This window comes from Lagenorhynchus albirostris, chromosome 18, assembly GCF_949774975.1.
Source record: "Lagenorhynchus albirostris chromosome 18, mLagAlb1.1, whole genome shotgun sequence".
NCBI lineage: Eukaryota > Metazoa > Chordata > Mammalia > Artiodactyla > Delphinidae > Lagenorhynchus > Lagenorhynchus albirostris.
The window spans coordinates 15,130,689-15,258,631 of NC_083112.1; the positions used below are offsets into that span (position 1 = coordinate 15,130,689).

General features: G+C 43.5%; 2 protein-coding genes and 1 non-coding gene across 3 annotated transcripts; 1 reads left to right on the forward strand and 2 right to left on the reverse strand.

The window, feature by feature from the left end:
- Positions 1 to 5,577: 5,577 nt before the first annotated feature.
- Positions 5,578 to 97,706, reverse strand: FOXO1 (forkhead box O1). Its single transcript, XM_060129011.1, has 3 exons — positions 96,612 to 97,706; positions 9,406 to 10,761; positions 5,578 to 8,932 (listed from the first exon to the last, which is right to left on the reverse strand). Exons 1-2 carry the CDS (start codon positions 97,263 to 97,265, stop codon positions 9,424 to 9,426), a joined length of 1,992 nt encoding a protein of 663 aa, XP_059984994.1. The 5' UTR covers positions 97,266 to 97,706; the 3' UTR covers positions 5,578 to 8,932; positions 9,406 to 9,423.
- On the forward strand, positions 97,264 to 105,560 carry LOC132509002 (uncharacterized). The gene is made up of 5 exons (XM_060129551.1): positions 97,264 to 97,401; positions 98,283 to 98,537; positions 98,804 to 98,992; positions 100,926 to 100,988; positions 105,155 to 105,560. Exons 1-5 carry the CDS (start codon positions 97,264 to 97,266, stop codon positions 105,428 to 105,430), a joined length of 921 nt encoding a protein of 306 aa, XP_059985534.1. The 3' UTR covers positions 105,431 to 105,560.
- Positions 105,561 to 116,747: 11,187 nt separating this feature from the next.
- On the reverse strand, positions 116,748 to 116,902 carry LOC132509064 (small nucleolar RNA SNORA62/SNORA6 family). Its single transcript, XR_009536884.1, has one exon. It is a non-coding gene; the product is annotated as a small nucleolar RNA SNORA62/SNORA6 family (small nucleolar RNA).
- Between the last annotated feature and the right edge of the window lie 11,041 nt (positions 116,903 to 127,943).

Sequence of the window (127,943 nt, forward strand, 5' to 3'; positions counted from 1 at the left end):
CTGAACTTTCCTTGGTTGAAGAAAGTGAATAGCAGCTCCGGACTTGTCCAAATACCTTGGGCTTCTTGGTCTGCTTTTAACTTGCTGGAATGTAGGCGGACGCAGGCTGGCTCACCCCAGAGGAATGCCTTTGGCTGTGTCCAGTGGCAAGCACTGACCAGTTGCTTCAGCCTCACTGGGAGCCTGGTGATGACCCCAGTCAGTCAGGCTGGGCTCTGAATTTCTCAGCAGGATGGCTAGAGGGCTGCCTAGGGAGGACTATTGAGGATTATGACGATGGAGCCAGAGCTCAACAAAGGCACGTGCCTGCATTTGGAAAAGGAGTCCTGAGAACCATCTAGCCCACCTATGCAAGGAACCACTCTGATATGAGGGCCTTGAAGGGTAGGAGGAGGCTTTGAGCTGTACCTTGTTGACAAGGAAAGGAGGAGAAAGCCATTCCAGACAAAATCTTCCAGCATGTGGAACAGCTGGAAGCATAAAGGGGAATGGCTGTCGGATGTGACTGGTACATTGGGTGGAAGAGATGAGAATGCGGAAGAAGGTAGGGAAAGACCTTGCACGCCTTAGATTAACCTATGCTATTCAGACACCGGGCTAACATTCCTTTAGAAGAAAAACCCTCCAGCCAGAGACCGCTTCTTCCAGGGGGACTCTTGGTATGTCCACTGTGAAGTGAGGGTTCTAGGAAGTAATTAACTGGAAAACAGTCATTTGCTGATGGGTCGAACATATAATTAACCACCCAAACACTTGACAAGAACAGCTAATAATAATCGTGCTGGGCACAATTAGCCCAAGCCTGTCTTGGCCAAACCAGAATGTCTGGTCACCACTATTTTGTGAGCCCTTTCTATGTGCCAGGCACTGTGATAGGGTCTTATCTCGGGTCATTTGTTTCCCTCAGTAACTCCGGTTGAGCAGCTGTGATTATTTCCATCTGGCAAACCATCATGAGTCCCCAAAGCAGAACTGGCATCCTTTTGTATTCCTTTCCCAGCTCCAGAACCTTCCCCTTCCACCCTCCTGTTTCAAAAACTTCTGTTGGGGAATTCCCTGTCCGTCCAGTGGTTAGGACACTACCGAGGGCCCGGGTTCGATCCCTGGTCGGAAAACTAAGATCCTGAAAGCCATGCAGCATGGCAAATAACAATAATAAATAATAATAATAAATTTTAAAAATTAAAAACCTCTGTCGATGCTTAGGGCATTCAGCTACTCCCCCGTGTACCTTTCCTAGCCACTGACATCTACCTGCCACTTGGTTCCTCCCCCAGATTAAAGGCTTGGGCACTTGAAGTTGAGACTTCCTCTCCACCCCAGCCCTGCAGTCTCTTTTGTTGGCTCTGAAGTCTAATTTGCACGCCCCATGCAATCTTCAGGCTTCCTCTTCCCCGACCTCTTCCACTCTAGGGCCCCATCCTCACTGCCTGTCAATCACCGACTGGCGTGACCACACCCTGGACCTTGAGACAACTTCCTGTTCTCTCCCTCTCTCACTGCCATTCCACCTGTTCTCCTGTGTCATCCAAACCGCAAGTCCTTTAATGCCTTCATTACACCCGTCAGTGGTGCACTGGTCAACGTTTAACCTGCTCCGTGGAGGCAGCACGGAGCTGCATATATAACATATGCCTGCGCATATGTATATGTTTATTATGAATTTACTGATATAAAGAATATGCAACACACACTCTATAAATAACAAAATACACAACAGCCTTTACTGTAAACTCTATCAGGCCAATTGATTTTTGGCAAACTCTTTCATCTGTAGCCAACATATGGCAGTGAAGGCAATTCAGCCAGGATTTGACAAAGGGACTTGCATCCCAATCCACTAACTCTTTTCTTAATAAATTTGTTTTCTCAATAAATTTAACTGACATGGGGCTTCCCTGGCAGTCCAGTGGTAAGACTCCGCACTCTCACTGCCGAGGGCCCAGGTTCGATCTCTGGCCGGGGAACTAAGATCCCACGAGCTGCGCAGCACGGCCCCCCGCCAAAAAAAAAAACAACTGATATGATTTATTGTTAAGCCATTTCCCACCCTCGTTCAAACTATATTTATTAAACTGAAACTTTGCTCAGCTTCAGCACCAGCAGTGGCAGCATCCCCATCCTAAGACACAACCAGGGCAAATATTTACTTCCAGAGCAGACAAGAGCCACGTGTAGTTCACGAGGACATGATGAGTTCTGAGTATTTACTGCCTTTGCTTTTAAATGTAACTTGGTAAGTTTGTCTAAGTTAATTGCAAATAATGGTGCTCTCTGAAATCGGCTCACAGAATTCCTGCACACTTAAGCATCAGCTCCTGTGAAATGGGCCATCGGGCTCCAGCACACCACGACCCCTCAACCTCAGCCTGGCCCTCTCCTCTCCTCATTCCCTATACTTACAGGTTAGCCTATAAGGGCACATGGAGCTGACGTCCTCCACAGCCTCTGGGTGAATATGAGTAGGGTGAGGTCGAGGTCAAATAGCCTACAAATGTCTCTCAATTTTCTTAATATAGGTCCACTTGTTCTTGGGAAACAAGTATCTCGACTAGTTTGTATTGGGCACATAATGGGTTTACAACTTACTAAGTGCTTCTAGAGTTACCAAGGAGAGGCTATGGACTCTCCTGGCGTTTGGGTCTGGTAGAATGTCTACCCACTCCCCTGTGTAAGACACGGAGGCCTGCAAATGGGGATGCGGAAGAACCACGGAAATGAGCCAAGCAGCTCTTCCACTTACCCTGCGGGGAAATGCTGACTGTCTAGAAGCCCCACTAAGGAAACGAATCTCCAAGGCCTACCATTACCTATGCTGACACCAACTGCTTTTCCCCTGACAGGGGAAGTCATCTGCAGACATTACCTCACCCTCCAATCCTCACATCACACCGGTGAGGCACGTAGAAGGTATCCTCAACTTACCTCGTCTGTGGGGAAATCACTGCCCACGCATCAGGGAAGCTCACTGCTCTGCAAACACTCCGAGTGTCCCTGCCACCAGCACAGACTAAGCAGTGGGCATCTCTGGTTTGTTCTCGAACCAGTTTGCAACCAAAGTGCAAAGCGGACCGTCCTCTACCCCAATTCACCAGAGAGAGAAATCTGTGTTAAAATGGCCCACTGTGAGCTCTGTTCTAAGCAGCTAAGATCACCTCCCTGGAGCAGCAATTTTAGTAACGTAACAATCCCCAGAGTGGGTTTAGAGAAACTCCAGCAAGTGGGTTACCATCTTAGGCAATTTTAAGTTTTATGGGAACTCTGAAAGTTGCTTGTCGGGGATTGGAGCTCGCGGAAAGAAATGTAAAGAATGACTAACAAGCCCCCAAAAAGTTGCCCTCTTTCTTCCTGGAGGATGTAAATCTCTACTTTCCACCAGTGGCTGCCAATGCAAACAAGACTTTCACTTTTCGAAGACATGAACGTGATAAAAGTACTAATGCCAAGAAGTTTCAACTTTGCCTTTGAGTTCATGGGCAGTAGGGTTGGAAACAGTATCCTGCTACCAGTCAAGCAGAGAAAAGATGGCCTAAGAAAGTTGGCCTCCATCGCCTTTTCTCCTTAACAGGTGAATGCTTCTCAAGCGTGCAGCTTCTCCCTCTCACAGCCATGTTGGCGAAGCCTGGGATCCGCATAGAAAGCCTCCTCTCCCAGCCACCTGCAAAACTAGAAGTTCTCTCTTGAACTTCTAGATGCCCATGCCACTCTGCAGCTTCCTCTGGTCAAAGGATCCAAAGGCCTGCCCTTCACCTGCAGCTCGTACCTCGGCTGTCTCCATCTCACATCCGGATTACCCACCACCACCCAGGACTACCTGCCTTCCTCATTCTTTTGTTTGTTTTTGCGGTACGCGGGCCTCTCACTGCTGCGGCCTCTCCCGCTGCGGAGCACAGGCTCCAGACGCGCAGGCTCAGTGGCCATGGCTCACGGGCCCAGCCGCTCCGCGGCATGTGGGATCTTCCCGGACTGGGGCACGATCCCGTGTCCCCTGCATCGGCAGGCGGGCTCTCAACCACTGCGCCACCAGGGAAGCCCCTTCCTCATTCTTTCATGCCAACACAGACCTCCCTTTCCATTCCACACTAACTTCACTCATTTTCCAGTTACTTAAGCTGGAAAACATCCTAGAGACCATGTATCCATGTGATCACCAGGCTAATTTTCTACATGAAATAATAAATGAGAATAAGGAAACCTAACGTGAACACACTGTCATTTTAGAGGTCACGGCCCAGCCTGGCTGCAGGCTCATGACCCATGAGGAACACTAACAGATGATACAAGGTTCAATGTCTACATGACAGTGCCTACTGCCAAGACTGCCACTTAGTGCAATACGTCTCTAGGAACAGCCTGCCACCTACCTAACCACACCAACGGGTGTAAGTTTAACCAGCACCATCACTGTTACAGTAGGTCAGCTCCAACGTGGAGAACGATAGCCAAGGCAGAGTCCTTCAGTGTGGCAGGTCCACAATCCGTCCGTCTCTGGTCACAGCAGGGGCCTAGATTCTGTCCGGGGAAGGAAGTTTCTCCCTCCATGTTAACCATAGAGCTCCAACCATGGGATCTGTCGCTTCCCACTGTGTTGCTTCCTCTTATCAACTTATCTTAATGAATGACATCAGGTGCGTGATTTTACGTATATGTACAGAGGGTTTTGAAAGGAGCCTGCTGGTTTGAGTTCTGGTGGTACAATCAAGGCGTTTTTCTGCATTTGGACTAGATCACTTTTCTAAGTGATCTATGCACAAGACCCAGGTCTGGGGGTAGATGCTCTTATATCTGTTCCACACTCTGGACTTCTGACTATCGTGTCTTTTAAAGCAAGGGTTCCATTGCTGAAAGGAAGTAAGGAAAAAACGAAAACTCTGAAAGCTGGACTGATCTTCCAGTGTCTACACGGACAAACATTAGAATGACCTATTTCCTATTTCCTACTCCAACTCATTTGGATGTCCCCTTGCCTAGCAAAAGAGTCAGAAGCATGGAGAGACGGGACTTAATCCTGGTTTTAATCCTGGATTTAGTAACATCATTAATCTAATCCCAGCTCATTCCTCGGGCACTTTCTGGAAAAAAAAAGCAAAGAAAGAAACCTCAACCTGCAGCCGCTGAGTGGAAGGCACAACGCCCCCTTCATGTGGCCTTGGAAAGCCACTGCTCCCACCGCACCACCCATCCCTGCTCGCTGACCTCCTAGCCAGGGCCCTCCCCAGCCTGCCCTTCAGGTGTTTCTCCCTTCAGCCCCACCTATTCCAACAGGAGATCTCTTATGCCTGGTCATTTCTGTTCCAGATGTAGTGTCAGGCGCTCCACGGATGAAGTGCTTCAGGGAGGTTTGTTACCAGGGAGTCTACTTGCTCTTCAGTTCTTGGGGATGATAGTTTGGTCCCAGAGGGACTGTTTCCACCACCCCCCAAAGAAATACCAGATTTGAATAAACCGTGGCACCGTGGCTGACAAGGGTTGAACTCACGTGAGAGCAAAACATGAAAAAACGGAAAAACAAAAAAAACCCCATAAACCTAATAAAGAGCTTATTCTGCACAACTAGAAAAGAATGACACCAAACCATTTAAACATAATTTATGTACATTTATGGCTTTATACAGTAACAGCAAAGATTGTTCTTGTGTCTGTAAGTACATCAGCATCATCAGGCACTTCTCAGAGAGTATGGGAACGGGAACGTGGAACCTGGTACTAAACTCGAGTAGCGAAATGTGGGCGGGAGTGACTGCGTCCTGACGGGATGGACGTGGCCGCACCTGGCCACACTGCCAGGCTGTCAGCCCCCCGCCCCCGTCAGGGAGGAGGCCAAGAGTAATGCTAGGCTGTTCTGTTTGCATAAACCACACTGCAACTTTTACTGAATGGTTACTCCCAAACTAAAACCACAAGAGAAACTTCTTGTTTAAAAGTCAGTTATAAATTAAGAACTCTTAGGAGCTGAATGTAAGAATTTCCAGTTGGGGGTTGGGGAATGGTGGGTGGGAGGGGAGGACTGATAACATATATTCAGCAGCTGAACGGGTCCGAATTGTATATTTGGGGGTAACTGTTTCCATTTTAAGTGTCTCTTCTCCTCTTTTGGGGATGATGTTTCACTGCTCACTGGGGTACAACATTTGCTAATTAATTTAGACTTTGTCAGTTTGTCAAAGCAGAACTTTCCAAGTAACACATCTATGACCTAAATATATTCCATACGTCTATATTACGGAAACAATACTTTATATTTAAAATATCTGAATAGCTCTATAATACAATATGCTTTTAATAACAGTACAAACCAGAGGAAATAAATCAAACAAGGCTGCATAGGTGGTATCATTTGCACATTTCACAAAGCAATCATGTACAATAACTGATATACTCATTACTCCAGAAAGTCAGTATTCTTACAGAAAAAGAATTACTAGAGGTCACATAATGTTTGTTTTCAAAATAGACAAGGTGCCTTTCACTGGACTTCACTGTACCCCGGAGAGCTACCCAGGATTCCTGTTAGAATTTCAACACAAAGAAAAATTTGAAGAAAAAAAAAAAAGATATTTACACAGACTCAAGAGGAAGCAACATCTTTTTAAAAGTCACTCTACGAAGTAGTAAGATTTTAACAGTGATTTGTAGCTACGGTTGCCTCTTCAATGAACAAGGCGGTGGGGAGTCTCACCGTGTGATGCCTGGGAGGCGGGGAGTGGTGGCAGGTGGACCCAGAGGGGAACACGAGTACTCCGGCTCCAGCGAGCTCTAGCACATGTGCAGAAGGCACTGCTCAGAAGAACTAGGGTTTCTATGACCAGACTTATTTTGGAGTGGCCAACAATGAAGATGGCTAGAGAGGCGGCTGTTTTAATGAATTTTCAGAAGCACAGAAGTCACTGAGGGAGCTTACAGTAGAGCCTGTCTCCTGGAGGAGAGCGCCATCAGAACACCTGCGTTCTTGTTAAACACGGAGGAAAAACCAAGCCAACAGAGACGCAACTCACAGGCAAGACACAGCAAGTGTGAAGTGGGCTGGGTTCACAGAAATCAGAGCCTTCTCAAGAAGGCCAGAGGAACGTTTTTGTGCACCTGTTCCTTTTACTGTGCGGATTCTCAGCGTTCCACATGACGTGAACACACCGGTGGATTAAATGGCACGCAAAGCCAGTTAACTTGGTCTATCAGTACAGGTAATTGGAAAATATCAATATTACAACATAATGATCACAATTATAATTGGCGTTGCTAAAGGCAGAAGAAACACTCCAATTCTTAACTTACGCTAAGGCTTTTTAAAATAAACTCAAATATACCACTTACAGCTGGTTTGTTGGTTTTCAAATTCATTGCCCCGATTTTTAAGCAAGTTCTATTCCATTTGGTAGCCACCTGCACTCATGAACACAAAACATTCTAAAAATCACTTGAGTGCCACTTAAAAATTCCCCGCTTCGACTTGGCCTTCCACAGGGTGCCAAGTAGCCCAAGGACAGAGGGAAAGAGGGATGAAGCATGAGTGTGGACCTGATTCTTCAAGGCAGAGCTACAGAACCAACCTCCACCTGGACCAGGAAGAGCACAGTATTACGAGGGAAAACTTTTGCTGAAGCTCAACTCAAAACGGTTACGTTGATCAAAACCCCCAGCTTGAGAAAGGAGCACTGTTTTAGAGGTGGATCTCCCCTTCTGATCTACAAATATTACGAGGCCCCCCGCCAGGAGTATTTGCAACAAAGAGCATACAGGCATCCGTCAGCAGAGTCAATGCTGTGTGGTATGCTTAATTCACAGGATAGTAGAAGCGGATGGAATCTTTTAAAAACGCATACATAAAAACATATCAAGTTCTCCTAAACGTGAAACACAAAATGTTCATAACTATACATCACTCTCCTGCCAAGATAGGGACAGAAATGTTGAGTGTGCAAGTACTAATTACAATGATTGAAAGATTAGTCAGAAACATCACCAAGTAGCATCCCAAAGTGTACAAACCAGTTAAGCACGTATAAAATTAGTACTAATCCAGTTAGAAATACAAAATGAAAATTACGGATGCTGCTTCAAATATCTGGGATTCCACAAATTTACAAGCAGACTATGTAACAAAGTAGACTCTAGTTTTAAGAAAACATTACAGTTCAATATCTATTCCAAAAATGATCTCAAGTCCCAACAATAACATCAAAAATCATTCATCTGGAAATTAGAACCATTTAAGTGTTTGTACAAATTTGCAAATAACAAAATAAACAAACCAAAAAAAATAGAAAAGACTTGTACAAGGCTGGCGTTTAACCTATTTTCTATTCTTTTTTTTTTTTCCAAAAGAGTTCTGATAAGTCCATTAATTCAGCAGACGGACAACAGGCTACTGGTTCTCCTGTGAGTTATGTGGCAACGTGAACAGGTCCAGAGCCGTTCCATGGAGGTGCAGAATGGAGAGCTTGGTTCTTTGTCATTCATCAGTTCAGCAGAACACAGGTCGTACAAACAAAAGTTTAACTTATCAAGGACATGAGACCATCACAGTATTACAAAAAGAGTAGAAACTTTCCTTGGACCAAATGAATATTTAAAAAAACAAAAATGCACACAAATACAATTCTGTAGCTACGGCTTATATACAAAACTTGAAAGCACACCAGGATCCAAAAGTCTTTTCTGCAATTATACGGTGTAGTGAGTTTGGCACTTCATTGTAATGAAATTTCCAATGGCACAGTCCTTATCTACAGCAGCACGTAACCTGCAAACATCGGGCAAACATCCTGTACAGGAAAAGTGTCTTCGCTGCCAAGTCTGACGAAAGGAAAAAAGAAACACTTTTTTTCTTTTTTTTTTTTTAATCAAGAAAACGAAAAGGTAGGGTGAAGGACATCTTTGGACTGCTTCTCTCAGTTCCTGCTGTCAGACAATCTGAAGTACTTTTAAGTGTAGCCTAGGAAAGAAAACACATACACACACACACTCATTGAATATACAGCCAAATTAAAATCAATTCAACTCAACATATCAGGGTGACAGACATACTTGCAGGGGGGGCTGGACTTTCTCAAACAGCTCTGAAATCATTCGGTGGGAAAAAATTCCACTTTAAAAAACCCTTCAGCATTTGATTTGTATCAAATGTATTCACTTATTGAAGAGTTGCTAAAAAGATGCAGCCATCTAGTCTGTCGAAAGAAACTCTCTAAAGCAGTTAGAGGAAAAGCTTCCTTACGTTTAAGCTCCAAAGGAAAATTTCTAAGCTGCAAAAGGGGTGGAGAATGAATGATAAAAGGTGCCTCTCGGCAAGGGGCGGCCAGCTGCCATCCAAAACTCCCCGACCATGGAAGATACAAGGCAAGGTACTGGGTTCCTCTCTTCTAAGTCCTGTTTTCAGAAGGTCTTTTGATATCGGGGTGCTCTTACCTGCTCACTCGCTCGCTCTCAGCCTGACACCCAGCTGTGTGTCGTCGTCTTGACACTGTGTGGGAAGCTTTGGTTGGGCAACACATTGTCAAAGTTAAAATCCAACGTATCTCCATCCATGAGGTCGTTCCGGATGATGGACTCCATGTCACAGTCCAAGCGCTCGATAAACATGCCGTCCAAGTCACTTGGGAGCTTCTCCTGGTGGAGAATGCCCATCCTGCCGTAGCCGTTGCAGCTGCTCACGGAGGAGTAGCCCCCCAGGGCATTCATCTGCATGGGGTGGGGCAGAGGCACTTGTAAAGCTGTCTTCACTGGGGCCAAGCGGCTCAGACCCGAGGTGTGGGGCATGGTGTTCACCGCGTGGGGCAAGGCACGCCCGTTAACCGCAGACGTCGACTGAGCGTGTCCAGGGTGGCTGTGGGAGCTGGGGTTCATCATCTTGTTATGAGATGCCTGGCTGCCATAGGCTGGCATGACCGAATTAGGGCCCATCAGCACATTCTGGCCAAGGACTCGGCTGCTGGGTTGAGCCACCCCAGGATCAACTGGTGTCATAATGTCATTATGGGGAGGAGAGTCGGAAGTAAGTAACTCCTTCAAGAGTCCCGGTGCACAGTTATACTGACTCATGCCTCCGTAACTCGACTTGCTGTCCTGAAGCGTTTGCATAGGCATCTGGGGCAAAGGGCTCATGCTGGACTGGCCGTACGTGTATTTTTGGTAGTTCGGGCTGGGTGAGTTCAGACTGGTGTTTGGCGGCGCAAACGAGTAGCATGGTGTCTGCTGCATCATGGTGCCCGGCGAGGACTGGGTTGAAACAGTTAATGACGTTGGTGATGAGAGAAGGTTGAGATTATCCAAAAGGTTTTCCATGTTCTCAGGACTGCTTATCTCAGACAGACTGGGCAGGGTAGAAGCCATCTTTGCAGCAGACGGTGGGTACACCATGGAATGCACATCCCCGTCTCCAAGATCATCCTGTTCAGTCATAATGGGAGAAAGCCTCCCACTAATAGTACTAGCATTCGAGCTCGTTCGAGGGCGAAATGTACTCCAGTTATCAAAGTCATCATTGCTGTGAGAGCCAGGGCTCGCAGGCCACTTAGGAAACTGAGACCCTGGGCTGTCCCCGGCACCCTCCTGGCCAGACTGGAGGGATGCTTTTTTCTTGGCAGCTCGGCCTCGGCTCTTAGCAAATTTACTGTTGTTGTCCATGGAGGCGGCTCTTCTCCTGGGGGATTTCCCACTCTTGCCTCCCTCTGGATTAAGCATCCACCAGGAACTTTTTCCCGTTCCTTCATTCTGCACTCGAATAAACTTGCTGTGTAGGGACAGATTATGACGAATTGAATTCTGTAAAGCAAAACACCACGTTAGAAATACAATACTCCTCCAATGGGAAAACCCGCTATTCGATACAGACACGTATCACATGGAAGACAAGTCAAGTTTTGAAAGGGTTTACGGTATAGATTTCAACCGGTACAGTCACTAGGTGAGAGCTCAAATCAGTAAAGGAAAAACAGTATCGTATCTTAAAAACAGTATCTGTGTCTTAATTTAACGACGGGACAAAGTTAAATGAGCATTATTATAAACACCTTCTTTTACACAGCTCTATTTTGCGGGAAATTACAGGAACTGGTTTTTAAACCACTTGGATTTGCTATGCAAATAGCACTCCACAACAAAGTGCTATCAAAACCCCTTTCCACTCCATCACGCCTAGAACTACTGCAAATTCTCTTCGGATGGCACATTTGCCACTTACACAAAGTGAGAAGTTTTATATTATGGGGCCCACGTGGTCACGGAAAGGAGAGAAAAGAAGCAGGATATATTCTTAGTCAAGAATTAAAAGCCTGAAAACTAGTAAGACATAGACTCATTTACATCCTTAAAGTCCATGGCAGATATAGGTGAATATAAGGACAACTGGGCTGTTGTTTAATTTTAGAAAGTTGAACTGCCAAAAAAAACGAGAGAGGAAGGAAGAAAAGAAAGAAAAAAAGAAAGAAAGAAAGAGAGAGAGAGAGAGAGGAAGAAAGAAAAGAGAAGAAAAGAAAAGAAAAGAAAGTTTAAATTCAAACGTTGTTCACAACCCTCTCCTCCCAGCAATAACCAGTAGCACGCACCACCTAGCTCAGCCTCTGACACCCGTCAGAGGTTACACTCTGGCCAAAAAGCCGGTCTGGGAGGGACAGAGTGGTGGAGAGGACAGAGAGCTGGTGGCTTTGATCCACTGAGTACGGCTCCACAACTAAATCGCATGCCCCCTAGGACAGTTAGTAAAGAAAATCAACTGTTTTGGGAGGACTTAGGTGGCTCTGCTGCTCACTGGCTACAAACCTTGGGTAACTGCTTGGTCCCCATGTACCTTATAGCCCCTTTGGGGCTGTTCTATGGATTCCACGAGATAAGGTAGGTCAAATGCTCAGTGGTGTGTACAACATGGTAAGCGGTCACCAAGAAGAAGGTGTTAGATCCCAACTTGGTTGGGGGGTGGGGAGGAGGGGCCCAAGGCACCGCCCATTCTGAGCCCATTTCCCCCCTCCTAGTCACTGGGGTGTCGGTAGGAGCTTACGGGTATCACGAACACAAACCCACCACTCCACTCGGAACACGCTGCAACGGGTGCCAGAGACGGTCGCAAGCTCCAGCAGAAGCCGTGGAGCCAGGCGGTAAACAAGGAAGCCCGAATGCAATTCCCCTACTGGACACACGGCGAGACTGACAGCACCTGGATAGCCTCTGGGACATGTGGACAAGGAAAGGGGGGCTTCCGAGGAGGAGGGAGCTTCTCTGATAGATTTTTTTGCCCCAGCACAAGACAGGGCACGCAGCAGACTCCGTCATCAGGGCCCTGATCCCAAGTCCAGGGGCGGGGACCTGGGGACCTGGAGCAGGGCTGTGTGTGCTGTGTGCGTGGCCCCCAGACTTCCCTGGCTTCCTCTGCCGACTGAATGCAAGGCTCAGCCAACGGAGCCCCCCGAACCGCTGCGGCCCCCCTCCCTGGCCACGGAAAGGCTCTGGCTGGATTTGTGGTCGCCCGGGATGCAGCCACGACACCCACACCCTCACGCCATCGCCGTGGGACGCAGATGCCTGAATGCCAATCACTGCGCCACAACAAAGCCTTGGCACACAGCAGGGTAGGCCGGGACTCAACACAGACTGTGAGTTCACAATTTTCCTCATTAAAAGGAGGCAGAAAACAAAGGGAAAAAATCTCACTTTCTAAAAGGAGATGCAAAAGTCAGAGTGAGGCCGGACAGTCAAGGCTGAGAAATCCACATTTCAAAACTCCCTCTGACCCTCTGTACTACATTCCACCCAAGGATTGCAACACAGCAGCTATGTGATGAGCCCTTCTGCCAGGCCCAGGCGAGTGTGGGTCAGCCCTGGCCCTGAATGGGGGCTTCCAGGCTGGACGCTGGGCAGGTGTGTAAGTGGATGGCAGTGAGGGTTTTCTTCTGTTGCCAAGATTCTCCTCTTCCTTCTCACCTACAGATCTATCCCCAACTCAAGACCGGCTTTGAGGACTTTGTGGACATACAAGAACCCTCTAAAAAGAGGCCCAGCACTGCAATTCCCCAATGTCCTATTTCATCCCCATAAGATTCCCCAAACCCCATGGGAAGGTTTTACTTACGCGCGCATGCGCGCGCACACTCACACGCACGCACATACTGTGTGCTCCCAATATTCCATCATGACTATTTTGTTCTTTGAACACAACAGAAACACAGATAAGCGACGATGAAATCTCTGGAGGAAAGGAAGCTTGACTCCTGTCCCTGTCACATTTAGTAACTGATAAAGGGGGGAAGATCTTCCTAGACAGTAGCTTCCTGGCTCTGCACTGCCTGGGGGAGGGGTGGCACAGCTCTATAATTCACATAATTAGATCAGATCATTTGCAACTGCAATTGGGGGACTTTTTTTTTTTTAATCTTATTTTTGCCTGGAAGCCATTCCTTTCTTTTTGTTTTTTGGGGTTTTTTTTGGCTGCGTTGGGTCTTCGTTGCTGCGCACGGGCTTTCTCTAGTTGCGGTGAGCGGGGGCTCCTCTTCGTTGCAGTGCACGGGCCTCTCAATGTGGTGGCTTCTCTTGTTGTGGAGCACGGGCTCTAGGTGCGCGGGCTTCAGTAGTTGTGGCTCACGGGCTCTAGAGTGCAGGCTCAGTAGTTGTGGCTCATGAGCTCTAGAGCGCAGGCTCAGTAGTTGTGGGATGCAGGCTTCAGTAGTTGTGGCACATGGGCTCAGTAGTTGTGGCTCGCGGGCTCTAGAACACAGGCTCAGCAGTTGTGGCACACGGGCTTAGCTGCTCCGCGGCATGTGGGGTCTTCCCGGACCAGGGCTCGAACACGTGTCCCTGGCATTGGCAGGCGGATTCTTAACCACTGCGCCACCAGGAACGTCCCTGGGGGACATTTCTAACAAGACTGCAGAATCTGTCATGATGAAATCTTTAAAAAGTTCACTAGCTTGGATGGGACATACGCTAACTTACCACTTAGATTTACCAAAAAAAGGGGGGGGGCGGGGAGTGGACGTAGAACAATCCCTTACTTATCAAAACATTATGCTACATATTTTCCTAAGAGGACATTTCAGGTCGCTCTTTGAGCAACAGAGCTGTCTCCTAACTTTGCCAACAATTAAAAAATTTTTTTCCGAACAGGAAAAGGTTTGCTGCGCAGGGCTTGTTACATAAATTCCTGTTTTTCACACAGCCGGCAGGACATTAAAGAAGCTATGATTTCCAATGGGGAATATCGGAGTGGAGGGTGTTGAAGAGGTAAAGCTTGTAAAAATACGTGTCACTATTAATGATGTTATGTCTGCAAATCTCTGCCGGATGCGGTGGACACAGCCGAGGCAGGGAAATTGCGGTTCCCCGTGACCTGTGCAGAGAGCCACACGCGGACAGCAGTGCTCTGAGCTGTTCAGTTCTTCGACCACGAATAAATACCACGTGAGGAGAGAGGTAGGGTGAGAGGACAGGAGACTCGTGCACTGCAAACCACATACCTAAATCCTGAGGTTCTGCATGAGACCATCAGAGAAAAAGACCACTCAACAACTTTCCCCTCCACTAGCCGTAGTCTCCGCAGTCCGGGCTTGCCGCTCGCTGGTGCCCGGCTGGCTCCCCTCTGCACAAGCCCCTCGGCCGCCTGGCCCTTGACTCTCCCTCGCCTTCTGCATGCCTGGCCACCCCGAGCAGGGCAGCGAGTTCTTGGGAAGCCTGACCCAATGGAAGTCCGTGGATCTTGTTGGGGGAAGGGGCAGCCTGCACCCAGTGTGCCCTGGCTTGCTCAACCTGCTCTGCCAGCTGTTTCAAATGCTCGGGTGTTCATTTTGTGCACTCTACAGACCAGATTCCAAGCTTCTTAAAGGGCAAGGGGCTGGAGTGTGTTTTTATCTCCTAATCTCAAAGCCCCTAACAGATGCTCTACACACATGATACATTCAATGAACGTTTGTTGACTGACATCCCAAAAACATCACAGGGAAGATGTAATGCCTTCCACATCTTTTCTCTATCCATTCGTGCACCAATTCATGCCAAGTAACTTTTATTGGGACTGATTTATGCTGGGTGCAGTGAAGGATGTCAGAAGGAATTAGTCACAGAGTCTGCCCTCCAGGTGTTTTATGATCTACCTGGGAAAGGAACAAGTCCACCTAAATGGCCACTCCAGACAAAAAATGATGTACAAAGGACTGTCCAGGAGCCTCGACTTCTTCCTGCCAAAGGTCACCACCACCCCCAACTTCTGTCTCAGCCCAAGTGTCCTTTCCTTCCGGAAGCATTTCCTGAGAAGCCCATCCCAGCCTGCAGCTAACATAGGACCTGATTAACTCACCACAAGCATGACTCTGCTATGTCTGGCTCCCAACTACCCTGTGAGCTGCATGAGCTCGGGGACCTGGGCTGTCCGCTTGTGTGCTATATCCTCACAGCTCCATCACCAAGTAGACACTCAAGTATCTGTTGAATGGATTAATAGGTCCTACATGTACGGGGTTGTCGTGAAGATTAAATGAGATAACAGATGTCCTTACCTCAATCGATAGGCCCGCTGTTATTATTAAGATAATGGCACCTATAAGATAACATGTCTGTGTTTTAGAGACTCACCCATATTACAAACATTGGTCTCGTTTCTTTGTAATTGTACCTTGTACTGTTCCCACTAAGACGAGGCTTTTACACGTTAGTTACTGGGAAAATAGACCAGTTTTGAGGTAGTAGTTAAGATATTTTCTCTCTGCACTAGACAGTGTCTGCTGTGGGCAGGTGGTAATGAAGGAATTTAGATACTACAGCTGGTCTGTAAACGCGCTTGCCGGGCGCGTTCTCAGAATCCTCAAGGTGGCTGCCGAGCCTTGCGTGCGGGCTCCGCGCTCTGAGTTCAGCTGGCGTGTGACGGGGAGGCGGCGGCAGGTGTTAGAGCAGGGCCACTCCCAAGGCCACAGGCTGGTGTGTCTCCTCGGGGGACTGTTGTGACTGAGCTCTGCGGGCCCACCGCCCTCCTGGCTGCAAGAAGCCACGCTCCAAGGCTGGGCCCCAGAGACGCTGAAGACACAGGGCAGGAACTGCCCCTTCCCTGGACGCCCTTAGCCTGGATGTCTAAAGCAATAATCGGACAGCCATCGACGTGCAAGAAGAAATCTTTACACTTTTCACCTACTTTACATTTTTATCTCATTTTTAAAAAATGAGCATGGAGAAGTTGATTTGAGAACTAAGTTCCGTTTCTCCATTCTTTAGCCATTGAATAAAGATTGTCTGTTCCAGCCTCAAAAAAAATTAATAAAAATGAGCAAATGCATTATACAATATATACAATATGTTGGTACAGTATAAATGAATAAATGTACCATCAAAAAGGGTGTGATTTTTACAAAAACGTTTAGAGAGCACTAGTCTATTACAGTAAACTTCCAGTCTACTAGAAGCCCCAACAAAGAAAACCAAGGGAGCAGACAGAACTAGACCTCCGTCAAGTCTAACGAACTCTTTGGTCCCGCAAGGCCAGGGCTGAAGAAATGGCCTGGGGTCCAGCCCTCGGTTTGCTTCCCTCCTCCCCTGCCCTCCTGAATCCCGCCTTCAGACCTGAGCTCCCACCCGGCTCCATCCAGCCCACCCACGAGTGTACGTGGAGACCACCACCTCTCAGCCACCACTCTACCCATCACTGCTGCACCCTACTTTCTGCTGGGCATTCTAAGACTACTCTGGTCTTCGTGTTTAACCAAGAATAAAACAAAACCAGCAACTTAAGCTGAATACATCCTGCTCAGGATCCCCTGGCCTTCATACTTTACACGTGGATTTTACCTTACAGTTTACAAACGGCTTTCAATACATCATGTCTCGTTCCACCCTTGCGAGAGCCCTATGTAAGGCAGGTATTATTGGCCCCATTTTAAAAATAGGAAAACTGAGGCTCAGAAAATGAATCTCATGCAAAATAACTCTGCATACAACACCACTGCCAGCTGGAGAAACCACTTTTTGGCTTCACCATCATGAAGAAGAATCAAAGGAACATACTTAAGACTGAGGTTACATGTATGCATCTTGAGGGAGCGGAAATAATTGTCTACAAACACTAGTTTAGAAAACTCGTGTTCTGCCTCAACGGGTAATAAATTTACAAAATATGGTTTGCTTTTAATTCTAATTGGTTACTCTTTGTGGAAGGAAAGCAGAGCAGCTCAAGTGTGAATTTCAAATGTGAGCACCGCCCAGGGAAAGCCTGTGCAAAGGGGCTGTGAGGACCCACGAGGGAAATGGAAAGGCCCTCAGAGGTCCCACAGCCTACAACTGCCCGTCGCCCTGGGAGAGGGTGGGTGTGAGCTACAGTCACCAAGCCAAACAAAAAGAGCTCCAAACTAAGGCGCTGGAACACGTGACTAAATGAACTTGTTGTTCTAGAAATTCTAGAAATTCTTTCAAAACGCTAGACACACTAGGTTTTTCCAAAAGCATTTTATCTAATTTCTGTGAACTCTGTCAACGTGCGCTATGGTTTCGTAGGCTCCCAGCATGGACTCACCCCCTCCTCCTGCTTCCTCTGTTTTACACATCCCTTCCTGCAGTTCCAAGAATGAAAACAAACTAAGGAGAAAGCAGGAATAATCTCTGTTCAACAGAGTTCCCGTTAGAGGTGCTAATAAAACAACAACTTCGTAAAATAATGCATTTTGCTTGCAAACAGAAGGAAACATGTGACCTTTGCCCATGCTTCTTTTTTACAGGTGATGTCGAAAGATGTATGTTACCAACCGACAGCATAAAAATTCAACTTGAGAAAGTGCTGCAGTGGAAGATTTGCTGTGAAGAGCTTGATCTACACGCTTACACACTAGGCCCTGGCATCCAGCTCTTCTGTAAAGCTGATTTCATTTCCCCGAAACCTGTCCTTCTTGCCTGCACATCAGTGACCCCAAAGGCCACTCTCACCCCCAGTCTGTACTAGGACTCAGGCTTCCCTGGGAACCCCTGTGGACAGAGGACTCGAAGCCTCATAAAACTTGTGAGCTGGAAAACCCTGGGAAGGTCACCTGGCCTAACACCCTCATTTTATATTAGGGAAAATAGAGTTCAGAAAGATTAAAATGCAGGTGAAAGGCTTACGGGTGTTCATTTACAAAAAGCAGAATCACATGGGGCTTTAGTCCTAGAAGAACCAGTGTCAAGGACATGCAATGACCCTCCCCCGACCAAACCAATACTCAGCTACAGATTTCTCCAGCGGCTAGACAGACACACATTTGGCTCGAAGCAGCTCTATCTCTGACTCAAATCATTCCAAAGGAAGGAAAAGATGACTACATTAAATCGGCTTCTACTAAAAAAAGCACATCAGAGACTATGCTCTCATGTAAAACAGAACCAGAAAGACACATGTAAGATCTCGTGCGAACCTTCGTGTTTTCAGGAGGCAGTGGGGAGGTGGATCCCAAGGTCAGACTGTGGGACCCCTGAGTCAGCTGGTCTCCCCAGGCCCCAGTCTTGATGTCTGTGACACAATACCAACTGTTACTTGGGATCGTTAGGGGTGGGACGGCATCATCTCCATGGAAAGTGCTCAGCGCATCACCTGGCACAAAGTGAGGGAACAGAGGTTGGCTATTTTGTGATGGGAAGTAAAGAGATGTATAAACAGGAATTTTTTAGCCATCATGAATGGTTACAACCTGATTAAAAAACCATTCATCACAAACTTCCTGTTCAACAGGCAGCCAGCCTTCCTGAGGCTGTTTCCATGTCCTCACAACTGAGCTGCAAAACCCTTCTTTGACAGAGAAATTGTTCTCACCCTTTAAGAGGATTTCAAAGGTAAAAGTCTGGATCGTTTGACTCCCGTGTTCCATCAGCTGTGGGGGCGACCCCTGTCATAACCTGTGTCCACGAGCTTGTTCAAGGAGCGGGACATACACCAGTCGGCCAGTGAAGAGCTGGTATCCAGGAAGGCAATTACGAGGACAACGCTCTTCCGCGTCTCTTCCCACACAGTGGCCACCCACCGCCGCCTGCTTCACAGACAGCAAACCCTGAAAGAGCCCCCGAGGGGTGGGGGGGATTTAGAGCAGACTGCAGGGCAGAGTGCTGGGTAAAGGGGTGGGTTACAAAGTGAACGGGACCGTGGTATCAGGAAACAAGGCGTGCAGACGGACGCACCCCTGGCCTAGAAGGACGGCCAAGGAGGAAACCTTGTGATAGAGAAACAGACGATGCTCCACGGCTCGCCTGGTCTTTAATAAGCTCTCCTGTTGGCCAAAAGCCTCCATATTTCAGGGTAAATTTTCAGCCAACAACCTCAGACATTTAGGACTTAAGAAAAAATCTTCAGGGATGGAAGAGAAGCTTTACTTAATGATATTAAAAGTATCCCAAGCTTTTGCTTCTCAGAAGGTGGTAATTAAAAAAGAAGCACCATGTTTCCCCATGCTGTGTCCCATAGGAAAACCCTGTATCAGAGAAAGCTACATTTTATGAGAGGAAGGGGTAAGTCCTTAATTTTCAGATGTGAAAACCTATACCATTTCATGCCCTGTGTTTTACACACTATCAGAAACCAGGAACTCCGAAAGACAAAACCCAGAACAACCCAGGTGAGGCTGAAACCTTAGATGCAAGCATCTTCCCTTCTGTTCCAGATCATGAGGCATCTATCTGAATCACTGTCCTTGTACAATCTCCGTGAAAGTTGCTACTGTGGAGCCCTGCTTAGTAAAGTCTGGAAAACAGAAACTACCTCCCACAGCTATACACTTGGGCCTGATGTTGCCATATACTAGCCAGAGAGCTAACTCTCAAGTGAATGTCATCAACCCTGGCTAGGAAGGTCCCCGTAATGGATATACAGAGACTAAATTTCACTTAGCTAAAATTCTTTTAAATGCCTTTTTTTTTTTTAATAAAAAGGATGTGTCGGCTACTAAGGATTTCAAAGTGGAGCTTGTTTCTCCTGGGATTTAGTTCCAGTGCGGCAAGCAGGCATCCCTGGCCACCTTTTAACCCAGTCACTCCTTCCCCAGGGAGGCACAGAGACCGGCGGGCACTGCCAAGCCCACAGCAAGGAGCCACCACTCCCCACCCTGCCCATCAGCTGACCTGAAGGAGCCTATCCTTTGCGAAACTTCTTTTTCATTAACTGCCCAGAATACAGACTCTTTTGTGCTCTTGCCTAATGACTGCCTCAGACACAGAAGGCCCCACCAGCACAGAATATTAAGAGGAAACTCATTTGTTGAAGTGATTCTGCCATTTTCCTGATGAAAATCTTTGTCTATTTTACAGGCCATACCATTTTTCGAATCTTCAGTGGCTTTAGAAACACACCGCTTTACAATGCAATTAACGACCTTATGTATTTGGCTACTGGAATGAGGCAAAACAAAATAAAAGCCAGAAACAAAGAACACATTAGCATTTACTCTCTTCTGATGAAGAACTTAAATTAGGCATAAAATGAAACAGAGCATATGTCAATAGTTTGATCCATTTTAAAGTTTTCTAAAGAGAACTAAAGTGAATTTTAAAGTATTTTGTCGGAGTTAGCGATGAGCCCGTTAAACCTGTTCGTGTTAAGTAAATGTTTATTCAAGGTTTGCAACCAAACTGCTTACAAGAGCCACAAAAAGCTTTACGAATGTAAAGGCAATAAGGCTGAAACTTGGACAGACTAGAATCTCTAGGATAAGATCCCACCCATAGGACGTACTATCTATAATTGCTTTTTACCCTAAATATGTTCACTGTCTGGAAAATCTAGGGAAAGATGAATCCACTGAATGCATAAGCTATTTACCAAAAACTGCTACTCATGGTCAACAGAATTAAAAAGTACAAAGTCTCGGTTTATGTGGGGTGGTTTTTTTTTTCTGTTTTGGAACCCAAATATGATAAACCCAGATTACAACAACAAACTGCAATAAAATATAACACTCTGAATTACACATTATTTGCAATGTACGGTTTTCTTGGTTATACAGAATCTTGAAACCAGCCTTCTTGCCCATCATTCTGGCTAAGGAACCTAATGCAACAATGATTTGTCAAGTACACATTGTTTTAGGGCTACCCCCCCAAAAATTCTTCAGAGTTTGTCTCAAGTCAAACAGTTACAAATATTCACTGACTGACCCAATATTAGCAAAACCATTTGGGCCCATTTACTTCATGATAAAGCAAAGCGCCCCCCACCGTGGGAGACTGGGCCAGCCAGAGCTGTCCCCAAGCGTCCTGCAGATTGCGGGGATCCACCTCAGTGAACAGACCACAGACACAGCAGGTCTGCTGCACAACAGCCCTACTCTCCACACCTTCCTTCCAAACAACAAAGGCTCCGTCAGTACCACCGGGACCCACGCCAGTTCAGGGACTCCAAAAGAACCCCCCCAAAATGTTTCAGAAATGCAGCTTTATTCGGTTACCTAAAAGCCTACATATACATGTCTCTCAAGGCCTTTCAGAATGTGTCCACCTTAAAACCACACCTCCTCACCAGCACAGCCCCTGTCCTGCACACGAGGCCTGCACCTAACTTCTCAAGCAGTATTTGTCCACGGCGCTGTCACGGCAACATGGTGCTGTGCTTGTCTGTCACCCATGCTATGAACAGCACTTTCACCTCTGAAAACTGCATCAACTGAACAAGGAAGGAGCCTGAGAACGTCCCCCTCACTCCTGCATAGTCACTGACGCTCCACCAGAAGTAACACATTTATAAAGTGATGCCCACAGGACCTGCAGCCTAAATCAGGTCTCAGGTCAAGATTAAGGCCAGCTCTGGGAGAATGTGCTTCCCCACGATCACTCCAGGGCTCAGGGGATGCTGGAAGGCTCCAAACTGAGTTTGCCCTGGAACCAGATTTAGACAACCTGGGGACTTCTACTATGACTCCTGTGGGTTCCATTATTTTTGAGCTTAGCCCCAGGGTTAGGCTGGTCCACATTCCAGAGCGAAGAGAGGAAGAAAGCCAAGCAGGACAAAAAGGATCCTCAAATCACCTGAGGATCCCCAACTGAGCGATCAGCAAACCGCCCCATCTGGAAAGTTTTCCTTTTATTAAACTTTTTACTCTAATGCTGCAGTTTGAACCCATAACCTCTTTAGAAATATGAACAACATTGTCAATGCACCGGCTACACACAACACACATTCATTGTTCTGGGTTGAGAAAACAATAAGAGAGTTTTGTTAAGCTCTATTTTAGATACTGGAGGGAAACTAACAAAGAAAGAATGAATAAATAACTATATGAACCATTTCTTAGGATGATTCAAACCCATGGAGAATTAGAACTTCTCACCTGAGCCCACAGTCTGTGATGGTACACGTTAAACTCCTCTTTGCAACTTCACTGCTCACTGTTTCCAGTTTTGTCACTTTGAATTTTGTCCAAAATGGAACTGTGAATAGCAACCATTGTGGCTGGAATCTTGCACATGCTACAAATGTTTTGTATCTCTTCCGAGCTACTGCATTCAAGGATACTCTGAACCACTGCTACAGCTTCCACCACAATATATTAGTATATACATTTGGGGTGCCTTTTCTCCACTTTCTTAAAATGATGCATTTGCCCAAATGGTTCAGTATTAAGGGTCTTCCCAGAAGAGTAAGGGCTTATTTAGATGACGCCCTGTGCCTCACCACCATATAACCCAAAGGAACACGGTGAAAGCTAAGTGAGAGTGCGTTTGGAAACCACACAGCATATTAAAAATGTGAAAGACAATAACAATTTCAATTTCTAGAAATCCCTGATATTCTAAAACAAAAGCAGGATTTTCTGGAAGAAGTTGTTAACCCTATTACCACAGATACTCAAACGACTATGAGCAGTGAGGTCAGTCTAATTTCAACTCCTCTCGCTTTGTTCTAAACAACAGGTAGTCTCTTCGGTATTAATTTATTTTCTTTCTTTTTTATTACTCGGAAAAGTAACTGAGACAAATTCTGACAACCTAAATAAGGTTGTAAGGAGCATTCAGAATTGTTAGTGGGTGAACAAAGTTTCAAACAATCGTTCTTCACTACAACTCTACCCCCAAAGGTAAGAAGTTTTACATTTTAACCATTTTTAAAGTCCATGATACAACTCTATGAAACAACTGATGAAGACAGACACCAATATATTGTATAACTGTTTTAATCCTCAAAGTAACTATAAATTAAACTGGAGTAGCATGCAATTTTAGAACAAAATATTTTCTTTTGAAGAGTCTTCAAGGCTGGGTTATTTAGTTTTTTGTTTATTTAAATTATAAAGACACCCGACTGTTCCAAAAGGACCCCAGGGTCAGTCAGGGCTGGAGCAGAACATGTCCCATCAGCACTGCCCCAGCCAGCACCAGAGCACTGTTCTGTTCTTGGGGGATGGAGGGGCGTGGAGGTACCAAGGATCTCACAGAATCTTGAGTCAGTCATTTTTATTGGGAATACAAACAGAAGATAAACTTTCACCCTCATTTTTATCATGGAAAAATCCATCCAAAATTAATCAAGAAATCAAGCAAAGCTTAGTTGAAATGGGTCTAACGTAAACTATTTAAATCCAGACAATCTCAGAAATTAATTTATTTCCATTCACATTTCAATAACATAAATCAGGGTCTTTTAATGGAAAGCAATCAATGTCATTTTCATTCAACAGGTACTTATTGGGCCCCTACTGTATATTGGTACTGTTGAAACAACTACGTAACATGAGGCTCTTTTCCTGCCTCCCAGGGTCATATACAGATGGCTGACAACACGAAAATGAAAGGTGGCACATGCTCAAAACAAGAAAGGAAAGACCCTAACCTAGAATTGAGGAAAGGCAAGATTCAGATCGCTGGATAAAAGGGAATTGTCGATGTGAGTGCAGAACACGAATAAAAGGTGATGGGTATCCTACATAACGTGTTCTAAAACCCGAGAGCCCTGGATTCAAACCCAAACCTGAGTAATCCTGGGCAAGTGACTTACAATCTAACAGTACTTACCTTACTGAACCACAGTACTAAGTGCTCAGTGTGTACAAAGTGACCAACAAATATTAGTATCAGTACATGCAAAAAAGTTTGTTAAAAGCACTAACAAGACGTGTCTGGAGAAGAAAGAAGGGGTAAGAGTGGCTGTATTTGAGTTCAGACGCAGAAAGAGGGGAAAATAAGGTGGGAGGGGACTTTTAAAAATGAGCTAGGAGCTTGTATTTTATCCGACACGCAACACTCAGGAGAGCGAGAAAAGATCAGAATAAAGTTACGACGTGGAACCTAGAGGAAAGGGCCAACCTGTCTTCCCACGAAACAGCAGGGAAAAATGGAGAGACTGTGTCCTGCTCGGAAAGCAGATATTTTTGATTATCCAAAAATTTAAGTATGTGCGACGTCTGTGTTTTCACGTGCATATAAATGTTTGTTGATAAGCAAAAGCACCTCGGGGAGGTGCTGTCTTCAGTATGGTTCTTCCCCACCCTGAAAGGTGCCCTTTGTTCAAATCACTCCCCCAACAGGAGGCTGCCACAGCTTGTGTGGAGAGGCGGATGACAAGGGTCACCTTGAGGATCTCGCTGAAAATGATGGGGTTTTATATTAAAGCTGCTGCCGGGCTTTTGTCTCATGATTCAAATGCTACTTGGTTGTTTTGAAGCTCGTGGTATAATATCTGATTTTTTCATAGTCAGAGGAGGGCAGGAGACTGGGACCGGGACCATTTGTTTTGAAAACAAATTCTAAAATTCGTAAAGTCTGCTGTGTTTTCATACTTTTATCCATCGTTCACAACATTTGGCATACAAATCCCGTTCTTACTTTTAGAAAGGTTTATTTTTGTTTCTTGAGGTCATTGTCTAGGCTCAACCATAACATCTTTCAGGTTGTTTTGAAAGGCTAAAGGGAAATTAAAGGAAATAATGCCCTACAATGTAACCATGGACTGTTCCACATAAACAAGGATAAAGCTACAACAAATCACTCAGTTATTCAGTACCTTAGTAGATGCATATGAGATCCAGGGCCGAGACTGGCCCATGGCAGGACAGCAGTGGTATGAGGATAAACTGAGATGGCATTTTCTCCCCAGTAACCACCCACACACACAACACTCCCTCCAACCACATACACAATTCCATCATCCTGAAAGGCACCACACACGCACACACACAGGAAAGAGGTCTAAATCTTGGGAACTTAATTTTTAACGGCTGACTATCCCATCAGAATTTGATTATAAAAGCATGACTGTGGGTGTAAACCCTACCCTCAGCAGATCCCATCGACCTTTCCTCTTCCACAGCCCAGGAGCCCTGGCCTCTATCTGCTTCCTTTCCTTTCTGCCCCCAAAATAAGTTAGTGCCGTGCAATTTACAACCAGATTTAAAAGTCACAAAGTTACCAGCAAACAAACAATAGCAGGCAGTTCAAACATTTTGTAAAAGGAAGATCTCACAGTCCAATACTTGGTCTGATCACTTTTCTGGAGAAGCGCTGAGGAACACTTGCTGAGAAAAATACCACACCACAGGTTACTAACCTCCCATCTATTTCACAGTGCTTTCTCCCAACCATTGCTCCTACTAGGATCCTTCTGTTCTCCCCACCAAAGCAAACAAAACCAAACAAAAGCAGTTCCCTTAATTCAGAGTTTGTATCTCCTGGATAGAAAATACTTTATGTGAACTTTTCATGTACACTCAACTCCTGGAAAAGCTTAGCTTAGGTATGGAAGGAAGGGAGGGAGGAGAATAGAGAAGAGAAGAAGAGAAGAGAAGAGAAGAGAAGAGAAGAGAAGAGAAGAGAAGAGAAGAGAAGAGAAGAGAAGAGAAGAGAAGAGAAGAGAAGAGAAGAGAAGAGAAGAGAAGGGAACATCAAGTGCAATGCCCAAGATCAGTTCTGAGAAGCTGCATTTGCTTCCTTAGTTTGAGGTTTCAATGCAAAATAATAAATCATTTCTGCCTGGCTGGAACAATTCACCTCAAAATAAAAGAGTTTTGTTAAGAGGTTCTGCTTCCCCCAAAGCAGAGGGCTGACTGATGAGAGGGATGCAGAACCTGCCCCGCTACCATAATCAAGCAATCTAATGAGAGCAACAAAAGCAGCAAAGCTGAATATTAAATATTAAACGAGAGCTGGGGGGAGGGGTGCTGACACAGACGGCCTCACTCGGGGAATGTGCCTGGTCCGACGCCTGCCAAGGGCAAGCAGTGTGCTGTTCTGGGCCCACATTTCTTAAGTCCATCCTTGCCAGACAGTGCGGCTGTCACTCAGGCTATAGTTCATGAATCTTTACCTAACAACTCTGACAACCGTTCCTAGAATGCTGCTCCTGTTGACTGAGAACCTTCCTGCGTCCCGGTTAGAATCCTGCTCCACAAAGGTCCTGCTGAACTGCCGACAATGACATGATGACAGGATTCCCCATGGCCAGCCTCCCACCCACCCCACCCCCCGCCCCAGGGGAGTCTCTATCTCCAACCACTGCCCATGTGGATTCGCCCTCCAGGTCGCCAAAGGTTAGATTTTCCTCTAACCACTGAGGGCTCCTGGAGCACCTCCAAAGTAAATCCAGGACAAGGCGGTACATTATGGCCAAGGAGAGCATCTCCAACATGCGCTCCAAAGAATAACGGCTCCTCCTAGGGTGAAAGGAGTTCACTGAGGAAGTATGTTCGGGATATCTGGCCACACCGACTCAAACAGGACTCCCAACTGCAGGATTCTTGGAGCCTCTAATACACTAACTTCATGTTAATGTACAAAAGCAAAGCAAAGCAAAACACAACGCCCTTCACTAACTTAAGATGTTTCGTTCTGTTCTGTGGGTGTGATCCCATGCACCCACCACGTCTCTGACACTTCCTCACAGCCCATACTGTGGAACCAACGTTTAGCAGCACACACTTTGGGAAATGCTGGTCTAATGGCAAGACAGTGGTCAAGAGAGTGAAGACCTAGGTCTGGCTCTATCTTTGTATGTATGACTTTGGACAAATTTTATATCCTGTGTATCTCCGCTTTCTTGCTTATAGAGTGGAAAAAATAACGCTTGTCCTAACTCCGCAGAGGAGTTGTAATAGATACAACCTCTTCAAAAAGCATAAATAGAGTACTGTGCCCTTGTGAGATTTCATGATTATGCGCAGGGTAGAAGGGCAGGCTACCTGAAAGCTGCAGAGCTATCCACACTTCTACCAAAGAACACACCTGTCCCAGGTACCCTGGAAAGCCCAGGCGCTCTGCGAACCATGAACCATGCCCTCTCACTCTCTGAAGGACGAAGGAGACGCAGACTCTCCAAGCAGGTCAGGTTACTCAGGACGAAGCAGGTCCCGCACAGGCCTCTCACCCGAGATCTCACAGTAAGAGCCAACATCAGTATCTTCAAAAATACACAAGGCAGAGTTACCAGGGGAGAAGAATGGGCCCACTCTAATTTCATTTCCAAATCTCTCCCACCTCCCTTAATGCTTTTGTGAGAGGAAGGAAGGCAAGCAAGGTACAGGAGGAAGAAGAAAAGGGGAGGAGAGAAGGTAGGAGAAGAGTGTGGTAGGTTGATTTGCTCAGACAGCGGAATGAAAAAAATGACTATGATTCCGGAGACAGCTCCCAGGTCAGGAAAATACTCCAGCTCTGGCCGTGACACCACACACTGTAAGAGCTGTGATGTGAGCAGGGAGACAGTTTTCTAGGGTCATGGAAACAGAGCCTGGAGGAGAGGAACCTGCACACAGGCGCTCCTCATTAGTACAACGTGTAGCAGAACTACTGTCGAACCAGACTGGGGAAAAACAGCAGCTAGGACTGGAAAGTTTACTTACAGACAACATTTGACAATGAATGTCAACTATCACATCCCCGAAACCTCTAGTGCGTGCTATTTGTCGCTAACATAAATGGTGACCTTTATTACCAGTTACATGGGATCTATATGGTCAATCATTTCTTTTACAAGATAACCTCAGTGAATAATAACGATGATGTCTCTCGGTGGTGAAGGTAATGGGGATTTTTAATTTCTAGTTGTACGTTGCCCTTTTTGCTGTTGTTAAAAGAAAGAGCACGTATAACTTTTAAGATCAGAATAAAGCTACTTCCTTGGTGGGGGGGACCCAAAAAGGAAAAAAAAAAGATGCCTGTTCCTCTTTCATGTGTTCATTCAAAAAACTGATTTCCTACCAAGTGCCAGGACCTGTATCATATAATACACACACACACACACACACACACACACATTTACATAATCAAATAAGATGAAGTTCACAAACTACATCCTGATTTTTTATTTTTTCAGGAAATAGCTCTTTCCTTAATCAGAAGTAGAAAAAACAATAGTTTTATGATAGTTTTACACAAAACCAGTAGAATAGGGCGGCTGAGGACCATGAGCCTGTTGTCGGACAAGCCTGGAGCCTAACCCAGTCCTGGCACTTAGCGAACGTGACCTTGGCTGAGGCACTTCAACTCCCCAAGCTTTAACTGCCTCATCTGCAAAATGGGGACAACAGTTGCCACTTTAAAGAGTTTTTATAAGGATTAAAATGAGATAATCACACAAAGCACTTAGGAACACAAAATGTCAAGCAAACGTCTAGCCTCTGACTAAAGGCAAAGCAAACCTCATGTCGCCGCCCTGCTCAGATTCAAAGAGAACCGAGAGCTGGTACCTTTTTTAGGCAAAACACATCCCTGGACACTGGGTCTTAATGTTTACCCGACCATTATTAGCAGTAGCAACAAAAGATGCTGCCACTTGAAGATGAAAGTCATCCAGGGCACGATCAAACAAAATAATTTCAGCCAGGAGCTCAAAGACACACCAGTTCAAGACCGCGTCCAAAGCACTTCTGAGCCCTCATCTACACACAGACGTACAAGGGTGATGCAGTTAGGGAGAGATGGGCACCAACATTTTAAAACCCAGCAGGAGAGGGTGTCGGAAGAAATAAGAAAAAAATACAGAATAAAATCAAGTGCTTGGGGCATGTCTTTGGAGAATACAGAAGGGAATTCGGGTTTTTCCAGGGCATAAAAAGGTGTCTGGAGTGGACAGAGCACCACTGAAAATCTCAGCTGTGTTTTGTGACTCCTTCCCTCATCGTGGATAAACCCTGAAGAGAAACCGCTTAAAGGCAAAAAAGGTGAATAAAAATAGAGTGCAACAGCCTTCACACTTTGCTGAAACACATTCCTTCACCTTTGAAAGACAATCATGAGAACTTGCGGAGGGCTGTCTTCATACAGTAGTACAAATTGTGTTTAAATTGGGAAACCAGCTGTTCCTTGATCAGTCATCCTTTTATCATCAACAGAACTTTAATTAGCCCCCATCTGCTTCCTGTTTTATGCCACAAATCTTAACTTTCACCTGTCTGGAACCAAACTGCAATAACTACACCCATAGTAAATAAAAACAATGACCTTCTCATACAACGTGCAATTAATTCTTGTTAAGTTGATACTGGGCTATTCAAAACAGTGCCTGATTCAAATTAACGATTTTCCCATAAATGACAAAGTTCTATACTAAAAATTCGACAGAAACTCTCTCCCACCCACATCTTCTTGCACTTTTTCCATTAAGAAGGTTTTCAAGCTGTCTGGCTTCAATTTCCTGACTTTACGGTTAAGTATGGGGCCACATCAGGTCATGTAATAACAATGGCTAAAACTCAAAAACACCATGCTGACTTTAAAACAGTCACAGAATGATACCTACACTGACAACACTTATATAAATGTAAAGGGGTGGGGGGTGACTATATAGGACTTATGGACCCGCCTATATCAGCCCAGCTGGGGAGGTGGGGCAGGCTTCTCTAAGGAAAGAAGCCCCCAACAGCCCACCTCTGAATCAGTGACTGCCTCTGGGGAGACAGGAAGGCTTCAAGCAAGATGGGTGACAATTGTTAAAACCGTGTGGTGACAATTGTTAAAACCGTGTGGTAGCACGTGCGTACCAACTGTACTAGCCTCTGTGCACTTCTAGATGGTGGGACTATTTCATAAAGCTGTAAGAGAAAGACAAGGGGGGGCAGGGCAGCAGCCAAGAGGGAAGGAGAATCAGCGCCCTAGACTTTCTGACCCCCACCCAGGCGCATGCCCATCTGAGAGCTGGGGCAACACTGCACACAGCTTGGAAAAGCTCCCCCAAGTTGTCATGCCGCACCCCCAAGCTCATCCTTCGGGAAGGCTGAGTAGCAGTCCACACGCCTCGAGGGCAGGGACGCCACACTCACTCATCCCGAAACTGCCAGCGCTCACCTACCTAGTCAGGACCTGAGACATGAATATTCCTTGAGTGAGTCAATAGCTATCAGAAGAGGCTTTCTCACGCTGCTATCTCGTAGCCCAATAACCAAGCACACCCGGTCAATTTCCCTTTCCTGAAGGAGGCTGAAGAGATGGGTGGTTACCACTCCAGACTAATGATCGGCATCTTCTAGGAAGTGTGGTGAAAACTGAAACCCTAAAGCCCTTGGCTCGGAGGTTGGGATTCACAGCACATACGGAGTGTGGCCCAGGGTTCTATATTTTAAAAAGTCATAATAATACTGAGGGTCAACAGGTTTGGGAACACCTGGACTAGCTTCACATCCAACATTCCTTTCAGTTCTATATTCTAAGAAAATAACTCAACTGTCTTATTCCATATTGAGTCTGACTCAACAGGAGGAGAGTGAAGTCCCAGAATATTCTTAACAAGTTATCTCATCTGACAGGTAAGTCTGAGAAACACTGTTAGTGGTACTTGGATGGGTCATTAACACCAAATAATATAAGGCAACTTGTTAGTATGATGTTATTTAACAAGCAGTTAAGAAAGGCTGTTTAAAAATATAATTATAAGGTTATGGATAAAAGCCAGTTTGTTCTGAGATCAAACTTTAAACCATCATTGTTTTTCAGAAAGAAAAACAGAAGCATCGTTAGGGAATGAGGACGTGTCAGCCTCACCTTTCAATTTCCTGGAATTCTCCTCCCCCGCTTTCCTCTTTAATATATAGTATTTCCTTTGGACACACACACAGCCAACTTCACAATGAAGTCTTTACAAGATCACTGCTCCAGATACCAACAGGCCAGCCAGGGACTCAGTGGGAGGAACACTATTGCAGCTTGACTGCACGCGCTTCCACTGCTCCTGCTTTGGCCCAGAAAGGATAATCATTTCTTATCAAACATTGATATCACCTAAAATTCCTTTACATTTCTGACAAGCCATCTGACTCCAGGGTGGAGGGAGACTTCACATCTGCTCTGGAAATTAACAGTGGAAAGTACTTTCATGGGATCAAAGGTTCTGAACACAGCTGGCCATAGGTCAGGTGAGCCTGACCCAGGTTAATGCAGAAGGAAAGGAGAGTGAAACCCCATCCAGCAAAGTGGATCCAGGCAGCCACCAGTTTTCAAGGGTCAAAAGCAGAATCTAAATGACAAAGATGTCCAGAAAAGTGCAAAATTATCCTGGCTAGTACGTCACATAAGGGCTCACGTGGCATCAGACATCTTTGAGGGTGTTTAACTTAGTACATAATTTTAACAAGATCATGTTTGAGACAAGACCAATCCAAAAAGGGGCTACTTCCTTCAGTGTGTGGCCAAGGGAAGTGTGAAGCCCCTCCTTCCTTCCGTTCCATGACTGAAGGCCAGTCTTCCATACATGGAGGCATCCACTTCTTCCCTAACTCCAAGGTTACTGTGACATGAAGCTCTTTTAAGAATAAATGTGGGAAAGAACCTCATGCTAAAAACTCTGGACCACAATCCATAAAGCAGTGAAATCAATCTAGAGGGTTGAGGCCAGCATTTTTTTTTATTAACAAAATAGAAAGCTTTTCTATTTTGTAAAACTCTTGTATCACGTTTGTGCACGTGTACACTGAGTCATACTGGAAAATGGATTTCTTACTATGCATCAGGCTGGGGACAAAAATGAGAAAGCCACAGAAACAGAAAGAAACGTATTACTTCCTAGAGGACACGCTTTCCCTCTCTAGGAAAGGCCTAACGACAAAGCCCAATGAAACGGAGCACAACTCCATCCCCAGGGTTTCCGGAGATACCCCAAAACCTTCAGGGAGCGCCCACTCTGTGCAGGCAACAGGGGGCCTTCTTCTCAGCGTCCTGTGAGGCAGATGTGACTCACCATCTGGGACAGGGAAGAATACAGGCTGGGAAAGGGTTGTGTACTATCATGCTGGACAATTTTTTTTTAACCAGGTAACTTCTGGCCAAGTTACTTTCTCGTCAAGAGAAGAAACGTGGTATGCTAAACCTTCACGTTTTAGAAGTGTGATTTTAAAGAACTATTACTTAAGTCTCCATCTTTCCTTTGGGTGGGTGCAGAGTCAGCACAACGAAACCATGGCTCGGGCAAGTGAGAAAAATGAATTTAGATTATGTTTACAAGCCAAGGAAAGGAGAAAAGAAGACACGTTGAACAAATCCTCTACTGGAAACATTGCTAAAGTGTTTTTAAACTGAAGATTATACCACCACTTAAGATATTTTTTCTCTACTATTTTGCCCAGCATATTACAAAACTGCATCTAGGACTGAAATAGCAGATTGCCTCAAGAGCAAATGACAATATTTGTACCAGAAATGTTGGCAACCAGCAGCACAGATGGGGTTTCTGCACAGCAATCTTCAAAATGGGGCTCCAAGAATAACTCCACCTACTGCACCAATGCTAAATTGCTGAATCCAAAGTCAGAAGGGCTCATTACTGCATATTTTCCCCACCTCCTCCTTCCCAAATGCACGTGTACCTGCCTGACCTCCTCTGCCTGGGAAGCAGGGCTCAGAACAAAGAAGAAAAAGAGAGAGAGAGAGCAGACTAGAGTGAAAAGGTCCCCAGGCATCAACTGGTAGCCAATGGTCAATTATCCACAAGAGGCAGGAACACAGAAACAATGGAAAAGTCCAGATAAGCCCAACAGTTATTTACATGAGTAGTTTTCATCTTCCCCTTCAAATACAAATTTTAAAGTATTTATCCAAATTTCATCTCCTCTCCAAGGCTGGTACGTACCTTGGTCATTTCTGTTAAAAGAAAGACTCGAGAACTGAGGGGAAAAACTTGTACTAACCGTAGGAATTACTCTCCTGCACGTACAGCACAGCTCAAATCTCCTTCAAGAACTTGAAGAAAACAGCCACCTTTAAACAAAGGAGTTGGCACCTCCACGGCTGCTCTCACCACCGCCTGCCAACTACAACGTGCTGTTCTCCCTCCGTTCCTCTGCAATTTCTACCAAATGGTCTGGAAAAGCAAATTAAACAGAAGTCTTCACTTAAGGAGACATTAATTATGAAACCCATCCAATTAAAGTGCTGTCTTTGGCATTCACAGTATCCTTTCCCCGTCTTTGAAAATGGCCAGGGGGTTGGCAGTGGAAATGGGTCTTTGCCTCTGTGCTATGTAGGCTGACCTCCAAGCAAACCATAGGGTCCTCCATACAAAAGAGAACAAACATACAAACTTTTTCAGGTTAGGACAGTGCTTTTCAAATTATATAATGCAGAGTACAGAATACTGCATCGTGTTCCATGCCCCCACATGTCCTAAGGTACAGGTGGTGTAGGAGGCCTGGAATCTCACAGATTAAACTCAATTAACAAAAGGTTAGGAGTTCAGGCAAACCGAAGTCTACATTTAAATAACTGTTAATTTCATCCTAAAGAAACCAAGAGTGGAGGATTAAGGGAGTGCTACATCTCCCACCTTTCCTCCCCGAATGACTTGTGTGTTCCCAAGACAGGCTCTGGTGGTAATTCCCTGAACTGTACTTCTCAGCATGAAGGTCAGATGTATCTGGAGAAAGGACCTCTACTTTCATTATCACATCTTGATTCAGCTGAAGCTGGATAAGCCAAGTGATGCTATGAGTGAAACAAAGTTGTCTGCCTTCCTTTTCATTTTCCACTGAGTCATCTAAAATCCTAGTGAAAAAGAGGGTGTTAATCGCCGCTAGCAGGAGCAAGCAATGTTCACAGAATCCCAAAGTCCAGAAAAAAATACCTCTAAGCTTTGGTATATATCTCCATCCTTATATCTGAATGAGTGTATCAGGTTTGGAGGGGAATTTATTCCAAGCAGAAAGTCACCTAAAGAAGCCCCCCGCTAAAAAGGAGTCGGGAAGCAATATGCTCGTTTCCCCGTTATCCATCGAACCTCCTTACTGGTAGAAGGCACCAGCCTCATTAGAGCAGTCCTCAACCAAACCTTCTCTAGAGAATTCAGACTAAGCAACGAAGGAGCCTTCCTTGGTACAATAAAGGGCAGGTCCTTCACAGTCAACAAGATAGGGATTTAGAAATGCCGCTGATGCCAGCAGCCCATAGGGCCGTCAGTCAGGGTAGATCATCACGAAATGACGCCAAGAGTATCCGACACTAAAAGAACCCTGAAACAGTCCCATCTATTCTCATTAATTCTAAACCAGAAGAGACTGGCATGAAATTTACATTTTCTTCCCAATCAAGACCTTCCTCACCAACAACATGGAATTAAAAAAAAAAAAATCACATAAGCACTGTCAGTATTATTTTTAGAAACAACTTTCATTTCCATTTCAATTTACTTAAAATTCAAAACTTGCTAATAATAGAAAGTATTTCAGTTGTCACTAAAACCGGAAGTTGCTGCAAAATAAAATATGGTATTTCAGAGTCAAACTCAAGAATCCGTGTTGTAAAATATTTGGTCTTTGTTACTCCCTCAGCATTCAATTTGTAAAAAGGAAACATGTTCTAGTCTGGTTAATTAACCAGTAACATAAGTCAAATAATGAACGCTGCTGCTTCCTAAGTAAATCAGAATAGATTAACAGAATCCTTTGAGTTTATTCCGTTTCAGAACACATTTCAAAGCCATCACGGTGACTCTGCCTGGAAGTTAAGAAGGAAGGCATGTGCTTCTGTATGCCAGCAGCAGAGGTGCTCAGGAGTGCCACCGTTCCCGGGTGCTCAGAACAGCGCGGCTGTTCGGATTTGGCAGGAAGAGCCGCCAGACTTCTGGGGCTGATCACCAGGGCATGACTGGACAAGAGCAGAAGCAGCAGGTGTCTGAGGGGTGCCTGGAAACAACAAGGTGAAGACGCAGAGACCAGGAACTTGGAGAGTGACAGAGGTCTTACTCTCTGCCATAATCTGCAGTCAGGAAGTTTTAGCAAGAGTCTGCAATCTGGTCCTGTGGCAGCCTTCCTCTCCCTACTGCTCGTGGCCCCTGCCCAACTCTTCCCAGTAACAGGGGTGTTATTTGACAAGCCTACAGCAAGTCTGAAAATGCAGCAGATTCGAAAGCCATCATCTGTCCCAGAATGACTACTCCAGGACAGTGTCAGAGAAGAGGCTCTCTCGGATAAAGAGAAAACCTGTTTTCACAAAACAAGGGATTGGATTAGACTAGTAACATCTAATAACATCTAAGCCAAAGGATGCAAACAAAACACTATGAGAGGAATTTACACCAGAGCATAAATGCCACAAATGGGGAAATCTGCTCCTTGCTGAGACTCCTGGGTCCCTTCTTACATAATAACTCCTGGCTGCTACTGTTGCTAAAAGAGCTTTCTTTCCAAAATGACCATTATCCAAATACCCACTCCTTCCAGAATTAAAGTGACTCAAGTTTGAGAGAAGCATTTGTCTGTCAAGGGTGCAGAATGGAGACAGAGATTGCCTTCAGTCTACATACCTTCATTTAAAAATAATGCTGTTGGGGAAAAAAAAAAAAGTGCTGTTGGGAAAATGGTGCCAGTAGACTTGTTCAACAGAGGGTTGCCACAAACCTTCAACCAGTGAAAACACAGTATCTGTGAAGCTCAGCATAAAACAAGGCACACCTGTATCCCAAGTAGGACCCTAACCAGAACTAAAATATAGATACTCAAAACCGGAACTAGGGAAATCTAAAGATGAACCCAAAAGAGCACAAACCCAGAAAATTCAGCAGATAAAGCTGAGTTTTCCATCTCCGCAGCGTAGGTTAATCCCAACAGTCTGAAAGTCTAGATTTGTTACATTGGCTCAGATTTGCTGTGAATGGAATTGCAATGAGAATGAGGAGACATGCTGAAATGCCAACCCTGTTTAAATAACACACCAAGAACTATATTAATGCCTTCTATGCAGCTTTTTTTTTTTTTTAAGGAAAATCAAATTACTTTTGAGGAGTGGAGTGGACTTAAATTTAACTAAACATTTTGCCTGGCACGTGGCAGTTTTTCATTTAACATTCCACTTCACAAGTTGCCCAGCAAAACGCTCTTTTACTTAATGTCCACTCCCCTCTTCCTTTTATTCCCTTCTGGTTTTCAAGGTGGTAGGTATTGCTAAAAACACCATGCGTAGGTTCTAGAAGACCTCTGGAGGGCTGCAGCATGACTGATGGGTGCAGGATGAGCAGGGAGGCCAAGAGGACTACAGTCCCAGGCAGAGAGGATGGCCACTCAGGGAGTTCATCAGAAGTCCATCACTTCTGCTCTGCAAACCCACTGAGAATCAAAGAGGCCCTTCTGCCAACAAGTGAGGAGGACGGAGGGGGAGCAACGAGAAATCCAAGAGGGAACGCAGACTTTGGAAGAGGGCAAGTTGGCAGCTGGCTGCTGAGGGATGGCACTGATGGAGACAGTTTCCTAGGAGCTCCCACCTTCCGGACACGGAGCACTATGACTGGGTCAAGCCATGGTCCAGCAGACAGTGGCTCATACGGAGAAGGCAAGCATCACAAAAAGAAGAAATCATCGCCGGCACTGAGCTTCGGCCAAACTGGGCAGAACTGCAAACTAGATGGAGGTAAAAGAATTTCGAGCAACTGAGCCAGAGACAGCCAGGAAGTGGAGGGAGTGATGAAGAGGTCAGTACTGGCAGCCAAAGGCCCAGAACAGGAAGCCTCATCCTTCCCCAGCAGGCCCACCAGGCAGGGCACCCAGGATGGCTGGGTAGGACAGAGAGCAGAGTGGAGGAGGAGAGAGGAAACCCCCAAAGGGGCGTATAAATGAGAAAGTGTAAAACCATTAAAGGACAGTCACTTTATCATTTTACTACTACTGTTTCCCTGTGATAAGTGTTATATTTGATTAAAAAACTGGATAAAAAAAAAAACGAAGAGTTTCTTCTCCTTCCTTAGAGGGCAGAAAGAAAGGTACTTCCATCCAACTGTCCCTCCAGTCTCAAGGCCAGTCTGAAGAGATTCACAGTACCTGAGACCCCACATGGGAAGGGGTCTCTAAGATGTCACAGGCTCTCCTCCTGATATTCAGGCCCTGTGTCATCTCCTCCCCTACAGGCACCCAGCTACACTGAGCCCAGGATTCCTCACCCACAGAAACTGTGAAATAAGGGCTGTGTGTTATTTTAAACCCCTAAGTTTGGGAATACTTTGTTAATCAGCAACTGATAACAAAAACATCCTATTTCATTAAAACCTTCAATATAAAAATTGAGGCAGCTGAAACTAGCATCTCCTTAAGTACAAAGCCAATATTCGGCAACTTTTCCCACCTGTGGGTTCAAAGATTCCATTCGGGCCAGGATCATGAAAGAATGACATAGCATAGCCAAGAGTTGACACCATATATTCTTTTCCTGAGGATTTGTTTCTAATATGGAAATATATGTATGCGGTACAAAATTCAAAAGATCTGAAAGAAGACCTCACTATTTCAGGTGTCTGCATAAGTGTTACCCTAGTAAGTCTACCCTGGAACTCAGGATCTGCCCTCTTTCCTTGCTTGGCTGTTTTCCAGAGCACTTAGCCCCATGACACACTTCTTTCGCTTTACTTATCTAATTACTAGTACCAATTATTGCAGTCTCTCCTGCTGGGGTTGTAAACTCTGCATGGGCATGAATTTTGTGAGTATTGTCTACCGGTGGGTCTCCAGTCCCCAGGATGGTACCTGGCACGTATTAGATATTCAGTACACACTGACCAGGTGAATAATAAAGGGGAACAGTAAGAAAAGTCTCTGCATATCCTTGACATGGCTACTGTCGTAGGAATTCATATACGAAACTGAATTTAAAATACTTTTCCTCCTGGATTTGTTAACTTTTGATCTCTTCAAGATCTCCAAAAGAAACACGACTTGTACAGAAAACATTGAATGCGGCCCTGCTGCATCTCAGAGTGAAAACAGCTGAAACTGAAGGCTTTTTCATTCAGTGACTTTTGTGAAATTCTATTGATAAGAGGTTTCAATGCATACTTCACCTTAAGTCAGAATCAACACAGATACATCAAGGTGTGACTGCATCATTTTCCCAATCACTTTATTGTTTAACCACGTCTTTTATGGAAGAGACTTTAAATTTCCAATTAACAGGAGGCTGTGCACACCGTGGTGTTGCAGGCTGCCGGCTGTTTGTTATTTCCTGGGGGCAGCGCATAACTTAAAACTACAGCAAAGACTATTTGAAATTTTTGGTTGCTGTAGCTCGGTAAATAAGTTAAAACTTTGCAAGTAGATTAAATGAAATAAGTCATTAGGCTGAATTCTCACACACTGGCATCTTCACCCATCAACATTCCATAGCTACGTACGCTTCACTCTTCCCAGCTGAGTATATATCATAGTGTGCGATCCCCGTCTCATTTCATCTTCATGCTTTCATCTCCGCTTCCAACGGCTCTCAGGTTACTAAGCTACGGACAAACTAATTTAAGAACCTGGGTACCTGCCCTCCATTAAAAAAAAAAAATATCAAAACTCAGGACACACGGCCAGTTGCTTCCTGCCCGCTGCACAATTTGTTTTGTGAACTAAGCCTACAATGCGTTCCCGGGAATTATCTTAAATTTTTAAAAGCAGCAGATCAATTTGTATTTCAAAGATCCAGAACAAAGAACATTCTGTTTTTGAATAGCAGTGAAAGCAGGGAAGAAGCAAGACTAAACCAGAAGAGTGCCCTGATTACTACATTCCTCGGGAACATTTTCTGAATAGCTCCAATTCTACAACTGGAAATGCAGCATCAGGTGACCCCTGCCTTGGATGTAAGCTCCCGAGGGACTAAAGCTCTGACTCTATCTTTCTGCAGTGCTTAGCACAGTCAGGAAACAAGACTTCTAATAACTGAGAAGAATCCAAGTTACTCCCTCCTTCTTTCCAATTTCAATAGTCGTAATTCCTGTTTTCCAATTCCTTGTATTACTTTACTGCTAAACAGGGATGGCAGGCCCCTACTGTCTTGCCATGAAATATTAAGGAAATATACTGGGGGCATTTCTGGGTCTCACATTATTAAACACAATAAAAAGGTACATGGCTTACGATATTACCAATCTAATAAGCAGTCATTTCACCACCTACATAGCAGTTATGTTTATAAAACTTAACACTGATAAAATACCAACTATGCCTCAAGAATAGAAGGAGGCACTTTGAATGAGATCATTTAACATCTAAGACTCGGAGAGGTACTGAACCTTGGATCACACACATAATACAGTCATTAGAAAACAGTTCACTTCCGGGGTCTCAAGCCCCGGTGTACAATCATTCCGAGACGTTACTGTTTTCTACCTAGGTGATATGAAAAAGCTTAGCAAGATAATTATACATGCTGCAAAGAAAAGCGATTACCACTGTACAGTGTGCTTTAAAAATATTTCAAGTTCAAATTTGAACTCTGGTAATAAATAATACAAACTAAACTACTGGACATCCCAACCTATAAGCTCGTTCTAACTTATACCACAGGTAAAGAAAAGTGAAGATATAGCTTTCTGTTGTTTGCTATTTTTTCAAACAGCAATTTATTATATAAAGAATCCTCTAGTTTCCAGTAAAATCTACCCCAATATAACAAAAATTCAGGACTTTGGATCCTTCTCTGACATCCTTCTTTGCTCCTTAATTAGATGTTTCATAGACTTTCAAGTGAAACCTAACAATTGGCTCTGAGATCATTTACATTTAGCGAGACATCGTAAGCCGCCCTGTCACCATCATAGAGCACTGCCTAATGAGGTCCTCTTAGACAAAGGCTCACTTGACAACAACCCACAATTAGTTAATACTAAAGTGATCCAAGATTTCCTAATTCCTCTGAATTTGGAAAGGACTTAGGGAACCCTCTTCCCTAAAAATGGGGGAATAAAGAGATAGTATTTCATACAGGGGTGTCTTCTGTTTGAAGGGCCCCCAAGAGAGCTGCACCATTATCAAGTGAGCAGTAATATACATTCAAATACACTCACAAGTTCACCTCCGAGTCCTCGAGCAGTTAATGGACAGTGCACAAAAAGCCCACGCGGTCACCACTACGCTCTTCTGGAGTTTAAGGGGGCCCGTGAGGGCAGCAGGAGCCAAGCAGAAGGCAAGGCACTCAGCGGAAAGGAGGGTGTCAGCAGTGCAGGGGCAGAAGTGGCCCCGGGTCACGAAGAGCTGGCTGCAGGCAGTGGAAATGGGCTGGTGAGGATCTCCGGGGTGTCAGGATCTAACGCCTTCATTTCGGGGCTGAGGAAACTGAGGCTGTGCTCACAAAGCCAGGAAGCGACAGGAATCAGGCCTGGGTTGCTAGTCCCACCGCTGAGAAGGCAAGATGCGTGGACAATGAATGAAGAGGTTCAAACAGCTTGGTGTGGACCACCTTTCTACGTGTGCACCTCACACTCTCCCCTCCAAGGAAGAGCACAAGAAGAGGGCGGCAAGGGCTTCCCTGGTGGTGCAGTGGTTGAGAGTCCGCCTGCCGATGCAGGGGACACGGGTTCGTGCCCCGGTCCGGGAAGATCCCACATGCCGCGGAGCGGCTGGGCCCGTGAGCCATGGCCGCTGAGCCTGCGGGTCCGGAGCCTGTGCTCCAGAGAGCACACAACAGTGAGAGGCCCGCGTACCACAAAAAAAAAAAAAAAAAAAAGAAGAAGAAGAAGAGGGCGGCAGAAGAGGTGTGCAGCAGGGGGAGGGGCCGTCTGGACTGTACAGTTGGTTACGGGCTTCGATCTTCAGTGGTACCTACGTGAGAGATCTGTAACTGGGTTGTGGTTTTTATACTCTTAAGAAGCCAAGGTCAACTCCTCTCCCCAAATAAAGGAACACTAGCAACTCTGCATTACAAATGGAGAAAACTGAGATGGAGTGATTAAGAGGTTTAATAAATGTCAGACTTTGCTAGAAATGGCAAAATGCCCCTTTGGTGCTAAACAGCTATACTTGAGACTTCTGTTCTTTAGGGCCTGGCTCTAAAAATATAAGGTTATATTCTTGAAACAGGCTTTGTAGAAAAGGAAAAAAAACCTCTATTCAATAAGCTTAACCGTTAACTTAGGGCAGTGAGTACCATAAAATCCAGTGCTTCTGCTATTAAATTTGCACAGGAATCACCAGGCATCTTATCAAAATGCAGATTCTGATTGCAGATGCCTTAGGGTCAGGCCTGAGATTCTAACAAGCTCCTGGGTATGCTGATGCCACCAGGCCGGTTTATGGACCGTACTTCAGGCAGCAAGGCCATAAAACAACATGAGGTATGAAAACCACATTTCAAGGCATGTTTATCTCACAACTTGGATCGCTGGCTATAAAACAGTGACATGTGGGTCTTTTTCCTTCTGGTGAGTGACAGCCTCTGCAGAAATGTCAACATAACTTTTTTTTTCTTGGGGGGCGGGTTCCAAGTCCAACAAGTAAACATAAAAGCATTCAGTACACGGCATTGTGATTATTTAATACAACAGAAGTGGCTCCGGGTTTGGGGGGAAAAAAATCATAGCCTGTATGTTTGTCAGACAAGAAAGGGAGAGCAAAGGCCGGAGTTAATAGAACCTGATTTAAGTCCTCTTGGGTGGCCAAATGGACCATGTGTTCTTTTGCATGAAAGCTAATCTTCCCCATTTGCACTCAGAATGGGTCCTGTGTTACTTTCCAGGAGTCCTGAGGCTTTTGTTGTGACAACCCACGGGAAAGCCTGGGCTAAGACCATGGAGCAGGGTTGCTCTAATCCAGGCACACAATCATTTCTCTAACACCTGACACCATTTCCTTCCACGGTCTCACGTGCCTTAGTGGAAATGCAAGCTTTCTGAAGACTATCTTATAGTCTATGTGGGCTATTCCACATTTGAGGAATCAAATTTTTAAAACCAGCCTTAGGAAGCAATGTGGCTTTGGAGATCTTGGCTCAAAACCCTGACAGTCACTAGTACTTAAGCCTTCTAAGTCTTTTCCTCAACTATAAAATGAGGACAAGAGCCACCGAGGGAGGTTCCCGCGAGCTCAGGTACTCGAGCTCCCAGCAGCTCGGCAGTCGGCCCAGTGCGGCTCAACGGCAGAAGTATCACTGGTACCACCACGGCCACCTTCTCCAGCTGAGCCGAGCAACCCCAATCCACGCTCTACTAAACATACATGTCACTGGCAGGCTCTGTTCTCGGCGAGCTTACGTTCTCAGCAAGCAACACGTATAGTCACACCGATTTTTTAAACATCACTGATAATTCCTGATCTCTATGTACTCACCTAAGCACTGCGGTACACAGAGGAGAAAGACTGTCCCCAATGCCATCTCGTCATTAAACCTCCCTGCTTCCCACCACATCCCCTCATCCTCATTCTGCCTGAAGACAGCACAGCACCCCAAAGAGGAGGAAGAGAGCCTGTCCCCTCACCCCATCTCCCCACTACGTGTCCTTCCTGAGCCAACAGCAACTGGTCTCCCCAGCAGCATGTGAGAAAGAATAGACCGCCTTTCCCTGCGAGTTCAGCACTGATCACACAGGAAGGCTACTTACAAAAGCAAAACCCTGGAAGACCAGTTTACAAATAAGTGCGTGTGATTAATGTTTTAAAGTCCATAGTCTTTCCCCATACATTATCTCAATCAATCCCAACAATAACCCTGTGAAGTATTCAGGACTGCTATTTTTATTACCATCATTACAGATAAAGGCTTACAAAGTCTGATAAACGAGACAAGTTCATGGCCACCTCGCCTTTGTATCTTCTCTCATTCTCTAAGACAGAGAGATCTCCCCAGGAAGACGGTGGTGAGGACATTCCAGAACCACCGACGTAATTCAGTTACACACATCCTTCTGACGGAGACCACTGGAGCCCATTTTATCAGCCTGAGCTGCGCGCCCGCTCTAAGTTATCAGGATCTGTAAAACACAGCCCACCATCTGTGGGCCCTTAATCATAGCCTAAACAAGGTCTCCTGTGTTGGAATGTAAATGGCAACGCTGAGTCAAGGTTGAAGCCGAAACCCTACATTTTCCCTCGGTGAGGGAAGGGCCCTGCCCTATGAAGAACCTTCCGTCGAGCTTGGGAAAGTCTCTTCTGCCGAATCAGAGCTGAAAAGAAACAGCCAGCCTCGGCACGTTCACAGGCATCCCGAGCACCGTCTGAGGGCCCGTTCACCAGTGTGAAAGCTGCTCTCTCCCTCCATCTGCCCACACACCCTTTCTCTGGCTGAAAGAGCCTTTTCAAAGGCATCAGAGGTGCTACAAAATCTCCGCTAAGTAATTTAATAATGAGCGTCTGGTACTTCAGTCCCAAACAGAAAGGAATGTGCCCGGGAGCCAGCAGGCAGAGCCACATTCCTCCTGTCACCCTGCTACGGCGGGCGGGCAGGCGGACAGATGGGGCTGGAGCAGCGCTGGGGACACGTATTCTGACAGCACCGCTTTCCCAACATCAAAGGGTCAGGTCGCGTCTTCAATTTGTAACTTGGATTTTTCTCCGTTTCAAATCACAGGCTGACAGAGGTTGAAGACTTGACAGGGTATAAAATCATTGTGTAGTGAGTCAAGAATATGACCAGCAAAAGGAGACAACAGGATAAAAGAGGCCCCCGTTCGGAGAAGGAGACGGAAATCTACCACACAAGTGGCAGAGTATGAAGTAGTGAAGCTGGCTCTTCAAATGGCACAGGGCACAGCGGTGGTGATCCCGCCAAGTACTGTGCACGGAGCAGAGTCAGAAACAGGCAAGGGCTGTGGCCTGTGGTGATACTTTTCTAGTTTGTCTGGTTTTTTTTGTTTTTAAGGAAGGGCATTCACAAATGATTCCGAGTTATTTCTCAATTTCTTCCCCTAAAAATTCTGGTTGAATTCACAACCATTTCCACTGATACAACATTATTTGCAAGAGGGAACAAAAACAAACTAATGAAATCAGCCAGTCTTGCCCACTAGCACGAAAAAACAAAAATCCTGTAACACCAAAACTTTAAAAGAAAGAGTCAATACTTTCTTGAATGGATTCTTTCAGGAATATTTTTACACAAACGTGGCTCACGTGACCACTAACCACCCAAATTTGAGGAGTGGTTTTTATGGGCTAAGCTGTTCTTGTTTTGCCCTTAAAAATGTCACATCTCTAAACCTGAATACACCCCTGACTCTGTGCTATTCGAAGGGTGGTTTGGAGACCAGCAGCATCGTCTAGGCACTGGTTACAAATGCAGGACCTCAGGCTTCACCCCAGACCTACTGAGTCAGAACCTATGTCTGTATAAGATCCCCGGGTGTGTAAGATTCGTACACATATTGAAGTTTGCTAACCACCATCTCAGAAGATGGTTTCTTATTTAAAAATCATTTAAACCCATTTTAACAGCTCTGCTAAAAACTCTTCCTTATACTGACTTGTAATACGCCCTCCCATAAGCCCATTTACGGATGCTTCCCTGGTAACTAGAATACTCAGGGAAAGAACTCCAATCTTAAGCCTGTTGTGTGAAATACTTTCAAAATAAACTTGAAGTTCTTTTTAACTGTGTGCAATGTTTGAGGGGGAAAAAAAATCTCTAAATTCACTATAAGCTTTCCATGACACACCGTACTGTCACTATTTCTACTGATGATCAAAAATGTACACAATAAACAAAAATAAAAGCAGGTATCCACACGATATCAACAATATCAACTGAGCAATAAACATGGCAATTCAAGTGAAGAAGGTACAAAACATGTCTCCAAGACAAAATTACTTGCCAAATGAGTCTTGCTGGGGAATATTTGCTATACAATTCAGAGTGAGAATGACAACTTTCTTCTCACTGAAAGAAATGGGATTTTCCCCACATGCCAGACTCTGTCCTCAGCATTTTCAATACGGTATTGAATTTAAGCCGTACCGCAGCCTTGTAAGGTGGGTATGTTTTAGCCTACATTTTATTGATGTTCAACTTACACGTAGCCAAACACTGAAATCTGCTGCGTACAGCTCAGTGAATTTTTACATTTGTACACCCCCGTGTAACCACCCACCACGGTGGTCATGGTCATGGCCAGCACCCCAGCAGGAGGCTCCCGTGCCCCACAAAGTCAGCAGCCCCTTCCCCACAGGTTAACCACTATTCTGACTTCTGGGAGATACACTAGTTTTGCTTGTTTACTGAAATTCATATAAATGAAACTGTGCAGAATGTAGTTCTAGAAGGATCTATCTAGTGTGGATAGGGAAAGGGAATGCCCTGCTGGGGGAACAGAATGAGGGAGGAGAATGCCCTAGAGCATGGAAGGGGGAGCTGCTAGAGGAGTTCATAGGAAAGGAAGTTGGAAAGAAGGTGGGTGGCCTTGAATGCCAATAGAGTGTGTGAAGGTGCTTGAAGGGATGAATGATATAATTAATGATATAATTAAAGTGACGTGTCAAGGAATTTGATGTCTCAGCTCACCCAGAGGAGAGTGAAGGAGGAGGAAACTGGAAGCAACAAGCCCAGTGTAGTGATCCAGGTACGAGATAGTAAGGACCACAGGGAAGGGAAGGGAAGGGAGGAGAAACTCCAAAGGGAGCCTGCACTTGCCACCCCACTGTAGGGGCTGCAGCTGATGGGAGGAGTTTTCTCCACAGCTCCAGGACGAGACTACTGAAAGAAGAGTGGTAGGTGCTATTCTAAAAATAAATTAGCCAGGAGGGGAAACCAGTTTTAGAGAGGAAAATAAGTTAAGTTTAAGGCCATTTGGTCACCAGCTGGTTGACAAATGAGACTAAAGCTCAGCAAAAAAAGATGCGAAGATGTCGCGTGAGAGATAAAGAACAAGACAGCAAGAGCTAAACGGTGTCCGGAAACCCATGTATTTGAATCAAGGCAGCTGAAGCCAGTGAGAAGAGAGGAGACCATCAAGAAACAGCAGGAGGTACAGGACTGTACCTTGGGGGATACTCACAGGAAAGAAGAAAAAAGAGCATGCAAAACAAGGACAGGAATAGGGCAGGAGTAGGATACAAACCTAAAGATGGTAGAATACGTTTAGCAGCAATTCCTGCAAGAGGCACTCAATTTAAAGATCTTTTTCTCAAGTATAACCATTGTAAATGCTGAAATTAGATTCTCCAAGGAAGTGCAAGGTACTTCAGAAGCTTCATTAACTCTTTCTAGCATCTTCAAGGTACTACTTTGCAAATTACTGTCTGGGTATGCTAAACTTAGTAAATTATTGTTTGGATGAACTAAATAGTAGCCTAGTGCTCTGAAAGAGTTAATGCGGCTTTCAAACTGTCTAATTTACTCCTAAGGTGCTCGTCATATGCGAAACTCTAACTCGATTCACGTATCACCAATGATGATTTAAAGGCAATCCACTAAACTGGGCATTCACATTTCTGCCCAAATTGAAGCTAATAGATTTTTATTTAGACTTCCTAGTCATCATGACAACCAATGTTTAGATGATTAACAACCAATCAACAGTGGTCTTTCATGAAGAAATCTACTACAAATAAAAGCTGAAAAGAGACAGAAAAACAGAAAAGCTGAAATCAATGTCTGCAGGGTAATGGTGTTTGTAAGCATGAGCCTGAGGTGGGTCTAGTCGAGGTATAAAATTATCCCACAGGCATGGGCCACAGCTCAATCCCCCGTCTTCCTTCTCTGCATTCATCTTCCCCCTTTACCAGATGACAGCTGGTAAATTTGTTTGTTAAAGCCCAGTCTTCAGGAGATATTAAGAGATAATTCCTAAAGTAAGGTATGTTTCTTTTCTCTAAACGATGACAACAGATAATATGAAAGGAGGAATTTAGGTTTTGATTTAAAGCTAATTTTTAGGGGGCTTTCCTGGTGGTCCAGTGGTAAAGAATCCACCTTCCAATGCAGGGGATGCGGGTTCGATCCCTGGTGGGGGAACTAAGATCCCACATGCCGCGGGGCAACTAAGGCCGCGCACCTCAATGAGAGAGCCCACGCACCACAACTAGAGAGAAGCCCATGCGCCACAACAAAGATCCCGTGTGTCACAACAAAGATCCCGTGTGTCGCAACTAAGACCCAACAAGCAAGCAAGCAAGCAAGCGATAAATAAATAAATAAAATACATTAAAATATTTTTTAAAAAAACAGTACTGGGAGTAAAAGATTTTTTTTAAAAAAGCTGATTTTTATCTGCTCAAGTCACTTCCAGTTATGCTGCCAATGATCTTATTTTACATTATTCCCTGATTAAACTTACTTTATTAATCAAAAGCAAGTTGGCAAGTTTAAACATAGCATTAAGCAGTGATTTTTAAAAGATACTGCATAGAAAAGAAAAGGGGAACACTGCTAAAACATTAAGTTTTCTTTCATTAACGAAATATGGCAAAAAAAGAAATATGGTTCTTTTCCCTATTTTTCAAGTTTTCTTTTATGTTTTTTAAATTATAAATACAAATTTAAAGTCAAATTACTTCTCATCAAGTCTCCTAGCACATCTGAACAAATCACTCTTCTGAACTGCCCAACACACTAAACATTGACACTTGAGTAAAATATGATTTTGAAATTTCCATTAAAATTCTCAGTGGCTGAATGGCTTTTTTGTCAGACATTCACTTTTTGGCACACGTTTTCAAAAATGTTAAGAATAACATCTTTGCTTTGCTATACAGAGCAATAACCAGGCATATATTTGTACAAGTACAGCTTAATCATTAATATCTTCATTTGAAAAATACTTTGAAACAGAAGTATCATCAAAGATCCTCAGTTCAGACCTGTTATGTAATCTAAAATTAGTACCAGTAGAAGATCTAACTACATTTTCAAATATTAGAGATTAGAAAGTAAGGTAATTGGAACCCTACAGAGGTACATATATTATTACTAATAATGAAATTATATATATATATACACACACACACATATAGCTTTCAGAGCACACAGAAAAATTCACATAGACCTTTGCAAAAAGACAGGCATTCTGGTTTTCTTTTTAGTTAATTTTTAGTTCCATCACGGCAGGAACAAATTAAATACAGTTTCTGTCAAAATTTTTTTTTAACTAAGTGCAAATTAAATAACCAACCTAGGCCTTAAGTGTAGGCAGGTTATGCTTCCTCTCCCTAACTCTGAAGATGAATCTGAGCAAAGGAACGGGGACATGAACAACCAAGGGACAGTGAATCTGCACACACTCTCTGGCATTTAAATTGGTCACGTGCAAAAACCTAAGCCTGCTGTACACAGAGAAATTTTCAAAAGGAGTAGGTATGTGAGATAAATAAAAGCTTTCAAAGGAAATTTGAAAAGCCTTCCTTCTCTTTCTCCCCAGTCTCACTTTTGAGGACAAGAAACAATTTTTAAGTTCAAAGCATAAAACTCATTAATACAGATCCCTTAGGGATTAAATGTGGAGGATGGGGGAAGATGCATAACCAATGCACATGTTATAAATATAGGAGAATAAAATCCATACAAGCAATATAAAAGATTATTTCAAACACCAATGGAGAGATACTTACCTTCAATTGCTAATAGACCTTTTTTTTTTTTTTTTTTTTTTCCTGGTACGCGGGCCTCTCACTGTTGTGGCCTCTCCCGTTGCAGAGCACAGGCTCCGGACGCGCAGGCGCAGCGGCCATGGCTCACGGGCCCAGCCGCTCCGCGGCATGTGGGATCTTCCCGGACCGGGGCACGAATCCGTGTTCCCTGCATCGGCAGGTGGACTCTCAACCACTGCGCCACCAGGGAAGCCCTAACAGAGCTTTTTTAATGCTCATGTTTTTCTACACAAAATCATTTGAATTGGGGGGGGGGGAACTGTTGTTTTAATTTCATCCCAACACAGAACATTCTATCTAGCAGGCATGGTTTACATAGCCCCTAACACACCACACCTTTGGCTGCTAATTGGCAATCATTTTAAGGCTTTTCCAGGATTTGTGAGTAGATTAACAATCTATCCTTTTTAGTTGACAGAAGTAAAGATGGTCCCAAATGCAAAACAAAGCCCAAAACCGCACTACCAAACTCATCTACTTCATAAGCAAAATCTTCTGCACCTCACTCACACTACCATAAAACTGATACAGAGTTCAAGGTCCCAGTGGAGAGGCAATTTTGTGCAGGATGAGTAAGGGATGAATGTGAACACCCACTCGCAAGTACACACCACACACGCTCACCCACTCACTGCCTCAGTCACTCAGCAGCTACACCACTGTTAGGGCCATTTCCCCAGTTTTACCTTAAGGCATTGGCAATAATTCTTCTAGCCTCTGAACTTCTTACTATGCCTATGCCTTTTATTTGCATTTCAGACTTTCCCAGCACGTTCTTGAGGTAATCTGTCACTCCAACACAAGGTAATGAAGAGAAACAAGACATACCCCAAACAAATGTGGCTTTTGGTGGTCGAAGTTTTTAATGCCACTGACCATTAGGTTAAAAAACATTTGTTACCCAGTACAATCCAAACCAGATCAAAACCCTAGCTGGCCAATTAATTTTAGAAAAGGGAAAGTTAAAGTACAGAAATTTTAAAAATTGATATACAGGGCTTAAACATTAAACTTAAATACATGTACATGTGCTTGAGATAAGGTAAAATCTTTCCTCTGAGACAAGGTCCAGTCTTTCTTATAAACCCACAATGCATTGTCACTGAAGATTTACAACGTTGATTTCTTTGAAGTACAGGAATCTACCCAACCACTGCACGCAGCAATGCCAACTACAGAATTCTTCATGCTTTCCCCCTAATTTTTTACGGGGTCTGACCACACCTAATTTATCAGCAATTTAAGTCTTTCCAAAGTATTCAACTTAGTTTTCCTAAAGATAATTATTTCACATTCATATTGAATGGATTCATTTAACATTTAATTAATTTTTTATTAATTGGGAAAGCACTACAACTGCACAAACATGTCTGAAAAAACACAAATGAGTTCCAAGAAAAACACAACTAAGCCTGTGTACTAGAGGGTAGCGTAAGCAGCCAGAGAGGCATTCAACCAGGAAGGGTATTTCACGGAGGGAGAGGAGAGCCTGTGTTCACATGTGCTGGTGAAGCGCCGGTCAACCAGGAGAGCTGCTCCCGCGGATGCTGATGCCACCACCAAAGTGTACCCTGAACATTTATCTGCCAGATAGGGGTAAAGACAGGGAAGACTACAGGATTTTTTTTTTTTAACACTTGATTTCTGTTAAATGCGACTGAATTAACTTGAAATGTTTCACTTCCTTAAAAAAACAAAAAAACCTGCCACCCAAGAAGTACTAATATTAACACATTAAATGTGTTAAGAGTTGAATGTTACTTGTTCCTACAAGTCCACCTTCTGGAAAATCTGAATAACGATATTGTATATGTATGTGCGTGTATGTACATGCTAATTAACGTGCACATAGGACCGCGTGTAACCCCATTATCTCATAATTAGCTAGGTGCCAGATAATTTTTTTTAACTCTCCTCGGCTTTGGAATACATGGTATGGTCTTTACGGAGTTCTCTTAGCACAGTTCTTTTCCTTTGTGCTCTCTATATTAGAACTGATTCAGAGGTCTTTAGCCCAGCGTCATACTGGTAGTAGGCAAGGACACCAAGACGCCAGTGTGGATGAAAAGGCGACAGACACACAGTCTATACTGCAGATACTGAAAGGTAATGCCACTTAATCACCACCAGCCTTTCTCTGCTGGAAACTTTCTTCTTTAGAAATGTCATAACAGGCAATGTGGCTCTAAACCAGACAGCTCTGTATTTGCTCACATACTTGCAAATATTACCGTCATCCCTAAAAACTGTCCTATATAGAACAAAAAGCCACATCCTACTAGGTTAAGATGTTATTTTTTTTGCAGACAGAAACCTAAAGTGTATTTACTTAACATAATAGAGAGCAAAACAGCTATATGTTAACGCCTTCCTTCTAAAATCCAGCTGGTTCCTATTTGACACAAACTCTTTCTCCTGGTTCTTAAACTGCTTCAGGAATGCAGTTTTTGCTATGAATAATCACATTTATTAAACACCATAGAGACCTGAAGTCTTTGTTTCCAATTGTTTCCAAAATTTAAAAATTGGTATGTATTTCTTGATTTATTAAAAAACAAATAAAACTGGGTAGTAATGTGCTTTGTCATTTGCTCAAAAAAGCGTGATTTTTTAAAAAATGAGATTTAACATTTTTTTAAAAACTTTGAAATGTACACTCTGAGTTTGTAATAGTAAAGGAACTGGCGTCCCCAGGAAAAGTAATTACGCTCAGTTATGTCAAAGTCCTTTTAACATGCTTAGGTAGGCAAAATTGGTAACTCAAAATTTCCAACGTGATAATTAATATACATATTGCTTGATAAACTGTAATCCAGTCCTCATTTTTAGTGAGCAAAACCACATACTGTAGAAAAAAAGATACTAAAAGTCAGTCACCAGTACATGACTACAGGAGTAAATGACTAAATAGAAAAATAAAACTCTTAAAATTCACTGCGTGATCATATCATTTTATTCCCTGACCAAGGAACAAGTGGGTATTTCCAGGATAATTCCAATCTATTCACAGATGCTCAGTCACAAATCCAAGCAGTCCAGGTTACCGTAATTGGCAATTAAAAAATTAATTAACAGCATCATTGTTTGCAATACACATATGAAAAATTCCCTTCTCAATAGCTCCCAGCTCTCAATTACAAATGATGGGGACAAGGTCCCCACTCCAGCATTATCTCCAGTAATCCATCTCCAACTACACTACACTTCTCAATTACCTTAACATGCCAACCCTCTCCCACCAACATCCCTGTGTTCAGGCTGCTTCCACCCTGAATCTCCTCCCTGACTGGCCCAAAAGTAGTGTCAGCCCGCTGAAATTCTACCCACACTTCTGCACTCATCTTAAGCGTGGGCCATGCTTCTCCTGGTGCTTCCAACCCGATGTGAACTTTCTAGCCCCTGAAACCCCAGTACTCCCTTTTACATTTCTCTCCAGTCACTTGCCCTTAATATCTGTGTACCAGCAGCTATCTAAGCACTGACTAGTTGTTAGCCTCTTACGGCAGAAGCTGTATCATCACCGGCTGCACAAGGCGAAGGAATAATACCACTGGTGATCAATGGAGATGCAGGCTGGCAAAAACAACCAACTAGTGTGTGGAAGGATGCCACAAATTACACCAACAGTGGCGCCAACACTAACCGCTAAGAGATGCCTCTTAATATCAGCTGACGAGTGTTTAAAGCTAGTAAGTATGAACCCAATAATCTAGAAGATGTACATGGACCGAGCAATAAAAATATCGACAAATCTGGGACCAACATAAAAGATATTCTGACACAATGACGTGGTGGAATTTACTGTAAGGCATGTTCTACCTAACCAAAATATTGTAAAAAACATTTTTTTCCAAATGTTAGATAGCAAGATGAAGCAAATGTAAACACTGAAGATCAAAATAACAGCCGTACTTTGGCGACCAAGGTGGTTTTCAAACACCCCAAGTTGACGTTTTACCAAACTGAGGTTATATCATCCTTCAACACTGAGACTACACCACACCCATCCTGTCACCTGAAGCTATCTAGTCTAAAACAGACGATTTCAAGGCCTAGCAACACTTCAGAAGCAGTACAGCAGCTTCTGTCAGCGGAGGAAAAGGTTTTAAAATGACTGCAAGGCCTCCCTGGTGGCGCAGTGGTTGAGAGTCCGCCTGCCGATGCAGGGGACACGGGTTCGTGCCCCGGTCCGGGAAGATCCCACATCCGCGGAGCGGCTGGGCCCGTGAGCCATGGCCGCTGAGCCTGCGCGTCCGGAGCCTGTGCTCCGCAACGGGAGAGGCCACAACAGTGAGAGGTCCGCGTACCGCAAAAAAAAAAAAAAAAACTGCACCTCATGCTCTCTATTTTTTGGAAGGGCGGGGAGAGAGGCAGGGTGCCAACAGGGACTGAGGAAGGCTGTGGAAGTGGAAGTCTGCCCCTGGGAGACTCTACTTGGCAGGTGTCCCCTGTTCCTCCATCATCCCCAAGCCACACTTCCACCTGAGGGTCCTGCATCCCTGACAATGCAATTTCCTCGCAGCCACTCCTATTCCCCACTTTCTAAAAAAGCACATCTGATCGCATCCCTGACCCTGCTTAAAACTGGCTTCCTCTTTCCATCAGGTAAAGATCAAGTTCATGTAACACTCTCAGATCTGACCCTGCCTGCCTTTGCAGCCTTACTCCACCCTGCCCTCTCCCTTCAAACTCCCTTTGTACTTGGGCTCCCAAAATGTGTTGTGTCATTTCACGCTTCCCAGAGGCTCTCCATAAAGCCCTCAAGTTTCTCCCAAGAGCTCCCTGTCCCTCCTGCAGGAGATGCAGTGCCTTTATTAACCTAGCAGTTAACAGTAGTTAATAAACATCTTAATAGTAGTTAATAAACATCTTAACCTAGTAGTATGTGGCTTTTTGTTCTATATAGGACTGTTTTTAGGGATGACGGTAATATCTGCAAGTATGTAAGCAAATACAGAGCTCTCTGGTTTAGAGCCACATTGCACTGCTGCCTCCTGCACATCTCCCCTGCACCATGTCCAGGCTTCTGTTACAGAAGGAGGCACGTGGTGCTGCAACTCCAGAAAAACCGGAAGACACTGACTATGTTGTTTTGTCCTGCACCCTGAGTGCCTAGCAAAATGCCAGAGACAGAGCAAGGAGTCTGAGAGTGTATGACGTCTCAGCAGTGGTGCAGCCCTCGGACTACTGTAACATTCCAAATGCCCTGAGGTGAACATCTGTCCATCCTAGTTACTACATGTGAGTGCAGAAAACCCACATTCTTCTTAGAGACACTTTTAGGCTACGCCTTCACTAATTTCCCAGTAAAGTCTTTACTTCATCCATTTGTTCCAAATGTGCTCTACTACATGTCAGGCACTGTACTAGGCACTACAAATGAATGAATGGATGAGAGAGAGAGAATGGGAGGGAGGGAGGGAGGAAGATAGATAAGGCATTGTCTCCACTCTGAGGGAATTGAGAGCCTACTGGGGGAGTCTATAACCGCCCAATACAGCATTCAGTAACTAGTCCACATTTTTTAGTACAATACACATAGATAATAAGTAACTACACATTCGGTGCCTTTATTCTCATCCACTATTTAACCTCCTTTGGCTACTTAAAGTCATTCTGTTGCCCTTGGGTGTTTCCCAAGTTTTATACCCTTATGACACATGGCAACATAAAGCTGCACTGGTGGTGCCAATAAACGAAACGTGCAGTTACAGACAGGGAACGAAATCTCAATTCTAGTCGTGTTAGTAACTACAGAGACAGACTAGGCCAACAACTTCATTTTACAGAACAAAGCAGCCCAAGACAAATTACATCAACTGCCTGGGGTCTTCCAACAGGTTACAGCTAAACCTGACTTAGCATCGAGATCTCCCGTCTCAGCTCCATTCTTTTCCTCTGTCTTGCCCTCACCTGACAGTAACGTGTCCCCTGTGATGTGTTAAATTCAGATCACGGTCATAAGAAAAGCTGAACTGGTGTTTCTTGGGGCACAGGAAAGAACAAAAGCCAAAGGCAACAAAGTAGCACCACATAATCTCATAACCAAATGCTTCCTCCAGCTGCCAGCATTTTTCGAATTTGTGGTAAATAGAATCGTTGGTCCCAATTGTTCCGGTGTGGTTATTTCCATGGCCCCTTGCTAAAGTGCACTTCTCTCCTCCCTGATTTCAGGCTTGCCCATATGGCTTATTTTGGCCAACAGAGGCTGGAAGTGAACTTGCGCAGTAAGGCTCCCCTTCTTGTGCATCTGACATCATCCTGAGAAGAACGTATCCCTCCCAGCCTGGGCCTCAGAGTGAGAAAGAGTGAGCTGCCCTAGGCAACTTCATACATGTGAGCAAGATGTATAAGCATACATGCTTATACGTGTATGGCACTGAGACGTCGAGGTGATTTGTTATGCAGCAAAGCTGGCTGACACAATGTCTCATCTATCCTTCAAGCCAAGAATGCATACTTATGGTTATCTGTCAATACTGCATCTCCTCAGAGTATCTGCCTAAGTAGAAAATATTAGCATAAGTAGAAACTGACTTATTCTCTTTCACTTCCATTTTGCTAATTTCTTGAGGCCATCTCTTATTTGAATTATCGTCAGAAAAGAACCTGTCTCCAAATTAAAGTGTCATCTCCAAGTGCTTCACTGATTCTTATGGTAGATATAAGTGAGAGAAAAATGTATCCTTTCAGTATAATCTCATGAAATGCCCCCTTCTCCCTTCAAGGCAGTAAGATTTGTCACCATCACCATTAATTTAGTAAAGATAATTTTCAGCTCATGTGATAGAGCCTACAGATAGATGGGAAGGGAATACATGTATCTTTCAGGGCAGGTACTAAAAATTTTTTAAAGGCTGCTTTAAAGCCCTCAGCTGGAATAAATGTTAAAAACACTGATTTTTTTTTGCTTAATACTTTTAAAGGCCCTCCAAATCAGGGTAACATTAAACAATGACACTCAACGTAAACGCCCTTTAATTTAGGCACTTGCTTATTCCAGCACATACCCCGACATTGTTATTGTTTTTTTGTTTTTGTTATTTATTTGTTTGTTTGTTTTTGGCTGCATTGGGTCTTCATTGCCGTGCACAGGCTTTCTCTAGTTGTGGCGAGCGGGGGCTACTCTTCGTTGCAGTGCGCGGGCTTCTCATTGCAGCGGCTTCTCTTGTTGCGGAGCACAGGTTGTAGGTGCGCAGGCCTCAGTAGTTGTGGCACGAGGGCTCAGTAGTTGTGGCTCACAGGCTCTAGAGTACAGGCTCAGCAGTTGTGGTGCACGGGCTTACTCCCACGCATGCATAGTTACTCCACGGCATGTGGGATCTTCCCAGACCAGGGATGGAACCCGTGTCCCCTGTACTGGCAGGTGGATTCTTAACCACTGTGCCACCAGGGAAGTCTCCCCGATGTTGTTTAAACTACTCCAATTTAATTAATTATCATTTGTAATTTTTAAAGCTCAGTAGACTTGAAATAAAATTATGTTTGGATGACAAAACACATCACGCAACAGAGTCATCTGGAGGGCAGAATACCAAACTGAGAATCTACTGCTTATTTTTCCTTCTGCTTGCCATGACAAGGTTAATTTGTTTCCTTTCTATATTCTTCTTTCTGTCTTATAAAATGAAAAGGATATACTTCCTTTAGAAAGGATGTAATTTCCACTTTATAAATATATATATGTATAAAAGAAAATCCCTCAAGGCCAAGGGTTCTTAACCTGGAGCCTATGTATAGAACTCAAGGGATTTAAGAAACTTAGACTGCCGGGGGGAGACATACATTCTGATATTTAATAACCAATCATTGAAATCTAGCATTTCTTTCAATTATGAAAATAGGCAGCGCAACACAGTATTAGCAGTACCTGTGACTTTGACACCAATGGAAATGGATCTGTCAAAATTCAAAAGATTTTTTTACTTGCGATGAGTAATTACCTCAAAATTACGGTGACTTGCCACTAAATCCTGTTATTTTAATGTATTGATAAAGAAGCGCACGTCTTACCAAGTGACAATTTTGATAACTGTATTAGCTATAACTGGTTTGCTTTGCAATCCCATGCACTGCACCCACCTACCTCACTCCCCAGTCCTTGTGAACGAAGGAGCCCACGGCAGGGAGGAAGACACGCACGCTGGGGAGGGGAGAGGAGATAACAACCTATGTATGTGTCTGTAGCAGTGAAATTAAAAAATGGTAATTACGATGAGGCATCTGTCTATCTGGCACCATCTAAAACCAGCAAGCAGTAATTGTACAACAAGGGGGTGTTTAGTGTGTGAGGTTTAGGACACTGTACCAGAAAACCTAAAGCATCCAAGTTGTAAAGCACTGTAATAAGCAGGTAATCCCTAGGCCCAGCGTCCAAGTTTCTGCCCTAACCTGTTCCTTATGATTACGATTTTTAAAACATCACAGTGTCAGCAGGTTCACTGTGAGTCAGACCTGAAATAATAAATGGCTTATTTTCCATCCTGATGGAGGAAATACATCACGGCTCATTGTGGCTCACTTAACTGAGGCTGTATTTACAGGAAAATATAAAAAGTCATTCTGCCTGACCATTTTTATTTTAATTTTTTTTTTATTAACAAAGCTCTTTACTACATCCACTTTAAAAAAGAAAAGGCATGTTTTCAATATAAGCTATCAAAACAACGCCCCACAAACATCTAGAAAGAAAAATAACATAAATATCCAGAAAGAAAATTAAGTTTTTGACCAACAAATACCCTGGTGGGCCAAGATAACCAATTAAATGCATTCACTTCATCAAGATAAAGTGCTGCTTATTTAAACTGTCAACCATGTAGTAATGCTGTTAAATGACAGACAAAACCTTTCACCGCCATTTGCCACGGTTGCCAGGTTTCACAAAACTACATCTATTTAGACACAGATACAGACATACATTCCAGAACCCAAAGTCTTAGCTACTGCACCCGCTCAGCTAGAAGTTAAGGGAAAGGTAACATCTTCACCAAAGGTGAATGCTTCTTCAATGACATCTGTAATGCATACAGACTGCAGAACCCATCTTGTCTGTGGATAAAGTAACTACAATGAGTGAGCGGTATATTCTAGGAACAATGAGTTTGTTCTGTCCTGCCATTTCAACACATTCTACATGACCTTATGGGGTTCTAGAGGTCAATCATGCCACCACTTCAGAATGTAATCTTGCTTGTTACCCAAAATTGTGCTACACTAGGTTCAGTATATTAAAAAAAAAAAAAAATTAACAAGATGACACTGCTGCAGCCAATATTAGGTACATACAGTGTGTATTTCAGGATTTGACCAATAAATTGAGAATTACATATCAAGTACTCAGTGTATATAATACATTTGAAGACAAACGAATTCATAGCTCCGCTGACTTACGATATGAAGAGAGAGTTAAGCCATCACAGTTCCATTCCATCTCCTTGAAATGGTGCTGAGAGGTAGAAAAACCTGCTAGGAGTTCCCACTGACTTACCTGCCCATTCCCTTGTCACCTGTGGGCCCTGAACACGGATGGGGAAATGGGGAAAGGAGACATAAAGGCAAACAGCAGAAGCTGCTTGTGTGTTGTTCTTCTCATTTTCAAATATGAATTTTAAAAGGCAGAAACTCTACATACACTCTGTCACAAGCCCTACTGTCGCTCTCCTCCCATCACAATTGTAGTGTTATCTACAGTTTAAAAAAAAAAAAAACCTAAGAACCAGGGGTCTAGCTTTCACCCTGCATCCTGCAGGGATTACCAAGGACAGGATCCGCAGGTTGGTAGAGGGCTGGTGGAAAAAAGGCACTGCACTTGGGCATTCCAATTCTCCCTCTTCTATTTATTAGTTGTCACACCATGGAGACTGACAAAATCTGGCTTCACCACCTCTCCCGCTGGGTCCCATAAAGCTCAAATGGGATAGAGCATGGCAGGCACACAGCACATCACAGACACTCAAATATTAAGAGATCGTGCCGTTTATGAGGGGAAAAAGTGTTACAGGGGTTCCATGAACCTGTGAAATTAAGTATCGGGATGATACCTCAGGTTTTCAACGTTAAAGAAAAAAAACAAAAGGGATTCTTTTTTATTTTATTTTATTTTATTTTGCTGCACCACACAGCTTGTGGGATCTTAGTGCCCCGAGCAGGGATCGAACCCCGGCCCACGGCAGTGAAAGCGTCCTAACCACTGGACTGCCAGGGAATCCCCCAGAAGGGATTCCTGACATATGTGTTTGCGTATGTTACTCATACATACGCACACACAAATACCAGCGCACACGTATACAAGCACAAACGTACCTAACAAGATTTCTTTCAAAAAGAAAGCTGACCCTATGATTTCTGTGGCCAAGAAATCTTAAACTCCCAGGCACAAAATTTCTTGGTTTTGTGGTTGCTGTTTTTTTTAAAGTCAATTCCATGACTGGTATATCAATCGATCTAGAATTTTAATGGCAACTTTCTAAAGAGGAAATGACCCACAAACTCTGCTTTCCCTTTCCCCATATTTCTTTCATCAGCAACATAGAGGCAAAGAACCAAACGTTTACCAGCCACAATTTTAAGAAACCTACTAAACGATCCCAAGTATTTCAACCTTGGATCTTGGCTAAGAAGAGTACCTAGCGTACATAAACTCTTATTTCCCCATCAGGATTACCACGAGGTCAATGAAACACAGCCAAGTGTAAGAGTCCTCTTCTGTGACGGGTGGTGGGGTGGTATGTGTGTTGGGGGCAGGGTAGGGGCGGGAATGGCTGTGAGTACAAAGAGAGAGTGAAAAGGTCAGGGGTCTGTCATCTCTCACTTCCTGAGGCATTTAAGGATGTGACACAGTGACATGTGGTTTGCAAGAAGTCTCCTTCCTTTATGATCTGCTTCTCCACCCCATCCCCAATCTAAATCAATTTTTATTTTCAGTTCGGTGTTTAAACAAAGAGAAAAAGTTACCACACACAGAGGGACTTTAAGTCTGAGACTTTAATCACATCAGAGTCTGGAACTTCAAAGTTGCAGTTCCCCCAGCAGCAGCAACTCGGCTCCCATGTGCAATGTGAGTGTTACTGTACACGCTAGTATCTCTGACTGAAGACCCTGATGTGTGTGTGGGCAGCGTGGCCAAATCACAGACACTGTGAATTTGAATCTCCTGACCCTTCCTTGGTTGAATTTAAGCGGGTGATTATGGGGTGTTAGCATCTGCATTTAAAACAGGTCCCCAAAGAGGAAGCACATTCAGGTCACTTGAACAAACATGCCACACCAGAACCATCTGACTGCCTGCTTGGCAGCCCCGCCTCTTCAGCTGTACAGTCTTCCATCCGGGTCCCATGACCAGGACTGATGGGACAGCTCTCACAGGATTTAAAGTTGGACCCTCATGGTTGGTACCATTAAATGGCTCATTTTTCTAAGAGCCCGAGAAGAGCCTTAACAGACAAAAGGGACAGTAAATCAAGCCCCTCTTTAAAAAGAAAAAATCAGACGGAATAAAAAAAAACTAGCATGTGACCCAGCATCTGAACTACTAGCAGTTACCTTTCCTCTACCAAGCAGCAGAGTGGCTTCCAAAGGTATTTTCCAGCAGTTCTAGTTCCTGATTTCAGTAGCCACTCTGTTTCAGGAATAAGAACATAATTCAGTACAGAGACGAATGTTGGAAAAGTCCCAGAGAACTGACTTGGTGCCAGTAGTTATGTGCAAGTTCACCCAGCCATGCCAGGATGCTTCCCAAAGCCTAAGTGTTTGCTATAGGCTTGATCCCCACGGTCCCCGTCTCCTTCAGTGGCTGGAAATTTTGAGGCTAGATACATTTAACTCCCAGGATATGATATGAGCTAAATCTGCTTTAGGAAGGCAAGAGCACTGCCGGGAATATGACTCTGTTTCAAAGCATGATCCTGCAAAGTGATGGTACCACACTTGATTCATCTGAAAATGATACCCAGAAAGTAGCCTACGTGAGTCACGGTCACTGGAATTGTAAAAGACCTGAAAATACAGTCAGTCCACCTCATTTTGCAGACAGAACACTATGGAACAGAGGGGACAAATCTTCATGTAGAGGGTTTTGTTACTGAGAATGATGCTAGAAGAATTTTGGTGTTGCAAAGGCCTGGATCCTGCAGAGGAAAAAGAACAAATACAGCAATACGCCTCGTATCTGGTGGTCAGCCTTCCAAAAACCTCAACCATTCAGAAAGCATTTAGACTCTGTGAACAAACATGAACCAGAAAGTCAGGTCAGAAAGAAAATGACGAAAGCAGAGTACTAATCCACAGAGCACAGAGACCCTCTGAGACCCTCCAGCGCCTGCTGGATCTAAACTTCGTATAAAATAAGGTCAGTTACTTAACATATTATGCAGGTTGTCCTGGGATCTTCATTCCTTCCTAGCTAGAAGACCTTTTTTTTTTTTTTTTGCGGTACACGGGCCTCTCACTGTTGTGGCCTCTCCCGTCGCGGAGCACAGGCCCCGGACGCGCAGGCTCAGCGGCCATGGCTCACAGGCCCAGCCGCCCCGCGGCATGTGGGATCTTCCCGGACCGGGGCACGAACCCGTGTCCCCTGCATCGGCAGGCTGACTCTCAACCACTGCGCCACCAGGGAAGCCCTAGAAGACCATTTTTAAGTAGCTGAGAGACCAGTCAATGCACAGTCGAGAAGAGATGCTTCAATAGCCCCAGAAGACATTATGACACAGGTGGGAAGTGGAAAAGGAGATATTCCCAAGGATCACCCCAAGTCATGAAGTAAGGTAGAGAGCATACAGTGAAATCAGAGGTACAGGAAAAGTGCATTCGTGCAACAAACAGTTGCTGGGCATCTACATGTCCTGGGTTCAAAGGAAGAAACAAACAAAACACACAGAAACACACAGAAAATGCTTGTCCAAGCGGAGGCAAAGGATGGTGCCAAGGCCCTGAGGCAGGATGATGCTTGGCCTGCAGGGAGGTCAATGTGACCAGAAGAACATGAAGAAGGAAATGAGTTCAGGGAAATGACTGGGGTCAGGCAGGGGGAGGAACCACTGGAAGAACCTTGGCTTTTACACTGAGGGAGCCAGGCAGCCGGGGGAAGGCTGTGAGCAGAGGATCACTCTGGGGCTGCTGGGAAAGGGCTGAAGGGAAGCAAAGGCAGAGCAGGAAACCAGTGAGGAGACCCAGCAAGCAACCAGGTGAGAAATTACACAACTTGGATCAAGGGGATAGCAGCAGAGGAGGTGAGAAGTGGAAGAAAATCTGGAAATATTTTGAAAGTAGAGATGACCAAAATTGCTGCACCACACGGCTTGTGAGATCTTAGCTCCCCAACCAGGGATCGAACACCCCTGCAGTGGAAGCGCAGAGCGCTAACCGCTGGACCGCCAGGGAATTCCAGGAGATGGCCAAATTTGCTGACAAATTGCATGTGGGGTGGGTTGGGATGGGAAAGGAAAAAGGTCTTCTGAATTCAAAGGTGCTTTAAAGTTACTTGAAATATTTACTTAAACGGAACACAGATATCTTCAGCAGACCACGCTGAGACAAGAAAACTGCACACGCAACATATAATGAAGTCTACAGGGGGCCTAATGTTTGAAGAAACGTCTGAAGGAAGGAAATGGAAGAACCAAACAGGTACTTCTAGAAAGTTCTGCAGAGGAGATGAGTCTTGAGGATGAGACAATGTAGGTTTAATGAGGCGGTTGGGAAAAAGAATTTCAAACGAAGGCTCAGCAGACGGCAAAACGCACGTGGGCAAGGACAAGAAGCCAGTCTATCAGTAAAATCAAGGGTTAGAGCAGCAGAAAGGGCACTTGGTAACGGGAGTCACTGAGTGGGAATTCAGTTCCAGCCAATGGAGACACGGAGCCACAGTACACAAGCCTCGGCAGGCCGGCACCCCTGCTGTCCTAACTTATATTTGGGTGAAGGAACAAGAGAAACACTATCAAATGAGTTGCTCGGCTGGGGGGGGAGCGGGGGGAGGGGGGCAGGGACCATGATCTTTCAAATAGGAGAAAAAGAGTCAGGTAACAACGCTGAAGAACAACTAAGAAGAAAGCAAAAACAGAAGCAGTATTTAATTTTTACTTCAGAGTTTCCTACGCAATTAAAACATGGGTATTCTGTGCCATACATGGACACAATAAATGAGAAGCATTCCATGTGAAATTCTCTGGAGAGAATGAAAAGCTCTAGAGGGTAAGTTAAGATTACAATGAACAAGAAATGAAGTCTAGTCCTCACACACGCTTGAGGCCACTGAACAAAAAACAACCACTTCAGCCTCATTCTTTCATTGACAAAATAGAAACCAACAGGTGACATGTCTGTCAAAATTACATTATCTGGGGCTTCCCTGGTGCGCGCGCAGTGGTTGAGAATCTGCCTGCCAACGCAGGGGACACAGGATCGATCCCTGGTCCAGGAAGATCCCACATGCCGCGAAGCAACTAAGCGTGTGCACCACAATTACTGAGCCTGCGCTCTAGAGCCAGCGAGCCACAACTACTGAGCCCACATGACACAACTACTGAAGCCCACATGCGTAGAGCCCGTGCTCTGCAACAAGAGAAGCCCACTCAGCGCAATGAAGACCCAACGCAGCCAAAAATAAATAAATAAAATAAATAAATTTATATATTAAAAAAAAATTACATTATCTGCATTTCTAGATATTCCTTCCAGAGTAGTTCAAGATTCAAGAACCTTCAATGTACATGTACAAATACCAATTCATAATAAAATAAACACTCTTCACACTTCCAATCTCCCAAGAGCTGTGTTCCATGTTACAGGATTAGATTTTGATGGGTGATTTTGCTAATAAACTGGTCGATGAAGCAGAGTGACTATCATTTTATTGAAGAGCTGAGTGACAAAACTGAGAAAGGGGCAGGAGTTAAAACTAAGAGCCGTGGAGACAGACAGACCTGGATTTGATTCCAGATTGTCCTTTTCATTAACTATGTCACCTACCTAAAATAGCTAAGCCTCACTTTCCACTTGGAAGAAGGGGAACAGCAACATTATCTACCTTATATGGATGGAATTAAGAATTAGAATCGCGCATAAGATACGTAGTACTCAGAAAAAGGCAGCTATCTTATTAGCTTGTCTGCAACTTAAGCTTGATTTTTATTTCTACTGCCATTCCAGAAGTAGAAAGCTGTACGAAAATGGAGTTCTTCTTACTCCTTAAAATCCTGAAAAAGAGACTGGCGGGTGTCTACATATGTTTGAGCTCCTCAAAAGATATTACTCCTCAAAAGATTACTATTACTCTTCAGCATTATATAATTATTTGCATAAAGCATTATATATGATTTGTATAATTTCTCCTAATTAATGAGCTTGACATTTCTCTTATGTAATGGCCTATATTCCATTACTTATCCTTCATTTTAAAATAAAAACCTCAAACATCACAACTATGGAAAGAGCTAGACTTACAAATGGGGAGGTGTTTGTTTAAAACAAAACAAAACCTTTGACTGAACTGGCTGAGTCTCAACATGACACCCTGAGATATCACTTCTTGGGGTGCCTGGTCACCTATGGAGTTTCTTTTCTGGCAGAAGGCAAACATGCCTTTCCCAAGTCAAAGATATCTAAACAAAAAATATCCAAACCTTTTGCCAATTCCACATAATTCCACTGTTCCCTGCGCCCATTTCTTCAACTATGAAACAGGGTTACATAGCAGGTGGTTACTTCAGGACTGTTGTGATGATTAAAGAAGATAATACACGCAAAGTGTATGCCTGGCAGACAGAGTGATGGAAAACAAAAAGTTAGCTCTTTGTTGTTATTATTAATATTAATGAAAAATTCTAATCCTGTAAGAATTATTTTCCAGTTTACGCCTATTTTTGCCCATTCCCCAAGAACTCCTAGAGGTAACAGTTAGCATGGAGGAGGAAGGGTGCTACGTGTCCCGATAGGAGACTGCTCAGGGCATTATCTGCTCGGAGGGTTAGAGTCACAGATCTAAGCCTATGCCAATCATTTCTTATGGCTTAAGTATGCTGATGGTTGACACATTTATACAGTCAAATTCTCAGCTGAGAGTACCACTAAATCAAAACAAAACAACCTAATTTGCACTGATTCACCTTTCCTCTAGTCCTCCAATGGGAGAGTTAAAAAACAATGAACTACAGGTAAAGGGCAAGAGGAACACTGAAAACAGGAAACTGGCTTCTGAAAAATAGCACAACCACTATATTGAAATACATTTTTCCAACTATCAAAAATCTGACCATAAAACACTAATCCACTGGAAGGCCAGTCTACAAACACAGGCTTTTTAAAGCGGCACTGGGAATCATGTGGGACATTAGTTCTTACTGGTGCCGACTTATTAATAAAGCTCTTTTTACTCTATGCATATCTGTGTATCACATGATAACCCAGAAGGCAGACCAGCAAACTTGCCAATGACAAGCAGCAAAATGAGATAAGCAAGAAAATCAACAACAGAATTAAATTACACTGACAGGTTAGAATGCTGAGTTAAAAATCAAGATAAAATTGAGAGTTCAACAGAGATGTAAAAAAAAAGATGTGAGATATGATATCACTTACATGTGGAATCTTAAAAAAATGGTACAAATGAACTTACTTACAAAACACCAAAAAAAAATAAATTAAAATAAAAGGGAATTCCCTGGCGGTCCAGTGGTTGGGACTCCGCACTTTCACTGCCGAGGGCGCAGGTTCAATTCCTGTTAGGGGAACTAAGATCCCACAAGACACGTGGCGTGGGCAAAAAAAATTTTTTTAATAAAAAAAGATTGAGTCACAGATGTAAAAAACAAACGTATGGTTACCAGGGGGGAAAGGGATAAACTGGGCAATTGGGACTGACATATACACACTACCATATACAAAACAGATAACTATTAAGGGCCTACTGCAAAGCACAGGGAACTCTACTCAATACTCTATAATGACCTATTCGGGAAAAGAATCTAAAAGAGAGTGGATATATGTATATGTATAACTGATTCACTTTGCTGTAGAGCAGAAACTTAACACAACATTGTAAATCAACTATACTCCAATAAAAAATTTTTTTAAAAGGATGTGAGAAATTGGAGGAAATGTGTTTGGAGGTAGTCAGAGATATGTTTGCTGACTGCAGGCTTCAGCCGAACTATCAGAGTGATGCAGATCCTGAATAAGCTGTTAAGACACAGGCTGAAGAACCAAAGTGTAGTTTCCAGATCCCAGGAAATTAAAGTCCCATGTGCTCGGAAGAGGCCACGTAATAGCTAGAGGATAGGTGAGCTCTTTATTATCACACTTTAAGAAGCACACTGATAAATGACAGCACATCCCAAAAAGAGAATGGAAGCCAGTTCTGCAAACTTGGGTCAATCAAGTCCCTACCCCTGGAGAAAAACAGGGACTAGGTGACCCTCTGCAAGAGATGCTGAGAGGGGATGTGACCTAGTCTCAACTCTAAAATTTAAAGCACCTGGGAACTGTTGCCATATCACAGCCTGATAGCACCATCAACAAAAAAAACAGATCAGTAATGTGATCAAAGCTGTCAGCAAAGAATATTGCTGCAAAAGCAGACCACTCATGAAGCTCCTAAGACCATACAGAAATAATGAACTACAGGAGCGTCCCCAAAACTTACCAGAACCCACAGCAATGCTCTACTTCCTAACATCTAAAACTTGTACCAGAAAGGAACAACAGCCAAATCTCAGTTACCGGGTATCGCCCCCCCTACCCTACCACCTATAAAATTCTAGCACTGATTCATGCTGTATTATGAGGGTGGTACTCTAAAGGAGGGGGGGTGGGGAATCACAGTCCCGAGCAACCGTCTCATCGTAAATTAAACGGGGGTTGGCCGGACAAATGGCAGGAGGACACTGTGTATGAGTTTAATACTTTTTAAAGCTTATCAACTCCACTCTAAATTATTTTTCGGAAAATTTTAAAGTGTATGGAATTACCCACTCTCCAAATCTTTTTGTAAACATGAAAAGGAACATATGATTAAAACTTTCAGTGAGACTGTTTCAATAATGGAAATAACTATCTCACTGAGTATGCATAATAGTTTTTCATGTATATAGCAAAGAATATTTCTGGCAATCCAGAAATATATAGAAAATTTAATAATACCGATTTCAGCAGTAAAGATTTGTGTGTATATTCTAGGGTCCTTTGCCAACCAATTCTAAAACATGGTTTTAAATGCTATTGGAAAAGTAACAAAAACTCTAGTAATAGATGAAGTTTTCACTGGAAAAATTTAAGTCAGCAGAATTCAGGAAAGCACTATTTACTGTGATAAGGTCAATTGTTAGTAAAGACAAAACTGATTAAAGCTTTAATGCAATAGAATTACCACAGTGAACTAAAAGAAACACAAAATGCAGTAAATTAATCTGGATCCAAGCAAACAAAGGTCGGGGTGGGGAGATAACACCATTGCCGGGGACGACCATAAATGCGGCATGTTGATAAGCTGTTTATTATGACCTAGAACTAATTTGACATAGCACAGATGCACTCATGATTAAATATAAAATGTGTCACCCGAAAACTCTCATTCAAGGGGTCTCCTTCCTACTTAAACAAAATAAAATAAATATGGTGTCAGCAATTTATACTGCTTATAGTCTCCAATGCTAATGGGTTACTTTTCCAACAAATCCAGCGAATTCTGACTATTACTCAATAAGTACCCACAATTTCCCACCATTAACACTTAGGGGGCTTCCGTGGTGGCACAGTGGTTAAGAATCCACCTGCCAATGCAGGGGACACGGGTTCCATCCCTGGCCTGGGAAGACCCCACATGCCGCGGAGCAACTAAGGCCATGCAACACAACTACTGAGCCTGCGCTCTAGAGCCCACGAGCCACAACTACTGAAGCCCGCGTGCCTAGAGCCCATGCTCCGCAACAAGAGAAGCCACCGCAATGAGAAGCCCATGCACCGCAATGAAGAGTAGCCCCCGCTCACCACCGCAACTAGAGAAAGCCCGTGTGCAGCAACTAAGATCCAATGCAGCCAAAAATTAATTAATTAATTAGAATAAGAAAACTTAGGACAGAAGAGCAGAAATCCAAATGTAGTAGCCTAATAGAAAATTCTATAAAACAGAGTTTATAATACTTAAATTTCCATTAACTCAGACTCAGTTAAAAAGTCTAATTTTCCACACAGAAGGAGAACGTAGTTATATGATCTTGTGATAATTCTACACAAGGCAACTGCCTCTTTAAAATATTTTAGGTGCAAATTAAAGGAAAATATGGCTCACGATAAGTACACTGTATGGATACCAACCTTCCCCCTACCATTTGAAGACACATCTTCGCATGCACACTGTCAAAACCAATCCAGGACAGAAGAGATTATCATCTCTATTTTAGAGGTGTTGAAACTGAAACACGAGTGTTTAAATGATAAACCTGACCAGGGATCAGGGACCTGGGTGAAAAGTCTTTTCCATCTTTACTACTCTTTTAAAACCTAATCTATTTTAGAAAACACCTGGTTCTATGATATGTTCTAAGGAGACAGAAGAATAGAAGAATCCCAGCCAGCAGATATTCTGATTAATAGGATGTATTTTAAACGAATCCCACCCTTAAATCATTGTAAAAACTCCGAATACAGTATTCCCAAGTCTTCCGACAAAGGAACCAAGTAAGATCACTGATTTTAGGTAGTTATGATCGTTTAACATAAGTGACAAAACATTTTACCAAATGGAAAACCTAACACTGTTTCTAAAGCTGTCCTATCAGTGAGAGGTCTCCTGCCCCACACCCGGCAATGTTCTTTGCGTCACAAGGGTTATAAAAATAATTCCTGGGCTTCCCTGGTGGCACAGTGGTTGAGAGTCCGCCTGCCGATGCAGGGGACACGGGTTCGTGGCCCGATCTGGGAGGATCCCACATGCCACGGAGCAGCTGGGCCCATGAGCCATGGCTGCTGAGCCTGCGCTCCGCGGCGGGAGAGGCCACAACAGTGAGAGGCCCGCGTACCGCAATAAAATAATAATAATAATTCCTTGTCAGTTAAGATTCCCAAATTTTCCTGGCTCTACTATATAGAAAGTCCAGAGGTAACTCCTTGCACTTAGTGGACTGTTATACACCCACAGAAATGGTAACTACACTACGTAGGCTACCTAACAAAATTGTAAACTCTACCCATACCTCTCCCCCTTCAAAGCCTGTCCTCAAGGTGATGCTCTCCGTGTGGTCTCAGCTGGGGAAAGATGCCTAGTTTCACTTGCAGGGCCCGTGAGCTTCCCTAAAGCTTGGTACACCAGACTCAGCCTAAGATGACACCAGCCTTGACTCCTTCAAGAGTCCATTTAAGGCTAAAGGGCTACCAGCTACCAACGTGCGCCCAAGGGTGACTTCACTGGCACAGGCCCTTCATGCAAAGAACTTCAACCCGGCCAAAGGATCCAAAACTCCTAAGATTTCACAACCTCTTTCTAAACCAGAGGTGTCACGGTGTCCAGTAAATATTCGGAAATGTATATATACAATTCAGGGACATAAAAATGCCTTCCCAATTTTTCTTTACTCCTCCTCCCTCCTCTTTCATTATTTCTTTAATTTTCCAGATCAAAAGCTTTACTAGGACACTGCAATGAGCTCTGCTCTTGTCCAGTGCCATCTACAGCCAAGCAATTTTATCAGTACTTCCTCCACCCACCTGGCCTCTCGAAACCAAGCAACAAGGCCACTGCCCATGACACCCTCCACCTTCCCTGTCCATCTCACACCTATCTTCCCAAAGCCCAGAGGATCATATTCACCCACCTGCTCAAAACCCTTTGACACTCTATAAAATAGCTGCATTCTTCCAAATTGTCAATTGCATGGAAGGTGAAAACTGAGGAACTGTTCAAATCAAAGGAGACTACAGAAGGTAATGCTTAAATGCATGTGTGATCCTGCATTGGATCCCATACCACGAGAAAAAGAAAGCTGCTATTGATGACATTACTGGGAAGCTGACAAAACTGGAACATGGTGGGGTGGGGGGCGGAAAAAGGATAAAAAAGGCTGTATTAATGGTAAATTTCCTGAATGTGATAGCTGTATGACAGATACACACGAGGTTACACTTGTTCTTTGAAAATATACACTGAAACATTAAGGAATAAAGCAACACCACTTATATAAGCTACTCTTTTTTTAAAATTAATTGTTTTTATTGGAGTATAGTTGATTTACAATGTTGTGTTAGTTTCTGCTGTACAGCAAAGTGAGTCAGCTATACATATACATATACACACTCTTTATATATGCTACTCTTGAACTGGGGGGAAAATGAATGTATGTCTACACAAATTTACACACACCCATGCATATACACATAAGAATGCAAGCAAATGTGGCAGATGTTAAAAATTGGTAAATCTGGGTAAAGGGTGTGCAGAAGTTCTTTAAGCTTATCTTTTGAGGGGACATGAGGAAACTTCACAGTGATGGCTATGTTCATTATCTTGACTGTGGTGAAGTTCCACAAGTGCATATGTGTGTCAAAACTCATCGAATGGCACGCTAAATACATGCAGTCAATGAATGTTAGTTCTGCCTCAATAAAGCAGTTTTTTAAAAATACACATTCACAGCCCTTTGAGGGTTTCAGTCTTCGTGGGCTCTCTCACAAAAGCATCTCAACACACCCTGTGCCCGTGGCCCTCTCGTCCCTTTTCTGCACTTTTCATCCTTCCTTGCCACAGTCCTGAAAAACTCACTGTGCTGTCTGAGTTTGTCTTTCTTCCTCTTTTTTGTTCTTTCTACTACGACTTCCTGGAAAAGGGACAGTGGAATTCCGACTCACAAGACCTAGCCTCAAATCTCAGCTGTATCCAGTCGCGTGCTCGGTTGGCAGCCCAGCTCCTCACCTGTGAAGTGGGGATTATGACCACCTACAGTCTAGGTGCAGATGCGACCAGGCCTGGTGGCTGAGGTTCAAGATGAGTGAGGTGGGAAGTGTGAGAGTGCTCTGTAAGCTGAAATAATACAGAACAGTGTTAAGTGTCATTACCTCCACACATCTAAAGCCTGCAGGCTCAGCCTTCTTCCCCAAGTTTTCTCCCAGGTGCCTTCCCTGAAACAGACTCACCTCTCCCCTGAATTCACACAGTACTATAGAGACCACCTACGGTCCACCAGGCTCATCACAGTGTACCCTGTGAATGAGGTAAACCTATCTCAACTCCCCAAGTGTAACAGCCTCATCTTGACGTGTCCTCCTTGCACATCCTAAGAGCTCAATATCTGAATTCAATAACGTACTGAACTACGATGATTAGATCCTAATCACTGAAGGGGCCCAACCAATAAATGGCACTGAGCAGTTACAACAGTAAGCTCTGAACTGCCTACGACTTCATTCACAACCTGTAGATGTATGAAGTGGCCGGACGTGGGGCGCACCCACCCGTGGCCCTCTTTTTACATACTGAGTTGTGAGCCTTGGCTAAAACCTCAGAGGAGACCACAGATCTAGTTTCCCTATGGCCATCTGGCTCCACGTGGCCCTTCTGGGGTACTGAGTTCTGTAAGAGGAAGTTACAGATGACGGGACCCAGGATGATTAAACAAGCACTAGTGGAGTGAGTACGCTTCATTCTGAAACCAGGGGACCTAGAAGGCAGATGGGAACTGGCGGTCAGGAAGCCTCCAGAAAGAACAAGTAGCCGGGCTCAGGCCTCTCTCAAGCTCCGCACTCATGGAGCTCATCAACACATGGAGTGACAAGAACTTTTAATTAGTCACATTTAGGATTTTTAACTTACTAATGCCCACGACTTTAAAAACGTGGATCATATCATCTACCTTTCTATCTCCAAAAAATAAGGGAGGGAGGTTTAAAATGTAATTCGCTAAACCAGGAACCCCAGACCTGACAAAATGCTAGGCATTTTGTTCTAGGAATTCAAGTACTATTCATTTCAACAGCAAGAGGAACCAAAACCCCGCGAATCTGATTATATAGAAAATCTGCATGTAGTCTATACACATGCCAGCCAGGGGAATCCTTCACAACAGCCTGGGCCAGTTTTACCTTTGTTCCTACTGAAGAACAAAAATTATCTGTCAACACTAGAAAAACCAAGAAAGGCCTGCCATTTAATGGTTGGTCTGGTAAACAAGAAAAGGGTCTAAAACGATCTATTTATCCCCTCGAAGTATTGTGAAGGCTACCCGCTTTGGCAACACCACTCAGTCGTTTTCTTTGTTTAAATCTTCTACGTTTATTAAATGGGAGGGACGTTGCCTTGAGATATGACACCAAGATTCCCTCCTGGCACCACTCTGCTGGAACGTGGCTCAGAAGGAGAACAGAAGAACGGAAGAGGCAGTACCTCCAACACAGGTGTGACTTCCGACTCCCAAAGAGGCCTGCTCAAGTAAGGGGGAGTTTTCTGCCTGACGTAAATATGTCGTAGAGGTGGATAAGCGAGAAAGAGTGAATCCATGATGACGAATACAGAAAAATGAAGAGGATACGAAAATAACTACTGCCTAAGTCTTTGCTCCAGAGTTCGCAATCCCGCGGGGCTGAGAGGCCGGGCTGGGGGTCTTGCTGGAGGTGGGCATGGCAGCACTGCGGTGGAGAAGGGCTTTCACGCTTCAGCTTCGCAGCAGAACCAAAGTAAACCTAACAACTAGAGGATAAGTTTAGAGCCCCCATTCCCTAAACTATGAATGTGACCTCACACTACATACCAAAATTCACTCAAAAGGATCAAAGACCGGGCTTCCCTGGTGGTGCAGTGGTTGAGAGTCCGCCTGCCGATGCAGGGGACACGGGTTCGTGCCCCAGTCCGGGAAGATCCCACATGCCGCGGAGCGGGTGGGCCCGTGAGCCACGGCCGCTGAGCCTGCGCTCCGCAACGGGAGAGGCCACGACAGTGAGAGGCCCGCGTACCGCCAAAAAAAAAAAAAAAGGTATCAAAGACCTAAAAGTAAGAACTAATGCTATTAAACTCTTGGAAGGCAATGTGAGCGTAAATCTTTGTGACCTTGGACTAGGTAATGGATTCTTAGACGTGACAACAAAAGCACAAGCAACAAAAGAAAATCATAGATAAATTGGACTTCATCAAAATTAAAAACTTGTGTACTTCAAAGAACACTACCGCCATTTCTACATCCATGTTCACAGCAGCATTATTCGCAATAACCAAAAACCAGAAGCAATTCAAGTGTCCACTGACGGATAAATTGTACGTATGTGGTACATACACAGAAGGGAATATGAGTCAGCCTCAGAAGGGAAGGAAATTCTGTCCTATATAACCATATCTGTTTGAAAACATTATGCTAAGTGGAAAAACGCCAGTCACAAACAGACAAATATTGTATGAGATGGATGGTGGTGATGGGCGCACAACAATATGACGGTACTTAAAGCCACTGAACTAGATACTTAAAAATGATTAGGATGGTAAATTTATGTGGATTTACCACAATTTTAAAAAGTAAAAGAAAAAAAATATCACTTCACCACCAAGAAAGTGAAAAGGCAACCCACAGAATGGGATAAATTATTTGCAAATCATATATATGATAAGGGGTTTGTATCTAGCATATATAAAGAACTCTTAAATCTCAATTTAAAAATACATAAATAACACAATTTTTAAATGGGTAAAGAACCTAAGGAGTTCCCCGGTGGTCTAGTGATTAGGATTCGGCACTTTCGCTGTCGTGACCTGGGTTCAATCCCTGGTCGGGGACTGAGATCCCACAAGCCAGGTGGCGAGGCCAAAATAAAAACAAAAACAAAAACCTTTTTTAAAAAATGATAAATAGGGCTTCCCTGGTGGCGCAGTGGTCGAGAATCTGCCTGCCAATGCAGGGGACACGGGTTCGAGCCCTGGTCTGGGAAGATCCCACATGCCGCGGAGCAACTGGGCCCGTGAGCCACAATTACTGAGCCTGCGCGTCTGGAGCCTGTGCTCCGCAACAAGAGAGGCCGCAATAGTGAGAGGCCCGCGCACGCGATGAAGAGTGGCCCCTGCTTGCCACAACTGGAGAAAGTCCTCACACAGAAACGAAGACCCAACACAGACATAAATAAATAAATAAAGCAAACTGTCAACAAGTAAAAATAAAAAAATAAACACTATATAAAAAAATAATAATAATAAATAAAATGGGTAAAGAATCTGAACAGATATTTCTCCAGAGAAGATATGCAAATGGTCATTAAGATGCTCAACATCATTAGCCATCAGAAAAATGGAAAACAAAGCCACAATGAGGTACCACTTCATATCCACTGGGATGGTTAAAATAAAAGACAATAACGAGCATTGCCAAGGATATGGAGAAATTAGAATCCTCATACCCTCCTAGTAGAAATGTAAAATGATGCAGCCACTTTAGAAAAGTCTGGCAGTTCTTCAAAGGCTAAACACAGAGTTACCACATGGCCCACCTATTTCACTCCTAGGTATATATCCAAGCCAAGAGAAATAAAAAGTTATGTCCACACACCAAAAAAATTACACATGAATGATCAGAGCAACATTATTCATAATAGTCAAAAGGTGGAAACAACCTAAATGTCCATCAACTGATAAAACGTAGTATATTCATACACAACGGAATACTATTTGGCAATAAAAAGGAATGAAGTACGTATGTACAACATGGACGAACCTTGAAAATGTTACGCTAAGTGAAAGCCAGTCACAAAGGATTGCATATTATATGAACCCATTTATATGAAATGCCCAGAATGGGCAAATCCATAAAGACAGAAGCAGATGAACAGTTAGGAGCCTAGGGCTGGAAGGTAGGGGGCCATGGGGAGTGACTAGCCACGGTTACCTGTTTCTTTTGGGGGTGATGAAAATGTTCCAAAATTGATTGTGGTGGTGGCTGCACAATTCTGTGGATATACTAAAAACACTGAATTATACTCTTTAAATAGGTTAATTGTATGGTATGTAAATTATACCTTAATAAAGCTATTATGAAAAAATATCAATGTGAACGTCTATCCATTCCTTACCTAAAAGATACTGAGACACAGTAACTCTGAACGGCAAAGGAAAGAATTCACAGTCTCCTTATAATCAGTTATAGGAACTCAAACTACCTCAGCAGCCCCCTGGGTGACACTGGCCCGGGCACACATCATCAGTAGAAATACCTGTTGTATGTATCAAGCCAAGCAACCAGGGTCATAAAAACAAAGTTACGAAGCACTGTACCGAGTAAAGCACTTACTATTAAGACTGGAAGCTCTGAACATCGAAGTGTCTGCCCACGCGACAGACAGGTATGACAGGACACCAAGGTTTGATATTCCACAGCTACGTGATTTTACAGCAAAAGATAAAGAAGCCTCACTTTTCTAATAAAACTGCCCATGACAAAGTCACCTTAGAGTTTTCCCAATGACATCACAAAATCTTGCTTTGTGTTGGGGAAATCTTCAGAAGACTCAGCAATTTAATTGGTTCATGTCTACAAGAGTACATATTTAATTATCTTGCTATATAGGCAGTAACAAATCTCACTTAGACATTAACAAAGAAGTCCCATGTTCAATAAACTGAATACAAACCTAAAAAGTTGTAGTAGAACATATAATTTTTAAGTCACTCTGAGTAATAATTACTAAGAAAAGTGACTTTGGTCTTAATTTTTTTAAAAAAATGTACAATTGCAACATCATTTTAGCATCATTCACTAAAATCTAGGCGTCTAAAACCTAACTCATGACATTTACAAGTCATAACCAACCTTATGGGGCATCTGGCATTGTTCTACATGCTTGAAATGAAATATTAGACATCCGAAATGCTTATTACCAGAAGAGCCTTTCAATCAAGAAATCTTAAGGCCTATTTCCACATTAACTAACCAAAAAAAAGTTAAGAAAACTATTGCTTCCCATTCATTCTGCTTCTTCAATTCTTCCTAGGAAGAAAGAAGATAAGGAGTCTGTAGCTTTACAGAACCATTACATTACAAGCTTCTCTTAATATTAAGAAAAATTTTTAATTGTTTCTAATAAAAAGCCTTTCAACACAGAAGGGCAACTTCTCAAGACTTAACTTACAGTTTAATATTGCGACACATCGGAATGAGGAGGAGGCACTTTATACATTGCCAAGGTTGTTTAAAAAGAAAAAAAGAAATTACCATGGTCAGTTTTGTTTTTACTCAGCTTCATAATTTGCTTGTCAGAACCAGTGAAATTTTTGTTAATCAGGTTTATAATCCTTAAACAAATACCCTGTTAAGACTATAATAAAAATACTTTTACAACAATCCTGGCAGAGAATTTGTGTATAAGAAAGGTAGAAGATGTCATGTCTGGGCAATTCCTTGGACTAGATTTCTCACCTCTAACCACTGCCCTCTACAACTGGGCAGGGCTGGTCCCTTCTGCAGGAAGGGCCTCTGGCGGTCAGGAACACCCTGATGAGTGTGATGGCTTCACCGAGTCCTTTGCCTTCCACTGGGGGCCCACCCTGCCCAATCTCAGGGGCTTGAGAGTGGCCCTGGCCTCTGGGATGCGCTGCAGTCTAGCTGGGGGACCCAATACATGCATTTCACAGTCCCACAGTAGCACATGTCTGTGGGAAAAGCTGTGGGGTCAGTTATACCTCTGCCACAACAAATGACACAATCTTGGGCGAGTTCTTCTAACTCTAGGGGTCTCCTGAGGATAATACTTACCTTGAAAGGTTGCTGTGAGAACCAAATAACATCTCACAACAAGCCAAGCACAGTCCCTGCCACCAGGTACAAGCTGAATAAACGACAGTGATTATAAACTGTGACATTTCTTGAACGATGACTGTGCCAGGCACTGTTCTTTAAGCACTTCACACATATTAACTCATACAGTTCTCAAAACAACCCTCAGTCATTATTACCCTGATTTACAGATGAGAAAAATGAGGCAAAGAGGTTATGAATTTCACTCACCAGTCAGGAAGTCTGGATTCAAAAATCAGACAGGACGATTCCCAATTCGACAGCCATCAGCCCTTCTAGCAGTGGCAGTTGTATGCAACGGCTACTGATGCTAGTGTAAAAGCTTACAACAGGTCCACATGGGGATTTCACCCTTGACCCAGGTGTTCCTATCTGTCACATTTTAACCAACTCAAAAAATGTCAGTCTCATCTTTCTTGCCTTCTATATATACTCTGTTCTATGCTAAAGTAATAATAGCTGGCATTTATAAAAAAAAAATTCCTACATCCCAAACACTGCCCTAGAATAGTTCATATTTTGCTGAATTCTCACAACAACTTATAAGAGAGTTACTATTTACATTTTTCAGATGAGAAAACTAAAGCACAGTGAGGCCCAAGTGACAAAGTTGCTAAGTGCTAAGGGCAGGAGTCAACCCAGGCATGTGACTAGCAAACCCGAGTTCTCATCACTTTAGAATATGGACTTCCTCAGCAAGAATTACCTTTATAAGAATAACTGTCACATCTATAGTTCAGATAACCAACTACAGAATTTCAGGAAAACTGTATGTTTAATGTGTAAATTAACTACAGATGAGAAGAACATGTTTGAAGCACCACACTTCAGGATCACTTCAAGTTGCAATACACATTTTTACCAACATCTATTACTTAGTTAACAGTGACATGGCTGCCCACTTTTGTGTCTATTTTTTTAATTCTTGGAATTTCTTTTTCTGCCAGCACAGTTCAGCGGCAGAGAAGACTGGAATACTGTGGAGGATTCCATTCCTTCCTAAATTTAGGAACAGCATGGACTGGTTTAGGTTAGGTTAGTACAATGACAGTGAACCAGATAATTTAAGGACCCAGTAATTTAAAAAGCTGCTCTAGAAAAACACGTCAAGCCAGATGAGAACCTCTGGCATCACCATCATCTAACTTACAGGGGAATATTAAAGTGACGCACGAAAATGTAATATGAAGGAATAAAATAAATTTTTCTGTCCTCATCAAGAACAATGTAATAATGTATTATTTTCTAAATGTCTGTTTCATATCCATTTATGTGGGAGGAACTATACTCAGGTGTTTCCAGGGACCAGGAAAGAGAAGGGAAGAATTCTGCCCTAAAGAGCTTGCAGCCCATGGAGAGACAGAAAGCAAGAGACAAATCCATGAGAAAGCGTACCCATCACAGGAATCAAAGGAAAGAGAGAGATCCCATTCAACTGGGAGGGAATCAGGAAAAGCTTCCTAAAGGAGGTGGGCAAAAGAGGCAGCAGGGGAGGAAGGGAGCCCTGCAGAAGGAGTGGGGCACGACCAATGCCCACCCCATAAGCGTGCGAGGACCAGCCTTTGCCATCACACACCCCGGGCGACCTAGGATTTCAGAAGGCAGCAACCGTCCTAAGAAAAGAACTGAAGCAAACTTTATATTCACACCAGGCAGAGGGCAGAAGAAGTTTTGAAGTCACTTAGTAAACAATAAATAACGAAATTCTAGTGCAGGAAAAAGAATAATGGAGGGTAATTTTGCATAGAGCAAGGCTTCTCAACCTCAGCAGTACTGACATCTGAGGCCCAACCACGCTTGGTTGGAGGGCTGTGCTGGGCACTGCTGGGTGTTCAGCAGCAGTCCTGGTCTTTCCCCTCTAGGTGCTAGCAGCAACCCTACCCCCCCATCCCCAATTCTGACAACCAAACATCTTTCCCAAATGTCCCCTGGGGGACAAAATCCCTCCCGGTTGAGAACCACTGGCCTAGTCTTTTGTAGGGAATGTAGAAATACAGGCATACCTCGGAGATGTTGCGGGTTCCACTCCAGACCGCCGCGATAAAGCACATACGCGATAAAGGGAGTCGCACACATTTTTTGGTTTCCCAGTGCATATAAAAGTTATCTTTACACTGTGCTGTAGTCTATTAAGGGTGTAATCGAATTATGTCTAAAAAAGCCATACGTACCTTCATTAAAAAATGCTAACCATCATCTGAGCCCTCAGTGAGTTGTAATCTTTTTGCAATAGTAACATCAGAGATCACAGATCACCGTAACAAATGTAATAATGAAAACATTTGAAATATTGCAAGAATTACCAAAATTACAAAGAGACACAAAGGGAGCAAATGCTGTTGGAAAAATGGCATCAATAGACTTGCTCCACGCATGGTTGCCACAAACTTTCAATTAAAAAAAAAAAAGAAAGCAATATCTGCAAAACACAATAAAACGAAGTGCAATAAAATGAGGTATGTCTGGAGAATTTTTTCCTTTCTCTCTTCTATCTGAAAAATCTCTCCAGATAAAATGGATCGAGGACAGAGGAGACAATCACCTTTGTCTTCTTATGTGGCAACCCCAATCTCTTAGCCCTCACAAAAATCCCAGGATGTATTATTCTCATTTTACTGATGAGGAAACCTATACTTAATGTTAACTTGTCCAAAGTTCTGCTAAGTTCAACAAGCTTGAATGGACTGGTGACAATACTCCAGGTTCTAAACACTACTTCTCCAAAAAGGAGCCCTTTTACTTAGGGAAACAGAAATTCCATTATCTAAATAAAATAAATATTAATAACCCTCTACAAAACCCCACGCTAAATAAAATGGCACAAATCCTGTCCATCTATTAGGAACTACCTATTCAGGAAAAATCTAACGTGCCACCACTTCACACAAGAAACATACACAAAAGTAGCTGGAAGAAATAATCACTGTAGGTTGACGTGATTTTTAAAGGCTGTATGGGAAAGGTAGGGAGGAGGAACAGTATTTGGAAGCAGGACCCAAAGCCAAGCAGTATTTATCTCTGAAGCCCGGGCTATCATTTCCTCCAAACCACAATACTCTCGCCAAGCAACTTCCAAAGCAAAACCAAAGACTTTCTCTCAACAAGGGGAATCCGGGATGATACAGACCGATGAACTATCTAGTAAGGTCCCATCCGGGCAACGGAAACACGGCCAAATGGTAAAGAAGACTGACCAGCACTTACTAAAGTTTGGGTGACAGCTTAGCTAAGAATTTCACCTCATCGTTGTCCCTTAAATGAGGGCTTAGTAGCCTTCCTGAAGCGTAAGTTCACCCCAAACAAAGTCTTTTCTGTCCAAATGGGTCAGTATTTGTTCTATTTGTCAACCCCAGAGCATCAACAGGCCAAGTCCATCTCCCTGTGACAGGAAGTACTTTTCCTCCTCCTAAGCAGTGTGTGGACATAGTGACAGAGCTCACAGAACACTCTAGCACCCACTCGTCCATCTGGTGAGGAAAACATGGGGCAAAAACTCCTTTTTGCCACGCTGTGAGCCACGACCGGGTCACTGGGTCACTTCTCCCAACCTCTCATTAATCATCACCATAGATGCACTCCTTCCTCTCCTCAGAGGACAAGAGAATTCACTACCCCAAAGGCTCACTATAGCAATGTACTTTTTCATCTTTAGGAGTCTAGTTAACTAACTGGACAGGTCAGCAAAATTTCTGTCTTCGGACTGTCGGTATGTGCATTAATTGTTTAGATTCTGTTAATTAACTGATTCTCTACCCGTTAATTTTACCTTCATATTTCCAACTTTAAATTTAAGTCCTAGTTGTTCCTCCAAGATTCCAAAGAAAATCATTCTCTCTGATGTAGCAAAGTGAAGTGCTCAAGAGTCTGAGATCTACAATAAAAACCCATGGCTTCTCGGTTCCATCACTTACTGTGTGACACTGGGCTGTTTAACTTTATGCCTCAGCTTCCTTGTCTAAAAAATGGGGATAGTAATGATAGCTATCTTATACGTTTATGCAATCACTTGCTTGAATCCAATATTCTCTCTCGAGGAGGAGGAGGAGGAGGAGGAGGAGGGATGGAAAACCCCAAACTGCATTTTCATTTCAAACACTTAATACTTCTAATACAAGTGTTTGTTGCTTAAAATATAAAAAGGCCACAGGGAGATCAGCTCGGTGCTTTGTGACCACCTAGAGGGGTGGGATAAGGAGGGTGGGAGGGAGACGCAAGAGGGAAGAGATATGGGAACATATGTATATGTATAACTGATTCACTTTGTTATAAAGCAGAAACTAACACACCATTGTAAAGCAATTCTATTCCAATAAAGATGTTTAAAAAAAAGTAAAAAGGCAAAATATAAAGAAAAAATAAATTACCCATATTTCTACAATCCAAAAACAACCCACCAGCTCTTTTCCCCTACTATCCGAAGTTCTTCCAAAACACAAAACGAGTCTCCAGACACCCTCCTCAAACTTGCTGCAGAAGTACTAGGAAAGTTTAGGAAAGAAAGACCTAGTCAGGTGGTTTAGCTTTCTTTGGTTCTATTCTGTTTTTTACCTAAACGTATTTTATATAATCAAGAAGCCCAGAAACAAAAAATGAAAGCCCCAGACTCTCAGCTACTCTGAATTTTAAGCCCAAGTATCTTGGCTAATACTAAAATGTACAACGCGGCCTAACTACATAGCTCCCTACTCTGAGCGCCCCAACCTGCTCTACAGGCACTCCCCAGTGGTATCATAAACCCCATTTTACAGATAAAGAAGCTAACACAGCGGTGATGTGACTTGTCTAAATATGAATTATCAGGTTACCAATCTAGAAACAAAATCCAGGACCCCTAATATTTACTGAAAAATCACAGATCTGGGCTAGGCTCATGAGGGCATTACAAAAAGCAAATGCTAGAGGGAATTCTTATAGCTCTGAAATGACCCCAACATCGATTCTCAAACACCCTGGTGATCTAAGGTCATCCTCCCAGGCGTGTGAGAAAAGATACCTAACCATGGATCTAAGCATGTTTTGCAGACACTGGCACCGGCTAGCCAATTATTCCCAACAATCTGTGATTAAAACAGGACTAGTGTTCCTCTCCCACCTTGGCTGACCCCAAGTGGAGCCAGGTAAGCAAAGTTTCCATTCGGACTGACAAGGAAGGAGTGGGAACTCTGCTGCCTTGAACAGAAAAGGAAAAGTTACTGGGAGGACCAATGAGAAGGCAGTGATAAGGGTGAGCATCAAATCCAATGGACCCAGAGAAGAACTCATGATGTAAAAAGATCTGCACGTGAGGGATGTACCAGGTCACACATACAGTATTGGCTCAGGAGCTTCCTAAGTGGTTTACAGGAACTTAGCATCCTTGGTATTGCAGGCCCCAACCCCATAAAGCCTGGTTTGACTGGGTCAAATCTCTGTAATCAATAGATAAAAGGTCTATCTATGGAATTACTCACCCAAAACGCAGGGGCGGCATTCTCTCTCCTCATTAAAGCACAAAAACCAAACAACCCTGAGATTTTAATTGCTTTTACTAATGCAGAGACTTCTCCAGCCTATGGCCTCATATTCTCTAGGCCAGAAATTAAAATTTAAAACTTCAGAATGTGAAATCAACCAACGCCACCCATCTCAATATTAGTAATTTCCACATTTAACACAGATGGAGCAGGAAGGCTGCAGACTTTACTAATCCAGACTATGGCTAAAGACAAAGTTCAAGATTCACCACTGAAAAGCTTGAAGACACACTTCAGCTCAATAAGAAGAGCTGGTGACAATACACACCTAGCGTAACACCGATATGCCTATGATTACTCACATCTTGCACCTTGGTGTGGTTCTCTCGTCCCAAAAGTCAAATATAGGTTAACTACACATCACTGAATGGGATGGATTTGGTAGTGCAGATTCAGTGGAAATTTACATCTATACATTTGGACTATCCCACATCCAAAAAGCTGTTTCCTTCCTTTCAAAACCCTGCCTACTTACCAGTACAAACTGAAGTTTAAAAAAAAGAAAAAAACTTTCAAGACAGGCAAACACATACTAACAGATATTTAGCTTAAAAGGCTAAAATACACTGAGTTCTTCCATTCAGCTTATTCCCCTCAGTTACCCTCCTCCTCGAGGACTTTCTCTTTATGTGCCTTGCTTAATGTGGGACTTGTCGCTTGTTCACCTGAATCACAGGACCACCGTCCTAACCAAACACTGACGAGAATCCACACAGGCCTCTTGGCCCTGTTCTTTTACCTCTCTTCTATGTCAAAGGGTGACACAGCATTCAAAAGCTAGCACAGGCTTTCTCAAGCCACCCTACCAGAAGCATGCCGTCCCTGGACAAGGGCACTACCAGCCCCGCCGTGTACTCCACTGGTCATTCCCCATCCACAGACAACTGGGTTTGGGGTTCTGTGTTTTGACAACGTACAGAAATCTTAAGTCCCTGGAAGGGTTTATTAAGGAGTTAGGACTGGTTAGCTGGGAAAAGAATAATTATGGGAATTGGCTTCAGGTACTTGAAGGGGAAATTAATTAAGCTAAGTCAATGTAGCTCCAAAATCCAGAAGCAAGCCGGGGGCAGGGAGGAAGGGAATTACACGTGAACACACAGGCTCGATATAGAAATAAACTTTTCAGCAGCGTGCGAGGTAGTGATTCTCAGAATCTCCAAGTGGCCAAGCGGAGGCTCCTACACCAAGCAGTTTTAAAATTTGTTCAACTAAAAACTTCATGATTCCTCATACCTTCTCTTACACACAGTTCAGTAAATTTTAAAGGCCTCGAGCCAAAACCCAAGGACTAGGAGATAAATGGGAATGCCAACAATTTAACATAACTCCTATACAGACAACTTGTCAGACAGAAATCTCCTTGTAAATACTTCTTAATGGGATCAGATCTATTAATAATTTAACGACCATTTCCAATGGCAGTCGAAAATACAATGGGGTAGCTGTAATGAAGTAAAACACACCAGTAACCAGCAACAACCTTTAAAGAAAGATCTCGCCTAATTTACATTAATAAGTTGGAGAAATGTATTCAAAACAAATAAATGAGGGGGCTGAAAATGAGAAGGAAAGCAAAGAGGAGATGAAAAAGTAGGGAGCGGGGGTAGGAGATAATCAAAAAGAAGCGCTCTTCTAATACAGGCATTTGGATGTGTGCCCTCGAAAGCTCAGAAGGCTGCACGGGGCATTCTTCACTTACTGCATAATTGAGAACAGAACAGATCGACTCCCCCTACAGTGCACACTGCTAACTAACCTACCCCGGATATTAACCTTAGATGGGAAATGAGAAAATTAACACAAAAGCAAGCCTATTAATGGGTTATTGGGAGGCAGGAGACACGGATTATGATCTTCTGTTTAAAGCACTTAAAGCAAAAGGTGACTTTTGCAACTTTTAAAAGGAAAACATTGTAAAACTCTGGCTTCAACTTTTCTCTCCACTTCATCAAATTTTAGATACTAAAATTTCATGACAATTCAAAGGGGATAATTTTTGACGGCGGTTTTGACTACATTCAGGAAACAGAATCACACATGTAAACTTTTAGTCAGTAGCAGCAAAACACTCCCCCCTCAGAGAGGGGTGCAAATATGTTCCCCCTTTGCAGTTTTCTTTGCAGCTGACTGCATACTTAGGACTGGTAAAGACATCACAAAAACGTAGTTCTTTTTACCAAGTGTACTTAAATGAAAAACAGTTCAAAGACCCTAAAATGTCAAACCAGTGATAAATTTAAATCCAGATCAGAAAAAATAAAACTAGGGATGAGTATAGCATTTTCCGAGTATTCTGCATTAACTACTTTTGTAGGCTCAGACTCCTGATAAAAAGCATGCCAAGTGAACCACGCCCAGCAGAAAAAATTAATACCCTCTTTGTGCGTTCCAATTCTACTTTTTTCCTGTCTTCCTCCACTTCTGTTGAAAAAGCCAAAATGTGTATTCCCCACACTATCACAGGAAACAAAGCAAGGGAATTCCATCTACATTGAAGGATGTCAAATTCCCAAGCACAGCCAAGCAAGGTCATGCCTCAGATTTGGCCAAACAAAAATACTACTAATATAATTACAGCCAGGATGAGTAACTATAAATCCAAAAGCTATAACCTGATGAAAGACAGAAGGGACATTAAATTCAAACGTTTTTAAGCCTACAGAAGTATGCTGTCCTAGTGACATTCAAGTTCATCTGCACAGTAAATGTGGTCTAACAAGTCATTATGCTCTTATTGGTGGGCCGTGAGGTGGTGATGTGCCGCTGTGCAGGTCTGCAGAAAGCCGGCTGCTACCTTCTTTCAGGCCTGAGTAACAAGACAGCAGCCCAGGGGAGCAAGGAAAGCTCACCAGGAGAGGTGAGCTTTTGTGCAAAAGGCAGGTGGTGGACTTGAACGTTTGCTTAATAAAATTCAATGTCATTGTTTTAAGTGAGTCCCTGAAACAGTCTGAGCAAGCCACCCAGAAACGAGCTGAATGGGGCACGTGATTAAAGGGAGGGGGGTGTCTCCATTTCCAATCCCAGGGGTGTATTCACACAGTTAAGGATCACAAGGAATTTAGTCATGAAAGGAATCCCTCTGAAATGTTTTAAGTTTTCATGTTATCCTCTGACTTCATTAATTCTTCCTTCCAGGACTCTTTTAAGAGAGTTATTTGAAACACAAATGGAGGTGGGGAGTGTAAATGAGGCTTAATTGCAGGCCCTGAATTGTCAATCGCAGTGGAATCGATCTCAGCTCAAGACTTCCAGGACTGAACGTGTTTTCCCTTTTCTCTTCTTGGCTTTTAAATATAAATACAGGCAGAAATTATGGTTAGTCTAAGAACATAGCCATCAACAGCTTGTCTTTGATTAAAATGTCTCCATAATTTCATCACAAAAGAAATTTAAGCAGGAATTCCTTCTAGGAATACATTCAGCATTTGATATAACCCAAGATCATTTACATTATTCAACGGGAGCACACAGCACAATAATCGGCATTTTTAATTTTTTTCTTAGAAATACAATTTATAAGGCATGCAATCAAAAGGTAAATTCTGAAACTGATTAACTTCAAACATGCACCGTCCCATTGTTCGTGGAGAAAAAACACTCAGTGTAAATATGGGTTGTATCAGTATCAATATTCTCTCCATTTTATTCTCTACCCACCCTTTAGCTCAAAATAAAGCAGTCACACTAAGGAATGCAATGGCACAAACTTTAATATTCAAGCTACTCACTAAATGGCTTGTAACTACTAGGCTGAACAGATTACTTTAAGAATATTTACTTCTGAGTTAGACAGCACAGTGAGAAATTCAGGCTAAAAAGATCATGAAGAAGGGCAGTCTCTGAAAGGATCTCTGAAACGATGGTGACAGACGGTGGGGGGGGGCACTAGTCCTCCAACTCAAGGACCCGCTTAAGCACTGAAGTGTGGGGAAAGTAATTCTTGAAGCTTTTGACAATCATTCTTACAAAATTTTAATGTGACTTCTGCTTTTTAAAAATATGTTCTCAGTATAATTATCAAAGGCGTCAAAATGGCATTTCAAGAAATATAAAGCACCTTAAGGAAGCACCTCAGAAATACTGGAATATAATAATACAGGACTACTACAGAGCAATGTGGTCACAGCTGGGGGAGTATCCACTACAGAAGCAAAAAAGAGGATGTAAATCGCATCAAAACATGCCTAATTATAGGAATTTTTAACCCTAAAAAAATTTCTTTAGCATTAATTTTTTAATTATCCCATGTATTTCAGAAGATAATAAAAACCATTATGGTGACCTCTTCTAAAATGTAAAGCCATCAAATACTGTGTTTAAACTCAGTGTTAGATCACAATCTGAAAGGCTGCACGTTAATGCAAATGTATATAGTAAAAATAAATCCAGGCCCTACATAAGTAATTCTATTTCATGAATTCTAAAGGGGTTAAGAAACCCTCTGGGCCCACAGGTAACGGAAGAGTGAGTGTATAGGAGGAATTTTTCACATTCAATGTATGCAAATGTCATAATGGGCCACTAAAGAGAAAGTTAAATTCCAAAAGGCTGAAGGAGAGAGACCAATACAGTCACACAGATTACAAAAAGGTCTCTCAGTAGGATGGTCCACAGGAAGCTTTCACATTCATTGCATGTAAATTTCATGATGGCATGCATATCTACCCATCCAGAGAAAAAACGTTTCCATTCAAGTTTAGAGAGATGCAACCAAACCAGTGCGGTACCAGGTACACAAACAACCTCCGTTGATATTTACAAGTTCAACAAGTTCCCCTCCGCAACTACCTCCTCTCCGACCCCTTCAGAGCTGGCCCTGCAGAACAGACAGGTGATGTAACGCCTGCCTCAAGGTAGCTGGGTTTCTCCAGTATTCAAATCACAGTTTGGCGGGCTGAAACTTGACAAGGAACACTCACTGGTGTGACAAATTGATGATTCCGCAAATCAAGCATCACAGAATAAAGACACTATAACATCTCGAATGCACCTATCTTGATGCAACCCTACACTTAACAAGTGAAAAAATTCATGTCAAAATAGAAGTGCAGTAAAATACACTGCCTCGAGAATCTGCCAAAATAAGAGCCTCTAGCTAAACCATATGCAAACCATTTCCTTTGACCTAGCTTCCAAGCAACCAAGCTGTCTGAGGTATGATATATTTACTTATATAGACCATATCCAGATATTTATATGGTTATTTTGTTTTCAACCTTTGAAGGATACACAATATTTACAAGTCTAGGAATTATGTAATTCAGTCATAATTTATCTCTCCAAATTGGACTTGAAATTCAAATGCATTTCTTTTCAGACAGACCCTTTTCACTCTTACCCTCAAACACCACTGCAAAGATACCGCCCCCGCCCCCAGTTCTGTGTGCAGGCATTTTCAGCTCGGACAAGATGGGTCTTCCCTCAAGCCACCTGCATGGTGGGCTTCTGAGACATGATACTAGTGGAGGAAAAGCATTGATTTTCTAACTAAAATAGAAAAACTGATTTGGGGGTGGGGGGCAGTGCTAGAAGGCGCTAAGTGCCTCCAGACCTTCCCACAAAACCCAAACTGGTTCTCCTCTCCCTCCATCCTTCGCTAGGCCTCTCTCTTGGCTTGAGTCCAAATAAGACTGAGGGGGCTAATCATGCTCTTTGAGACTTTTTTACTGCAGGTACAGAACGCAACCACTGAGGTCCCCTCCCCCTTCCTGAAGCCAGGTTCCTTTAGCTACTTTCAAAGTTTTAACTCAGCAAACCAGGCCCCTCACTAGCAATGCAAAGGCAGCTGTGTAACAACTTCGGGATCATGGCTGTAAACAGAAAAACATTTTTTCTCAACCCTGGTTCTTAGCAAATCTCTAATATAACAAAAGGAGAGATTCACAAAACCATGACCCATTTTCTAGATTTGGGAGGAATGGCAACTGAGAAATATCTGTTTGACTTAAACAGAGGAAAAACAAATGGACACAGGCCACTGGCTCTTGCCACCCTGTCTCTCATTACAGTTTTGCTTTTAATCAGCTGTTTGCTTTTAAACAGCATCTCCAGAGCTGTTAAGGTCATGGAGTTTAGTATTAGGATCAGCTCTGTAACTTAAGCCACACAAAGAACGACACTGTAATTAACACAAATATCATCTAGGGGGAAAATTAATCAAGGCAGAAAAAGATTTTCTTTTTAGGTCAAAGATCTACACAGAGATTTTCAGAACCAAGTCACACTCGAAAAAGGTGGCAGCCTCGGGATTTCCACGCATGTGGCTAGCAGGGGTGTAAATAAGAGGCGCAGGGCTTGCTGCAGGTAAAAGCACAGCCCAGACCAGTGGGCCACATGCTTCAGAGGTGACATTCTCTTCTCAAAAGACGGCAGTGCCACCCACGATCACTAAGAGTTAAAGAACTCATATGACTTAGTGTCAGCAGGAATGGGGCTACCTTGGAAGAAATGACCTATCCTCCCACAGATCTCTACACTGCTTCTGACTCTCCTCCCAGAGGGAGGTAAAACCCCTCACGTTGAAGAATGAAGATGTTTCACATCTCTCTCTACTTATGGAATGAAAAGACCAAAGACACAGCCTGCAATTTTGACCCTCACTCAATCTACAAACATTAATAGCGGGAAAAAATTAGATTGGCCAATTCCATATTGTTTCCTACCTGCGTTTGACTAGTTTACCCTGACATCATTAGCAGCCACGCAACTGTGATGGCCTGGCATGCTTTGAAAGCTGTTTCATCCACGTGGAAGGTAACTTGCTCATTTAACAAAACCTCACAGTGGTGAGTTTTGCAGTCTATTTTTGCTTCACTGTCCCCCTCCCCACAGCAGGGTATCTTTTGAATAAAGTGCTACCTGCTACTACTTACACTAGTAAAATAGTTTCCTACATTTCTTCAACACCTGCCATTTCTAAAATGGCTAATAAGTTTTAATAAATCTGTATTTCTGCCTTTTGATGTGCCACAGTAGAGTTTTTATCGTTTAAACCTTTTAGTTCACCGAAAGCTAATCCGACTCATTCCAAGCATTCTGAATACATGCAGTTATGTCTATCTGCTTGGCATCAATTTGGGGTTTAGCCTATCCAAATTTAACCTCCTCTGGCTCTGCTGAGACATCTCATTATAACCTTCTTCATCCTGTACTTGGGTTAGTGGGTAAAGATATAATACAATGAGAAAGCTATCAAGGATAGCTAATATTTAGCTAATACAATATGAGAACTGACATTTAAATTGTAAAGCATCTTTTCAAGTCAATATAACTTTCACTCATAATTGCCCTAAGTATATTTAAAGGTTGCTAACCTCAACTTCAAGATATCTCACTTAAAATAAACCAGTAAGAATTACAATCAATAGTGATCTTTCTTTGTTTGAATCACTCTGCCCCCAGGACACCTGGCGTGAAAGTTGATTTTAAAGAACAAACCAAGCAAAAATCTAAACATTTTATACATGTCTACTATGACAATGTCGCATTGGCAATTACGTAATCTGTTCCCTGCATTACCAAATTCTGTATATCAGTTTTAAATCAAATGCAGCATATTGTCTTTACACTGCATTCCATGCTCTATATTTACACATGAACACGTTTCTGAGAAATTGCATTTAAAAAACTAAAAATATAATCCTATTTTCATAATTTCTTATATTACAAAAACAAACATACAGTCTCATAGAAAAACTTGGTCTATAACACAATATTATTTTCATAATGTATATAAAGTCCAAGTTCAGTCTGACAATAGAAACTCTCCTTCCTACACTTTTCAAACCTTCTCTGTGTGTTGCATACATCCATCACTCAGAGAAACTGTTTCCCCAATTTTCATGCCTTTATGAATGCCAGTCCATCATTCCAAAAATAAATTTTAAAAACTAAGAGGGATTGATGGGAAGATGGATGTGCCAATGGATAAATATATGATAAAGCAAGTATAATAAAATGGCAGAAGTAGAAACTAAGTGGTAGGTATATGGGTGTTCGAGGAGAATTCTTCCAACTCTGCTGAATGTTTGAAATATTTTATAATGAAATCTTGGGAGAATAACATCCCATTTTCAAGGCCCACCTAAATGGCCAACCCAGAACTCCATTTTTCTCGAAGGCACTTAACCATGCTACCATGTATCATAGTTATTATGTGTCACATCTAATCTCCCTACAGGATCCACACTTGAATCATTTTTCTATCATTCAAATGCATCTAATACAACTTATACACAATAATCATTCAACAAATGGGAAAGAAATACTTTGACTACAGACTGAAAATAATCACTGTTCTTTAGTAATACTACTAATAAAATTATCCTCAAGTATTACAGAATGTGATCTTTTTTACTGAAGTACAATTGATGTACAATATCATGTAAGTTATAACCTGCAGGCATACAATACAGTGATTCACAATTTTTAAAGGTTATACTCCATTTATACTTATTATAAAATATTGGCTATATTCCCTATGTCAGAATGTAAGCATCTTGAACACAGAGGAAGCTGAAACAGAAAAGATCCATGTCTCAAGAAAAAATTTTTTCCACCCATGTATTTACAACATAACTGAGCTACCAAAAACATGCAGATGTTAAAGTTAAATTAAAATACGCAAGGCTTCCCTGGTGGCGCAGTGGTTGAGAGTCTGCGTCTGCCTGCCGATGCAGGGAACACGGGTTCGTGCCCCGGTCCGGGAAGATCCCACATGCCGCGGAGTGGCTGGGCCCGTGAGCCATGGCCGCTGAGCCTGTGCGTCTGGAGCCTGTGCTCCGCAACGGGAGAGGCCACGGCAGTGAGAGGCCCGCGTACAGCAAGAATAAAATACGCAGCAGCAGGAATTAAGCGGTTACCAGGCATTCACTCAGAGAATCGAAAATGCCTTCAGACACAAGCCAAGGTTGAAAGTTGATGGAACTGACTTGAACCTTGCAGACTAAGCAGAATTTATGGAAGCTCCAGTAGACGCACAGGAAGCTCCAAGTCCTGGGGATAGGATGGACTGGGCCTGATACAAGAGTTAACCCGGGGAGTGGTTAGAAGCTGGGAAGTGAAAGTCTCAAGAGACCCTGAGAAAGAAGAGCTAACAGACTTGGGGACACTAACACCATGAGAAGAAAGTGCTGAAGGGGACATCGAGGAGTGAAAATGGGGGAAAGGGCTAAAGACCATTAAGCGAATCAGGGAACTCAAGATGGGAACCTCATCCGAGAGGAATAAGAAATATAGTATGCTTGGGTTTAGACATGTCGAATTGGAGGTGAAAGTGGGACATCTACAGCCTTAAGGTAACTGAAGACTTGGACAATAAAGGGGTAAGTTATCCAGGAAAGAATCAAAATAAGTCTACACCTAGTCCTAGGCATACTTACAACTGAGCATAGAAGGAAAAATGAACCAACTGGAGGAGAAGCCAGAATGCGGGCAAGGATCAGGACAATGTAACTGAGCCCAAGGTAAGAAAGGATTTCTACTGAGAGGTCAAGGGAAAACTGAGAAAAGGGAAGAACTTAGACCATAAAGAGTGCAGCTTCGGCAAGCATCAGAAACCAACTTGGGGGCTACAGAAGCTCATCACGCAGCTCTGTCATTTTTCTTTTCTATAAGGAATATGGCCTGAAAAAAAGGACACAAGTTGAATTTATGTCCTTATTTAAGTAATGCATTAAGGTGAAAATTCACTAAATAAACTGAAAAACGGTTGCAGATCTAGCTTTTCAATTTTATGTGGCCCAATATCAAAACTAGCTTGCTTTTCTTTTCTTTTGGTTATATCAAAGCTATATGAGGATGGATAAAAGAGCCAGGGGGGAAGGGGGAAGGAAGGCAAGATTCATTATTTGCACTGCTTAACCCACAAGTCAATAAACCATAGGCAGACTGAGTGGAGTAAACTGGGATGCCAGTGGAAAAAAAGTTCTCCTTAAAGGTTGAACCATATGAAATCAATAATGTTCAATTATTCATTTGCATGTTTCTTATGTTCTGTAGAAGACCCCAATAAAAAAAAAGTAGTAATACTCTGCAAAGAAGTTCTGTGCCACTGATTTGAGTGTTGTTGGTCCTTATCAAGAATTAGCAAAAAGGGGGACTCCTTCTACACCTTACTGTGCACTGTACACACTGTACATTCGTACACAGCATATCCATTGGAATACAAGCCTTTACCCCTCAGACAGCAAAATAAACACCTTCAAGTTCATCTGGTCTTCTCTGGTTCACAACTGAGGAACAACTGCATCAACTTCAGAATATTGTGTGCACCAAGAAAAGGTGGTCATCTGACCCAAGGGGCGGGTGCAAGTCTCTGCAACTTGTTACTATGAAGGCCAAGGCAAGTCCTGAGGTGCAGAGAGGCAGGGCTGACCCACTCTGCTCATTCCATGCAGAGCACAAGTGCAAACTCCTTTGCTCTCTCGCATCACCATGGGGTTTACACTGCCTTGCTAAGAGGATTCCAGGAAGCCCCAAAGTGATGGCACACGAAGACAAAAAAAACTGGCAGAGTCAATTCCCATGATGCCAGGGTACTGGGTAGTTTCCAAGGGCAGAGCGTTCCAGAAAAATGCAAATAGGGCTTCCTAAAGAAATTCCAGGCCAATACAGACAGATGTTCTCTTAGAAAGTCACACAGAATTGCAGTTTAGAAGCTTGGATGAAGAGGTTAGAGCGCAAGGGCGAGCAAAAAGTTGGCACCCTATTAGGGATTCTAACCAACCACTGAGTATTCGCTCCTCCCTCTCCATTTCATACATCCACTTAGAAGACCCCTGTGCAGCTCATGATAGCTGGCGATATTTGTGTCCATTGCCAACGTGATGGCCTTTCAGTAATGGGGGTAAACGGGTGCCTCAACAAACTTTAACCTTTTTTGAAGTTTACATGAGAATTAAAAATGCCTTCTTTCCAGTATTCAAATGTCTGCCACTTTAAAAAAGAAAAACAAAGCTGAGTATCATTCAAAAATAGAAGCCACCCCTCCTGCCACATCTCCCCAAGGATGTGCCACAAGACCGAAAGTAAAATCAAAATAAAGTTCCTACGAGGAGCAACTAAGGTATTCATATTTGACAACTATTTGGGAATTTCTGAACAAAACATCTCAGCCATGAGACATGGTCACATCAGTCCCACATAACTTTCAGCCTTAGAGCATACTTCGCTGTATTATGCCCTTTCCCAATTCTCTTTCCTCATGCTCCTTTCCCCAAATACATATATTGAGATTTTCACCCAACTGTAAGAAAGGCTTTAAGTAAGGTGATTTCAGTAATCCTCACCAGGATTCTGTCAAACGTGACAGTGCAGCAAGAAAGCAGCCATCATCCCTGCCGTGGAACCTCTGTGGCTAAATTACTCACCTGCAGGTTGCAAACCCTAATAATAGAATAGATATGAATTTTTAAATACGAGGAAATGCACTCTCAGTTCACAGACAAAATTAAAGAAACCTTATTCCAAAATAAAGAATATCTGTGATATCTCATAATAAAACAATTTAAAATTTTAACAAGTGTTAAGTTCTACTGTTGAAGCATTCTTTTAATCTACATTGTGTTCCAAATAATTTCAAAGCAAAACACAAAAGTCAACTCAAAACAACTATTAAAAAAACAAAACACAGAGCCAGAGCTCACAATATTACTTCCCAAGCTCTAGAAAGCTTTCTATATAGCGGGGGGAAAAATAACAGGTCACGGAAATGAAGTTTCACTATGTATAAATACTGTACATGGTTTAAAAGATCCCGGGATTTCCAAAAGTCTCAACTTCCACTTTGTGTGTAACCTTATGACAGTTCTAACCAACTGCAAAGCAGATTTAACATACCATTCCTACAAATACAAAATGCATACCCCACAAATACTACCAGTGTTGAAGGAACTAAAAGGTTTTGAACTTTTCAACAGCTTTCCAACCATTTTGTCCCATGCAAATGACTTTCAAATTCTCAGGCAGGCCCCAGGAAGTAAAGCACAAGAAACTATATTTACTTAAAGATTCAGTCTAATTCCCTGTAGTAAATCACAGGAAATAATTTAGTTCCAAAGCAGCCTCTCCTCAGTCCTCAAACAGTTAAGTTTTGGTCGATTTGCATTTTAGAACTGAATTTTTTTAAGCTAAAAGTCATAGTAAAATTTCTCCTTTTTATGAATGTTTAAAACAAGCAAGTTTTTCAGATCTGAGAGTGAAACTTAGTTTTAACAAGTAACTCATTTTTATGAAAACTCCAACCAGAAGACTAGCTGTGAGTTAGAAATACTTCAGGTTGTTTCTTTTCTTCTTAAAATACCCTTTTACTCAAAGTGAAAATGTGCTTGCTGTAATCTGACTTCCACCAACTGACTCTGATTGCACCTGAAATATTTCCTCACTTGAGAATGGCAGCCTGCTCTCTCCCAAAGCTCCACTAGGTTTCCACTGGGAGCTGCTACCTGGCCTCCAATTCTGGACAGACAATTCTCACTAACATTTAATAGATCTTCTAGCTCTGACCAGTAAATTTTTTTTAAAAACTTACAATTGCATTTGGGGAAAAAATTAGAACAAGTAAAGAACCTAATAAAAATGGCCGGGGGGGGGTGATTTGGCCTTAGAATCTGTTTTTATAAAAAGCACTAAAGCTTCAACGTTTAAGTTATAGTCCTACAATAGTTTAAGAATACCTTGACTTAAGGCCATTTGAGAGGCAAAACTAAAAATAATCCCCAAACTCTGCCTTTCCCTATCTTTAAAGAACGCCACTCCAGCAAGCTGAAGCAGGCTGTATCCATTCCCAAGGACATGAGAAAAGGTGTAAGTACATACTGTACCTTGAATGCCCAACAACAAAAAAAAATGGCTTTTTTAACAGCAAATGCTTTGTAACAGCTCAAGTAGGACTGATAAATAAACAAGTCAGTCAAATACTTAAATTCAAATGTTAAAGTAAAATTGGATTTGGCAGGCAACCCCGATTTTCTGACTTAAAAGAATATATACCTAGCTTAAAGTAAGGAGGCACCTTACCTTTTTGAAGCACTTGGTAAAATTGCACGTAATGCCTAGTAATGAGGTTATAAGTGATGCCTTTACTCTAAAATACTCTTTGGAAAAAATAATATCGTGACTCCTTCTCCAGGAACTTTTAATACGAAGTGATTAACTTAACCTTTTTTACACACATTAACCACAAAGATAACAGTGTATGTAAAACCACCTTGGTGTAACAAGTGCTTAGCAAAGGAAAATCTGTATTATGCTGTACAGTTCGGATGAGGAGTAAGGAAGGAGGTTAGCTCAACTAGAGAACCTTCGCATCGATCCTTCCACCTGTGACAGTGAGAAACTGGCAGCTTCTGGCAGCCGCAGGGCGAACGCACGGCCGGTAAGCCTCCGCACCGCCAGCCCCGAGCCTGACCTCCCGAGGGTCCCAGGGCCCTCTCCACGTCGGGGTAGGGACGTGCCTGCCCACAGAGTCTCTCCTCGGGTCTGTCTGCCTGTCTCTCTCAGAAAGGCAAAAGGTGCGAGGCACCTCCTCTACAGGCCTCCATGCAGGCAGAAGTTCCCTACGGTTCCCTAGATTCGAACCTCCACTCCAACTCCCCCAAAACACTAGTGTCAAAGCCCCCCGCCTTGCCCCTCGGATCCGTAGCTCCGTGCTCGAAGGCACTGAGGTGGCAAAGCAAGAGATTATACACGCCCCCGGCCCTGGTCATCCGGGGGAGCCTCTCCTCGCCTAATTAAAGGCCTTGAACCTTGGGCGAGGCCAAGTTTGGGGGTACCTCCCGGCGCAGATAAGAGCTGGCCGCGCGGCGCCGAGGCCGGGCCCGGAGGCACGCAAGGCCAGGGCGCGCTGGCCCTTTAAAGGCACTCGCTTCCTGCGCCCGCGGCCCCTCCCTCGCCGTCGCCAGCTCCCGCCCCCGCCGAGGGTCACACTTGAACTTTAGCTCGCCCCGCGCGGCCGGGCGCCGGCGCTCCGCAGGCGGTGGCCGCCCCTTCGCACGTGTTGGAGGCGCTACCTCGGGATGGGCGCTCCCGGCCCCCCGCACTCGAGGCCACTTCGAATAAAATCGAAACAAAACAAAATGCACACCAGCCTCCAAAATCTGCGTGGCCATCCCCGACGGGCCTCCCGGCTCGCGCCCTGCCTGTCCCCTTCACCTGCAGCCCGGTCCCCTGGCGGCGGGGCTCTGAGGCCCCTCGCCACGCTCTCCCCAGCCCAGAGCGGCGGAAACGGCTCCGCGGGGCGTCCCGGGGCTAGGAGGACGCGCGCCGCGGGGGCGGAGGGGAGCCGCCCTCACCCCCGAGGTCCTGGAAGAAAAGCAGCAGCTGCACGAGTCCGCGCGGGCCGTGGCGGAGCAGCTCCCAGTGAACCCCCCTTTCCTTCCACTGGCGAACTTTTCTGCCCGCTCGGAGGTCCACTTCTTGGCGTACTTTTTTCACTCCCTTAGGTCTCAACGAGCCCATTCCCCGTCCCGCTCCAACTCTCACTAGAGCGCGCGCAGAGACACTTATTCCGGTCCCCCGACGAGTCCGGGTCAAGCCCACAACCCACCCCTGCCGCTTCTCGCCCGCTCCCTTCACGCGCTGCCCGCGTGCTCTGCACTTTCAGGCCAAGCAAACTTGCCCAGCCGCCCCCTCATCTGCCCCACCGCGACCTCAGGAGGAGGCAGGCAGGCTGCCCGAGCCCCCCTCCCGCTCCGGCCGTTAGCCCCGAGGCCACTCACCTTCCAGCCAGCCGAGCTGTTGCTGTCGCCCTTATCCTTGAAGTAGGGAACGCTCTTGACCATCCACTCGTAGATCTGCGACAGCGTGAGCCGCTTCTCGGCCGAGCTCTCGATGGCCTTAGTGATGAGGTCGGCGTAGGACAGGTTGCCCCACGCGTTGCGGCGGGACGAGCTGCTCTTGCGCGGCTGCCCCGCTAGCGGCCCGGCGGCGGCGGCGGCGGGGGGCACGGGCGGGTGCTGCGATAGCGGCCCGGGCGGCGGGGGCTGCGGCGGCGCCGGGTGCAGGCAGCCCGCCTCCGGGCCCTGGAAGTCCCCGCACAGCCCCCCGGTGGCGGCAGCTGCGGCCGCCGCCGCCGCCACCGCGGCCGCCGCCGCGGCTGCCGCCACGGAGCCGGGCGCCTGCTGGAAGTCCCCGCTCTCCTCCAGCAGGCTCAGGTTGCTCATGAAGTCGGCGCTGACAGCGGACGCCGAGGCCGAGGGCAGGCCCGCGGCGGCGTCGGGGTTCGCGGCCGCGCCGCCCGACGGCGCCGGGCTGGAGGTGGCCGAGTTGGACTGGCTAAACTCCGGCCTGGGTAGCGGCCAGGTGCACGAGCGCGGCCGGGGCAGCGGCTCGAAGTCCGGGTCAATCTCCACCACCTGGGGCGCTTCGGCCATGGTGACCCCGGCCCCTCCCCCAGCCGCGGGACTGCCAAGAAGTGAGAGAGTGCAGCACCGGGGGCCGAGGAGAGAGAGCGAGAAGAGCCGGTCCGAGATTTGCCGGGGCCGGGCGCGGGGGGCGGGGGGGGTTGATGTCGGTGCCACGAGCGGACGGAAACCGGGAGGAAGGCGCGGCGGCAGAGTGGAAGCGCGAGCCCAGAACTTAACTTCACAGGTCCATCAACATCTAGGCTCCTCCGGGTCCGCTGCACGGACGGGACGGCAGGCCAGAGTCACCGGGCCCCGGCAGCGCCGGCGTCGCGCTCCTGCTGACACGGCCCGTGGAACGAAGGACGGACGGACGCCGCGGACCGTTCACTCTCCCGGGCTGCGCGACCGTGGCGCTGCTGCCTGTTGAATGTGGCGGCGACGGCGGCAGCTGCAGCAACTACGCTGCCGCCCGACTTACTGGATCTGCCGCCGCCCCCCGCCCGCGGCGGCGCGCGCGCCGGCCCGCCCCTGACTGACAGCCCGAGAGACCAATGAGCGCGCGGCGGCTCCGCCCAGGCAGCCAGTGGACGCCGGCCTGGGCGGGGCCCGGTTTTCCACCGGGAGGCCGCAGTGGGTTGGTGGGGGCTAGTGGGGTGTTTTTCTCTCCCACACACACACACACACGCACACACACTGTCGCTCTCTCACTCTTTTTTTTAAGCTCTCTGTTATTATTTTCTGGTAATTCTCGAGTGTTTCTGTGAGTCTCTCGCCCTCCCAGTGTTTTGATTGCTAGGAGGAAAACCAACGTGGAGGCGACGGCGACACTTTGTTTACTACTGAGGACCAGAGAGTACTCGGGAAGCCCGAGTGGAACGAGTCGCTCGCTTCGCCTCGACCTCCGCTCGGGGCCCAAAGCCGGGCCGGGCGGGGGCCGGGGACGCTCAGCGCTCCGGGGGCGCTGGGTGGGCGGGCGGGCGGAGGCGGCCTCGCTGCATTCTGCTCAATCGCCCCCTCTCGACTCTGCCCACGATTTCTTTGCAGAGAAACGTGGGGAAGTCGGTGGGTTTTGTTTTTGTTTTGTTTTGTTTTGTTTTCCCTGCGACGTGTCGAGTCCTCCGGCCCCGGCGCGAGCCGCACACGCCCCCCGGGGCAGGGGCTCTGACGGTCAAGTCCGCGCGGACGACGCAGTCGCTGCAGCTTCCGCGCCGGGAACCCACCTGTCCGCACCCGCGGGCTGAGCCTCTGCGGTTGGATGTAGACGGGGGCCAGTTGTCCAGCCCAGCAGCCACCAGCCGGGTTCACTACATTCTTGACTTAACTAGAAATGAGGGAAGGGGGCTCGGCGTGGGCCGAAGATGGTCCTACCTCACACGCACCCTCGGGCCCAAAGGCATCCTCATCCTCGTGCCCTCTTCCCTTGGGCGGGAATCTCAGACCCTCCACTGAGTCAGTCGGGGGCGACGGGGAAGGGGTCAGAGGAGAGCATTTAGTGAGAGCCTTGTCACTTTATTACTTACCCTAATTAAGTTTAACTGTTTGCTTGCCATTTCTTTGCTATTTAGAATGGAAGTGCTGAGGTGTTGAGAAGTGAAAATGGAAGAAGGGAGAGGACCAAAGCCTTGGGGTGCAGCCCTGCCCCACTCCCAGATGTTCCTTTAGGCCGCTTGCCCCGTGCGTCCATCAACCCACCCCACCTTTCCCCATCTGGGCTCCAGGTCCAGGACGTCCTGCCGAGATCAGTGGGGCAAAAGGTAGGAAGACAATGGCCTTTGTGTCTCAGGGAGCAGAAGAAACAGTCGTCAAGTTTTGTTTTCTTTTGCATTTTTTTTTAGGAGGAATATGGAAGGCATTTCCTTTCAGAGGGATGGGATCACTTAAGATCGAAGATTGACCGTGGGGTTTTAAATATCTTGTCCAAAATGACAGCTCCCAATTCCAAAAAAAAAAAAAAATCCCTGTTTCTGACAGGTGGTTCTTCAGTTGAAAAAGTGGCATCTAAAGAAAATGAGGCCTCGTTTACAGAAGTTTGAAAAGACTGAAAGATTTATTCCTCCTTGACATTCTCACTCGTCCAAACTCCTATTTCTTCATAATCCGCTTATCACAACAGCTTCCCAGTGATAAGGGGGCTGGGTGGAGGTTGTGAGCCTGATAGATGGAAGCTAGGGTTGGTTCCCACCCTCGTTTTGCGGTCTCTGCGTTTACTATCAAATTTGGACTGTTCGGGCCTCGTCTGCCCGCCGCTAGGGGACCTCAGTAACCCAGACGAGCTGAAAGGAAGGCCGTAATGTAGAACTACTGCTTCCCTCAACCTTTGCCACTGCACTCTGCAGGGGCAGCCCCCATTCGAACGGCCGTACCCTTCGAATAGGCGGTGCCCTAGTGGGTCATTCTTGGCAAAGGAAGCCAGCTGGCAAATTTGGCCTTGCCTTCATTTCAATTCCGGTTTTTCAGGGCCTCAGTTGCAGGAAAGTATTTGGTTAAGAGGGTTTTCTTACAAACTTTCTCCCCAGATCCTTGAAATCTTCTGAGCTATCCTGCCTAATTGTTTCTGTAAGTGACATATTTGCTTTTGTTTGGTCTTTTTTAAAAATTTGACTTGAAGCAGGCCCAGAGTACCTACAAGCACCAATGTCCCTGACACGTGGTTCCAAAAAATTAAAAATATATATTTAAAGGTTCTTATAGCTGCCTAAAATACCTTGGTATGTATCAATCTACTCATACAAGCTGGTGGACATTTGGCTTGTTTCTACTCTTTAATGGTCACAAACCCTTCTTCTGTAGTGAATAACCTTATATAACTCATTTTGCATATGTGCAAGTACGTCTATAGGAGGAATTTCCAGAAAAGAGATCACTGGGTCAGCAGTTAAATGCATTTGTAATTTTGAGACACTGCCGAATTGCCCTCCCTAAGGGTTGTATCAAGCTGAACTTTCTTTTCAGCTAGACCTGGAGAATGATAAAGTTGAAAGTAAACCTGGAGATCATCCTGGTGGTCCCTTTAATTTATAGGTAAGGAAAATGAGGCACAGAGAAGCTAACCGATTTGCCCGAGTTCACACAAATAACAGTGGTGCTGTTAGAACTAGAGCTTCAATTTCTTGCTTTCCCATCCATAATCTTCTCAACACACAGATAGAAAATTATAAATACCCTGTAATCCCAATATGCGATAACCACGATAAAACTGTGGTGTATTTCTCTCCAGCCAATCCCACAGGTTTTAGTAATTTTACTTAGATTAACTCCACTGAGCTGGAAGTTTTGATTTAAAAGATTTTTAAAAAGCAGACACACAAAAAAATGATAGTGATAGTAAGATAATAAAAAAGATTACAAAAGAAGTGGTTTGGGTTTTTTTTAGTCAAAAAATGTAAACGTTTTCTTTGAAGGATGGCAAAGGATTTAGGTTGGCACTAGTTCTGCTTAAGAGAAAAAGGTTTATTTCTTTTCTCCTTCAGTATTTTTTTTGTGGTAGCTGTTTGCTTAGAAGGGTTTTTCTAATGATTCTCACTGATTAGTAAGTAAGTGTGAGTCATTATCATCGGTTCATGTGGCCAAATTGGGAAGAAAAATGTTTCATGTCAGGTAAGCACAATTAAAATGAAAAAGGAAGTTTATCCTCACAAAGCCCATCTCACAAACCAATGTGGTATTCTTTCCTCTGCCTCTTTTCAGGGTAATTATTACATCATCCTTGACAGGAAGACTGAGGGATGGTTCCCTTTGATCAATTCCAAGGTAGAAATTTCTATATTTACCCCTCACCACCAACACACTGATCTCTGGTTTAAATTCTTACCAAAAAATAGGTAATTTAAGTCCAAGTTAATGAGTAAAAAGCCTGGATGCTTATTCTTCAGTCACAGCACTTAACTTCATACTTCACCTTCCCTTCCCCAGAACTGCCCATTTCCAATATTTTGTCTAAATCATTAGGAGGTATTGCTATCAACTTAAAACAGGCTTTCTTCAATTTGCCCATAGAAGATAATGATATGAAACAACACAGCTTCAGCTTCTTAAACCAGTGTCCTGAAACCTGGCCTATTAAGTGGTAGTTATAGCAATATCAGAAGTAGCCATTTATTTTTCTCGAGGGGTAATTTCCTTCGGATTTTGTCATTCATTCAGCAAATACTTGTAGAGCACCTCCTATGTACAGGCCAGGTGCCAGGCATCACACGGTACACTGGTTTTTCTTTTTTTTTTTTCAGAGTACATTGTTTTGATGGCCAATTCCTTGAGGTCATAAATAGTTTATTTTCCTTTATATGATATTTGATGTCAGAATTAAGACTATGTCACTCTTTAAATAATCAGGAATGCATACTGACAATATTTCTTTGAAGGAATTACACACAAAAAAGTATTTGATAGATACAAGGAATGCTAAGTCAGAAAAGAATTGACGTATTATCATAGTCACCATTTTGAAGAAAAATAATAAGATGAGGTAGAAAAGCTGAATAAATGAACATCCGTAGGTGTTGGGAGTATGAGCTCTGGCCACCAGGCTTTGGGATTGGGAGGATCTTGCTCCAAATGGACAAAAGACACGGGATATGTCAGATTATTTGTCTATTACAAATAAAGATGATGCTTACTAATCTGTAACTGGAGAGAAGCATTGGGCAAATCATAAACCAGAGATCCAACATTTTCTACTGTGCTATGAAGATGTGTGTCAGCTTCGATAAACTCTATTCCTTTGCTTTAAGTGTTAGTGAGAGACTACCTGTGGGTCCCTACAACAATACTAAAAATGTATTTGGAGATAATCTAAATGACCAACAATAGAGAATGGTTAAATGCCTGTAAGGTAGAATCATATATAGTCATTTAAAATAAAGTGGACCAAGCATACATAATGGCATTGCGACAATGCTGGGGATACAATATTTAAAAGGTTGGAGGTACCACTGTCGGCTAAAAAATTTTGGCAGTGGTTATATCTGGGTGGTGGATTTATAGGTGATCGTTACAGGTCTCACACAAACCCCTCCTTTTACAGGTAAGAAAACAGACAATTAAAAGTTAAGTGATTTGCCCGAGGCCGCACAGTTAGTGAAGAGCTGGGCCAGGATTCAGACCTCCTAGCATTCAGGCCCAAACTCTTTCTTGTATAGCATTGCTTTTCACTTTACCTTTCTAACTGGAGGTTTTCAGACTATTTAATGAAATTCAGCCTATTTTAAACACTAGGTCTTTAACTAACTTTGAGACAATAAAATTACTCTCCCAAACTCCAAACAGCCTGCACATTACAATTAAAATTTTTTCTAACATTAAGGACTGAGAGTTGCCATAAAAATTAATGGATGGCACATGAAATCCCAAATTCTTTGAATATCACAAATCTGAATTTTGCACTCATGCTTGAAACACAATGTGTTTTCACTATTTTATTTCTGTTTCATGTCATATTAAAGCTCTTAACATGCTTCCCAAAAAAGGGGGGACATATGTATTAAATAAGAAAAAGCTGCCATGTAGATCACAGATGGTAGTACATTTTTGGCAGAAAGGAAGTTTAACAAGGCGTTCTACTTATTTACTTGGAAAACTAACATGTATGAATGTTCAAGTTAAGTGGTAAGAATTAATTGCTGTTTTACTATAATCAGTTTTTTCCAATCAAATTGCCCTATTTCCATAACATTACAGTAGAGAAAGGGCGTCAAATGTGATTGTAACCCCCTGGGAGTCCACTACAGTAATGAAAGAATGAAGGAAGAAGAAACAGCATTTTATAGTAACTAACCATGTTGCTTGTCATTTGTTGATAAAAATCAATAACAAGAGGTAATGACTGTATAGTCAGAGTACATGTGTTTTTAATATGACATGTATAGTCACTGACTGTGTCAGTTATGGTGTAAAAACAGGAGGTAAGAGTTTATCAAATTTCAGATTTGGCTGACTCAACACAGCCCACCCATATGCAAAGTCTGCTATGCCAGAAAGTAAACATAGATGAATAGTGAGTATTTCTCTGGAATACCAGGTTTTTATTTTGTGGTAAATAGAGCCTTTAAAACACATTGAAGTATTCTATATTCTAAGGTTTAAGATTTTAAAATGGAACTTCCAATTAGCTGATCACTGATACCATGCTGGAGGAAAAAACTGATTTGTCTCATATGATGCCGTTATATACTTTAAATAATTTTGTGTTTGAACAACAAACTGAAAACAGAACATTTGACAGCTACATTGCATGCCTGCACTCCAGAAGATTACAACCTGGAAAAACTCTTCCCACAATCCGAGACTAAGCTTGGAGAGATCTCACCCTCCTCTGTTTCAGATTTATATATCATCTGAAACAAGATGATATGTATATTGATAAATATAAATATATACCTCTCGTTTCAAAATGTTTTCATTTCTAAGCCATAAATCACTTTCTACTCTGAAGCAGAATATACACATTTTCTTTAGGCCCCGGTGTTAATAAAAACTACCATTTTTCAACAGTAGTTATGGACTAAGCACTATATAGCTATTACCTGAATCAGTCCTCAAAGCCAACCAATAATGTAGGAATTATCATGATTCATATTTTACAGAAATTGAAACTGAGGTACAGAGAGCTAAGAAACTTACTTAATGTTGTACTTTAGAAGCTTATCTAATTGTAATCAGACTTGACCCTACTGTTATCAAAATACAGAGCTCATCTCCTGGTTAACAGACCTTCTGCCTCCGTAAAATGTTGGGATTTTTCTAGAGCCCTAGAAATTAACCAGAGGTTAATTTGATGATTCAGTTTTTTTCCAGAAAATTGACGTTGGAACATTTTGGGAGGTGGAGGGATCTTTGTCAGCAATCAGCTCTGCCTGAAACCAGTTTAGTTTATGTTAATGAAGGAAGCCTAGAGATAGAATATAAATGACAATAATAATGCTGACGTTTGCATTTGTATAACACAAATGATGTCAGGGATTTCAAGCCATTAGCACTTGCTTATCTGAACAGACGGCCTCAGACCATCTACAGTAAGAGCAACCTGCCCTTCCGGAAAGGTTGGCTCATCTGGAACTCTTTCCGAAGCTCTCCTTATCTTCAATAAAGCACATCAAACCACGTTCACCAGCTCTACTGAGCTCTGTCCCCACCAGAGAAAGTGGTTAGCTTCGGATCTGTATCTAAAAGCCATCCCTCCTATGAGTTTCAGAAGCTCAGATTTAGCTTAGAACTAGTGAACATATATTTTACAATTCAAATGAGAGACCTTACGTTATTCCAATACTACTTGAATCCAGCTCTGTTGCTGAACGTGCTGGGGATTGATCCAAGCCATAAGGTTTACTTTCATGAGACAGTGAGCAAAATTAAGAGCAAAACAAACAAAACCCTTGTGTTCCTCTCCACCTCAAAGTGACTTGGAAAGTGCCCTCTCCACCACCAGGTGAGCATAAAATATCAGGAATATTTGTAAAGCACCTTTAGAAACACTTACTTTGGGAAGGGGATGGGATCCTATCTTAATGCCCCCAGTTTTCATAAGAAGCATGAATAAAACACCCTTCAGCTAAGAGTTCAGGCTGTGTTCTCGTATCTTCAGCTTTCCATCACAGAGACATATTGGCAGCCCCTACGACCCACAGACTACAGTCAGAAGACCCACAGACTATTAGTCAGAAGAGCTTATCTGTGGCTACCTTCCTTTCAGTCAGTTTAAATTGCCAATGAATCACGAAAGGAAAATCACCCCTCCATGCTTTCCCATCCTCAGGAGATGTCCTAGTTTTAATTAGCCAGTGCATCCAGTTGTGAGAGTCAGCAGATAATCATAATTTTGTATGATAAGTAAAATCAGTATAATAATCCAAATATATTATCTCTTTTCTTCAATAGTTGTATATTTGATACTTGATTTGATGTTTTACTTTTTATTGTAGACACAGACCGACAAGGCCTGGGGAAGTAGGGTGGAGAAAGGAGCAGAATGCCTCCGCCTGGATAGGAAAGCAAATCACGTGTGTCCCTCGCTCATCTCCAGCCAAGGCTATAGTGTGAGTAGAAAGCTCTGGAAACACAGTGGCTCTCTTATAGATCACAGCAGCTGTTTTATCAAGTATGCTGTGATGTTGGCCCTACCTGCAAAATATGATAAAATGAAATCACCAATGGCTCTTCCAAGAAAAGCAGAAAATCAACAAAGCACTATCAACTGAAGTTCTTTTATTCCCTAGGTAGTGTTCAATTTATTCTGCATTTTGAAATTTTATCTTGATATTACTTGCCACCTACATACCTCAAAGAGGTATTGTAAGGATTAAAATAATGTCTTAAAGTGCTTTGAAACAGGGATGAAATGTTTGTTCTTTGACATCGGTACAACCTCGTGGGTAGGTCTTTGTTAGTATACGAATGACTTCAGCTTAGGTAAACACATGATTTCTAAATCACTGATATTTATTCTAAATCCTGCTATGGCTCCTTCATGTTCACATGTTTTGCACATCGGTTGCCCAAATCCAACTGATTCTTTGTGGATTCAGAGATAGTATGTATAACATCCATGGTATATCATAGCAAGAATTTAGGAAAAGTCTCCAATCTCAGAGATTTTTGTTACTTATCCATGCCCTACAGCTGAGTTTTAAAAGGAAAATTTCATGGAAATGACTTGAGAATTCTGAACCATTGATGCACCTTCTTATATGGCCTGATATACCAAAACATTGCTATAAAGGCTTTAAAAATCCTCTTACATTATGCTTGATAGTCTCAGCAGGCAATTAAAAAGCGGTTAAAAATAAAGTTAGCTGACTCATTTTGGTAGTTTAGCTGATGATGATTTTGGCAGCTTCATTTAACAGATAATGTTATCATAGAAAGCAGCACAACTTTAACAATAGAGCAAATTTCTCTAAAACAATTGCAGAAGAGAATTGATACAGTGTATTCTTTGGTTTTCTGTGGCTCTTCTGGGGGGGCAAAATTCTTAAAAATCTAAACCCACTCAAACACCACAGCATGTTTTGTAAGAGATGTCTCCAAGAAACATAACAACTGGAGACAAGTGACTTCCTCATGAAAACAGAATAGTCCTACAACATTAGCACTCTCAAAAAAAAAAAAAGGAAGAAGAAAGAAAACAAAAACATACAGAACAGAAACAAGAAAAAGTATTCTACTTAAACGGAATTGGAATATAATGGCTTCTGGGTCCCAAATTTTTTTTCTAGGTCTGATTTTTTTTTAAGACTATTGAAATACTTATTTAGAAACTAGCTTCTAAATGCTTGATTAACTACCTGTTAAGACAATTGATGAAGGTTAGCTTCAGTAATTTTAAAGCATTCCTTTAGATAAACTACCTTTCAAACTTGAACCATGAACTATTTTTATTTAGGAAGTCATGTGAAGCATAATTCATGATGTTTTTTCCAATCTTCTCAGGTTTAATGCCTTATGTATGAGAGAGAATAAAGTGATTTTGATAGTTAAAAAAAAAGAAATATTTAGGAATAAGGTAGTAGCTTAATTTTAACATTCACTTTTATAATTAAAAAGAATTCATGTCTGTTCATGTAGACAAATTATTTTAACAAGAAACACCACCTGTATTATCAGATTCTGCAGTTATTCCTAGATTAGTTATTCTTGGCAACGGTACTGTAAAACTGTGTCACTGTGTGTGTGTGTGCGCGCGCGCGCGCGCGCGCGCGCGCGCGCACACACACACACGGGAACGTGCAAGCCTGAGGGCGTACACGCCCACGTTCCTGGTGTACACACCAGGATTCTATTAAAAGATCGTAAATGCCACCTTATTTTCACAATCCAATTAAAACATACAACAAATTTAGTCACTGATAAACAAAAATTGATGAGAACCATAGAAACCTCTTAAATTAGGAATCAGGAAGACCTGAAATTAAGAAACAAAAGTTGCTAAAATTACACAGTCAAGGTAAGAATTTGTAATGTAAATGTTACCCCCAAACACTTAAAGGTGTGAAAGTTTTTTTATTAGGAAGGACCTTCATAGCTGCATTTGCTGATCAATTCTTAAACTGGTCATAATGGAAATATTATTTTTAAATGGGTCGTGATGTAGAAATTATTAAGGTGGTCATAATGGATAAAGTACTCTCTCTTGTTTCCCAGAGAGATTCAAAGGCCTTTCTTGAGTTGGACCCAGGTGAGGGGACATCTGTGTTCCTTAGTCCACACTCACTTCTATCTGCTGCCCTGCACCGCGTTCTTCTCTTAGGCAGCTGAGAACGACAGCAGGAGAGGAGAGCTAGGGGAAATTTTTAAATCGTGATATCCTATGCAATTTAAAATCCTAAGTGTGCTGTGATACCCATACATGGCACTCCCACTGGTATCTACCAGTCATCACACTGCTTCCAAGCTCACAACTTTTCCCTTTAAATAGTACCTGTTGCAATCTTAGATTGAAGTTAGTGCATCTAGATTTTGGGGGTTTGAAGAACCTGACTGTTATGGGCTACATTGCATCCACCCCTCCAAATTCATACTTTGAAGCCCCCAGAACTTCAGAATGTGAGTGCGTTTGGAGAAAAGGCCTTTAAAGAGGTGATTGAGTTAAAATGAGGCCATTAGGGTGGTCCCTAATCCCATCTGACTAGTGTCCTTATAAAAAGGGGAAATGTGAACACACAGAGAAACACTAGGGGTGTGTGAGCACACACAGAGGAGAGATGATGTGAGGACATAGCAAAGAAGGAGGCTGCCTGCCAGCCAAGGAGAGAGGCCTCAGGAGAAACCAATCCTGCTGACACCTTAATCTTGGACTTCTAGCCTCCAAAACTATGAGAAAATTAATTTCTGTTGTTTAAGCCAACCGGTCTGTGGTATTTTGTCATGGCAGCCCTAGAAAACTAATCCACTGGCTAAAGGATCAGTTATGTTTTTCCAAAGGTTAGGGTAGATTTTTAACATTCCACTGAGGGACTAAAGGGCCCTAACCCAAAAATGTAGTTAAGCAAATAAAGCACTAACTTGAGAGCAAAGTCTCAACAAAATCCATGCTGCTAATGTATGGTTTATGAACAAGAAGCATGGTCAGCATTAGAGGAAAACATGCATCTAGAACTTACGATGTTCCAAGCATTGTACCATGTAAACTCATTGCATCTTCACAAACCCTGTGGGGGAGGCGCTCTTTGACAGAAGAGGGAATGCGGGCCCGTAGAGGTTGAGCAACTTGAACAAGGTCACCTAGCTAACAAGGATACCTACCCAACAGTTTTCTCCAGAGTCTTTGCTCTTAAACAGTAATCCATGTGGCTTCTTTAGTAAGTAGATCTAATACTTGTTACCCCTCCCTCACCAACCCAACAGAGGGCAGTGAAATGTGGTGAGAGGATCACTAGCCTGGAAGGTTGAAGGACCTAAATTCAGATTCAAACTCTTACTCCTTATTCCTCCAGGCAGTTTCCTTATCTGAATAATGGGAATGATAATACTTACTGCTGTGAGGCTCCACTGAGATATATGAAAGTGCCTGCAGGTGGGATTAGCCCCAGGCATTGCAGACTTGTTTACAAGGTCTGAGATTCCTTTTAAAGATAATTCAGAGGGGCTCTCTGCTGAGTGGCAACCCACCATCCACCATGGCTTTTCTGTTCCATCAAAGGCTTACTTCCACTTCCAGTTAGTCTTACATCTGTAGTGCAAAAGGGCTCAACCATCCCCACACACGCTTGCATTCCTCTCAGCTCACACTACTGTACAGGTCCACTACCCCTTGCCCTCAGTAAACCATCATGTGGACAAGTAAGAATGGCAGGGAAACGAAGGCCTCACTCTCCCTTCCCTACCCTGGAGGTCTTCTCTCCCACCTTCACTAGGCTTCTGGAGAGCCCTTAGAAATACCACATTTAGGAAAAACAGCCTTTGGATGAAAAGCATTTTTGTGTGCGGCTCGTTGAATGGGAAGGCCAGCCTGTTGAATAAGGCGAGGGTAGACCTCTGGTGGTCCCCTCAGGAGCCTACAGGTTGCATGAGGTCCCACCCTCCCACACCCAGCTACCCAAAGTGCATTCAAGCTCCCACCACCACCCCACAACCCCTCCAGGCCCATGTGGCTGAAGGCACCCTAATGCCAGACCAGCCTTTCCAGAGACAAGCCTCAGATGTCGCGATTGGATCCGGTCCACCCAGGTTGTAAATACTGGCCATCCAGATAACCTCTGTGGCTCCCTTGCAGGCCTTCCGCAGCCTGGGCCTTTTGGAATCACAACTGATAATGTGAATTGTCAGTCGGTGGTCACCCCCATCTCTCAGACTTGGTCTCATGCGCATCGTCCATGCCTCTGCCGTCCACCTGTTTGGGCTGATGACAACATTTCATTATTTCCCTTCCTCGTCATAAGGTTAGCCCGGGCCTCTCGATGGGGAGGGAAACACTCTTTGGAGAACCTGCTTTTGAAATCGACACTCCCCACACACGCTTGCATTCCTCTCAGCTCACATTACTGCAGCTGCTCCCATGTCTGGATCTAAACCCTCATCTCGTGCCCCGCGCAGCTGAATTACCTTGCCCAGGGAGCTTTTAACATCTTGGCAGGGACAGAACACAAGCCTACCCCACTGGAGACTAGCTGGGCTGGGCCCTGTATTTGATAGCCATCTCAACATATTCAGAGCCATAGGCATTTTTTCCCCCTCTGCTGCTGGTTTCTTTCCATACTACTAAACTTTGCAAAATAAATGACAAGATGCCGCAGGCTAGGCTAAATTCAGTGCACAATCTCTAGCTGTGCAGCATAGCCAAAGGGACATGCACGGGCTTGCTTTTCCCTCTCATGGAAATAAACAATCCAAGAAGCAGAGCACTCACTTTTTTTTTTAATTTAATTAATTAATTAATTTATTTATTTATTTATTTTTGGCTGCGTTGGGTCTTCGCTGCTGCTCAAGGGCTTTCTCTAGTTGCAGCGAGTGGGGGCTACTCTCCGTTGCGGTGCACGGGCTTCTCTTTGTGGTGGCTTCTCTTGTTGTGGAGCACGGGCTCTAGGCACACGGGCTTCAGTAGTTGCAGCACACAGGCTCAGTAGCTGTAGTTCAAGGGCTACTGAGCGCAGGCTCAGTAGTTGTGGCGCACGGGCTTAGTTGCTCTGTGGCACGTGGGATCTTCCCGGACCAGGGATCGAACCCAGATTCTTAACCACTGCACCACCAGGAAGCCCCAGAGCGCTCACTTTTTTTAGGACCAGATGTTCATTCACCTCATGACGTGGGTTGTCCCTGCCAGTAAAGAGCAGGGAGCCCAGTGGTCCAGACTGACCAGATCAGTGTGGCACCCGACACCCGAGAATGTCATCTAGCTGTTCCCCACGGTATATTCTTGCCACACCTCAAGTGAATGGCCAAAGGGTCCAAGCCCAAACTACCATCTAACTGAAAGTTATTACAATCTAGGATTTTAAAGTTACATATCCTAGACCATCACAAGGCGTAGTAGACCACATGCAGTTGAGTTTTGCCATTTCTTTCCATTTGAGGGATCCCCATACGTAATTGTCCACAGTTGTTATGGGGCATCAGAGAGCCAGCATGAAGTCTTGTGTCCAGAAGTTCACTGATTCCACACATATTACACAACTGTCACGTTAGTTTTTACACAGAAAATGATTCTCTGCAAACTTAGCCAAGATGACTTATTAGCTTTGATCTTCTAATTGAACTGTGTTTCTCTCCCTTGCCATCTTCCTCCATCATTTTCCAATTAACCTGATGGGGCAAAAGGTAAGTTGCCAAAAAACCCGTTTTCACTCTGATAAAAGTGTTTTTTAATAACGTTTAACAGCAATGTTTTAGTGCCCCCTACTGGTATGTGACATTAGTGGTCCATTTGCAAAAAAGGTTCACTTAACCTTTTAGAGAAAAGATAATAAAAGATAACTCAGAAAAGAAAAAAAGAGTCTTTTATGAGCCTTTAAAATTTGTCTAATTTTTATACTATATAAATACTTAAGAGTAATAGATACTCCACCATTTTTATTGTTCATTGTATAGGCATATTTTAACATTAAACATCTTGATTAATTTATATCTTTCACTCTATCCAGTATTTAGTTGGGGTGAAAAAAACTTTATCAGTTTCATTTTGGGAACCGGATCATTTTTATTTAATAAGTAAATATACTCGTTAAGAGAGAATTTCCATTAGATCTTCACACCCTCTCTGAGGCTGCTTATTAGTCTAAAATAGAACCTTTGTTTCACTTCAGAAAAAGGGAGGAAGTAGGCTTTGGGAATGGATCCATCTTTAAAGGAAATTTATGCTTTGGATTTTCATGAACAATGGATAATAATTATGGAGGCAGATTGCTGAATAGCCGTTATGATAAAATACAAAATCCCAGTAAGGAGAAAGGACAAACACTCCATGCCATAAGAGATCAGGAGACGGAAGAACTACTAGACGGGACAGGAAGTAAGGCAAAGAGGTGGGGAGGGTGGGTAAGAGTTGGAACCGGAGTGATGATTAATTAAATGTGGAGAAAGATTTTTGTCCCTGATAAAGCAAGCCCTGTTTTAGATAGTAAAATAATTTTGGAACAACAATTTGCACTTAGAAACCATTTTTTTCCTCATTGTATTTGGGTAGAATGTGCAGCCAACTAGGGCAAAGGGAGCCCATATGGCCTAGAGCTCTCTGTCTACTCCTAGCCAACACTAAAGGGGAGAAAATGTAAGTGGGCGTCCAAGAGCGTTCCACAGCCAACTGGAGCCTGGTCTGTGCTGAAAGGTCCCAAGGGCCCAAGAGGGGAAGATGTGCAGTGATTCGGGGTTTCCACTTCAGTCAGTGATGGGCGAGCCTGTTTTTGAAAGCCAGAGGGAAACTAGAGACAGCTTCATGTCAAATATGGGCCAAGTGAAACCTTTTCACTCATAATCTTGTGCCAGGTTTGAAAGATTAGCCCTGACAGTGAAAACCACTCTCAAAGTATTAGATCCTCACAAAGAGCAAAGCTTCGCAGGAAATTTAAATTTCCCGAAATACTCTCCTCAAGGATTTTCTAAGCTGTTTTCAATCCTTTAGACTTGACCTTCTACTCAGACTTTTTTCCCTTATCCTACTTTCCATTTTAAAATTCATTGGAGGAGCATTTAAGATACATTTGTCATATAACTTTTACTTCTGTCACTTATTTCCACCTCTTGCTTTTAAAATCTGTTAAGTGAGAAGTGAACATTTCATCAAGGCATATACTTAAAATGTCCAAAACCATGGAATGTCTCAGTATGTTCTGCCAAAATCTTAATTCTAGGTATTTTAGCTTCAATTTTAATACCTGCCATTATTAGTCATACTGTAGGGGAAGAAAAGCTGCCTTAACTGACAGTTCTTCTAAAACCAAACCTACCCATTATAATTTCGCAGGAACTAGACAACTTGAAAGCTGTCTCCAGGGCCTATTTCTCATAAGGTCAGAAGCACATTATAAATTTAACTCAGCTTTACATCTCAGCTCACGCTCTAGGGGAAAGGAAGGGACAGGACAAATTTTTATTGTTTTAATAACCAAGCCTATTAAAATACAGATCGTTATTATGAAAGAGCTCATATTCACCTCCATTCCATAGCTAGACTAAAATACCTAGCCCAAAAAAAGAATAAAAACAGACGGTCACCTACAAACACATTATGGCTTATCCAGTCTTGAATGGGGATGTGGGACTTCTTGTTTTGAAATCACAACCCCTGCAGGTAGGTAAAGTTGCAAACCCTGATATAAAAAGCAGTTGCCCTGATTTTCTTTATGCTGAGTTCTTACCACTAACTTAGAGAAAACCTAGGATTGCATAGTTTTTCAACAAGATACTCACTGATGCTTCCTTACACAATGTTTATGAATAAGAACCAACATTTAGTTCCTGCTAATTATGTGTCTCAGGCGCTGTGTTAAGCACTATATTGTACAACATAGCACAACCCTATAGGCTAGGAACTGAGTTTTACAATCGCTGTCAGATGGGGAAACTGAGGCACAGAGGCAGTAAGTAACTGACGCACAGTGGCACATCTGGTCATGGAGCCAGGCTACCCGTGTCAGTGATCTAAGTGTTGTTTGCTGCACGGACACTGGGCCACACTGCCCCGTGGGAGCAAGCGGGGAGTCCGGGGCTCGCGCTGCAGCGAGTGCCTGGGAGGAGGCCTCCCAGCAGCCAAGTGCTGAGCTGTGTCTTTCAGGGATGGTAAGGAGTTTCCCAATCAGAGAAGGGGTGGTGGTGCTCTAAATAGGGAGAAAGCAAATGGAAAGGTACGAAGGGGTAAAGTTTGCCGTTTAATCGGTGCAGGGCTATGGAGGGCTTTTCGGGGGTAGGTAGGGGTGGGGAGAGGCTTTTTAAAAAGAAGATGATCGGGCTTCCCTGGTGGCGCAGTGGTTGAGAGTCCGCCTGCCGTTGCAGGGGACACGGGTTCGTGCCCCGGTCCGGGCAGATCCCACATGCCGCGGAGCGGCTGGGTCCGTGAGCCATGGCCGCTGAGCCTGCACGTCCGGAGCCTGTGCTCCGCAACGGGAGAGGCCACAACAGTGAGAGGCCCGCGTATCGCAAAAAAAAAAAAAAAAAAAGAAAAGAAAAGAAAAAAGAAGATGATCATTATCAACACTGTGTTTTAAAACAAGATCACCCTGGAAAAATTGTGTGATCTATTTTTAGCTCTTTTAATCATGCACATAGAAGCGAATTCAACCCCATTGTTCTTGGGGAAGACAGGAAAGTGATGCTTCAGAAGGTGCAAAGTGCTCCACTATTATCTTCTCATAAGACTATGTTCCGTATATTATGTTTTCATTAGCGGAACACCTCCTCCCCGAATCTGGATTTAGCCCACTCTATGCTTATACATTATAAAATGATCTTACAAATGTGCTGAGCAGATGTTTGCAAGGATGGTGGAACTCAGGGAGAGATCTGGGCGTTTGATCCCTTCTCCACCTGTAACTGGATGGAGAGCGGGAAAGGGGACTGGGCGGCTCAGCATGGATGAGGCTGAGCTCTCTGTCCCTCAAGCGAGGGGAATCAAGAAAACTGACCTGAGCTTGGGGAGATCTTTAGGACAAGAAAGTAGGTTTTCATATATTGGGATAGTTTAAGAAAACCTTGTCATTCTGTTATATTTTCATCAAACATTTATTGAATTTCAACTCTGCCAGCTAGCATGCTAAACCTTGTTCACTGAAAATGAACAAGGCACATTTTGGGAACTTTGGCAACTTTGCTTAAAAAAAAAAAAAGCAACCTCTTAACTCTATTCTTCATGCCACTGATTTGGTAATTATGGGTAAGGCCAAGAAGCGTCCTAAATATTGCTTATTGAAAACCACCACAATAGGTGATGGGTTGGGGGAATGCCCTGACTGTCCAGTGGTCAGGACTCGGGGTTTTCTCTGCTGTGGGCCCAGGGTTCGATCCCTGGTTGGGGAACTAAGATCCCACAAGCTGCATGGTACAGCCAAAAAAAAAAAAAAAAAAAAAAAATGTGGGAATCCCAAAGAATTTAAGAATTAAAAACAAATGATGAGAAAGGGGTACCATGACTCAATTTCTGTCTTAAAAAAAATATGTACCCTGGACATGTCTGTCGGGTAGACAGTGGTTTCCAGACCCAACTTCTCCTCCCAGATGGAACTGACCTGCCTACAGCCCGTAGCTCAGGGAAGCTGCCCTGGACTGGTTGGGGCAGTGTTGACCAGGATTAAATAAAAAGGATCAGAGGTTCTGATCCCAGGGCCAGCCATCCATAGACAGGATCATGAGGTGGCCTAAGAGGATGGTTCTGGCCAATATGGACTATGGTTATTACTAAGCCAGCCAGATGGGCTCCTTCCAAGTTTAAGTATACAGGGTTGAGACAAAGTTGGCTCGTTGGTAGGGAGAGGAGGCCAGGGCAGCAGTAGCAAGAACATGCAGACCATAAGAACCGGGCAGACAGGGGCTTCCCTGGTGGGGCAGTGGTTAAGAATCTGCCTGCCAATGCAGGGAACACGGGTTAGAGCCCTGGTCCAGGAAGATCCCACAGGCCGCGGAGTAACTAAGCCCGTGCGCCACAACTACTGAGCCTGCACTCTACAGCCTGCGAGCCACAACTACTGAGCCCTCATGCCACACCTACTGAAGCCCACATGCCTAGAACCCATGCTCCACAGCAAGAGAAGCCACTGCAATGAGAAGCCCACGCACTGCAACAAAGAGTAGCCCCTGCTCACCACAACTAGAGAAAGTCCACGTGAGGCAACGAAGACCCAATGCAGGAAAGAAAGGAAGGAAGGAAGGAAGGAAGAAGGACCAGGCAGAGGAGCTGGCTCCTAGAAGGGCCTCTGATCCAGGTTAAGTCCATGTGGACTTATCACAAATCCTTTTTCTCTTAAGGGGGTTTGAGTGAGTGAGTCTTTGCTTCTGAAGTAACTAGTGCCTAGAAACCATCCCAGGAGTAGTGTGGAAGATGGATTGGCAGAAAGGCAGATTTTTGGCAACTCTGCATTTGATGAAATATTTTATTGCTCTCCTTTCAAATTATTAGTCCAATTGTTTTACATTAGATGCTGTCACTTGTCATTTTCCTCAGGCATTTTCTTTTCACTTTGTACTCCAGACATGGCTGACATTGTGTTCCTTAAACTTTACATCTAATGGGTCCTCTATAAGTGTTACATCTAGAAAGCATGGTGTGCTTAAAGACAACAGTCTACTCCTCCTAAGCTTTTTGACCAACAGGAAATTCAGGTTTCATAAACATAGTAGAACTCCAGTTTGGAGAATTAAGATGATTAAATGTTTGTAAACACTTAACATTGTTTCTGAATGTTAATTGAAGTCTTTGTTGACTGCCTACCATGTATAGGCTCGATGTTCTGCTCACTCCTTTTTTTTTTTTTTTAGAATCTGTTTATTTTCCATCAACCTATTTCCATTTTAAGAGTTTGTGGAGGAACAGTTTAAGACCACTCAGTGGTTGTTCCTACCCACTCAGTGGCCTGAGCAGTGGGAGCTGCAGACCAGTCTTCAGCGGCAGGCCGAGCACTCCAGTCTCCAGTGGGGAACTGCTGAATAGGCACACAGGGCACCTGCACACCTTTGGACCAGTCCGCCGCCTCAGGCTAAGGAGCAGTGAACTCAGGAGGTGGGGCGGTCCATTCACCCTGAAACTCCTCCTTGGTCACAGCCTTCTCAGCTGCCGCCTGCTCTTCCTTTTCAATCTCTTCAGGATCTCTGTAGAAGCAGAGATCAGGCATGGCCTCCCATGGGTGTTCGCGGGAGATGGTGCCACGCATGCGCAGAACTTCCCGGGCAAGCATCCACCACATCAGGCCCACTGAGTGAGCTCCCTTTTTAGGATCTTACATCAGGATACATCAAGTTAGTCTGAAAACAGAAAGGCCAAGTAATGCCTGAGAGGTCCAGGAGTAAGAAATAATGGAGAAAAGCAGAAGAAAACACAGGCCATTTTTTAAAAGTTTTTTCATCTCTCCTTAAAGCTTTCATGTATTAAAATCATACATTTGTAGCAAGTATTACTATCAAACTCCACTCATTGGGCCAGAGACCCTTGTGATGTTAGTGAAAAACTTGCCCCTCAATGTAGCACACTACCTTACACTTGTGAGTTCAACTCCTTTTTTTTTTAAGTCAATTAAATTTTTATTTGAGGCATTTCACATGCTATGATTCCTTCCACTGCCAATCCTGCAAAGTTTGATTCTTAATCTTCCAGATAGCCCTTTTAAAAAGAACTTTGCTCAAGCCACTGTTGTCGAATCACTTAGTCCACAATTCTTTTAGATGGGTTTCTTTGATCTACACTTAAATGTGGACATACTTCAAAAATTACCCAGCTGTAATCTTTGGAAAGCAGTTTCTTCAAGCAATTTACTTTTTAAAATAAATTTTATTTATTTATTTATTTATTTTTGGCTGTGTTGGGTCTTCGTTGCTGCGTGCAGGCTTTCTCTAGTTGGGGCGAGTGGGGGCTACTCTTCATTGCAGTGCACGGGCTTCTCATTGCGGTGGCTTCTCTTGTTGCGGAGCACGGGCTTTAGGCAGGCGGGCTTCAGTAGTTGTGGCGCATGGGCTTCAGTAGTTGTGGCTTGTGGGCTTTAGAACGCAGGCTCAGTAGTTGTGGCGCACGGGCTTAGTTGCTCCGTGACATATGGGATCTTCCCGGACCAGGGCTCGAACCCGTGTCCCCTGCATTGGCAGGTGGATTCTTTTTTTTTTTCTGTTTATTTATTTTTTTATTTTCTTTAATTTTTTAAAAAAATTTATTTTGTATTTTTTTTTACATCTTTATTGGAGTATAATTGCAGATGGATTCTTAACCACTACACCACCAGGGAAGTCCCAAGCAATTTACTTTAAGGCCCTAGAAGTTAAATTGTAGGGAGTACATTGCTATTTTGGCAAATGATCTAAAATATATTATTCCTTAATCGTTTCTAATACTGAAAAGTCTTGTTACACCAATTTTCACTCATGAGCCTAACAAAAACTGTCTCAGGTCCCATTGGCACCACTGCAATAAAATTACTGCGATGGAAGCATAACCTGTGTCTCCACGTAGCCGCTCTGCTCACGCCTTTTATCGCGTTTACTCCTCACAGCAAACTTGCGGAACAAATATGCTCACACCCATTTTACAGATGAGGGAACTACAACTCAACAATATTGAGTGACTTGCCCAAAGTCTCTCAGATAGGATATGGGGAAGTTAGGGCTATGAATTGAATATAGGTGGTGATTTTCCTGTTACACCTGACTTTTAAGTTAAACTGTTCCATCCACAGCTTTCAAAGGGACAGGCTAGCATGCTAATTAACCTTACTCCACCCATCCTCCACAATCCCTAAATAGACCCAGAAAGGGCACCTAACCCAAAGTGACCAATCCATAGTGTGGTCAGGGGCTGATGATGTGGATTAAGATTAAGACTCTGCCCAAACTGAGACAAATGGATCCATTAGCTTTTATCCTTCTTAAGAATGTAAACTAAGAGACAAAGATATTATTGTGAGCCAGTGGTGGGCCTTTTCACTAAGAGGCTATGATGTTGAGTTGAGAGGCCCCAGTAAATGCAATGTAAGCAAAGAGGAGCAATGATGAAAGCAGCTAGACTTTCCCAGTCTCATCCCTTTGCAAGGTGGATTTAATTTTCCAGCTCTAAAGTCCAAAAGAAGAATATTTGTTGTATCCTTAAACCCCCACCCCCACCCCACCAGACACACACGCATATTACTCTTACTATACCTCTATAGTGAGTAGATACAAATAGGGACATCTAGCTCTCTGCATGTAGTGGACATGAATAGATAATAGATGGGTAAATAGATGAATGATGGATGGATGGATGGATAGACAGACAGACTAATGTAAGAATAGAGTAGAACAGACCAGAAATAGTCTTATTGACAAGTCCAAGAATCTCTTGACATTATGCTGTCTTGAAGAAAAATACATCCACTTTTCTCACAGGACCTTTATGATACTGGAGGCCTTCCAAACTTGCACACAATTAATTTCCAACTCTTACTCATTTGAAGCAATAGAGTCAACATTTCCTTCCTACTCCAACTTTTTAAAAATTGTTAGATGCTGTCTTAGTCCGTTTGGGCTGCTGTAACAGAAATACCATAGACTGAGTACCTTATAAACAACAGAAATTTATTGTCACAGCTCAGGAGGCTGGAAGTCTGAGATCAGGGTGCCTTTTCCACGTCGTAGACTCCTGACTTCTTGCTATTTCCTCACACGGCAGAGAGCAGAGGACAAGCTCTTTTGTGACTCTTTTATGAGAACTAATCCCATTCATGGGGGCTCCACCCTCATGACTTTGTCTAATCCCAATCACTTGCCAAAAGCCCTACCTCCTAACAGCATCCCAGCAGTGTAGGGTTTCAACGTATGAATTTAGGGGGACACTGACATTCAATCCGTAACAGATTGTGTTGCATATGATACATGGTGCCAGACAGTGGACTTGCTACTGGCTGGGGGAGAGTTAGGAACCCGGAAGACCCAAAGGGGCATTAATGAAAGGACGTTTACATTCTAACTTAAAATACGGAGAGACAGGGTCAACCTTTCACCCTATACTTGCCCCCAGCAGGTCCTGGGGACAATTTTGGTCATCAGACCTTGACAGATCCTCAGCTCTAGGAACACCAATTCCATATTTGCTCCTGTAACCAAATCAGCCTCTTGGTCTTCTTTGCCCAAATAAGAGTAGGTCCCTAGGGCTGCTCTGAATAGCTGCACAAGTAGTAGGTTGAGCCACATAACACGGTCACTATTTGACTATTCTTGACCTACGTAAACAGCAGTTCCATGTAGTTCAACCCAATACTTACTGACAGAAATATACTTCCAGTGTTTTTCAACAGGGACAATATTGACATTTGGGGCAGGACTGTCCTGTGTATTACAAGATGTTTAGCATTCCTGGCCTCCAGTCACCAAACACCCGTAGCACCACCCTCCCCTAAGAGTCATGGTGACAACCAAAAAGCAAAAACTGTCTTTCCGACACACATTTTCAGGTATCCTCTGAGTGGGGCAGTAACATTCCATAATGAGTTTATATAGGATTGTAAGTAAATGTCTTGAGATTTTCATATATCACCAGCAAGTAAAAGAGAGAGAGAAGACAGATGGTAAAGTGATTTTCCAAAAGCAGGGGACACAATGTCAGAACCAGAAACCATCAGATTCAGACTGGTTTGCAATTAAACCACCAAAAAGTCAGCCCATGTTTCCAAAATTCATGTATCGATTTGGAGGAGTGTCAAGTGTTCAACCTACATAGTACCTAGCACAAAATAGGCACTCAATAAATGTGTGGGACAATTGGAAGGATACCTAATCTGATTGGGTTCAAATATACTGATCACTGATTAGCACTGTCTTATAGCTAATTGTTTGTGTACCTGTCTCTCACTCAAGACTGAAGCTGCTATAGCCAGGGGTCATAACTGATTTACCTTTCTCTCCCGCAGTGGTTTTGTAAATAGCAGGGAATATCTTGAACATAGTAAAGGTCAAAATCAGTGGAATATGATGAAAGGTATAAGTGGACACACTATCTACTAAAGCGTTGGTCCCCTGGCTCCTGGCTGTCTTTCAGAATCAACTTGGGGAGGGAGGATTGTTAAAACCTCAGAATCCCAAGACTCACCCCAGAGTCTCTGAAATCAGAATCTTAGCAGCATTTGTATTTTTATCAGTCTCCCCAGCTGGCTCCAATATGCCTGCCTGGGGCCAATTTTGAAGACCTGGGTTTACAGAACCAACATCTACAGCAGTGTTTCTCATACTTGCAAGATGACAGAATTTGTTATACAAATGTCCAGGTCCCTGCCTTGGAGACCCTGATCAGAAAGTCTGGGGTGGGTCCTAGGAGTCTGTGTTTTTAATAAGCATCCCAAGTGATTCTTCACTTGATCTTAGCCAAAAGGCCGAGAAGCGATGCCAGGTGATTCTTATAACCAATCAGCATTACTAGTTAAAGGAAGGCCCGCTGAACCTAGTCCCCAGGCTCGAGGCTAGATGCCCACTTGAGGTTTTGTGGTTGGTTGCTATGCAGCATATTATAACAGGAGCTGTTGGAGGATGTGCTTACCAAAAGGTTAAGTAAACTAAGAAAGAGGAAGACTTGGCCTACAAGAAGTAATATAACCAACCTAGGAGAGAGGTATCCTTAAGAAAACGTAACAAGAGACCCCAGGATCTCTTGTTGTGCAGAGGGCAACCAGTCCAGAGCAGGTGAAAAGCTCCCAGGTAAGACTTCTTCAAGAAGGTGAAATTGATGACGCCGATGCATGCAGTATCTTGAGTGGAGAGGAAGCAGCCGCACAACAGGAGATCAGCTCGGTGCTCTGTGACCACCTGGAGGGGTGGGACAGGGAGGGTGGGAGGGAGACGCAGGAGGGAGGAGATATGGGGATGTATGTTTACGTATAGCTGATTCACTTTGTTATAAAGCCGAAACTAACACAACATTGTAAAGCAATTATACTCCAATAAAGATGTTTTTTAAAAAAAAGGGATGTAGATATTTAGAAGGTTTTTATTTAATCTTTCTATTGGAAGTAAAGTACCTATTTTTAATTATTTATTTATTTTATATATATATATATATATATATATATATTTTTTTTTTTTTTTGCGGTACGCGGGCCTCTCACTGTTGTGCCCTCTCCCGTTGCAGACCACAGGCTCCAGACGCGCAGGCTCAGCGGTCATGGCTCACGGGCCCAGCCGCTCCGCGGCATGTGGGATCTTCCCGGACCGGGGCACGAACCCGTGTCCCCTGCATTGGCAGGCGGACTCTCAACCACTGCGCCACCAGGGAAGCCCCTCTTTTTTTTATTTTTAACATCTTTATTGGAGTATAATTGCTTTACAATGGTGTGTTACTTTCTGCTTTATAACAAAGTGAATCAGTTAAACATATACATGTGTTCCCATATCTCTTCCCTCTTAGGTCTCCCTCCCTCGACCCTCCCTATCACAGCCCTCTAGGTGGTCACAAAGCACCGAGCTGATCTCCCTGTGCTATGTGGCTGCTTCTCACTAGCTATCTATTTTACATCTGGTAGTGTATATATGTCCATGCCACTCTCTCACTTTGTCCCAGCTTACCCTTCCCCATCCCCGTTTCCTCAAGTCCATTCTCTAGTAGGTCTGTGTCTTTATTCCCATCTTGCCCCTAGGTTCTTCATGACCGTTTTTTTTTTTTTTTAGATTCCATATATATGTGTTAGAATAGCATATTTGTTTTTCTCTTTCTGACTTACTTCACTCTGTATGACAGACTCTAGGTCCATCCACCTCACTACAAATAACTCAATTTCTTTTCTTTTTATGGCTGAGTAATATTCCATACCTCTTACTAGTACATCTTATCTTCAGTTCAAAACTTCTGTTTTACCTTCTGTGGAACAAATCTCCAGTTTTTGCCAGAGTAGGGGCAGGTGATATAGGCACCTAGCTGCTGCTTTTTTTTTTATTGAAGTATAGTTGATTAGCAATATTATATTAGTTTCAGGTGTGTAGCATCGTGAGTCAATTTGACACATTGTGCTCCATTTAAAGTTATTACAGAACAATGGGAATATTTCTCTGTGCTGTATAATATATCTTGTTGCTTATTTATTTCATACATTGTACCTAGCTGCTTCCTAATAGATTTTCAATCAGTCTTTCTTATTTTGTTATACCTACCGCCTTCTGCCTTCACTTGCAGAGGAATGTGGTATAATCAATTACTGATCTTGCTGGGGGCAGGGGAGTTCTATAGAGTAAAACAGGTTGTTCCCATTTTCTTGGTCTGCTAATCCCTTATCACTCACCCATTGTCTATCCAGCCTCCAAAATCTTTTCACCTTTTCTCTATTCTTTCCAACTTTACGTGCTTATGACTTAAAAAAGAAATCACTTTCCTGTCATTTTAGTGAGGTTTCAGGAGGGAAGGTAGATGGCAAGAGTTCAATCTGTTATCTTTAGACAGAAACTCTGGTAGAGATTGCAATTATGACAAATGTCAAAACTTTTTATTATGGAAAGCTTCAAATGTATACAAAATACAGAGGATGTTAATAAACCCCTCATATTACTCATCGCCCAGTTTCAACAATTACCAATTTGTGGTCAACATTGTTTCGTCCATATCCCTTCCTATTTGCCCCTCCTCCTGGATTCTTTTGAAGCAAATCCCTGACATCATATCACTTCGTTTGTAAATCAATAATGGATTTGAAGTGCTTGAGTAACTGCCTCTAGAGAATGAATTTCTGATGAGGGTACTTCAAATGTTAACTAATCCCCTCTGGAGTGTGGGTTCCTAATTAGTGTACTTCAAATGTGAACAGCCTCTAGGATATGGATTAAAGTTAATTTATACACACATACATCACACTGTTTTGTTTTAAATTTTTATTGGAGTTTAGTTGATTTACAATGTTGTGTTTGTTTCAGGTGTACTACATCACACTGTTAATACTAAAGTATTTTAAAGTAAATCACCCTACAGACAACATAACGCTGTGGAACTCAAAGTCTAGAATTCATAGGTTTTGTTATCTGACCAGAGGGGAGATACAATATTAGAAAACAGAGGTTATTCGTCGAGAAAGATGGAGAACTTGAGATAATGTTGGACACACAACAAGAAATAGAGACATTGTTTAATATGATGAGGGCCCAGAGAGAGGTCAGGCTAGGTATTCATATTTAATAGCTGTTCTTACAGAAACGAGGATTGAGAGCATGTGCACAAGTGGTTTGTTCAAATGAGAGGCAGAAAGAGATGAGATCGGCCTGAGCTGGGGATGGGAGAGGAAAAGGCGATCGATACCTGTTTGACAGGAAGGGAGTTGGGTGGTGACACTTTCAATTTACAATACTTCATTACAGAGAGCGTGGTATACACATTTGTATATGCTGTACTCTATGGGCAGGGCTCTTAACCACCTGGTTGTGAACTCTTTTTTTGTTTGGCTTCACCACACAGCTTGTGGGATTTTAGTTCCATAATCAGGGATTGAATTTGGGCCCTCAGCAGTGAGAGCAGAGTCCTAACCACTGGACTGGCAGGGAATTCCCTGGTTGTGAACTCTTGAAGAAACCTCTGGGGAATTCCCTGGAGGTCCAGTTGTTAGGACTCGGTGCTCTCACTGTCGGGGCCCCGGGTTCGATCCCCAGTTGGGGAACTAAGATCCCCAACAAGCCTCTCAGGGTGGCCAAAAAAAAAGAAACCTGTGGACTTCCTCTCAGAGTAATGTTTTTAAATGCATAAAATAAAATATATAGGACTATGAAGGAAGACAGTTATGTTGAAATACAGTTATCAAAATATTTTTAATGTTATATAAGGAGTTACTCTTTTTCGACACATTAAATAACAAGATCTAGTGGCAGGTCTAATAATTACTGTAACTTTGAAGCGATAATGAGTGTAAATTATATTTTGAGATATCTGCAACAACTCTAATGTGATATGAAAATAGCTGTGACTTCTATGGGTGACAGAGTCTTAATACTACTATTACTACTGTGTTTTGTTGTATACATTCATAATTGAAGGAAATGCTAATTTTCAGTTAGAGGCGAATGGAAATAAGGAAGTAATTTTTTTTCCCCTAAGTTCACAGACACTCCCCAGCCCTGAATTCTATCTACATATATACCTCCTCCCCCAGTGAGACCCTAGACGCCAGGTTAAGACCCCGTGGTGGGTGGTCAGTTGAATTACTTTATTAATTCAACAGCTATTTATTGCATGTCAATCTGTGCTAGACACGGAGATACAAGGATAACTAAGCTTCAAGGAGCTCACAGTGAAGATGGGGAGACTGACATACAAATAGATGATGGCTATTCAGTATGGCAGGTGTAATGATAGGGGAAAGCCTGGTGTATAAGGAGGGGCAGAGGAGGCCTCTGCAAGCAGTTATGCATGAAATAAGTGAGTGACTTGAGGTCAAAGTGAACTTGGATCCGAGCCTGTGCTCCACAATGGAGGATCTGTAGGCTGAGCTGTGAAAAACCTTAGGATAAGCTGTATCCACCACACGGAGCCCAACATGCCAGTCAAGCCTCTGTACCAGCCATGCCTACCTCCTTTTCCTGCCCCTTCTTGAGGCACTCTCTCCATCACTCTCTCTTAGTCTCCAAGTCTTAAACACACCATTTTCTTTCCTGCCTCAAGGCCACCCTATGTGCTGCAGCTTCTTCTCCTCACTCCCAACACCACACACACACACACACACACACACACACACACACACACACACACACACACACACAGCTTATGCCTATTCATCCTTTAGTTCACAACTTAAACATCACTTCTTTGTGACTCTCCCCTATGTGCACAATACAGTATTTAACTAGCCCTCTCTTTTTTAAAAAATTTTTAAATTGAAGTATAGCTGATTTACAACGTCGTGTTAGTTTCAGCAAAGTGATTCAGTTATACATATATGTATATATTCTTTTTCAGATTCTTTGCCCCAATAGGTTATGGCAAAATATTGAGTAGAGTTCCCTGTGCTATACAGTAGGTCCTTATTATTTATCTATTTTATATATAGTAGTGTGTATATGTTAATCCCAAACTCCTAATTTATCCTTTCCCCTCTTTCCCCTTTGGTAACCATTAGTTTGTTTTCTATGTCTGTGGGTTTATTTCTGTTTTACATGTCAGTTTATTTGTATCATTTTTATAGTTTTAGATTCCACATGTAAGCGATAGCATACGATATTTGTCTTTCTCTGGCTTACCTCACTTAATATGATAATCTCTAGGTCCAACCATATTGCTGCAAAAGGCATTATTTCATTCTTTTTTATGGCTGAGTAGTATTGCATTGTGTGTGTGTGTATGTGTGTTTATTGATATATATATATATATATACACATATATATACACCACATCTTCTTTATCCATTCATCTGTTGATGGACATTTAGGTTGCTTCCATGTCTTGGCTATTGTAAATACTGCTGCAATGAACATTGGGGTGCATGTATCTTTTTGAATTATGGTTTTCTCTGGATATATGCCCAGGAGTGGGGTTGCTGGATCATATGGTAGTTCTATTTTTACTCTTTTAAGGAACCTCCATACTGTTCTCCATAGTGGTTGTACCAATTTACATTCCCACCAACAGTGTAGGAGGGTTCCCTTTTCTCTACACCCTCTCCAGCATTTATTTGTAGACTTTTTGATGATGGCCATTCTGACCAGTGTGAGGTGATACCTCATTGTAGTTTTGGTTTGCATTTCTCTAATAATTAGCAGTGTTGAGCATCTAACCAGCCATCCCTGATGGACATTTAAGTTGTCTCTAGTTTTTCATAATTACCAGCAATGAAGTCTCACACACACATATGCACACACACACCTTTTTATACTTGTACCTACATCTCTGATAGATCCATTTCTAGAAGTGAAATTGCTAAGACAAATGCACATTTAATGTTTCAATCAGTACTACCGATAGCTCTCAAAAAGGTGTCCTAGAGGGGCTTCCCTGGTGGCACAGTGGTTGAGAGTCCGCCTGCCGAGGCAGGGGACACAGGTTCGTGCCCCGGTCTGGGAAGATCCCACATGCCGTGGAGCGGCTGGGCCCGTGAGCCATGGCCGCTGAGTCTGCGCGTCCGGAGCCTGTGCTCCGCAACGGGAGAGGCCACAACAGTGACAGGCCCGCGTACCGCAAAAAAAAAAAAAAAAAAAAAAAAGGTGCCCTAGAGAACCTGCTTTCTCACATTCTTAACAATATTGGATCTTACTAAGCTTTTCAATATTTGTTAATATTTTCATAAGATGGCTGCAGTCTCATTGCTAACTTTGCATATCTTTGATTATTAATGAGATTGAACATTTTATCATTCTATTATTTAAGATAAGATGTAATTAGTTTGACATTATAGATAGAAGGCTAGAGACTGAAAAAAAAGAAAATTAAAATATCTGCTAAAGAATAAAGGAACATCTTAGGAAGGAAAAGCACCTTCTCAGCTTTGATATAAATGGCATTCATGCCTAACGCACATCTTGCTGCAAACGGAGCGTTTTAAACCATGTTTAAAGTTAACCCATATATAATTGGCTGCTCTGCTTCAGAATTATTACTGGAGATGCCGTGTGATCCTATATTGGTAAATTTTCTGATACATAAGCTTTATAATCATCAAATAATAAGCTTCCCCTTTGTGCGCACATCTTGGTTTCTATGTTTTTTGTTTCATTTCGGGTTTTTTTTTTTGGCCACAGCACGTGGCTTGTGGGATCTTAGTTCCCTGACCAGGGATCGAACCTGGGCCCTCAGCAGTAATTTAATTGATAGGATTGTATTAATGTCAATTTACGAATTTTGATCATTGAACTATGGTTGTGTAAGTTAACGTTAGGGGGTGCTGGGTGAAGGGTATACATAGACTTATTATTTTTGTAACTTTTCTGTAAGTCTAAAATTATTTCAAAAATAAAAACGTTAATTAAAAATAAAATAAGCTTCATCTGAAGTGTGATTTTCATAATACACATTAAAAACCACATCCTCCTGGTCATAGCTACGCTGAGGATTTGAATATTATTCAGAATTTCCCTTAATACTGAACTGCTCTTCACTGAAACCATGTGGTTTCACAGAATGCTGAAATGTTTTAAAAACAATTTGCATTCTCTTTCTCTTCTTTCATCTTTGAGTTTATGGAGCTCCCTGTTGTTCATTCAGAAAATAATTCTTACCAGCTTAAGCTACCAATTAATGTAAAAGAAGGAAGGGTCCCTGATCTGAATCTGGGGTTCTCAGCTCTGTCATAAATGAACTATGAAATCACTGGCAACTTACTCCCTCTGGGCCTCTATTTTCCACACCTATGAAATGAGTGAATTAGTAAAAGATATTTGGCTTTCTCAGTTGGGGAATTCTGTGCTTCATATTCATAATTCCTGACTCCTACTAGCTTGACGTCCACCTCCAAGTTAGGCTAAAAGTTTTGGTGTAGAAGTGACCAAAGACTGTAAATGCCAGTTTGTAGCTCAATACGTCAAGGCATTAACCAAAGTTAATGAATGTGGCAGAGGTAATTGGGTTCTTAATTTTTCTTTTTTTTTCTTTTTTTTTGTGGTATGCGGGCCTCTCACTGTTGTGGCCTCTCCCGTTGCGGAGCACAGGCTCCAGACGTGCAGGCTCAG

Bases quoted from the DNA above. Each gene is read 5' to 3' on its own strand.
- LOC132509002 (XM_060129551.1), top strand. From the start codon at position 97,264: ATGGTGACCCCGGCCCCTCCCCCAGCCGCGGGACTGCCAAGAAGTGAG. The intron at 97,402-98,282 runs GTCGGTGCCACG...ATTTCTTTGCAG, and splicing joins GGGGGGCGGGGGGGGTTGAT to AGAAACGTGGGGAAGTCGGT. The intron at 100,989-105,154 runs GTAGAAATTTCT...TTTTTATTGTAG, and splicing joins TCCCTTTGATCAATTCCAAG to ACACAGACCGACAAGGCCTG.
- FOXO1 (XM_060129011.1), bottom strand. From the start codon at position 97,265: ATGGCCGAAGCGCCCCAGGTGGTGGAGATTGACCCGGACTTCGAGCCG. The intron at 10,762-96,611 runs GTGAGTGGCCTC...TTTGCTTTACAG, and splicing joins ACAGCTCGGCTGGCTGGAAG to AATTCAATTCGTCATAATCT.